The following is a 144,179-nucleotide window of genomic DNA, read 5'->3' as shown; positions in this document are numbered from 1 at the left end:
GGCCACCTCGTACTCGACTCCCCGTTGAGTCTGAACTTTGGGAGCTGGAGGAAGTGCGGAATGAAACCGATTCAGGATCAGCGGTTTCAACAAAGAAACATGAAATGTCCTGGGTATTTTCAAGAAGGATGGTAACTGTAACCTGTAGGCAACAGGATTGATGACTTGTTCAATCTTGAAGGGTCCGATGTAGCGAGGTGCAAATTTCATGCTGGGAACTCTCAACCTCAAATTCTTCGTGGACAGCCACACACGATCACCCACCTTGAGAGCAGGAACCGCTCTACGCTTCCTATCGGCAAACTTCTTATACCTGAATGAGGCTTTAAGCAGGGCTGCGCGGACGTTCCTCCAGTTATTTGAAAACTGACGCAAGGTGACATCCACTGCTGGAACAGAAGTTGCGGGAAGCGGTTGGAATTCTGGGACTTTAGGGTGGAATCCATAATTAATGAAGAATGGTGTAGAAGAGGATGAGGAATGGTATTGATTGTTGTGGCTGAACTCGGCCCAAGGAAGGAGTTGAACCCAGTCATCTTGAGAGGAAGACACATATATACGGAGGAAGGCCTCCAAGTCCTGATTCACCCTCTCGGTTTGACCATTGGTCTGAGGATGGTAAGCCGTGGAAAACTTTAACTTGACTTGGAGGGCTTGACACAAACTTCGCCAAAATTTGGCTACAAATTGTACTCCACGATCCGAGATGATCTCTTCAGGAAGACCGTGAAGTCGGAAGATCTCTTGTATAAACACTTGAGCCAACTTGGAAGCTGACGGAAGACCGGTGAGAGGGATGAAATGTGCCATCTTGGTGAACCGGTCAACTACCACCCAGATGGTATTAAACTTGTTGCAGATAGGTAGATCGGAAACAAAGTCCATCGACAAATGGGTCCAAGGTCGACGGGGAACAGATAATGGAACCAGTTGCCCCGCAGGCGACTGGCGGGAGACTTTGTGTTGGGCACACTTTGGGCAGGAGGCAATAAATTCCATAACGTCCTTCTTCAGAGTTGGCCACCAGTAGGACCTAGAAATAAATTCAAGGGTTTTCTGATTGCCTGTATGTCCAGCAAAACGGGAAGCATGGGCCCAATGCATGAGCTTCTTCCTTAGAACTGGCTTAACAAAACTTTTCCCTGGTGGAGGCGTAGAGTCCATCCCTACCGTGGAGAATGCCAACGGATTAATAATAGGATGCTTGTCTGCAGACTCGGACTCATTTTCTTGCTCCCATGAGCGGGAAAGGGCATCGGCCTTACGATTCTGAGAACCCGGACAGAACTGGAGTTTAAAGTCAAACCTAGAGAAGAAAAGTGCCCATCTGGCCTGACGAGGATTCAGACATTGTGCGCCTTTGAGATATAAAAGATTTTTGTGGTCGGTAAGTATGGTGATTGAGTGGGAAGCTCCCTCCAACAGGTATCTCCACTCCTCCAGAGCGAGCTTGATGGCTAGCAACTCCTGATCGCCAATGGCATAGTTGCGCTCAGCTGGGGAGAACTTCCGGGAGAAGAAACTGCAAGGATGTAGATGTCCATCTTTGGCCCTCTGGGATAACACTGCTCCTACTCCAACGGAGGAGGCATCTACCTCTAGGATAAAAGGAGAGTCGTGTCGGGCTGTTTCAGAACTGGTGCAGAGATGAACCGTTGCTTCAGAAGGTGAAAGGCCTGTGTAGCTTCCTCGGACCACTTGGACGGATTAGCACCTTTCTTGGTTAATGCAGTGATAGGCGCCACAATGGTGGAAAAGTCTCGTATAAATTTTCTATAATAATTGGCGAACCCTAAGAACCTCTGGACCCCTTTGAGGCTTAAGGGTATAGGCCAATTCTGGATTGCTTGGAGTTTCTCCGGATCCATCTCTAGTCCGGAACCGGACACAATGTAACCTAGAAACGGAATGGTTTTAACTTCAAACACACACTTCTCCAATTTACTATAGAGGTGATTGACACGGAGACGGGAAAGAACCTCTTTTACCCAGAAACGATGATCTTCGAGATTATTAGCAAAGATGAGGATGTCGTCTAGATAAAACACGACATGGCGGTACAAGATGTCCCTGAAAATCTCATTCACGAAGTGCTGGAAGACTGCTGGAGCGTTGCTCAATCCGAAGGGCATGACGAGGTACTCATAATGTCCGTCACGGGTGTAAAAGGCGGTCTTCCACTCGTCACCCTCACGGATTCGGATGAGATTGTAGGCACCCCTCAAGTCCAGCTTTGTGAAAATAGTTGCACCACTAACTCTATCAAAGAGCTCGGTAATCAGGGGTAAAGGGTATCGGTTCTTGACGGTAATGTCGTTCAGACCTCTGTAGTCGATGCACGGACGCAGACCACCGTCTTTCTTCTTAACGAAGAAGAAGCCTGCGCCGGCTGGAGAAGAAGATGGTCGGATGAAACCCTTCGCCAGGTTCTCTTTGATGTACTCTTCCATGGAGTGTGTCTCAGGCAGAGACAACGGATAAGTTCGACCTCGCGGTGGAACCTTCCCTGGAATGAGGTCGATTGGGCAGTCCCATTCTCTATGAGGAGGAAGGATATCAGCAGAGGCTTTACTGAACACGTCCGTGAAGTCTTGATATGGAGGAGGCGGAACATCAGATGACCTGGGGAAGGAAGAACAAACAGGAAGAACTTTGGCTAAACAAGTCTCAGCACAGGAGGGACCCCATGCCAGTATTTGCGTAGTCGTCCAGTCAATTGATGGGTTGTGGAGACGGAGCCATGGAAGGCCTAAAACCACTGGATGTGTGGCTCTTGGAATCACTAAAAAAGAAATATACTCAGAATGAAGAACTCCCACTCTCAGACGAACTGGAAGAGTCCTTAAGGAAATGACTGCGTCAAAAATCTTGCTGCCATCCACGGCAGTCAAAGAGATGGACGAGGACAGTCTCTCGGTGGGTAGGGACCACCGTTTAACATAAGCTTCGGTTATGAAATTCCCAGCTGCTCCGGAATCAAGGAGGGCAATGACGTTCCTGTAACATTGAGCAATTTGGAGCGACACTGGGAGGTTACAGTCATGAGGAGATGGAGAGGAGATCATTACTCCTAGCCGGCCCTCTCCTTGGCGAGCTAGGATCTGGAGTTTCCCGGACGTTTGGGACAGGCATTGATAGTGTGCGACGGAGCTGCACAGTAGAGACAGAGAGACTCAGAGAGACGTCTTCGGCGCTCAGCGGGAGATAGACGGGAACGACTAATTTGCATAGGCTCATCCTTGGATGGAGATGGTTGACGAGGAGGAGGAGCAGAAGATTTAGGAGTAGATGATCTTCCTCGCTCGGTTGCTCTCTCTCTGAAACGTAGATCAACCTTCGTGCAAAGAGAAATTAGCTCATCCAACTTAGAGGGCAAGTCTCTGGTAGCTAACTCATCCTTGATGCATTCTGATAAGCCATGCCAGAATGCAGCATACAGGGCCTCGTCGTTCCATGCCAGTTCGGATGCCAGGATTTTAAACTGTATAAGATACTGTCCCACAGTACGTGTTCCCTGGCGTAAACAGAGAATCTCAGATGAAGCAGATGTTATCCGGCCTGGCTCGTCGAAGATGCGCCTGAATGTAGCTACAAAGTCAGTATAGGAGGATAGCAGGGGATCAGACTTCTCCCATAAAGGTGATGGCCAGTCAAGGGCTGAGCCACTGAGAAGGGAGATGATATAGGCAATTTTGGTACGGTCACTGAAGAAATTGCCAGGTAGAAGCTCAAAGTGGATTTCACATTGATTGAAAAATCCCCTGCAGAACCTTGGAGATCCATCAAATTTTGCTGGCGTTGGAAGATGAAGATGTGGACTGGAAATGGGTAAGGTGGGTGGGGTTACAGCTGGTGTCACTGTAGTGGACGCACCGGACGTGCCAGGTCCACGGAGGGTCGTTTGAATCCCATCCAGCCGTGTAGAGAGATCCTGGAGACAGCGGATGATGTGGCCCTGTGCAGCATCCTGATGTTCAAGTCGGGCTGCCAGTTCTTGCATTGGCCTGGCCGCTTGATCCTGGTCTCCGGCTGGATTCATTAGGTCAGTGCTTACTGTCACATCTGAGGGCCTGAGCTGACGGGAGGCAGCCTCAGTTGTAGGGGCTGAGATGTAACGGAACCTGGGAGGTTGTATCAGACCCCTAGACATGTAAGTAACATGTAGAATAACTGCCCGAAGGCGTGACCATGACAACCAGGATAAAAGTCAATGATGTTTATTATGACAAACTTCGTAACACAGCAGCAGTAAAGGAAACATAAAAGTCAACAGAGGATAAATACAATTCCTGGGTACTACAGGGTGGCAAGGGCCACAGGCACTGGTAGTGTGAGACAGTTCTTATAATCTTCTAGTTGGAAAGTCCTTACCAGGCCTGACTGTAGCAATGGAGAGAACCCAGGATCGTACCAGCTGGTGTTCCAGGAAAGGCTGGGCTGCTGAAGATAAAACGGCTGCTGTGGATACTGGCTGGAACCAGACTGTTGTTGGTACGGAGTGGATACTGGCTGGAACCAGTTAAATAATAAACGAACTTGAGAGCGATGAAATAATAATGAAGTTTGGAGTTTGAGAGCGGTGAAATAATAATACCGGTGGAGAGTGGTAAACTGCAGAAAGGACACCGGCCCTTTAAGAGAAGCTGTACACTGCTGGAAGCTGGGCTGGAAGCAGGTGATTGATAATGAAGTTTGGAGTTTGAGAGCGGTGAAATAATAATACCGGTGGAGAGTGGTAAACTGCAGAAAGGACACCGGCCCTTTAAGAGAAGCTGTACACTGCTGGAAGCTGGGCTGGAAGCAGGTGATTGTTGTAACTGGAAACAGGTGAGTCCAGAATGGATCGGAGAGTCAGGCTACACCGCAGATGGAATGCTGGTGCGGGTCTCTATAGCAGAAGTCTGGAGACAGGAGCTGGAACCTGGAAGACAACCACAGGAGAGAGACAAACTGGAACTAGGTTAGACAACCAAAGCACTGACGCCTTCCTTGCTCAGGCACAGCTTACTTATACCTGCAGCAAGGAAGGGGTTGGCTAGGCAATTATGCAAATCAACAATACAGACAGCAGATTGGTGGAAATGATCAGATGACAAAATCCAAGATGGCTGCGCCCATGCAGACACTTGGAGGGAAGTTTGGTTTGTAATCCATGTGAGAATTGAAACAGTAATGGCGACGCCGGCCACAGGAGACAGGAGACGCCAGACTGACAAGCGCACATTTAACCACGCGGGCACAGCGGAGGCCGCGGCTGATTAAATCACCACTCTGACATTCTGCATGTGGAAACTCAGGAACAGCGGGATCCGGTCCTGGAACGCTGAGCCAGCCTTAGGAGGCATCTGAAGGGTAAGTAATGGCGTCCAGATACCCGGATCGTGACATGGTGCATTTCAGTTTTGCACAGTTTGCTGACCACCAGTATATAATATATAGGAGTACAGTACAGAAGGCCACTGCTCTACCTACCTCTGTGTCGTCAAGTATACTATCCATCCATATCAGTGTGATATTCTCAATAATGAGAATATCACACTGATAGGTACTTATTTAAGCGAGGAAGTAGTCTGTGACCGATTAAAACATTTAAAGATTAATAAATCACCAGGGCCCGATGGTATTCATCCAAGGGTTCTAATGGAGCTTGACTCTGAACTGGCAAAACCGCTATCTTTGATCTTTGAGGATTCAGTTATATCAGGTATGGTTCCCAAAGACTGGCGTATAGCGGAAGTAGTGCCTATATTCAAAAAGGGAAGTAAAGCTGAACCAGGTAATTATAGACCAGTTAGTCTTACATCTATAGTGGGGAAAGTATTGGAAGGTATTCTAAGAGATAGTATTCAGAAGTTCCTTGAAACCAATAAGGTCATTAAAAGGAATCAACATGGGTTTATGAAGGACAGATCCTGTCAAACCAACTTACTTGGCTTTTATGAAACAGTAAGCGCAAACCTAGATCAGGGTAAAGACGTGGATGTAATCTTTTTAGACTTTGCCAAAGCGTTCGATACTGTACCACACATGAGACTTATCTACAAGCTACAAGAATCAGGGCTAGGAAGCACAATATGCACTTGGGTCAAAAACTGGTTAGATAATAGGAAGCAGCGCGTTGTGGTTAATGGATCTTTTTCAACTTGGACTGAAGTGCTAAGTGGTGTGCCGCAAGGCTCAGTATTAGGACCGCTATTGTTCAATATTTTCATTAACGACCTAACAGAAGGTCTAGAGAGCATGGTGTCAATTTTTGCAGATGATACCAAATTGTGTAAGGCTATAAATACAGAGGAGGATGCCGAGTCTCTTCAGAACGACTTAGTTAAATTAGAAGCATGGGCAGCCAAATGGAGAATGCGCTTCAACACAGACAAGTGTAAGGTAATGCACTGTGGTAACAAGAACAAAAATTACACCTACCTACTAAATGGGGTAAAATTAGGGGATTCTGTACTGGAAAAGGACTTGGGTGTCCTCATAGATAGCAAGCTAAGCAGTAGTACCCAAAGTAGGACTGCAGCAAAGAAGGCTAATAAGATATTAGCATGCATAAAACGGGGTATTGATGCTAGGGACGAGAGTATTATACTCCCGTTATATAAATCACTAGTGAGGCCACACCTTGAATACTGTGTACAATTCTGGGCACCGTACTACAAAAAGCATATCCTGGAGCTTGAAAAGGTACAGAGGAGGGCGACCAAACTAATTAAGGGCATGGAGACGATGGAATACAAGGAAAGGCTTGAAAGACTAGGCATGTTTACATTGGAAAAGCGGAGACTAAGAGGGGATATGATCAACATCTACAAATATATAAGGGGACAATACACAGAGCTTGCGCAGGACCTGTTTTTGGATAGATCAACACAGAGGACTCGTGGACACTCGCTCAGGTTAGAGGAGAGGAGATTCCGCACAATACGGCGTAAAGGCTTTTTCACGGTAAGGACAATACGTGTTTGGAATTCCCTGCCCGAGGGAGTTGTAATGGCGGAATCTGTCAACACCTTTAAGAATGGGTTAGATAAATTCCTATTGGATAAGGATATCCAGGGGTATGGTGCATAGTCATGCATTATAGTTACTATAAATAGGGATAAAATGCAATGGCTGACAGCAGCATCAGTCAGAAATTTTAGTCAAATCATCATGCATAGGACACCACAAATAGGTTGAACTCGATGGACAATTGTCTTTTTTCAACCTCAGATACTATGTTACTATGTTACCTGTGGTGCATTTCAGTTTTGCACAGTTTGCTGACCACCAGTATATAATATATAGCAGTACGGTACAGTAGGCCACTGCTCTACCTACCTCTGTGTCGTCAAGTATACTATCCAGCCATACCTGTGGTGCATTTCAGTTTTGCACAGTTTGCTGACCACCAGTATATAATATATAGCAGTACGGTACAGTAAGCCACTCTACCTACCTCTGTGTCGTCAAGTATACTATCCATCCATACCTGTGGTGCATTTCAGTTTTGCACAGTTTGCTGACCACCAGTATATAATATATAGCAGTACGGTACAGTAGGCCACTGCTCTACCTACCTCTGTGTCGTCAAGTATACTATCCATCCATACCTGTGGTGCATTTCAGTTTTGCACAGTATATATAGTAGTAGGCCATTGCTATTGATACTGGCATATAATTCCACACATTAAAAAATGGAGAACAAAAATGTGGAGGGTAAAATAGGGAAAGATCAAGATCCACTTCCACCTCGTGCTGAAGCTGCTGCCACTAGTCATGGCCGAGACGTTGAAATGCCATCAACGTCATCTGCCAAGGCCGATGCCCAATGTCATAGCAGAGAGCATGTAAAATCCAAAACACTAAAGTTCAGTAAAATGACCCAAAAATCTAAATTAAGAGCGTCTGAGGAGAAGCGTAAACTTGCCAATATGCCATTTACGACACGGAGTGGCAAGGAACGGCTGAGGCCCTGGCCTATGTTCATGGCTAGTGGTTCAGCTTCACATGAGGATGGAAGCACTCATCCTCTCGCTAGAAAACTGCAGTGCCACTCCTAGATGGGCCAGGTGTTTGTGTCGGCCACTTGGATCGCTTAGCTTAGTCACACAGCTACCTCATTGCGCCTCTTTTTTTCTTTGCATCATGTGCTGTTTGGGGACAATTTTTTCAATCTGCCATCCTGTCTGACACTGCAGTGCCACTCCTAGATGGGCCAGGTGTTTGTGTCGGCCACTTGGGTCGCTTAGCTTAGTCACACAGCTACCTCATTGCGCCTCTTTTTTTCTTTGCATCATGTGCTGTTTGGGGACAATTTATTTAATCTGCCATCCTGTCTGACACTGCAGTGCCACTCCTAGATGGGCCAGGTGTTTGTGTCGGCCACTTGGGTCGCTTAGCTTAGTCATCCAGCGACCTTGGTGCAAATTTTAGGACTAAAAATAATATTGTGAGGTGTGAGGTGTTCAGAATAGACTGGAAATGAGTGGAAATTATGGTTATTGAGGTTAATAATACTGTGGGATCAAAATGACCCCCACATTCTATGATTTAAGCTGTTTTAGAGGGGTTTTTTTTAAAAAAAAACACCCGAATCCAAAACACACCCGAATCCGACAAAAAATTTTCAGGGAGGTTTTGCCAAAACGCGTCCGAATCCAAAACACGGCCGCGGAACCGAATCCAAAACCAAAACACAAAACCCGAAAAATGTCCGGTGCACATCACTAATCAGAACCACTCCCAGGTTTCCCCTTAACCTATCACCCTTTGAAATTCTTTTTGGTCGACAACCTCATGTAATGATAGACCCCCAGGATGATTTGAAATGTAATAATGAAGTGACTGTGAAATATTTGGTTGGGATGAGCCAGCAGCTGAGAAATCAACAAAGAAATGTAAAGCTGGTGATTCCTGACCTACCGAACAGTAATTGTCATGACATTGAACCTGGGGATTATGTGATGAATCGAAATTTCTTACGCTCTGGTTGCCTCATAGACAGGTGGGAAGGACCATATCAAGTCTTGTTAACCAGCACAACAGCATTGAAGGTCGCCGAAAGAGAGACTTGGATCCACTCGTCCCACTGCAAGAAGGTCGCTGACCCAGAAAGAACTCGTGACAAAGAGCAGAGTGTAGAGAATCTCGTATCACTGGAGTGTCTGTTCCGGGAAAGTTGAGAGGCAGGACTGTTGAAGGGCATCTGAGCACAGAGAGTAACAAGAGCTAGAACGGTTGTCGTACCACTTTCTTTTTTCACCTCCCCCTGCATTTTTCCTTTCTTTTCTCCTTCTTATTTTCCTCCTTTCCCCTAACGAAATGGATCGATCACAAGAGACTGCGTTTCGGGTTCTGTTAGTAATTCTGGTTTTGATAAGGACAGTGTGTTTTGGTGAGGGTCCCAGAGAGGTCGAGCAGGGATCTGGAATGGGTTCTGATGGCAAGTATGAATTTGTAGGATCTAAGGATCAGCACATCACTTTAGTAAAGGCTGGCATCAGTAAGCGCTCTAGTAGTCAGGGAGCTCGGAGGCACTGTGAGGGGTTATTGTCTGATGAATATTGTATTTGTAGAAATTGTGAGAATATAGTTGAGGATGGTTGCATCCAGAGATGTCAGTCCAACCTTAATATTGACATGGACCGTCATCCGTTGAGTGATTACCACTCACTAGTGGGTAAGGTCTTAAACCAAACAGAATGCTGGGTGTGCTCACAGGTACCTCAAGGTCAGAGCAAGTCAGGATCAGTACCATACCCTTTAGCAATAGATGAGGTACTCGAATTACGGGGTGGGAGACTGGAGGACAAGAAATTCAATATTTCTAGGCCCCCTAGTTTGAAGCTCCACCAGTATCATGTAGACAGATCCTTATTATGTTTCAATATTTCCAATTACTGAAAAATGGGAAATTGGGAAGTGACGTGGAATAACCAGACAATGACCTTTTCACACAGAGCTGATAGGATACCCATAGACTCTGAACTTGTATGCCAAATAGCCAACAGTGGGTGGTATTTTCGGTATAGGTATACTCGTGGAAGCAAGACCATGTGGGTTGGAAAAGTATCGCCAGGGTATTGTGCCCATATCATCCAGCCCGATACTTGTACTGAGCAGATGGAAGAACTAGGGATAGGTTTCTTTACTTGGAAAGTTTGTAATATGTTCTCCCAGATGAGTAATATGTTCTCCCAGATGATGCCTATTTCATATGTGGGAGGAAGGCGTACAAGTGGCTAGCCCCGAGCTCAGAGGGATTGTGTTATATTGGGAGAGTACTACCAGAGGTCATGACCATAACCCATGATAAGATGAAAGACGTTCACCGCAGTGCTCAGGCTCCTTATACTCATACTCACTATGAACACATCATCAAGAGACACCTCATAGATAGGACAGAGCATGCAGCCTCTGATTTGATCCACGAATCCTCCGGGATTCAATTCCTTCTCGCATTAGACATCACCCGTACTGCCAGAGGAATTATAAATTATAGGTATATCCATGCGCTAGCGAACTTGATAGATAATATCACTGAGATGTATGACGACACCTTCAGGTATACGGGAAGGGAGTTACAAGTTTACAAAAAGGAACAGATTCAGCACAGGATGGTCCTAAATTATATCACAGCCATGACAGGTGGGTACTGTGTTACTCTGGCAACTCAATATGGGGTGAAGTGCTGTACGTATATTACGAACAGTACTGACGACCCAACGGAGATCATCGATCAAAAGATGGACGATATCTTGCAGTTGAAGTGGGAGTTCAGGAGGAAACACAACCTTACCTTGGCGACTGTGAGTAATGAACTGACTGGCTGGGTCTCATGGTTGAACCCACGAAATTGGTTCTCAGGTTTAGAAGAGTGGGCTCAAAATGTTATTATGAGTGTAGGGAAGTTTCTCCTTTGTATCCTGGGAGTCGTCATAATTATTGGTTTGATATTTAGGTGTGTTCGAATTCTGACACGGCGCAAGCATGGCACAAAGTTGATGAGTCTAAGGAGCAAGAGCGCTGTTATAGCAGCAGACTTAATTTATGACCCATCCATAGAGACAGTGTTATGATAAGGATTGCAAATGAATTTCATGGCCTGTTTCTTTCACCCGTTTTTCTTTTGTTTCCCCCTTTGCCCAGACACATCCATCCGGAAAAGACATCTGCCCTACCCAAAATGTTTATATGAATGTATTTTAGATATGTGTCTTATCTTCATCTCTGCAACCTTCAGTTAATAGCACACATAGTCGACAGGTGATATCCACATATACTAGCACTCACATATGTTTCCCCCTCCATGTATCATCAACTAAATGTGCACCCCATTTGTTTTAACAAGAAGCCGAAAAGAGCTCGGTAGTGTTTGTTGGCCCATTTACAGACCCTTGATACGGGATGAGAAGGATTTAATGTATACTTCGCAATACCTCGAAGCTTATTTAGAACATATACGGCACGATGATACATGCCCCTCAGACATGGATTCATACATACATGCTTTTTACTATCCCACTAGGTCATACATTTCCTACCTACCACTCTCCCCCGACCATCCAAACTTCTGTAGATATTGTGTAGATATTTTTCTGTTTAGTGATTAGATAGTGGCAGTTATTGGTGACTGCCAAAGGGTGGACTGTCAAAGTCCAAAAATATTGCAGTACACACATCACGTACAAACTACACACAGATGGCCTCCGCGCGTGTACTTGTTCTGTCGTGCGTGCACATATTCGCAATTTGCGTATGGTCGCTCCCGCGGTCCTGCGCATTAGCGCGTGGTATGGGTATTTACGGTAGAGTCTATGAACGCATGGAAAGCTATCAAAACACATTACATATTTAATCCAAATAGTGCACAATGTACACATAGCCTCCCTGCACCACATCAGAAAGTAACAGCAGTTTAAATGGTTTCAGAACAAAGGGATTCACCTTTACAGAATAGGAGGGGACAGAACAAGGTTATAAGGTGGTGTTTGGTATCCAGCTGAAGGGTATTTTAAGGGTAACATTCCGGTGTTGGTTTGAGAAAGATCGCATGTTCCTGCGGATAGTTATGTGCAGGAGCAGAATATAGATATAAACTGTATTTATTGTACATTATGTATGCGGCGGGAATCCAGAGGAGACCACCCACAAGAGCAGTTGGGAAAGACATCGCCTACCTATTCAAACCGACCTATGACCTCTCCTGTACTGTAAATGTGCATTCCTGTGTCCAATGGACAAAGAGATTACAGTATCTATTGTATTGCTTTTTGGAAGAATTGTATAAAGAGAGCCTGCTGCAGGCCTGGTCAGACACAAGACTCACAACGTTATCTATCAGATGACGGAGGACCGGACCGGGTAGCGCAAGCGAATCCACTCACGTATGTACCATTGAATGTAGCCATTTACTCTGTTATATTGTATTGTATTATAACCCCCTTTCAGCAATAATACGCTGTGGTTTCGGAACCCAGCGGTTTAATTACAATCTGGTGTCATGTCTTCATTGCCTTGCTAAGGTTTAAAGTGTATTATCATTGCATTACATTGCTGTATAAGGTTTAAAGTGTATCTCTGGGTGTGTACGCGCTGTGAGTACTTTGTACCATCAGCGCGGCGTTTGTACGCAAAGTCCGTACAGAGTACGGGACTTTGTACGCCAATAGCGGACAAAGTACGTAGAGTGTGTATTAAGTATAGCGGCCGCAGCGGCTCCATGGTAAACAGTAAGGTGTGTTTAAGGTATAGCTTTCATTCCTGTAAGATAATCAGCATTATCAAACCCTAACTGAAGCCTAACCCTAACTCCACCCTAACTGCAGCCTAACCCTAACTGCAGCCTAATCCTAACCCCACCATAACTGCAGCCTAACCCTAATTAAAGCCTAATCCTAACCCCACCCTAACTGCAGCCTAACCCTAAATGAAGCCTAATCCTAACCCCACCCTAACTGCAGCCTAACCCTAACTCCGGCATTACCCTAAACGCAGTCTAATCCTAACTCCCACCCTAACCGCAGCCTCATACAAACCCCACCCGAAATGCAGTGTTACTCTAACCGCAATCTAATCCTAACTCTACCCTAATTGCAGCCTAATCTTAATCCCACCCTAACTGCTGTTTTACCCCACTTGCAGTCTAATCCTAACCCCCACCATAACTGCAGTCTACCCCTCACTGGTGTGTGGGGGAGGGGGTGATAGGGGATGCTGTGGATGGAGGGGTTAAAGCTGTGAGGGCAGAGAGCAGGAAAGGGGAACTCATGTGGGTGAGGCAGGGCAAAGGTGCCAAGGATGGGGGGATGGGCTTGCATTTGGTGCTGTGAGGGGAGCAGGAGAGGGAAATATTTGTGGGGGAGAGACGCGGTAGGATGGGTGCCTTTGTTCTGTTTGTGGAAGTTTGGAGCTGTGAGGGGAGTGAGAGTTGGAGAGAGGAACCTGTGTGGGGGAGGAGGGGGGGTTTGGAGCTGTGAGGTAACAGAGAGGAGAGGGGAATCTCTGGCAGTGGAGGGATCCCAAAGGACTGGAGAGAGAAGCCTGTGTGAGGGAAGGGTAGGGGGTCGAAGGTGCCGTGGATGGGGGTGGGTAGGAGCGGTGGAGAGAGTACAAAGGACTGGAGAGAGAAGCCTTTGAGGGGGAAGGGGGGGGGGGTCGGGGTGCCGCGGATGGGGGAAGGAGGGGAGAGGAAAGGAGACTGGTGAGCTGACCGATATTCAGAAGCTATTTAAATGATTAGGTAGACAGAGAAGGAGACTACCCCTATATAGGAAGAGCACAGGCCAACTGTAGGAAGCAGGCTCACCACAGGCGCTGCTCATCCCCCTGCCCGGAGCTTCAGTGCAGTATCAGACTTGTGTCTGCGGTGCATATCATGGTCGGCGCAGCGGAGCCAAGACGGCGCCTCTCCACGCTGGCCCGTGATTGCAGTCTAGTCGCAGTGCGCGTGCGGGGGACGCAGCGGGCTGCCTGATCACTGTGGCAGCAGTGATCGGGACACGCTAGGAGGTGGAGCCGCGGGACTGGGAGCGCCATATACAGCATCTGGTAGCTATATTAAAATTTTTAAAGAAATCGATCACATACTGCAATGGATCGGCAGCAGGGGGGGTTTCTAGGTACTCGGAACCCCCCCCCCCCCTATATGCGCTAGTGTGTATTATGTATGAGAGTGTAAGAGTGTGTATGTATGTTGCATAAGAGTGTGAGTGTGTGTGTATATTATGTATGAGTGTGACAGTGGGCTTACCATACTATCCCTTTAAACTGGGACACTCATGAATTACACAGGTTGTATGGCTGATTGAAACCAGGTGAAATGCAGGCTTTACTTAAACCCACCACTGAATCTATGTAATTCATGAGTGTCCCAGTTTAAAGGGATACTATCCAGTGGCGGAACTACCGCCAGTGCAAGCAGTGCCTTGCACTGGGGCCCGCCACTGTCAAGGGGCCCAAAGCAGCACGGCATGTAATGAGTCAAACTGACTCATTACATGGCGCTGTGTGCTGCAGGCCACCGCCGCCCGCAGCACACAGCCGCCTGCCGAGGAGATGAGCGCAGCGGCTACGGGTTAGAAGGAGGGAGCCGCAGCAGCGCTGTGTAATTGGTGGAGGCACCGCTGCTGGTGTCCCTCTCCTGCACCATAGGCTGTCCGCCGCTGTGAATGCTGGGAAGCGCATCCCAGCATTCACAGCGGCGGAGGACAGCCTATGGTAAAGGAGAGGGACAGCAGCAGCAGTGCCTCCACCAATTACACTGAGCTGCTGCAGCTCCCTCTCCCCCCTCCTTCCTCCTCCTCCTTCTCCCCTGCCCAAGATCTCTGCCAGAAGAAGCTGCACCAAGGAGCCTGACTGCCAGCGGAGACAGTAGGTATAATTCTTTCTTTCTTTCTTTCTTTCTTTCTTTCTTTCTTTCTTTCTTTCTTTCTTTCTTTCTTTTTCTTTCTTTCTTTCTTTCTATTCTGTCTGCCGTAATGTGTAAAAAGGGGACACTGTCTGCCATAATGTGTAAAAAGGGGGACGCTGTCTGCCTTAATGTGTAAAAAAGGGGACGCTGTCTGCCGTTATGTGTAAAAAAGGGGACGCTGTCTACCGTTACGTGTAAAAAGGGGGCGCTGTCTGCCGTAATGTGTAAAATGGGGGACGCTGTCTGCCGTAATGTGTAAAAAGGGGGACGCTGTCTGCCGTAATGTGTAAAAAGGGGACGCTGACTGCCGTAATGTGTAAAAAGGGGGACGCTGTCTGCTGTAATGTGTACAATGGGGGACGCTGTTTGCCGTAATGTGTAAAAAGGGGACGCTGTTTGCCGTAATGTGTAAAAAGGGCACGCTGTCTGCCGTAATGTGTAAAAAGGGGAATCTGTCCGCTGTAAGGTGTAAAAGGGGCTCTACCTGGTATAGTGGCGCTACTGTGCGGCGTAATTTGAATAATGGAGACTACTGTGCACCGTTATATGAATTGGTATTATTTTGTGGCCACACCGCTTCCCCACAAAACCACGCCCCTATATTTTTTGCGCGCGCCTATGGCGCACACTGCCCCTGTTTTACATAGAGGGGGGCTCCAATGCCGTTTCTTGCACACAGTGCTAAAATGTTTACTTATGGCACTGTTGCTAGGTATCCATTTCTCTGGCCCTGAGCAGGTCCCCCTCACCAGATCCTCTCCAGGGGTGGGGGGTTGACTTGGATGGGATATGGGGGGAAGGCCAAAGCATTTTTGTTGCACCTGGGCCCACCGCTCGCTAGTTCCACCACTGATACTATGGTAAGCCTAGTATATTGTGTATGTGACAGTGTGTGGCTCTGATGAAGCTCAAACCTTGGCAAAAACCTATTCCAGTCACACTACACCAAAATGCAAACTCCGGCCTTGCATAAAGGACAGACATACTTTCTCATTTATAATATAGATAAGCAAAGGACAGTCAGATATGGGCAACACAGAGGGGTGGGTGAATGTGCAGGGATAATAGGGTGGGTAATGAGAGTTAACTTTGATAAAGAGAGCTTGTTTTAAACTTTGAATGAAGAGTCTGATAGGGAGAGAGGGAGTGCGTTCCACTGGTAGGGAACAATTCAGGAGAAGTCCTTGAGTACAAAGCAATTTGGTGAACGATCATTAATGTCACTACCTCAGTTAAAACTTGAGAATGAATAAAGATATGAAGAACTCCATTTCTTATGAAATTCTGTATCTGTTTGATGTCACATGACTACCTTCCCAATTAAATAATTAGAGTTGCATCCAAGATGGCCGACTTCAAGATGGCCACCATACTGGTGACATAGTCTAAATTTTTTATCCCCCACTCCGATATCAGATGTAGACACTGAGTTAATATTTAATTACTAATTTCCTTTTTATAAGGGTGTTTCCACACTTGTGGACCACCCTATACACCCCGAGGAAGACATATTGTTGAAACATGTTGGTGGAGAGAGTTGTGGACATCCGTAGAGACTCCGACCTTAAGGACTTGATATATACCATCTTTGGGGTTCAGTCCGTACCTTGTACCCCTTTTCAGGTAAGGTGCTCAAGAATTGTTTACTATCTTCTTGGTCACCAGGTTGGAGTGTACAGTAAGCCTCTACACAACCTGAATGTTTTTAAATGTTTGTATACATCCTTGTACTATAATAAACCCAGTTATATAAGCCTATTGTGATAGAGACATTCATCTGTTGCCAAATATTCCACAGCCATCACAGTGTTCTGCCGTGATGGCGGTGGAATATGTGGGAACAGATGTTCTACAGGGAAAATAAACCTTGATGCGTATTATACAGCATCAAAGAGTAATCTGCCAGGAAAAGAAACCATGATGCATATTGTACAACATTTACAGTTGTAAGTTGGGCACACCCCACTCGTTACCCCTTTTTTTGCACTGAATGGTGGCTCATTGGATAGAGTGGTTAATGGAGAGCATCTACAATGATGGACCATAAAGAAACCTTTATATGTGGACCTCACTTCACTTGGGTGTGAGTATGGTACGATAATTTGAGTTTACCCATCGGTGAAGGAGCAGCCCTTGTTAAGATTACCTTTGTTAATTAAAATATCTGCCAATTTGGAACATACTACACTATACCTCTTTTCTGGGGGGTTTTCCCTAATTTCATGAACATTGAGAACATCTTCTTCTGAAAACCTGTGAATGTTTGAAAGTTCAAGAAAGAGTAGAAACTTCATACAGCCTTCGGGGGAATCCCTGATATGAACTTTCCTATTTGACTTATTGTATACTTATATTTGTGTTATAGTGAGGACAATTATCAACTGTGCACCTCTTTGTGAATTGATGAAAGTGTTTGTTGGGTGACATACTGTGTGCATAGTTGTTTTTGCTGCTCCTAGTGTGCGCAGCGCTTGATCCTTTTTTCGGTTTTACTGTACTATTGTTTGTTGTTTTTTTATTGCAACACTGTTATAACTTCCTGAAAACCCATTAACCTATATAAACTAAACATTTGTAATCTTGTTTCCAACCACAGTGGAACTGAAAAAGAAATGTCGAAGTAAAAAATATTACTACACACATTCTGAGTCGCTATACTTGCAAATACGCGCAGCGAGCACAGCAAAATATGGTAACACACGCATTTACACGGACATGCCACAGAGATGGATTCGACACTTATTTCATACAGTACATAACTATAATAATATCAAGCGCCAGACATCATGATGATTTAAAATTATATAATGAAGTAATGTCATGTATGTGTATTATTTGAACGAAGCAAGATAGACCAGTCATATTTACTATTAAAGCAACCAGATTAATGTGTAGATTCATTTGATACTTGTTATAAAATTGTAGGACATTGCAACAAATAATTATGATTAAATGTATGTAAGCTAAAATCACTTTTATTAGAACAATAGATACTCCAAACAAGAAGCTCAGGCCAGCCCCTTTGGACGTCCCCAAGGCTGAACCTGTTTAGCATATACAAAGAGACTAGTGACTCATCATGAATGAGTAAGTTCCCTCCCCCAAAAACTAGATAACACATTGCTGATCACACAGGAGCTCAGTTGCTGTTTGGTTTGAGACGATGATGGAGTTATTGCCAGATCAGTTCCTGTATTTATTTGCTGAGAGAGAGAGATATTAAGAGGAGGATGCATTGAAATATATGGTAATTGTATCGCTGGCCTGTAACTGTATGTAACTGTAAATGTATGTAACTGTATGTAACTGTATGTTTTAACTGCTTACTGTGTGAGTGTAACCATGTAACTATAGGTATACTGTACTTTGTAATATATTGAATCCATATCCTTTTAATAACAAATATATACATCAATGAGCTTTGGAACTCAGATAATGTGTGGGTGTATTATTTTCTCTTATGGGATGCAGTATTTTGCGATGTACAGCGCACATTCATGGCAAATGGTAATAAGATGTGCAGGCATTTACAATATATATTAGAGCGGGCATTTTAAATATTTGTGAGGAAACAATTTGGCATTCACAGAAACAATGTCTTAAAATGTTCCTAGTACAGGGGTGGACAAACTTTTGGATTCAGTGATCTACTTTGAAAGCTGAAAAGCTTTTGTGATCTACCTACGTGGGATAATTGCGTGCGTTACAGGCGGGCGCCCAAAGAGGGGTGTGGCATACCATAAAGGGCATGGTATAACAAAAAAAGGGGCGTATCCTTGCTGCACAGGGTGTAATGACTGTCTTGCACGAAATCACACATTGGCCCCCACAGGTAAAAACCTCAAACACATATGCCCCACAGTGCCAGATACACATATGCCCCCAGTGCCAGATATGCCCCCAGTGACACATATGCCCCCACAGTGCCACATATGCCCCCACAGTGCCATGTGCCCACAGTGCCAGATATGCCCCCACAGTGCCATGTGCCCACAGTGCCAGATATGCCCCCACAATGCCACATATGCCCCCACAGTAACGTGCCCACAGCGCCAGATATGCCCCCATAGTGCCATGCCCCCACAGTGCCACATATGCCCCCACAGTGCCACATATGCCCCCACAGTGCCATGTGCCCACAGTGCCAGATATGCCTCACAGTGCCACATATGCCGCCATAGTGCCACATATGCCCCCACAGTGCCACATATGCCCCTACAGTGCCATGTGCCCACAGTGCCACATATACCCCCAGAGTGCCACATATGCCCCCACAGTGCCATGTGCCCACAGTGCCAGATATACTTACTTTAGCTGTCTGGATCCCTGTTGGCTGGCTGGCTGTCTCTCCGCTGGCTGTCTCGCTGTCTCCCCACTGGCTGGATCCTGCTCCCGTGCCTGCTCCCGCTTCCTGCCGCTGCTGCTGTCCTGCTGCCGCCGGCGCTGACTGGATCAAACCAGATCCAGCAGGCGCAGAGGCTCCTCACATCGCGTTCCCAATCGTGCATTGCGTGGGTGTGCGGCTGACGTCATGACATCACGCACGCTCCGGACTCAGGCGGCAAGTCACACTTGGATCGCGATCTACCAGCGAGAGCTCCGTGATCTACTGGTAGATCGCGATCGACGTTTTGGCCGCCTCTGTCCTAGTGCATAATATAAATGTAAGTAAAAAAAAAATCAGACTGGACCTCTTCTAATGATGTCTCTACCACACACCTGCACTGTTCACATGTAGTTGATGTAAGTAGCTAGTATCTTTAGCTACCCAACAGGTAAACACTTAGAGGTCTATTTATCACCATTCGCATCTGATGATGCGGATGACAGGTGATAAACTGGACCAATCTCGCACTGCGATAATGGAGTACATCACAAGGATGTATCAATTATCGCATGCAGGGACAGAGTTTGCGGGCTAGCTCTGTCCCTGCGATGCCTCTCCGCAGCATCATCGGGGTATTTTTCGCAAAAAATACCCTGATGTCCTGCTGCACATGCACCTCCGCCCGTCGCTACCTGGTCCCCCCCCCCGTCGCTACTACCCCCACACCGCAACCCCCCAACCAGATTTTATACTTACCAGTCCAGGAGTTGGTGTCTGCTGCTCCGGGAAGGCTGCCAGGCGCCGGGTCCTTCTTCTGCGCTGTGACCCCCGGTACTGTAAAGTGCGCTGCTGCTTTGCAGCATCACTTTACTGCACCGGGGTCACAGTGCAGCATATGGAGGTTTTTGGCGCCCGCCTCCCTGGACTGGTAAGTATGGTATTTTTTTTTTTTATTACTTTTTATTTTTTACACTGTGATCAGCTTGTGTGTCCATCGGACACATAGAGCTGATCACTGGAGCCCGGTCCCCGCACAGCTTTTGCTGGGCAAAGGGTGTACATCGCAGTGCTGCCCTGTAAATTCACCAGCCTGATCTGGCTAAATTATCACAGGGCACACTGCGTTTTTTTTTCCCCAGTATTGTTTTAGTAAATTCGGCCACATTGCATTTCCCATTATAAGTATGGGGAATGCAGTGTGGCTTGCTTAAAAAATGACAATTCAAGGGTATGGACAGGGGTTAAAGTGAGCCGGAACGGGGCGGAACTGCGTTCCGTCAGTTCCCCTTGGAGACGGAACGCAGTTCCGACTCCTCCGGCTCACCTAACCCGATGGGTGCCTTGCGCAAAAGGAGATGCTGGGCGCCCGCTGAGATCGCCCGGCTCTCGCTCTCCACAGCGGAAGCCGGAGCTCACTACTGAGTGTGCGCTATGAGAGAGACGTCATGACGCCTCTCTCATAGTGCCGAGAAGCGGAAGCCGGGAGGACTGCTGTGGTCGTACGTGGGAGCGAGGCTTTGTAAGTCTGGTGTGTTTTTTGTTTTTTTTTAATATGCTTCAGTGTAAGAGGCGCTGGTACTGGGAGCACACAACAATGGGGCAAACTATGAGGGGGCAAACTAGACAGGGGCTAACTACTGGGGGCAAATTACTGGATGCAAACTAGACAGGGGCTAACTACTGGGGGCAAATTACTGGAGGCAAACTAGACGGCCTAACTACTGGGGGGCAAATTACTGGAGGCAAACTAGACAGGGGCTAACTACAAGGGGGCAAACTAGACAGGGGATAACTACTGGGGGCAAACCAGATGGGCTAACTAAAAGGGGGCAAGCTACAAGGGGGCAAACTACAGTGGGGCTGATAAAGCTAGATATTTATCTTATATAAAACCCTTTGTGAGGTCTAAGAACACTGTACGCTATTCACGTATGGAGTACCGTAAGGGTACGCTCGTTGCATAGCAATCGCTTAGCCGTAGTCGAGACGCTCAAGCGTCACGTTCGCTCACGGCCAAGAGATCACAGGCAGGCACGCTATTGGCTGCCGTCTAACGTAATGATTCGCTATAGCGTAGCGGACGCTCGGGACCACGAGGAGATCACCAGCGGCGCTGACGCTCACAATGTTGAACCTTTATATCTAAACCATAAACAGTATATTATGCAGTAAAACCTTAGTGTAGAAATAGGGTGTAGATGCAACCTAGTGTAACCTTATTAACTCAAATGCTGTTCGAGCGTCACCGACGCTCTGAGAATACTAAACACTATAAGAAATACACAGATACCTGGGCTTAGGGTCCAACGCCTAATAAATATATATTATGAATGATATACTTGCAAAAGAATTAACACAATACAAGTCATACACTACAATATAACATAGACTACCTAACCAGATAACTACACAGGAAATACAATACAATACTATTACGTTTAAGAGAGTACGAGAGAAAGAGAAGAAGAGAGAGAGAGAGAAATATGGCCCATAACATCAAGAAAGAACAATATGGTTGCGGAGAAAACTTACGCACAAAGGAAACGATCGCATGCGCCTCTGGACATCCAGCTCCCGATTTTCAGCAATGATAACCGTTGAAGAGTGAGAGCTGGATGTGATCGGCTTGTCTATTTATGCCCCACACACAATACAATTCAATGGTCCCTACAATCTCATTGTTCATTGGACACAGGAATTCCTCCTCGCATTATAACAAAAGGTCATAGGTTGATTCATACAGGTGGGCCGTGACTATTTCCAACAGCTCAGGTGGGAGGGAAACTGGGTTTCCCGCCGCATGGATAAGTAAGTGCAAATACAGTAAATGTTCATAAACTTCTTATGTCCATAACTATTCGCACGAGCGATTAATCCGCTTCAAACCAACACCGGAATATTGCTAATTAAATACTCTTCCGATGGGTACTACTAAACACCACTGTATTACTCCTGTCTGTCCCTTCGTATCAAACAAAGAGGGATTTCTCTGTTCATGAACATTCTACATTAACCAAACATTCAGAATCTATCAAAGGGACCATGATCTACAAAATACATTATATAGTTAAAATATGTAACGATTGAGTCGCACGCTACGATCACATAAACTCTACCGTAAATACACATACCGTGCGCCTGCGGGTGCCCGCGACTGTGAGTATGCGCACGCACGGAAGAGCGTACGCATGCGCAGTGCGGACGTGTATGAGGTGCAAATATGGCAGTGTGTATAGAGATATTTTTCTGACTTTGACAGTCCACCCTTTGGCAGTCAACAATAACTGCCACTTCCTAAAACATTTCAAAAGGAGAAAAATATATGTCAGGGGTTAATACATTTACATGGTTGGGTAGGGGAGGAGAGGAGAAGGTAGGAAAAAGGGTATGACCTAGTGAGATAGCAGAAGCATGTGTGTATGAATCCGTGCTTGGGGGTCATGTATCATCGTGCCGTACGTGTTTTAAATCAAGCTTCGAGGTATTGCGAAGTATACATTTGAATTCCTTCTTATCCCGTGGTACGGGTCTGTGGATGGGCTGTCAAACTTTACCGAGCTCTTTTCGACTGTGGTTGTAACAAAATGGGGGAGCACATTTTAGTTGATGATACATGAATGGGGGAGATATGTGATTGCTGATATCTGTGCCTGTATTCCCTATCGACTATGTGTGTCATTACCTGAGGGTTGTAGAAATGAAGAAAAGACATAATTACGGTAAATGCGGTGGTATTCTATGTCAGGTAAATGTACATTCGTCGATTGAGGTCTTGTTTGGTGTCTGTTGAATGCAGTCTTCTTTGTGCTTTTGCCCATAAGGTGCGAGCAAAAGCTTTGTCAATGTCCATAGATTTACAAAAGTGTTGGGCTAGCGTAATTTTAAAATTTCTAGGGAAACTGGGGATCTATGGCAAAGTTCATCAAAAATCTGTGTATCAGGTTGTCAAAACTTCTTCTTTAATCCATCTGTTGTCTGTATATCGGCTCATCAAATTCCTCGTCCAAGTGGGTCTTTTTACCTTGGAGAAAACGGAAAAACAGGTGAAAGAAACGGACCGTAGAAATCGCATTTTCATCACATCATTGTTTCTACATTTGGGTCATAAATCAAATCCATTGGAATTACAGTTTCCTCACTCCTTAAACTCATCACCCTGGTACTTCGTTTACACTTCGTTAAAGCCTGACCGCATCTAAATATCAAGCCAATCGTTATGATAACACCTAAGATACATAGGAGAAACTTCCCAACATCCATTATGACTCCTTGAGCCCAGTCTCCTAAACCAGAGAACCAATTTCGCGGGTTCAACCATGACACCCAACCAGTCAGCTCATTACCTACAGCAGCAAGAGTGAGATTGTGTCTCCTGCGAAATTCCCACTTCAGTTGGAGAATATCGTCCATCTTTTGGTCTATGACCTCGACCGGATCCTCGGTGCTATTCGTAATATATGTGCAACATTTCACGCCGTATTGTGTTGCCAGTGTGACACAATATCCGCCTGTCACTGCTGTGAGGTAATTAAGAACCATTCTATGCTGTACCAGTTCTGTTTTATAAGCTTGAAGTTCTCTTCCAGTATACCTAAACGTGTCATCATACATTTCAGTGATATTATCTAACAAATTTGCAAGCGCAGATATGCATTTATAATTCAACACTCCTCTGGTGGTGCGAGTGATGTCTAACGCGATTAGAAACTGAATCCCGGTGGATTCATGGATCATGTCAGAGGCCGGATGCTCTGTTCTTTCTATCAGGTGCCGTTTAACTACGTGCTCGTAATGGGTGTGAGTATAAGGAGTTTGGGCAACACGGTGTATGTCTTTCATTTTGTCATGTGATACAGTCATTACTTCAGGCAGTACTTTTCCAATATAACACAATCCTTCAGAGTTTGGGGCAAGCCACTTATACGCCTTTCTCCCGCATATGAAATATGCATCATCGGGGAGAACATATGGAACGGAGTAGGACATAACCATATTACACACCTTCCATGTGAAATCTCCTAACCCTAATTCTTCCATCTGCTTAGTACACGTATCAGGTTGTACGATATGTGCACAGTATCCTGGTGATACCTCTCCAACTCTCGTAATCCTATTTCCTAAGGTATACCTATATCGGAAAGATTTTCCTCTACTGGCTATGTGGCGTATAAGCTCTGTATCTGTAGGCATTCTATCTGCTCTATGCGAAAAGGTCATGGTTTGATTACTCCATGACACTTCCCAATTTCCCGGCTTTCGGGGATTGGAGATGTTAAAACATAATAGGGACCTATCCACATGGTATTGGTGGAGCTTCAAACTAGGAGGGCTGGAGATATTAAACCTCCTGTCCACCGGTCTCCCACCACTTAACTCAAGTACCTCCCCTAACGTTAAAGGAAATGGTACTAGCCCTGATTTGCTATGACCTTGAGGTACTTGAGAGCATACCCAACAATCTGTTTTATTTAACACACTACCCACTAAGGAGTGATAGTCACTCAATGGATGCCGGTCCATATGGATATTAAAACTGGATTGGCATTTCTTTATGCACCCATCCTCAATGACATTGTTACAGAGCCGACAGATACAGTTTTCTTCAGCTAACAATCCTTCACAATTCCTTCTATGGTCAATGCTATCGGATCGTTTTCTGATACTCGCCTTTACTTGTTGGTTAAGTTGTTCTTGGAAAACTACGCCTCCATCTTTATCATCAGAACCCATTCCAGAACCTCTCTCGACCTCCATGGTACTCTCGCCGGAACAGACTGCTCTGGTCAACATCATGGTCAACAGGAAAATCCGGATCACAGTCTCTTGGGGCAAGTCCATCTTGTAGGAGGAAACGAAGAAGAATGAGATGGGGGAAAAAATAATTTGAGGGAGAGGGGATGGGAAGTTGGAGAAAAACAATAAAAGGGAACAGGGGATCGACAACTGCTTTTGGTCTTGTGATTTTCAATGCTCAGGTGCCGCCTCAATCCTCCTGGAACAGACACTCCAGTGATACAACCTCTACCGTCTGTTCCTTATCACGGGACCTCTCTGGATCAGCAACCTTCTTACAGTGGGACGAATTAACCCAAGTCTCTCTCTCAGCAACCTTCAATGCTGTAGTGCTAGTCAATAAGACCTGGTATGGTCCTTCCCATCTGTCAATAAGGCAACCCGTTGATACGACCTCACCTATCCCTCCGCTAGGGGCCTTTGTTACTAATCTCGGGGGTGGAGCTGTGCCTACTGTGGTCTCTGCTATGGTGGCTGCTAGAGAGAGCGCTGAAATTGTTGCCGATTCGTCCTCTTGATCACACTCCTGAGGATAGTTCAAAACAGGGTACAACTTGCACGGGTTAATACTTGCATTGGTTAATTGGTTAACATTATCTTTAACATTTACACAGTTGCTAAGTGTTTGTTTGTTACACCTTAGTGCGTCATTCTCCGCAACCAATTTTTCTCCCGATATGTATGGTGGCGGTGGGGCCGTGGCTATCAGTTTCCTGATCGAGCCAGATCCCGCCGCCTGAGCCAATCCTCTCTGTATGTCACCCTCCTGTTGCCACAACTGCAAATAATCATAATGCTTGATTCGTCTCTTTGCTGATTTAATGAGACATATCCTTCTCCTTAAATTCGTTAACACTTCTGTGCTGAAGCTACCTACTCTTGGGAATTTCTCCCCGTCATGTACTGTCATTCTCTCCCATTCATCACATAAAGCTTCTGTGTGACTTCCGTACTTTTCACACATTACGTACCTTGCCGACCCGACTGGTCGGTTTATGGAATCAACCCGAACCGAGGTTGATCGCCCCCTTCCTGAACAACTGGCCCCCATAATTTGCAGGTGTTACGGACCCTTACAAAAAACCAAGATATTCACGATAGGTTGACGGTAAGGTTTACCGAGCACCTTACTCACTCTGCCCACGCCGACCAATACGACCTGATCACACCGATATGGTGCTGGCGTACTCGACCCAGGGCACCTATTAACCTTTGTTTACTGGAACATGTGAGGGATATCCGCAGAACACTTACTCTTTCCAGTAAAGGTGAGGTTGTTGGATAATTCCTGAGTGACCAGCGAACTTCCCTTTGTAAAAATAAAAAATTACACAAATCACGTCAGAATGTACAAATAGCGTTTATGACCTTCGTACACAAATAGTACCGGTCAGGTTTACTAATGCACACAATTACGTGCGGTACAATCGTTCAGCACATAAGCAACTAATCTTATGTACGGAGCGACCAGCGGAATCGAAAATTGCGGCTGCGAATTCCTTCAGCAAGAGCTTGTATGGCCTATATGGGTGTTGCACCAACCCTTTTTTTGGTGTTGTGCCTGTGGACTGTATAGCGGACTTCCTTGTCTGCTGTACCTAGACCTCCTGGTCTGTTATGACCTCCTGGTCTGCTACAGTATGACCTCCTGGTCTGCTATACTCTAATGCTCAAATTTTATGTTTAACCAAGGATGCCTCCCTAGCCACCGTGCATGTCACTTACACGTATGTACCTCACGAGAACTCGATGATTTCTTTTGGTTCAATCCTCAAAATTGTAAAAACACACTCACTCACCACATATACACTTTTGTTTCTATTTCTATTTCTGCGCAGAAATTTCTCTTTAGACCAGATGTGTTACAAATTAGGAGAAGGATCTGTTAATTTAAATTTCGAATTTAAAATAGATTTGCGCTACTTATCGCCTGTTGCGCTATTTATCGCCTGTTGCATTACTTAAAAATCAACACTATCGTGTGACTTGAGTTACGTGGGCGTACCCAGACGCTCCGTTGCGTAATTTACGCTGCGTGCGTCGGCCTTTGCGTACGCGAGTCTCTCCCTTTGTTAGAGACACGTGTACACCAGTCTTTGTCTACCGTAACACAACTAACACGTTTTATCAATGTAGATGATCCTCGATCATCTACCGCACACCACACCAATCTCTCCTTTTACCTTTAGGTAGAGCTGTGTGTATTTCTATACCTTAACTGTATTACCTTTTCTCTTTAACTATGAAATAGCGGCAAATCTCTCTTAGTACGTTTATCAATTATACAATGGCAAACAGGAGAGTGATATATGAAAATACACGAATGAAAAGAAATGCAGATATGCGTGCGTGTGTACGCAAGACAGAAATAAACAGTTTTAAAAAAGACACTATCGTTTTGTTCTTACCTCCGGTCCCGGATTCCTTCAGCACCCTTTACTAAGCGAAGCAGACGCTTATCCAAACAGCACTACGAGGAATATGACCTCCCGCCCTTTGCTGCTGGATAATGTCTGCTGAAATTACCTAGTGCAGATATGTGAAGGACGGGCGAGCCGCCAATTGATAAAGCTAGATATTTATCTTATATAAAACCCTTTGTGAGGTCTAAGAACACTGTACGCTATTCACGTGTGGAGTACCGTAAGGGTACGCTCGTTGCGTAGCAATCGCTTAGCCGTAGTCGAGACACTCAAGCGTCACGTTCGCTCATGGCCAAGAGATCACAGGCAGGCACGCTATTGGCTGCCGTCTAACGTAATGATTCGCTATAGCGTAGCGGACGCTCGGGACCACGAGGAGATCACCAGCGGCGCTGACGCTCACAATGTTGAACCTTTATATCTAAACCATAAACAGTATATTATGCAGTAAAACCTTAGTGTAGAAATAGGGTGTAGATGCAACCTAGTGTAACCTTATTAACTCAAATGCTGTTCGAGCGTCACCGACGCTCTGAGAATACTAAACACTATAAGAAATACACAGATACCTGGGCTTAGGGTCCAACGCCTAATAAATATATATTATGAATGATATACTTGCAAAAGAATTAACACAATACAAGTCATACACTACAATATAACATAGACTACCTAACCAGATAACTACACAGGAAATACAATACAATACTATTACGTTTAAGAGAGTACGAGAGAAAGAGAAGAAGAGAGAGAGAGAGAAATATGGCCCATAACATCAAGAAAGAACAATATGGTTGCGGAGAAAACTTACGCACAAAGGAAACGATCGCATGCGCCTCTGGACATCCAGCTCCCGATTTTCAGCAATGATAACCGTTGAAGAGTGAGAGCTGGATGTGATCGGCTTGTCTATTTATGCCCCACACACAATACAATTCAATGGTCCCTACAATCTCATTGTTCATTGGACACAGGAATTCCTCCTCGCATTATAACAAAAGGTCATAGGTTGATTCATACAGGTGGGCCGTGACTATTTCCAACAGCTCAGGTGGGAGGGAAACTGGGTTTCCCGCCGCATGGATAAGTAAGTGCAAATACAGTAAATGTTCATAAACTTCTTATGTCCATAACTATTCGCACGAGCGATTAATCCGCTTCAAACCAACACCGGAATATTGCTAATTAAATACTCTTCCGATGGGTACTAAACACCACTGTATTACTCCTGTCTGTCCCTTCGTATCAAACAAAGAGGGATTTCTCTGTACATGAACATTCTACATTAACCAAACTTTCAGAATCTATCAAAGGGACCATGATCTACAAAATACATTATATAGTTAAAATATGTAACGATTGAGTCGCACGCTACGATCACATAAACTCTACCGTAAATACACATACCGTGCGCCTGCGGGTGCCCGCGACTGTGAGTATGCGCACGCACGGGAGAGCGTACGCATGCGCAGTGCGGACGTGTATGAGGTGCAAATATGGCAGTGTGTATAGAGATATTTTTCTGACTTTGACAGGGCATTACTACTAGGGGCTAACTACAAGGGGGCAAAACTACTGGGGGCAAACTACAGGGGCTAAACTACTGGGATCTTTACTACAGGGGGCATTACTACTGGGAGCATTACTACAAGGGGGCAAACTACAAGGGGGTTAATCTACTGGGGTATAACTACAGGGGCATTACTACTGGGGGCTAAACTATAAGGGGAAACTACTGGGGGCATAACTACAGGGGGGCTAAACTACTGGGGACATTACTGACGGGGGCAAACTACATGGGGGCTAAACTACTGGGGCCATAACTGCAGGGGATAAACTACAGGGGGCATTACCCCTGGGGGCTAAACTACAGGGGGGGGGATAAATTACATGGGGCAAACTACATGAGGGCTAAACTACTGGGGGCATTACCACTGGGGGGGTAAACTACTGGGGCCATAACTGCAGGGGCATTACCACTGGGGGCATAACTACAGGGGCTAAACTACAGGGGGCATTACTAAAGGTGACATTACTACTGGGGGCAATACTACACAGGGGCATTACCATTAAGGGTATTACTAATGAGGGCGTTGTAAAGGGGGCACTTCATAAGGGGCATCCCTCCTGGGAACATAAGGGGCACTACTACTGGGGGCACTGCATAAGGGGCACCACTACTATGGGCTCTATATAAGGGGCACTACCACTGTGGGCACTACCAGTACAGTGGACATTGCATAAGGAGTACTACAACTGTGGGCATTGTATAAGGGGCGCTACTGCTGTGGGCATTATGTGTATTAGGGGTGCTTCTACTGTGGCCATTATTACTATTGTGTGACCACGCCCCTTTCTTGTTGAGACCACGCCCCCTTTTCCGGCGTGCGCACTATACCTTTATTACATGGGCGCTGGGTGGAGAGGGGGGAGTTTCACCACCTCACTAGGACCACTTTAAGCACTAGGTATGGAGCAGTTTTTCATGAAAAACATTTCAGGTGATACTAAAATAATGTTAATAAATAGGCCCCCTAGAAATTTGTTGTGATCTGCTCAGCCATGATGTTGGTTGGCTAAACTTTCCATCAGTTTGATATTTATTGAAACAGATCAGTCTGTCACTACATGCAATTATTGGCTGACTACAGCCAAACATTGTTCTCCTTATCTTCTCCTTTGTGTTCTTTTTGCAATCAGTAGCTGTGAGTTTTCCTAGGCTTGATGGCATTACCTTACAGGAATCGGTGAATTCACAGCTGGTCCTACCGATGTTTTAAAATAGCAATTATTTAAAAGGTAAACTCAACCTGATTATGCCTTTAAAATGATTTTCCCTTTAAAGCATCGGGTGACTCACCAGGCCCGATGTTTTGGAGATCCTCTGTTTCACAAATACTCCTTACACTAGCACTTTGGTAATATTCTGCAATATTACACAACAATGTGGTCTCCAGCTGGTATTAAACTTTAGAGGGTATGGAGGATAATTCTCCTGTACATAACGTATTTAAAATCTACAAAGAAATATATTTGTCTGTCCAGAATAGTTTTCACCATACTTACTGCTCTGTAGCTACAGGGGGATGCGGTTATGTGGCTGGTGGGCGGGAGACCGATGGTCACTATACCGACGCCAGAATCCCACTCGGTGGAAAGCCAGACAGTTGGCATGTGAACTGACAAGGACTATTCCCACTCATGAGTGTCCACGACACCCATAGGGGTATATGCAATTCACGTCGAATCGCGGCAAATTATCGCCGTTTTTTAATTCGACAGGTGAATTCCGGCAGGTGGCTGCCGGAATTCACCATATTCAATGAAAAACGGATTCGACATTCCCGCGGGCGAAAAACGGCCGGTTTGCCGGATTTTGCAGCGAATTAAAAAAACGGGAAAAACCCGGAAAAAAATGGCGTGGGGTCCCCCCTCCAAAGCATAACCAGCCTCGGGCTCTTCGAGCTGGTCCTGGTTCTAAAAATGCGGGGACAAAATTGACATGGGATCCCCCGTATTTTTAAAACCAGCACCGGGCTCTGCGCCTGATGCTGGTGCAAAAAATACGGGGGACAAAAAGAGTAGGGGTCCCCCGTATTTTATACACCAGCATCGGGCTCCACTAGCTGGACAGATAATGCCACAGCCGGGGGTCACTTTTATACAGCGCCCTGCGGCCGTGGCATTAAATATCCAACTAGTCACCCCTGGCCGGGGTACCCTGGGGGAGTGGGGACCCCTTCTATCAAGGGGTCCCCCCCCAGCCACCCAAGGGCCAGGGGTGAAGCCCGAGGCTGTCCCCCCCATTCCAAGGGCTGCAGATGGGAGGCTGATAGCCTTGAGTAAAATGACAGAATATAGTTTTTTCCAGTAGTACTACAAGTCCCAGCAAGCCTCCCCCGCAAGCTGGTACTTGGAGAACCACAAGTACCAGCATGCGGGAGAAAAACGGGCCCGCTGGTACCTGTAGTACTACTGGGAAAAAAATACCCAAATAAAAACAGGAGACACACACCTTGACAAGTACAACTTTATTACACACTGCCGACACACACATACCTATGTTGACACGCCGACTGCCACAGTCTCCGACGATCCGAGGTACCTGTGAAAAAAATTAGACTCACCTCAATCCAGTGTCCGGGAGATAATCCACGTACTTGTTAAAAAAAAAACACGAACACCCGTACCATGCCGGACTGAAAGGGGTCCCATGTTTACACATCAGACCCCTTTCCCCGAATGCCGGGACACCACGTGACTCCTGTCACTGAGGTCCCTTCAGCCAATCAGGAAGCACTACTTCCGTGGCGCTCACCTGATTGGCTGTGCGCGTGTGACCTCAGACAGCGCATCGCAAAGCCTCTCCATTACTTTCAATGGTGGGAACTTTGCCGTCAGCGGTGGGGTTACCCGTGGTCAGCCGCTGACCGGCGGGTGACCCCACCGCTAGCCGCAAAGTTCCCACCATTGAATATAATGGAGAGGCTTTGCGATGCGCTGTCAGCTCAGACGCGCACAGAGCCAATCAGCAGAGTGCAAGGACGTTGCGCTCGCTGATTGGCTTACGAGACCTTTCAGTGACAGCTGTCACGGGGGGGTCTCTCTGCATTCGTGGAAAGGGGTCCCATGTGTCAACATGGGACCCCTTTCAGTCCGTGTGGTACGGGTGTCCGGTTTGTTTTTTTGACAAGTTCGTGGATTTACCTCTGGACCATGGATGAGGTGAGTGTATTTATCTTTTCTTTTCAGGTACCCCTGGATTCTACTTGGAGAAGAGGACCGATGTCGGCGTGTGAACATAGGTAAGTATGTGTGTGTCGACGTATGAAATAAAGTTTTACTTTCACGGTGTCGGTCTCCTGTTTTTATTTGGGTATTTTTTTTCCAGTAGAACTACAGGTACCAGTGGGCCCGTTTTTCTCCCGCATGCTGGTACTTGTGGTTCTCCAAGTACCAGCTTGCGGGGGAGGTTTGCTGGGACTTGTAGTACTACTGGAAAAAACAATATTCTGTCATTTTTCTCAAGGCTATCAGCCTCCCATCCGCAGCCCTTGGATGGGGGGGACAGCCTCGGGCTTCACCCCTGGCCCTTGGTTGGCTGGGGGGGGGGACCCCTTGATTGAAGGGGTCCCCACTCCCCCAGGGTACCCCGGCCAGGGGTGACTAGTTGGATATTTAATGCCACGGCCGCAAGGCACTGTATAAAAGTGACCCCCGGCTGTGGCATTATCTGTCCAGCTAGTGGAGCCCGATGCTGGTGTAAAAAATATGGGGGACCCCTACTCTTTTTGTCCCCCGTATTTTTTGCACCAGCACCAGGCGCAGAGCCCGATGCTGGTTTTAAAATACGGGGGAACCCCTGTCAATTTTTTCCCCGCATTTTTAGAACCAGGACCAGCTCGAAGAGCCCGAGGCTGGTTATGCTTTGGAGGGGGGACCCCACGCCATTTTTTTTCAGGGATTTTACCATTCCATCCAAAAAAAAATAAAAAAAAAATATTATTTTTAAAAATATATAAATAATACTTGTGCCTCCAAAAAAGACAAACCAAGTACCTGATCCCTTCTAATATAAATAGATATGATATTACCAAGAAAAAAAAACACAAAAAAAACATGTTTTAAATTTTTTTTATTAGTTTCACCCACCAAAGTGTGGCGGATTGAAAATGACGAATTTACTGTCTAAAAGCACTGTTGTCGAATTTCCAAACTTCCATTGAATAGACTTTGGTCGAATTGCAGCATGTGTATCATTGCAAAAAAGTCGAATTTGTCAAAAGTCGAATTTCAAAAAGTCGAATTTTGAAAGTCCGTTTTTTTGTCGGAAAGTACTGAATTACATTGTCGATTATTATTTTTTTTTGCGAAAAATTCCCGAAATTCGACAATTTCGGGAATTCGACCGCAATTGCATATACCCCATAGAGTAGGAATAGAACCTGTGGTGGGCACAGTGAGCCACTGAGCCGGCTGCATGGCGTGTGGAGCGAGCCCGCAAGGGGCTTCGTTGCACTCGCCCCCCCCGCCCAAGCTGGCAATCTAAACACTGGGATCCCAGCGTCGGTATGGTGACCGGTGGCCAGTCATAACCGACCCGCTACAGGCGGCCACTGTGTTGGGCTGGACCGGGTGAAATGTGTCATTAGGCCCCAGCAACCAACGCACAATTACACAGAAGGGAGTGGAGCCACTAAGTAATGGGAGAGATGTAGGAGGGTCCCCCGGGAGTCCAAGGGATCCCCCAATATTTGTGAGTCTCTAGGCCAGAGGTTCTCAAACTCGGTCCTCGGGGGCCCACACAGTGCAGGTCTCCTCACAGAATCGCAAGTGAAATAATTAGCTCCACCTGTGGACCTTTTAAAATGTGTCAGTGAGTAATTAATACACCTGTGCACCTGCTGGGTTACCTGCAAAACATGCACTGTGTGGGCTCCCGAGGACCGAGTTTGAGAACCTCTGCTCTAGGCGATCTTGAAGAACAGGCATGTATGGCTGCTAAATATACCATTTATTTGAGTTGCACAGACAAATAACATTAAAATATATGCAACTTATCATGAGAAGGAATTGTTACTGTAAAAGAGCGCAGTCTGGTTACCAGTACAGATTGAAATGCAAGTATTGCCAGTTGCAACAGTATGCACTAATATAATGGCACAAAGATGATCAAAGGCAGCCTAACACTGAGCCATTCACGATCTAGCTAGGCAGACCGGCAAACAGCAGAAAACTCTGAGCAGCAAAAATAAAATCACGTTTGAGTTTCCTATTGAGAAGCTATGTCCAGAAATAACACACAGACTGACATTGGTCTACCGCATGCTGGGTGTGGGCAGCCATCCAAAAGCCGCTATTTTCTTATCTTCAGCATGTAAAACCCAGATAAAAACTATAAAGTCGAAGCCAGAGCATCTAGTTATTAGTCCCTTACACTATCATAGTGTCCTGTGTCATGTGATGCCGTTTTCAGGGTAAATTCTTGGTCTGGTGAAGCTTGGCTGTTCTCTAAGTGTTATAATAGTACAATGCAAAATAACACAGTGTTCTGAGTAAACAGTTATGGCGAGAAAACAACAAAGGGGTGCTATAGTAGTTACATATATTTACTATTAGGAGCCTGAAGAAGAGTTGAGCGTCAAGTGTTAGTAGATGCTGCCATTGATGGAAGTGAAGGCGTATGGCCCAGATTTATCAAGCCTTGGAGAGTGATAAATAGTACAGTGATAATGTACCGACCAATCAGCTCCCAACTGTCATTTTTTAAACTTAGCCTGTGACATGTCAGTACGGTGCTGATTAGCTGGTACTTTATCACCATGCTATTTATCACTCTCCAAGGCTTGATAAATGGGGGCCTAAGTATGGGCTCATATGCAGAGTTTTACACATCTTTGCGGTCTACTCGCCCATAACCGTGCACTTAGTTTACCTATACTTTGCCTATACTGCAAAGGATATTTCTGAAAACATTGTATTTAAGTTTCCACCAAACTGTGTATAGCCTACAGTTCCAGGCTTTGAGATAGAGCCCTCCGTAAAGGGGTAGGGAGGGAGGGATAGAAGGAGCCAGTTGTTGGGGAGGTGGGTTAGGATAGAGCCCGCTGTGGGGGGGTAGGAACTTTGTTGTGTCCACATCCCAGCAAGATATATGTGTCTGCAGTGCAGACTAGCAGTAAGAGCTGGAGGGAGGGAGGGAGGAAGGGAGCTGGAAGCTAGCTAGGCAGGATGAAACTACTGCAGCCATGGGGCTGGCAAGATGTGCCACAATACAACACACCTTACACCATAAAAACCAGAGGGTAACTGGCGGGGAATAGAGGGAGCAGTCCGTGTGTGTGGGTGGGGAAGGGGGGGGGGGGGGAGGTTTTAGCGGCGGTGGCCAGTCTGAGGGGACTTGGAATATGTTGGTCCCTCTATTAATATATATATATATATATATATATATATGTATATATATATTATAAAGTGGAATCTGGATATATGTATAGAAATAAGCTAAATAGGATATATTTGTACTTATTTTAGCTGGTGCAAGGCAAAACTTCTGCCTACTGCCCCCACTAACAGCATCAATTACCCACTATTCCAATCAGTAAGGTGACAGTGCATAGGCGGCGTCTTATACGTTTCTAGCCATCTCACTGCACCGAGTACAACAAAGATGTATCTCTCAAAGACATCCTTAATTATTTGATGGGTACACTCAGTGGTACACCCTTCTTAGATCCTGGGACCTTACCCAGCTGCCTATCTCTTTCTGTTTCACTCTGTCTCTCATACATACATACATACATACATACATACATAAATACATATCCATACACTGCCTCTCCCATACATACATTAATACTGTGTCATTCTCATTCTCACTCTCTTTTACACATATCCTTTTATTTCTGCCACACACACATCTCGCTTTCTATTTCATTTTGTCTCATACATACATGGCTGTTTCTAGCCAATTTGGCTCCCAGTGCAAGATTAAAAAAAATGTGTCTCCCCCCATTGACATAAAAAAAATGCGCCCCCCCCATGATATTAAAGCTCCCGACAAGGGGGTGTGGCCTCATTAAAATGAGCATGGCCTCGTCTGAAAAGACTGCCTTACACCCCAGTTTTTGACCCTGCACCAGCAGGTCACGGCCACCACAGGTAAAAAAACTTAAAAATTCTACAATATTAAGCCCCACACAGTAATGCCCCCTGCACCATATTATGCCACAAACCACAATGCCCTTCAAACATTAAATCCCCATTTTACACATTACGGCAGGCAAGAGTCCCCACTTTACACATTACGGCAGGCAGAGTCCCCATTTTACACATTACGGCAGGTAGAGTCCCCCATTTTACACATTACGACAGGCAAGTCCCCGTTTTATACATTACGGCAGGCAAGAGTCCCCATTTTACACATTACGGCAGGCAAGAGTCCCCATTTTACACATTACGGCAGGCAGAGTCCCCATTTTATACATTACGGCAGGCAAGTCCCTGTTTTATACATTACGGCAGGCAAGAGTCCCCATTTTACACATTATGGCAGGCAAGAGTCCCCATTTTACACATTATGGCAGGCAGAGTCCCCATTTTACACATTATGGCAGGCAGAGTCCCCATTTTACACATTACAGCAGGCAAGTGTTCCCATTTTACACATTACGGCAGGCGGAGTCCCCATTTTACACATTACGGCAGGCGAGTCCCGTTTTACACATTATGGCAGGAAAGAGTCCCCATTTTACACATTACGGCAGGCAAGAGTCCCCATTTTACACATTACAGCAGGCAAGAGTCCCCATTTTACACATTACGGCAGGCAGAGTCCCCATTTTACACATTACGGCAGGAAAGTGTCCCCATTTTACACATTACGGCATGCAAGTCTCCGTTTTATACTTTACGGCAGGCAAGAGTCCCCATTTTACACATTACGGCAGGCAGAGTCCCCATTTTACACATTACGGCAGGCAAGTGTCCCCATTTTTCACATTACGGCAGGCGAGTCCCCGTTTTACACATTACGGCAGGCAAGAGTCCCCAGTTTACACATTACGGCAGAGCCACCAAGAGCCGCAGTGGGCGCCCTGTGAAAATGTACGCCTCGCCCGCTGCAAGAAACGGCTCTGCTCATATATACTGTAGATACATAAATACTTAGAAAAAAATTATAATATTAATAAACCTTTCCACTCAGGCTGAAAGTGGCAGAGATGAAACTATAGCATGACTTTATTACATGCACATAAGTGATGAATAAAGTAACTGCACTTATCCACTGATCACTCCTGTGTCTGGTTATTACTCCAGCCTGACGCTGCACCGATGTCTCTGGTGTGCCCCTCAGACACACCTGCGGCCTTCCCTCACTCTCCGCCCTGCTCTCCCTGACGGGCGACCCCCAGCAGGGCAAACGCAGGATTTTTCAGGGGCGTTCCATATACAGATGTAGCCACATTCATTGTGGCTTTGCTGCAGCAATACCTGCACACCTGGCACACTTGTGCGCTCTATACATTTTTAATGGGCGCAGGCGTGACCAAGATGCACTCGCACGCCGGGCATGCACACTGTCACAGCAAATGAGGCGCAGATGTGCCCAGACGAAGCCACGATAAACGTTGCTACATCAGTATATATTTATATACCAAGAATGTCTGGCACTCACCCCAATAATGTCACATACCTGCATATACACACACACAATTACACACACATCTACACATATATATTTGTCACACAGACATTGCATACATACACACAGCATACTTACAAAACACACACAGGGCATACACGTACACATAACATACATACATATACACATACAGCATTATAAACACAAACAAGGCATACACACACAAATGGCATGATATACACACACATATACACACACAGCATATTTATAAACACACATATGCTCATTCTCCCCATCTCCCCTCCCAGCTCCATAAACAAACAGTACAGGCTGCAGTGCACAGCACAGGCAAAGCCAGCTGCTAGCACTCCGTAAACCGGTCTCCCCCCTCCCGCTCCCGCACTTATGCTGGTCAACACAGACACGCGCGCACGTATGAGCCACTCATCCCGTCCGCAGTACTCCGCTCGGGTGGCGGAGCTTCGCAAAATGACGCGTTGGCGTCATGATGCAACCGTGTAATATCACGAAGCTCCACCCCCCGAGCGGAGTACTGCAGACGTGAGGAGGGGGAGCAGCTAATGTAGCCGGCAGGTGTTGCGGCGGGCGCCCCGTGCAATTGCACGGCTCGCCCGCCGCAAGAAACGGCATTGCATACATACACACATACATACTCTGCCTCTCTCATCCATCCATCCATCCACTGCATCTCTCATACATACAAACATCTATCCATCCATACACTGTGTCTCTCATTCATACATACATACATACATACTCTGTCTCTCATACATACTGTACATCCATCGCGTCTCTAATACATACAAACATACATCCATCCATCCATCCACTGCGTCTCTCATACATACATACATCCATACACTGCCTCTCATACATACACACACTGCCTCTCTTATACATATATCCATACACTGCCTCTCTCATACATACATACATACATACATACATACATACATACACTGCCCATCTCATACATCCATACACTGCCTCTCATACATACATCCATACATCCATACGCTGCCTCTCATACATACATACATACATACATACATACAGTAGATACATCCATACAGTATATACATCCATACACTGTCTCTCTCATACATACATACATACATACATACATACATACATACACTGCCTCTCTCATGCATACATCCATACACTGCCTCTCATACATACATACATACATACATACATACATACATACATACACTGCCTCTCATACATACATAAATACATACACACATACATACATACATACACTGCCTCTCATACATCCATACACTGCCTCTCATACATACATACAGTACATACATCCATACACTGTCTCTCTCATACATACATACATACACACACATATACACTGCCTCTCTCAAGCATACATCCATACACTGCCTCTCGTTCATACATACATACATACAGTACATACATCCATACACTGTCTCTCTCATACATACATACATACATACATACATACACTGCCTGTCTCATACATCCATACACTGCCTCTCATACATCCATCCATACGCTGCCTCTCGTACGTACGTACGTACGTACGTACGTACGTACAGTAGATACATCCATACAGTAGATACATCCATACACTGTATCTCTCATACATACATACATACATACACTGCCTCTCTCATGCATACATCCATACACTGCCTCTCATACATACATATATACATACACTGCCTCTCATACATACATAAATACATACACACATACATACACTGCCTCTCTCATGCATACATCCATACACTGCCTCTCATACATACATACATACATACATACATACAGTACATACATCCATACACTGTCTCTCTCATTCATACATACATACATACATACATACATACATACACTGCTGTCTCATACATCCATACACAGCCTCTCATACATCCATACATCCATACATTGCCTCTCATACATACATACAGTACATACATCCATACATACACTGTCTCTCTCATACATACATACATACATACACACATACATACATACATACATACACACACACATACATACATACATACATACACTGCCTCTCATACATCCATACACTGCCTCTCATACATACATACATACATACATACATACAGTACATACATCCATACACTGTCTCTCTCATACATACATACATACATACATACATACATACATACATACACTGCCTCTCATACATCCATACACTGCCTCTCATACATACATACATACATACATACATACAGTACATACATCCATACACTGTCTCTCTCATACATACATACATACATACATACATACACACACACACATACATACACTGCCTCTCTCAAGCATACATCCATACACTGCCTCTCATACATCCATACACTGCCTCTCATACATCCATACACTGCCTCTCATACATACATACATACATACATACATACATACAGTACATACATCCATACACTGTCTCTCTCATACATACATACATACATACATACATACATACATACATACATACATACACACATACATACACTGCCTCTCTCAAGCATACATCCATACACTGCCTCTCATACATAAATACATACATACAGTACATACATCCATACACTGTCTCTCTCATACATACATACATACACACACACACACACACACACACACACACACACATACATACACTGCCTCTCTCAAGCATACATCCATACACTGCCTCTCATACATCCATACACTGCCTCTCATACATCCATACACTGCCTCTCATACATACATACATACATACATACAGTACATACATCCATACACTGTCTCTCTCATGCATACATACATACATATATACATACATACATACATGCACACATACATACACTGCCTCTCTCAAGCATACATCCATACACTGCCTCTCATACATACATACATACATACAGTACATACATCCATACACTGTCTCTCTCATACATACATACACACATACATACACACATACATACACTGCCTCTCATACATCCATACACTGCCTCTCATACATCCATACACTGCCTCTCATACATCCATACACTGCCTCTCATACATACATACATACATACATACATTACATACATCCATACACTGTCTCTCTCATACATACATACATACATACATACATGCACACATACATACATACATACACTGCCTCTCTCAAGCATACATCCATACACTGCCACTCATACATACATACATACATACATACATACAGTACATACATCCATACACTGTCTCTCTCATTCATACATACATACATACATACATACATGCACACATACATACACTGCCTCTCTCAAGCATACATCCATACACTGCCTCTCATACATACATACATACATAAATCCAACTCCTCTCCTCCCCCAGCCAGTGCACATTTTGGCCACTACCACTTCCCTGGGATGTGACTCCAGGCAGCCACTATGCCGGGTGTCCCACCCTCACAACAAAGGGACAGCATATTACCGCTGGCCAGGATGACGTGGAGGGGTTACTGGTCCCCGCCGCTGCCCCCATCTCCTGGCTCATGGTGCCGCCCAGGTTAGCACTGCTGCTGGTGGGGAGCGGCTTGTGGCTGCTGCCTCTGATTAATTGCTGGCGCTTGTCCTTAATCCCCCCCTTCCCCCCGCCCCCCGAACCCACAGATATATTTTAAAAAAAGCAGTGCTGTGTTTGCGGGGGGAAAGTGGCGGCCGCTCATCCCTCATTTTAATGTTGTGCTGCTGATTAAGCGGCACCCTCCAGTGGCCGGCACTCTAGGTAGCTGCCTAAAGCTGCCTAATGGTAGTGCCGACCCTGATCCCAGAGTTCCACTGATTGACCGGAGTCACAGAAGGGGGCAGAGAGGCCATGCTTCTATGAATCAACTCCCCATACTACTGGAGTAGTCTTAGGGTAGATGCTAGAATCAAGTTGGAAGAAGGACCTCTGATGTCATGGGGAGGAGCCATGACACCAGAGTGTGGGGCTAGGCCACCAACTACTCCCTTTAGTAACCCGGTGGCAAGCGAAGCGAGCCATCAAGCCCTAAGCGTGGCGAGCAAAGCGAGCCCGCGAGGGTATATTTCGGGTAACCTGTTCGGGCATGGCTCCTCCCCTTGTGGTGTGACTCCACCCTCTGGTGACGTCAGAGGTCCCTTCCCCAACTTGGTTTTAGACCTATCCGTAGTCTTAGACTTCTCTACAGTATGCCCCTTCATGAATACAACAAAGCAGTGACAAGCCCTGTTTTCAGTTAAACTACACAACAGTCAGAGGTGACAATAATCAGTGGTCAATCTTATTGATACAGCCTATTGGAATGGTGGCCACAGTCAGATGTGAAAGTGGTAGGCGACACTGAAGGTCCCCAGGATCCTGGGTTTAATAGTAAACAGCAAGAACAGCGTTAATACTGGAACACAAGTGGTAATGTAGGTGTTAATAGCAGTGGTATCAAACAGTGGATAATAATATGTGGGTGTCTCACCTCAGGTGTACAGTATGCATTACTGTGACACTCTTACACAGTCGAGATGGCTGCAGTCTGCATAAGTGCAGTAGCACATCAGGTTGGAAGTAGCACCTCTCTGCAGACTCTGGGTCTTAGTGCCCGAAGTGTATGCAGCATAGGAGGCAGCGCAAAATACCGCTCTCCCAACAAATCTCAGGCCAAACATGTACAAAAGACCAAATAATAAAATATAAATAACACAGGTTAAAAAAAAACACCCAAAACATATAAAGGATCTGAGAGCAGAGAGAAGCCCACCGGGATAAATGATGTGAATATGGACACATACATTATCCTATATAATAAAAGGCTAACTGCCCCTCACCACTGTTATGTGCACCGGTGGCCACTGGAGGCCGCCACACAGACCAAATGAAAAATAAATCATACAGGGAGATGTTACAGCCTGCTGCTAATTATGTAGAAACACTGATCTGACTGTTTCACACTTGCTGAATATGGAGAGAGCGTGCTGGAGAGTAAGAGAGTGGGGGTAGGGGTAGGTTTTGGTGTGGCAGTGCCATTTATAACAACTTTTCATATTCAATATTGACTGGATTTTCTATCCTTTTGTTTGATTTCCACTTACGGTTACATTACGCTAACGCTGCTCCTCATCTCTGTGGTGCTGCTGGCAGCCACTGGAGGGAAAAGGAACACACACCCTATATACACTGCACCCCCCACTATATACTGCCCCTATATACACACTGCACCCTCATACCCCTCCATATAGTGCCCCTTATATACAGGGCACATCCCCCCTCCATATCCTCCTCCTGCCATATACCTCATACTCTTCACCCCCTCCTCCATATACTATACTGCAACCACAGGTTACTTGCCATCCTGAAACTCTGCAACAAGTACAGATGTAGCCACGTACATCGTGGCTACATCCGAACCTTCCCATGTCCTGCGATTGCATGAATGTGCGCGTCTTTGTGCGTTTGCGATGTGTAGAAGCAGTAACCAGGAAACAGATGTAGGAACCACAAGACGATCCCACAGCACTCAGAGTGGAGGCACCGGGGACACGCGTGGCCACTTACTACACTTACTGGAAAAGGAGAAGGTGAATCAGTCCGGCAGGAAAGAGTGAGACCCTGTGTGGGGTGAGCAGTGCGGTGACGGGGAGGAGGAGGGGTCGGTGCTGTGGTGGCAGATGATGCGGGTGAAGAGGCAGATAATCGTCTCAACTGCATTATATATACTGGGCGCTGGTGGAGGGGCGGGGTCCTGTGCTTTCCCCTCCCACACCCCGCAGAGGCCATGCCCAGACCCTTCTGGCCAGCTGCTGGTGGCTACTGGTGTCCTCTACCCCCAAACTGGGCAAGAGCTGTGCAGGTACTGGTGAGCTTACAAGTGCCAGTAGTGGTGTGTCACAACTGAGGGCCTGAGCTGACGGGAGGCAGCCTCAGTTGTAGGGGCTGAGATGTAACGGAACCTGGGAGGTTGTATCAGACCCCTAGACATGTAAGTAACATGTAGAATAACTGCCCGAAGGCGTGACCACGACAACCAGGATAAAAGTCAATGATGTTTATTATGACAAACTCCGTAACACAGCAGCAGTAAAAGGAAACATAAAAGTCAACAGAGGATAAATACAATTCCTGGGTACTACAGGGTGGCAAAGGCCACAGGCACTGGTAGTGTGAGACAGTTCTTATAATCTTCTAGTTGGAAAGTCCTTACCAGGCCTGGCTGTAGCAATGGAGAGAACCCAGGATCGTACCAGCTGATGTTCCAGGAAAGGCTGGGCTGCTGAAGGTAAAACGGCTGCTGTGGATACTGGCTGGAACCAGACTGTTGTTGGTACGGAGTGGATACTGTCTGGAACCAGTTAAATAATAAACGAACTTGAGAGCGATGAAATAATAATGAAGTTTGGAGTTTGAGAGCGGTGAAATAATAATACCGGTGGAGAGTGGTAAACTGCAGAAAAGGACACCGGCCCTTTAAGAGAAGCTATACACTGCTGGAAGCTGGGCTGGAAGCAGGTGATTGTTTGAGAGCGGTGAAATAATAATACCGGTGGAGAGTGGTAAACTGCAGAAAGGACACCGGCCCTTTAAGAGAAGTGGAACACTGCTGGAAGCTGGGCTGGAAGCAGGTGATTGTTGTAGCTGGAAACAGGTGAGTCCAGAATGGATCGGAGAGTCAGGCTACACCGCAGATGGAATGCTGGTGCGGGTCTCTATAGCAGAAGTCTGGAGACAGGAGCTGGAACCTGGAAGACAACCACAGGAGAGAGACAAACTGGAACTAGGTTAGACAACCAAAGCACTGACGTCTTCCTTGCTCAGGCACAGCATACTTATACCTGCAGCAAGGAAGGGGTTGGCTAGGCAATTATGCAAATCAACAATACAGACAGCAGATTGGTGGAAATAATCAGATGACAAAATCCAAGATGGCTGCGCCCATGCAGACACTTGGAGGGAAGTTTGGTTTGTAATCCATGTGAGAATTGAAACAGTAATGGCGACGCCGGCCACAGGAGACAGGAGACGCCAGACTGACAAGCGCACATTTAACCACGCGGGCACAGCGGAGGCCGCGGCTGATGAAATCACCACTCTGACATTCTGCATGTGGAAACTCAGGAACAGCGGGATCCGGTCCTGGAACGCTGAGCCAGCCTTAGGAGGCATCTGAAGGGTAAGTAATGGCGTCCAGATACCCGGATCGTGACAGCACCCCCCCCCTTTAGGAGTGGCCCCAGGACACTTCTTAGGCTTTAAAGGAAACTTTGCGTGGAAATTTCGGACCAAGGCAGGAGCATGGACGTCTGAGGCATTGGTCCAAGAGCGTTCTTCAGGACCATAGCCCTTCCAGTCAATGAGGTATTGTAACTGACCGTAACGGAAACGTGAGTCCAAAATCTTGGCCACCTCGTACTCGACTCCCCGTTGAGTCTGAACTTTGGGAGCTGGAGGAAGTGCGGAATGAAACCGATTCAGGATCAGCGGTTTCAACAAAGAAACATGAAATGTCCTGGGTATTTTCAAGAAGGATGGTAACTGTAACCTGTAGGCAACAGGATTGATGACTTGTTCAATCTTGAAGGGTCCGATGTAGCGAGGTGCAAATTTCATGCTGGGAACTCTCAACCTCAAATTCTTCGTGGACAGCCACACACGATCACCCACCTTGAGAGCAGGAACCGCTCTACGCTTCCTATCGGCAAACTTCTTATACCTGAATGAAGCTTTAAGCAGGGCTGCGCGGACGTTCCTCCAGTTATTTGAAAACTGACGCAAGGTGACATCCACTGCTGGGACAGAAGTTGCGGGAAGCGGTTGGAATTCTGGGACTTCTGGGACTTTAGGGTGGAATCCATAATTAATGAAGAATGGTGTAGAAGAAGATGAGGAATGGTATTGATTGTTGTGGCTGAACTCAGCCCAAGGAAGGAGTTGAACCCAGTCATCTTGAGAGGAAGACACATATATACGGAGGAAGGCCTCCAAGTCCTGATTCACCCTCTCGGTTTGACCATTGGTCTGAGGATGGTAAGCCGTGGAAAACTTTAACTTGACTTGGAGGGCTTGACACAAACTTCGCCAAAATTTGGCTACAAATTGTACTCCACGATCCGAGATGATCTCTTCAGGAAGACCGTGAAGTCGGAAGATCTCTTGTATAAACACTTGAGCCAACTTGGAAGCTGACGGAAGACCGGTGAGAGGGATGAAATGTGCCATCTTGGTGAACCGGTCAACTACCACCCAGATGGTATTAAACTTGTTGCAGATAGGTAGATCGGAAACAAAGTCCATCGACAAATGGGTCCAAGGTCGACGGGGAACAGATAATGGAACCAGTTGCCCCGCAGGCGACTGGCGGGAGACTGTGTTGGGCACACTTTGGGCAGGAGGCAATAAATTCCATAACGTCCTTCTTCAGAGTTGGCCACCAGTAGGACCTAGAAATAAATTCAAGGGTTTTCTGAATGCCTGTATGTCCAGCAAAACGGGAAGCATGGGCCCAATGCATGAGCTTCTTCCTTAGAACTGGCTTAACAAAACTTTTCCCTGGTGGAGGCGTAGAGTCCATCCCTACCGTGGAGAATGCCAACGGATTAATAATAGGATGCTTGTCTGCAGACTCGGACTCATTTTCTTGCTCCCATGAGCGGGAAAGGGCATCGGCCTTACGATTCTGAGAACCCGGACAGAACTGGAGTTTAAAGTCAAACCTAGAGAAGAAAAGTGCCCATCTGGCCTGACAAGGATTCAGACATTGTGCGCCTTTGAGATATAAAAGATTTTTGTGGTCGGTAAGTATGGTGATTGAGTTTGAAGCTCCCTCCAACAGGTATCTCCACTCCTCCAGAGCGAGCTTGATGGCTAGCAACTCCTGATCGCCAATGGCATAGTTGCGCTCAGCTGGGGAGAACTTCCGGGAGAAGAAACTGCAAGGATGTAGATGTCCATCTTTGGCCCTCTGGGATAACACTGCTCCTACTCCAACGGAGGAGGCATCTACCTCTAAGATAAAAGGAGAGTCGGTGTCGGGCTGTTTCAGAACTGGTGCAGAGATGAACCGTTGCTTCAGAAGGTGAAAGGCCTGTGTAGCTTCCTCGGACCACTTGGACGGATTAGCACCTTTCTTGGTTAATGCAGTGATAGGCGCCACGATGGTGGAAAAGTCTCGTATAAATTTTCTATAATAATTGGCGAACCCTAAGAACCTCTGGACCCCTTTGAGGCTTAAGGGTATAGGCCAATTCTGGATTGCTTGGAGTTTCTCAGGATCCATCTCTAGTCCGGAACCGGACACAATGTAACCTAGAAACGGAATGGTTTTAACTTCAAACACACACTTCTCCAATTTACAATAGAGGTGATTGACACGGAGACGGGAAAGAACCTCTTTTACCCAGAAACGATGATCTTCGAGATTATTAGCAAAGATGAGGATGTCGTCTAGATAAACCACGACATGGCGGTACAAGATGTCCCTGAAAATCTCATTCACGAAGTGCTGGAAGACTGCTGGAGCGTTGCTCAATCCGAAGGGCATGACGAGGTACTCATAATGTCCGTCACGGGTGTTAAAGGCGGTCTTCCACTCGTCACCCTCACGGATTCGGATGAGATTGTAGGCACCCCTCAAGTCCAGCTTTGTGAAAATAGTTGCACCACTAACTCAATTAAAGAGCTCGGTAATCAGGGGTAAAGGGTATCGGTTCTTGACGGTAATGTCGTTCAGACCTCTGTAGTCGATGCACGGACGCAGACCACCGTCTTTCTTCTTAACGAAGAAGAAGCCTGCGCCGGCTGGAGAAGAAGATGGTCGGATGAAACCCTTCGCCAGGTTCTCTTTGATGTACTCTTCCATGGAGTGTGTCTCAGGCAGAGACAACGGATAAGTTCGGCCTCGCGGTGGAACCTTCCCTGGAATGAGGTCGATTGGGCAGTCCAATTCTCTATGAGGAGGAAGGATATCAGCAGAGGCTTTACTGAACACGTCCGTGAAGTCTTGATATGGAGGAGGCGGAACATCAGATGACCTGGGGAAGGAAGAACAAACAGGAAGAACTTTGGCTAAACAAGTCTCAGCACAGGAGGGACCCCATGCCAGTATTTGCGTAGTCGTCCAGTCAATTGATGGGTTGTGGAGACGGAGCCATGGAAGGCCTAAAACCACTGGATGTGTGGCTCTTGGAATTACTAAAAAAGAAATATACTCAGAATGAAGAACTCCCACTCTCAGACGAACTGGAAGAGTCCTTAAGGAAATGACTGCGTCAAAAATCTTGCTGCCATCCACGGCAGTCAAAGAGATGGACGAGGACAGTCTCTCGGTGGGTAGGGACCACCGTTTAACATAAGCTTCGGTTATGAAATTCCCAGCTGCTCCGGAATCAAGGAGGGCAATGACGTTCCTGTAACGTTGAGCAATTTGGAGCGACACTGGGAGGTTACAGTCATGAGGAGATGGAGAGGAGATCATTACTCCTAGCCGGCCCTCTCCTTGGCGAGCTAGGATCTGGAGTTTCCCGGACGTTTGGGACAGGCATTGATAGTGTGCGACGGAGCTGCACAGTAGAGACAGAGAGACTCAGAGAGACGTCTTCGGCGCTCAGCGGGAGATAGACGGGAACGACTAATTTGCATAGGCTCATCCTTGGATGGAGATGGTTGACGAGGAGGAGGAGCAGAAGATTTAGGAGTAGATGATCTTCCTCGCTCGGTTGCTCTCTCTCTGAAACGTAGATCAACCTTCGTGCAAAGAGAAATTAGCTCATCCAACTTAGAGGGCAAGTCTCTGGTAGCTAACTCATCCTTGATGCGTTCTGATAAGCCATGCCAGAATGCAGCATACAGGGCCTCGTCGTTCCATGCCAGTTCGGATGCCAGGATTTTAAACTGTATAAGATACTGTCCCACAGTACGTGTTCCCTGGCGTAAACGGAGAATCTCAGATGAAGCAGATGTTATCCGGCCTGGCTCGTCGAAGATGCGCCTGAATGTAGCTACAAAGTCAGTATAGGAGGATAGCAGGGGATCAGACTTCTCCCATAAAGGTGATGCCCAGTCAAGGGCTGAGCCACTGAGAAGGGAGATGATATAGGCAATTTTGGTACGGTCACTGAAGAAATTGCCAGGTAGAAGCTCAAAGTGGATTTCACATTGATTGAGAAATCCCCTGCAGAACCTTGGAGATCCATCAAATTTTGCTGGCGTTGGAAGATGAAGATGTGGACTGGAAATGGGTAAGGTGGGTGGGGTTACAGCTGGTGTTACTGTAGTGGACGCACCGGACGTGCCAGGTCCACGGAGGGTCGTTTGAATCCCATCCAGCCGTGTAGAGAGATCCTGGAGACAGCGGATGATGTGGCCCTGTGCAGCCTCCTGATGTTCAAGTCGGGCTGCCAGTTCTTGCATCGGCCTGGCCGCTTGATCCTGGTCTCCGGCTGGATTCATTAGGTCAGTGCTTACTGTCACAACTGAGGGCCTGAGCTGACGGGAGGCAGCCTCAGTTGTAGGGGCTGAGATGTAACGGAACATGGGAGGTTGTATCAGACCCCTAGACATGTAAGTAACATGTAGAATAACTGCCCGAAGGCGTGACCACGACAACCAGGATAAAAGTCAATGATGTTTATTATGACAAACTCCGTAACACAGCAGCAGTAAAAGGAAACATAAAAGTCAACAGAGGATAAATACAATTCCTGGGTACTACAGGGTGGCAAGGGCCACAGGCACTGGTAGTGTGAGACAGTTCTTATAATCTTCTAGTTGGAAAGTCCTTACCAGGCCTGACTGTAGCAATGGAGAGAACCCAGGATCGTACCAGCTGATGTTCCAGGAAAGGCTGGGCTGCTGAAGGTAAAACGGCTGCTGTGGATACTGGCTGGAACCAGACTGTTGTTGGTACGGAGTGGATACTGTCTGGAACCAGTTAAATAATAAACGAACTTGAGAGCGATGAAATAATAATGAAGTTTGGAGTTTGAGAGCGGTGAAATAATAATACCGGTGGAGAGTGGTAAACTGCAGAAAAGGACACCGGCCCTTTAAGAGAAGCTATACACTGCTGGAAGCTGGGCTGGAAGCAGGTGATTGTTTGAGAGCGGTGAAATAATAATACCGGTGGAGAGTGGTAAACTGCAGAAAGGACACCGGCCCTTTAAGAGAAGTGGAACACTGCTGGAAGCTGGGCTGGAAGCAGGTGATTGTTGTAGCTGGAAACAGGTGAGTCCAGAATGGATCGGAGAGTCAGGCTACACCGCAGATGGAATGCTGGTGCGGGTCTCTATAGCAGAAGTCTGGAGACAGGAGCTGGAACCTGGAAGACAACCACAGGAGAGAGACAAACTGGAACTAGGTTAGACAACCAAAGCACTGACGCCTTCCTTGCTCAGGCACAGCATACTTATACCTGCAGCAAGGAAGGGGTTGGCTAGGCAATTATGCAAATCAACAATACAGACAGCAGATTGGTGGAAATAATCAGATGACAAAATCCAAGATGGCTGCGCCCATGCAGACACTTGGAGGGAAGTTTGGTTTGTAATCCATGTGAGAATTGAAACAGTAATGGCGACGCCGGCCACAGGAGACAGGAGACGCCAGACTGACAAGCGCACATTTAACCACGCGGGCACAGCGGAGGCCGCGGCTGATGAAATCACCACTCTGACATTCTGCATGTGGAAACTCAGGAACAGCGGGATCCGGTCCTGGAACGCTGAGCCAGCCTTAGGAGGCATCTGAAGGGTAAGTAATGGCGTCCAGATACCCGGATCGTGACATGGTGTATATAGTACAACATCATTATAGCCTGCCCATTACAGATATACAGTGTATATATATATATATAGCATACCTCCCAACTTTGTCCCGTTGGCAAGAGGGACACATGCGCGGTGAAGCCGCGCGCTCTCCCGTAAAGGGGGCATGGCCTATGGAAAAAGGGGGCGATCGCGAGCCACGCCCCCGTTTTCGTCACTGAGGGGGCATGCCCAGCGCTCTGTGAGCCGCTGGCATGCCCCCTCTCCCTCTGTCTGCACTGAAAAGACGCTGTGCGCATGCGCACAGCGTCTATTCACCGCTGCTCTGCTAAGCAGGGCAGCGAGAGACGGAGCCTCCCAACTGCCCCCCCACCGCGGGACACTGCGGCCCGCGGGTGGGACAGCGGGACAGTCCCCAAAAAACGGGACTATCCCGCGAAAATCGGGACAGTTGGGAGGTATGATATATGGCTAATGCTACACCCTCAGCATGACAGAGCCCCAGCAACCAGCAGCAGGACTCCCAGAAACCAGGCAGCCTCTGTGTGTGTGTAGCGACCTTCCCCCTATAATCCGGCCCTGGTGTAAATCATTTTGACGGGCTTTTAACTAGTGTAATATAAAGTGTATAAAAACAAAACTACTGGAAACATGCTTTATTTTGAAACTCTTTCACTTACGATAAGTAACTTTGCTGAATTTAGATCTACTAACTACTACAAATTCAAATATTTTGTTAAGAAAAATGTGTACAGTTTAGAACTGCGTACTGAATTCTTTATGACTAATAACATAGCAATTTGGTAGAGGACCACAATCTCTCCATGAAGAAGTTACTTGGGCCAATAAAACACTTAGGGGGGGTAAGTTACATAAGTCCTCTGCTTGGTGTGCTGGCAGGGTAAGGACTTCCCTGTTATCCTAATGGGACCCTTATTCGTTGACACTCAGTGGGAGAGACTGCAGCTGCTTCGGCCAAACTTTCAGGGCATACACTGACAGGTTTGTCCTTAACCAGAAATGTCAATTCCCTTTGCTAAAGTCCAATATGTGTTTATTAACTATCCAGAAAAAGTATATTTTGATTAATCCAAACTTGAGTTCAGGCATAGTGCTTGTTTTTTTTATTTATTTTTTGCAGTATAGCATTTAAAGGCAAGGGAGCTATAACGCTGTTGGTCATATTGAATGGCTAGCATTGTTGGCTAACTGATATATATGGGCGGGATGCGATTATGTGACCGACAGTAGGGAGGTCACAATAGCGACGCAGGAATCCCGCACACTTAATTGCTCGCCGGTTGGCATGCCGACCAACAGGGACTATTTTTACTCGTGGGTGACCACGACAACCCATATGGGAAACTGAAATCTCAAAGATGGCCACAAACAGCATGAGTATGCATGAAACCAAAGGGCATATTTAGTGGTTTAAGGGGGTCATTCCGAGTTGATCGCTAGCTGTCGTTGTTCGCAGCGCAGCGATCAGGCTAAAAATTGGCATTTCTGCGCATGCGTATGCACCGCAATGCGCACGTGCGATGTACGGGTACAAAGTCCTTTGTGGTTTTGCACAGGTTCTAGCGAAGCTTTCAGTCGCACAGCACAACACAGGAAGATTGACATGAAGTTGGCGTTTCTGGGTGTCAACCGACCGTTTTTAGGGAGTGCTTAGAAAAACACAGGCGTGTCGGGGAAAATGTAGGCGTGGCTGGGCGAACGCTGGGCGTGTGTGTGACGTCAAAAGCCGTCCCACCGTCGTTAGAATCAACGCACACGAAGAGTAACTAACTACAGGGCTGGTCTTGATTTGCACAAAAAGAATTTGCAGGCGCTCTGCTGCACAAGCGTTCGCACTTCTGCAAAGCGAAAATACACACCCCAGTGGGCGGCGGCAATGCGTTTGCACAGCTGCTAAAAACTGCTAGTGAGCGAGCAACTCGGAATGACCCCCTAAGTGTATGGTTTGCAACCCTCCATACATTGAATGCAGTTTTCAGAGTCAAACCACAAGATTTGCTGTTCTGTCGTTAAATGCTGAAAATTAACATCACATTTGATAGATGGCAGTTTGCAAATGCCTAAACTGCATGGCAAAACTGGATGAAAAATGAGCTTTTACTGATTATAATTAAAATCACACTACTACTTACTCAGCACCGGGCCTGATGTTCTAGGAGTGGCCCAATAAAATGATTGTGTCCCTGCCTAGAGATCAGAAGTCCAATGTTGAGTCCCACTCAGAGCCGGATTAAGGGGGGGGCCCAGGGGGTATGTACCCCGGGCCCCCCTTTCTAAAAGGGCCCCCCCGCCGCCAGCCACAGATCGGATCTCTGTTAGCGATCCGACCTGCAGCACTGGCCTCCCGGACCCCACGCGTCTCCCTGTCGGTTGCCCTGGCAACCTAACAGCGCTGGCGCTTCATGAAGTAAGGGACAGCTGAGCGGCGGCTCAGCTGTCCAATGGGTGAAGTAGTAGCAGCCTGCGGCTCAATCACTGGCTGGGCGCGCAGGCTGCACGGAAGATGTGTGAGCCAGAGGGGTTGCGTGGGGGAGCGAGCTGTAGCTGCTCTCCTGTCTCACCAGCAGCAGATCAAAAAGTAAGCTGGGTGTATTGTTTGTTGTTTTTTTTATTTACCTGCTGCTGTGTTAAATTGTAATTTTTTGCTTTGTGTTGTGTGTGTGTGTGTGTGTGTGTGTGTAATTGTGTGTGTGTGGGTAATGTGTGTGTGTATATAGGTGTATATGTGTGTGTATATATATATATATATGTGTATTTATGTGTGTGGGTGATGTGTGTGTGTGTATATATAGGTGTATATGTGTATATATATATATATATATATATATATATATATATGTGTGTGTGTGTGTGTGTGTGTATGTATGTATATATATATATATATATATATTTGATCTCCCTGCCTCTGTTAGGGGCCCCCTTGTTTGAAGCGCCCCGGGCCCCCCATAGCCTTAATCCGGCTCTGGTCCCACTGGGTCACTCCTGATACCCCTGGCCTGTTCGTACCAGGGTAAGTATCTACTTATGTGTTATGTCCCAATTATTAATATAATTAGAACTGGTAAACTATTTCAACCAGTGGCGGAACTAGTGAGTGGTAGGCTCAGATGCAACAATATGCTTTGGGCCTCCCAGCGGGCCGCATCCTTGAACCACAGATTAGAAACTCTTTGCGGGCAACGAGCTGGGAAGGGGGTGTGGCCTCACGGCACACAGGCTTTCAGTATTATTCTTGTACAATGCAAAATAGTCTTCAATCAAATCAGGGTCTTATTTTTGCATTGTACATGAATAATACTTATACCCTTTGTGGAGTGCTGTGTGTATGCAGGGAATGGGTCGGAATGCACAGCATGAGTGTGAATGAGGTGGGCTGAGATTCTGAAGGGTGTTTACTTGCCTTGGCCCACGCCAGAACTGCAGTTCATGGAGGTGTCTCTTCCTGTCCACCCCCGGTGGCCTGAGAGAGGCAGAGAGGAAGAGCCAGTGATTCAAAGAAATGAGATGGGGAGTGGTGAATGGGGGGGCCTCCTCCTCTCCTGGGGTAAAGCTAGCCTTTCTGGCAAAGTCTCATTATGGCAAACAACATCCTAGTGGATAGCAGTCACCCTTTACTGTCCTACATGAACACCATATAATATAGCCAGTATCAGTGACTGCAGTGTACTACAGACAGTATGCGGTCAGTATACCGCCCATCAGGATCCCGGAAGTCACAATACCAATGCTGGGATCCTGACTGGGGGACCATACCACAGTCAGTATACCAGCGAGGTAGGTGATTCCCCCTCTATGGGTGTCCACGACACCCATAGAGGGAGAATAAAACCTGTGTCCTTTGAGGAAGCCACTGAGTTTATCTAAAGGTGGAGAAACGTGTAAGGAGTCTGTTCCTAACCACCCTACCGGCTGACCACCACATGTTGTGCAGAAGGGAGAACTGATGGTAAATACTCCGGATAAGGCTACCACAAAAAGGTGAAGCACCAGGAGCCGGGAGACGCCGCAGATAATCCCCACATGTGAGTGGAAGATTTTGGAGACAACTCTCCTTCATACGTTTTCCTATTTTTTTCCTGGCCAGGAATACAGATATCCTCTCCCCTTTCTGTCTTGCCTTCCTAACAAAGGACTGATAAGAGGCTAAGGGGGACATTTACTAAGCAGTGATAAAAGTGGAGAAGTGAGCTAGTCGAGACCATGGCAACCAATCAGCATTGACGTAACATTTATCATTTGCATACTATAAACATATACAGAGCAGCTGATTGGGCAACTTCTCCACTGGCTCACTTCTCCACTTTTATCTCTGCCTAGTACATGTCCCCCTAAGAACGCCACAGAGTTGAGAATTAAATAAGACATATGAACAATACAGATTGCAACATTGACTGAGAACCCTGCAATCTGAATAACGGAGTTGAGATATTAATTACTATATCCACTAGGTATAGGTATATGACATTTTTTAAATCTTTTTAACTATTGATTGTGATTTCTTTATTTGTATTTATGTGTGATCATGCTGGCCGGTGTGTTATGAACTTACACTGTTATTTGTATTTTTTAATCTGAGAGTATTAAAAAATGCTACACACAGCATTAAAACTATTAGTTGAATCCCTTAAGGTATATTTACTAAGGTCCCGATTTTGACAGAGTTGATGTTTTTTCATCAAAGTGTCATCTCGGGAATTTACTAAACTCAAATCTCGGCAGTGATGAGGGCATTCGTATTTTTTTGGAAGGCAAACAAAAAAAATATGAATGAATACACCATCGGTCAAATACGCCTGTAATTTTATACAACTCGGTAATTTACTAAAAATTCGAATTCACAAACACTACTGGCAATAGCCAAACACTGCCGTGAAAAAATACAAATCGTAAAAAAAAGCAGTTTTAAAATAGACCTGCTTTTTTTTACCGTGTTCTGATAGGCATGCACGGATCAGTGAGATCCGTGTATGTTTATCAGTGGGAAGGGGTGTGAAAGAGTTAAAAATCAGGAAAAAAAATTGCGTGGGGTCCCCCCTCCTAAGCATAACCAGCATCTGGTTGTAAAAATACGGGGAAAAACTTGACTGGGGATCCCCCATATTTTAACAACCAGCACCGGGCTCTGCGCCTGGTCCTGGTGCAAAAAATACGGGGGTCAAAACACGTAGGGGTCCCCCGTATTTTTAACACCAGCACCGGGCTCCACTAGTCAGCGAGATAATGCCACAGCCGGGGGACCCTTTTATATAGGTCCCTGCGGCCCTGGCATTAAATCACCAACTAGTCACTCCTGGCCGGGGTACCCTGGAGGAGTGGGGACCCCTTAAATCAAGGGGTGTCCCCCCTCCAGCCACCCAAGGGCCAGGGGTGAAGCCCGAGGCTGTCCCCCCATCCAAAGGCGGCGGATGGGGAGCTGATAGCCTTCTGTGTAAAAATAAGAATATTGTTTTTTGTAGCAGTACTACAAGTCCCAGCAAGCCTCCCCCGCAAGCTGGTACTTGGAGAACCACAAGTACCAGCATGCGGGGGGAAACGGGCCCGCTGGTACCTGTAGTTCTACTACAAAGAAAATACCCAAATAAAAACAAAACACACACGCCGTGATAGTACAACTTTAAAACATACATGCACACCAACATACATACTTACCTATGTTGACACAAAGCTGTCGGTCCTCTTCTCCAGTAGAATCCAGGGGTACCTGTAAATAAAATTATACTCACAACAATCCAGTGTAGATCTGTCCTCTTCTGTTTGTAATCCACGTACTTGGCAAAATAAAAAAACTAAAAACCCGGACCACGCACTGAAAGGGGTCCATGTTTACACATGGGACCCCTTTCCCCCGACTGGCGGGACCCCCCGTGACTGGTGTCAAAGAGCTCAGTTAACCTTGCTGGTTCCAGGGAATAGCTGATGAGTACCAATTCCCTGGTGCAGTAACCATCATGGCTGTTGGTTCATGCAAAGGAGTTATATACAGCCTCCCAAGTTCCTGCTATCCTTGTCAGTCCAGCCTCAGGGTCCTGACTTGGATCTAAAACCCCAGACTGTAACAAAATGTTTTCCCCCTTCATAAATATTTAGTTAAAATCTTCTTTTATTTATCAAATGTAATCCATACATAGAAATTTAAAAAAGAAAGCTATTCTCTTTTGATCATAGTCATTAATGAATCAAGAGTGCTCGATTTAAATGTTCAGCCAATCACAGATAAGAGATGGCACCTGATAGCAAAGTCGGATTGGGAATCTAAAGTGACCCTGGAAAAAAATTCTGAAAGCGGTCCCATGTAGGTGGCACTCAGGTGAGTCCCAATTCAAATTTGGGCAGAGTTTGCATAAAATATTAGCTCTAGCCACAATATAATACAGAGAGCATTCACATGACTCCTATACAGCATAGACAGCTTTATCATGATTACATACAGTACAGAAGACAACCCCAACACCAAGCAGTACAGATAGAATCCAAGTGATCACCATACAATAAATGCAACATTCCAGTGACCACCATATGGTACACTGAACATGCCAGTAACTGCCATACAGTACATTTAGAATCCCAGGGACTGCCAGACAGTACAGACAGCATCCCACTAACTGCCATACAGTACAGACAGTATGCCAGTAATCACCATAAAGTACAGAGAGTATTCCAGTAACTGCCATACAGTACAGTTCATGAAGAAAGCATCATCAAAGTTTATTTATAAGGCTGCACAGATTTTACTATGGATGTAATTGCCATCCCGACATACAGGACCCCAGTGGTCAGAAGACCATTGCAGGAATCCCTGTCAGGATACTGACAATGGAATCCTGACTGCCGACATCCCAAACGTAAGTATCAGGGGAAGATAAGGGTTAGTCTGCGGTCAGGAGGGTTTTGGTTAGGCTGTAGGACAGGAGGGTTAGACTTAGGCTGCGGGAAGGGAGGGTTAGGAAAAGGCTGGGGGCGAGGTTAAGGGGAGGGGGAAGGTTCAAATACTTACCATAAAAGAGTTGGGATTATGGCCGTCAGGATGCCGGTGTCGGTCTTCTGATTGCCGGCATTCTATGCGCCGTGAACCCATACCCAACCTTTTGACAGTACCTCACAGTGTTACAGTTCATACATAGGACAAATGCAGACAACGTGATACATGGTGGTGCACACATGAGAGTAGGTATAGAGGGCAGTGCCCATGAGAGCTTACAGTCTAGAGGGTAGAGCAATACGAGACATTAGGAACACTGTTGGGGGGGGGGGCTGTGTTAAGTAAGGTGGAAATTATTAGTGATGAGCGGGTTCGGTTTCCGAGAAACCGAACCCCCCCCGAACTTCACCCTTTTTACACGGGTCCGAGCCATACTCGGATTCTCCCGTATGGCTCGGTTAACCCGAGCGCGCCCGAACGTCATCATCCCGCTGTCGGATTCTCGCGAGATTTGGATTCTATATAAGCAGCCGCGCGTCGCCGCCATTTTCACACGTGCATTGAGATTGATAGGGAGAGGATGTGGCTGGCGTCCTCTCCGTTTATATAGTTACACAGTTGATCTGATTGCTTAGCTTATTGTGGGGAGGATTGGGGAGCAGCTGTTAGGAGGAGTACAGTGCAGAGTTTTGCTAATAGTGACCACCAGTTTTTTATCCGTTCTCTGCCTGAAAAAAACGCTCCATACCATATCTGTGCTCAGTGTGCTGCATGATATATCTGTGCTGAGTGCTCACACTGCTTAATTGTGGGGACTGGGGAGCAGCTATAGCAGGAGTACAGTGCACAGTTTTGCTGACAGTGACCACCAGTATACGTTTGTCTGCCTGAAAAACACTCCTGTGGTGTCTTTTTTTTTTATACTATAAACGCAGTCTGCTGACAGTGTCCACCAGGTCCATTATACTGTATATACTAGCAGTACGGTAGGCCACTGCTCTACCTACCTCTGTGTCGTCACTCGTCGTCCATAAGTATACTATCCATCCATCTACATTGTATACCTGTGGTGTCTTTTTTTTTAAATACTATAAACGCAGTCTGCTGACAGTGTCCACCAGGTCCATTATACTGTATATAGCAGTACGGTAGGCCACTGCTGTACCTACCTCTGTGTCGTCACTCGTCGTCCATAAGTATACTAAGTATCCATCCATCTACATTGTATACCTGTGGTGTCTTTTTTTCATTATACTATAAACGCAGTCTGCTGACAGTATCCACCAGGTCCATTATACTGTATATAGCGGTACGGTAGGCCACTGCTGTACCTACCTCTGTGTCGTCACTCGTCGTCTATAAGTATACTAAGTATCCATCCCTCTACATTGTATACCTGTGGTGTCTTTTTTTCTTTATACTATAAACGCAGTCTGCTGACAGTGTCCACCAGGTCCATTATACTGTATATAGCAGTACGGTAGGCCACTGCTGTACCTACCTCTGTGTCGTCACTCGTCGTCCATAAGTATACTAAGTATCCATCCATCTACATTGTATACCTGTGGTTTCTTTTTTTCTTTATACTATAAACGCAGTCTGCTGACAGTGTCCACCAGGTCCATTATACTGTATATAGCAGTACGGTAGGCCACTGCTGTACCTACCTCTGTGTCGTCACTCATCGTCCATAAGTATACTAAGTATCCATCCATCTACATTGTATACCTGTGGTGTCTTTTTTTTTTTTATACTATAAACGCAGTCTGCTGACAGTGTCCACCAGGTCCATTATACTGTATATAGCAGTACGGTAGGCCACTGCTGTACCTACCTCTGTGTCGTCACTCGTCGTCCATAAGTATACTATCCATCCATCTACATTGTATACCTGTGGTGTCTTTTTTTCTTTATACTATAAACGCAGTCTGCTGACAGTGTCCACCAGGTCCATTATACTGTATATAGCAGTACGGTAGGCCACTGCTGTACCTACCTCTGTGTCGTCACTCATCGTCCATAAGTATACTAAGTATCCATCCATCTACATTGTATACCTGTGGTGTCTTTTTTTTTTTTATACTATAAACGCAGTCTGCTGACAGTGTCCACCAGGTCCATTATACTGTATATAGCAGTACGGTAGGCCACTGCTGTACCTACCTCTGTGTCGTCACTCGTCGTCCATAAGTATACTATCCATCCATCTACATTGTATACCTGTGGTGTCTTTTTTTCTTTATACTATAAACGCAGTCTGCTGACAGTGTCCACCAGGTCCATTATACTGTATATAGCAGTACGGTAGGCCACTGCTGTACCTACCTCTGTGTCGTCACTCGTTGTCCATAAGTATGCTAAGTATCCATCCATCTACATTGTATACCTGTGGTGTCTTTTTTTTTTATACTATAAACGCAGTCTGCTGACAGTGTCCACCAGGTCCATTATACTGTATATACTAGCAGTATGGTAGGCCACTGCTCTACCTACCTCTGAGTCGTCACTCGTCGTCCATAAGTATACTATCCATCCATCTACATTGTATACCTGTGGTGTCTTTTTTTCTTTATACTATAAACGCAGTCTGCTGACAGTGTCCACCAGGTCCATTATACTGTATATAGCAGTACGGTAGGCCACTGCTGTACCTACCTCTGTGTCGTCACTCATCGTCCATAAGTATACTAAGTATCCATCCATCTACATTGTATACCTGTGGTGTCTTTTTTTCTTTATACTTTAAACGCAGTCTGCTGACAGTGTCCACCAGGTCCATTATACTGTATATAGCGGTACGGTAGGCCACTGCTGTACCTACCTCTGTGTCGTCACTCGTCATCCATAAGTATACTAAGTATCCATCCATCTACATTGTATACCTGTGGTGTCTTTTTTTTTATACTATAAACGCAGTCTGCTGACAGTGTCCACCAGGTCCATTATACTGTATATACTAGCAGTACGGTAGGCCACTGCTGTACCTACCTCTGTGTCGTCACTCGTCGTCCATAAGTATACTATCCATCCATCTACATTGTATACCTGTGGTGTCTTTTTTTTTAAATACTATAAACGCAGTCTGCTGACAGTGTCCACCAGGTCCATTATACTGTATATAGCAGTACGGTAGGCCACTGCTGTACCTACCTCTGTGTCGTCACTCGTCGTCCATAAGTATACTAAGTATCCATCCATCTACATTGTATACCTGTGGTGTCTTTTTTTCTTTATACTATAAACGCAGTCTGCTGACAGTGTCCACCAGGTCCATTATACTGTATATAGCAGTACGGTAGGCCACTGCTGTACCTACCTCTGTGTCGTCACTCGTTGTCCATAAGTATACTAAGTATCCATCCATCTACATTGTATACCTGTGGTGTCTTTTTTTCTTTATACTATAAACGCAGTCTGCTGACAGTGTCCACCAGGTCCATTATACTGTATATAGCAGTACGGTAGGCCACTGCTGTACCTACCTCTGTGTCATCACTCGTCGTCCATAAGTATACTAAGTATCCATCCATCTACATTGTATACCTGTGGTGTCTTTTTTTTTATACTATAAACGCAGTCTGCTGACAGTGTCCACCAGGTCCATTATACTGTATATAGCAGTACGGTAGGCCACTGCTGTACCTACCTCTGTGTCGTCACTCGTCGTCCATAAGTATACTATCCATCCATCTACATTGTATACCTGTGGTGTCTTTTTTTCTTTATACTATAAACGCAGTCTGCTGACAGTGTCCACCAGGTCCATTATACTGTATATAGCAGTACGGTAGGCCACTGCTGTACCTACCTCTGTGTCGTCACTCGTCGTCCATAAGTATACTAAGTATCCATCCATCTACATTGTATACCTGTGGTGTCTTTTTTTTTATACTATAAACGCAGTCTGCTGACAGTGTCCACCAGGTCCATTATATTGTATATACTAGCAGTACGGTAGGCCACTGCTCTACCTACCTCTGTGTCGTCACTCGTCGTCCATAAGTATACTATCCATCCATCTACATTGTATACCTGTGGTGTCTTTTTTTTATACTATAAACGCAGTCTGCTGACAGTGTCCACCAGGTCCATTATACTGTATATAGCAGTACGGTAGGCCACTGCTGTACCTACCTCTGTGTCGTCACTCGTCGTCCATAAGTATACTATTATACTATCCATCCATCTACATTGTATACCTGTGGTGCCTTTTAGTTGTGCGCATTAAAATATGGAGAACAAAAATGTGGAGGTTAAAAAAATAGGGAAAGATCAAGATCCACTTCCACCTCGTGCTGAAGCTGCTGCCACTAGTCATGGCCGAGACGATGAAATGCCATCAACGTCGTCTGCCAAGGCCGATGCCCAATGTCATAGTACAGAGCATGTAAAATCCAAAACACAAAAGATCAGTAAAATGACCCAAAAATCAAAATTAAAAGCGTCTGAGGAGAAGCGTAAACTTGCCAATATGCCATTTACGACACGGAGTGGCAAGGAACGGCTGAGGCCCTGGCCTATGTTCATGGCTAGTGGTTCAGCTTCACATGAGGATGGAAGCACTCATCCTCTCGCTATAAAAAAGAAAAGACTTAAGCTGGCAAAAGCACAGCAAAGAACTGTGCGTTCTTCGAAATCACAAATCCCCAAGGAGAGTCCAATTGTGTCGGTTGCGATGCCTGACCTTCCCAACACTGGACGGGAAGAGCTTGCGCCTTTCACCATTTGCACGCCCCCTGCAAGTGCTGGAAGGAGCACCCGCAGTCCAGTTCCTGATAGTCAAATTGAAGATGTCAGTGTTGAAGTACACCAGGATGAGGATATGGGTGTTGCTGGCGCTGGGGAGGAAATTGACAAGGAGGATTCTGATGGTGAGGTGGTTTGTTTAAGTCAGGCACCTGGGGAGATGCCTGTTGTCCGTGGGAGGAATATGGCCATTGACATGACTGGTCAAAATACAAAAAAAATCAGCTCTTCGGTGTGGAATTATTTCAACACAAATGCGGACAACAGGTGTCAAGCCGTGTGTTGCCTTTGTCAAGCTGTAATAAGTAGGGGTAAGGACGTTAACCACCTCGGAACATCCTCCCTTATACGTCACCTGCAGCACATTCATCATAAGTCAGTGACAAGTTCAAAAACTTTGGGCGACAGCGGAAGCAGTCCACTGACCAGTAAATCCCTTCCTCTTGTAACCAAGCTCACGCAAACCACACCACCAACTCCCTCAGTGTCAATTTCCTCCTTACCCAGGAAAGCCAATAGTCCTGCAGGCCATGTCACTGGCAAGTCTGACGAGTCCTCTCCTGCCTGGGATTCCTCCGATGCATCCTTGAGTGTAACGCCTACTGCTGCTGGCGCTGCTGTTGTTGCTGCTGGGAGTCGATCGTCATCCCAGAGGGGAAGTCGGAAGACCACTTGTACTACTTCCAGTAAGCAATTGACTGTACAACAGTCCTTTGCGAGGAAGATGAAATATCACAGCAGTCATCCTGCTGCAAAGCGGATAACTGAGGCCTTGGCAGCCTGGGCGGTGAGAAACGTGGTTCCGGTATCCATCGTTAATTCAGAGCCAACTATAGACTTGATTGAGGTACTGTGTCCCCGGTACCAAATACCATCTAGGTTCCATTTCTCTAGGCAGGCGATACCGAAAATGTACACAGACCTCAGAAAAAGACTCACCAGTGTCCTAAAAAATGCAGTTGTACCCAATGTCCACTTAACCACGGACATGTGGACAAGTGGAGCAGGGCAGACTCAGGACTATATGACTGTGACAGCCCACTGGGTAGATTTATTGCCTCCCGCTGCAAGAACAGCAGCGGCGGCACCAGTAGCAGCATCTCGCAAACGCCAACTCGTTCCTAGGCAGGCTACGCTTTGTATCACCGCTTTCCAGAATACGCACACAGCTGAAAACCTCTTACGGCAACTGAGGAAGATCATCGCAGAATGGCTTACCCCAATTGGACTCTCCTGGGGATTTGTGACATCGGACAACGCCAGCAATATTGTGCGTGCATTACATCTGGGCAAATTCCAGCACGTCCCATGTTTTGCACATACCTTGAATTTGGTGGTGCAGAATTATTTAAAAAACGACAGGGGCGTGCAAGAGATGCTGTCGGTGGCCCGAAGAATTTCGGGCCACTTTCGGCGTTCAGGCACCGCGTACAGAAGACTGCAGCACCACCAAAAATACCTGAACCTGCCCTGCCATCATCTGAAGCAAGAGGTGGTAACGAGGTGGAATTCAATCCTCTATATGCTTCAGAGGATGGAGGAGCAGCAAAAGGCCATTCAAGCCTATACATCTGGCCACGATATAGGCAAAGGAGGTGGAATGCACCTGTCTCAAGCGCAGTGGAGAATGATTTCAACGTTGTGCAAGGTTCTGCAACCCTTTGAACTTGCCACACGTGAAGTCAGTTCAGACACTGCCAGCCTGAGTCAGGTCATTCCCCTCATCAGGCTTTTGCAGAAGAAGCTGGAGACATTGAAGGAGGAGCTAAAACAGAGCGATTCCGCTAGGCATGTGGGACTTGTGGATGGAGCCCTTCATTCGCTTAACCAGGATTCACGGGTGGTCAATCTGTTGAAATCAGAGAACTACATTTTGGCCACCGTGCTCGATCCTAGATTTAAAACCTACATTGTATCTCTCTTTCCAGCAGACACAAGTCTGCAGGGGTTCAAAGACCTGCTGGTGAGAAAATTGTCAAGTCAAGCGGAACGTGACCCGTCAACAGCTCCTCCTTCACATTCTCCTGCAACTGGGGGTGCGAGGAAAAGGCTAAGAATTCCGAGCCCACCCGCTGGCAGTGATGCAGGGCAGTCTGGAGCGAGTGCTGACATCTGGTCCGGACTGAAGGACCTGCCAACGATTACTGACATATCGTCTACTGTCACTGCATATGATTCTCTCACCATTGAAAGAATGGTGGAGGATTATATGAGTGACCGCATCCAAGTAGGCACGTCAGACAGTCCGTACGTATACTGGCAGGAAAAAGAGGCAATTTGGAGGCCCTTGCAGAAACTGGCTTTATTCTACCTAAGTTGCCCTCCCTCCAGTGTGTACTCCGAAAAAGTGTTTAGTGCAGCCGCTCACCTTGTCAGCAATCGGCGTACGAGGTTACTTCCAGAAAATGTGGAGAAGATGATGTTCATTAAAATGTATTATAATCAATTCCTCCGTGGAGACATTCACCAGCAGCAATTGCCTCCAGAAAGTACACGGGGACCTGAGATGGTGGATTCCAGTGGGGACGAATTAATAATCTGTGAGGAGGGGGACGTACACAGTGAAAGGGGTGATGAATCGGACGATGAGGAGGAGGTGGACATCTTGCCTCTGTAGAGCCAGTTTGTGCAAGGAGAGATTGATTGCTTCTTTTTTGGTGGGGGCCCAAACCAACCAGTCATTTCAGTCACTGTCGTGTGGCAGACCCTGTCACTGAAATGATGGGTTCGTTAAAGTGTGCATGTCCTGTTTATACAACATAAGGGTGGGTGGGAGGGCCCAAGGACAATTCCATCTTGCACCTCTTTTTTCTTTCATTTTTCTTTGCATCATGTGCTGTTTGGGGAGTATTTTTTTGAAGGGCCATCCTGCGTGACACTGCAGTGCCACTCCTAGATGGGCCAGGTGTTTGTGTCGGCCACTAGGGTCGCTTAGCTTAGTCACACAGCTACCTCATTGCGCCTCTTTTTTTCTTTGCGTCATGTGCTGTTTGGGGACTATTTTTTTGAAGGGCCATCCTGCGTGACACTGCAGTGCCACTCCTAGATGGGCCAGATGTTTGTGTCGGCCACTTGGGTCGCTTATCTTAGTCACACAGCTACCTCATTGCGCCTCTTTTTTTCTTTGCATCATGTGCTGTTTGGGGACAATTTTTTTGAAGGGCCATCTTGTCTGACACTGCAGTGCTACTCCTAGATGGGCCAGGTGTTTGTGTCGGCCACTTGGGTCGCTTAGCTTAGCCATCCAGCGACCTCTGTGCAAATTTTAGGACTAAAAATAATATTGTGAGATGTGAGGTGTTCAGAATAGACTGGAAATGAGTGGAAATTATAGTTATTGAGGTTAATAATACTATGGGATCAAAATGGCCCCCAAATTCTATGATTTAAGCTGTTTTTTAGCGTTTTTTGAAAAAAAACACCCGAATCCAAAACACACCCGAATCCGACAAAAAAATTTCGGTGAGGTTTTGCCAAAACGCGTCCGAACCCAAAACACGGCCGCGGAACCGAACCCAAAACCAAAACACAAAACCCGAAAAATTTCCGGTGCACATCACTAGAAATTATATGATGAGGAGTTATCATTTGACAGAATTCATTATAGAAGTGATAGTGTGTGCCACACTATGTGGTGGCATACCAATACAGCAACCATAATCAGTGCCATGACGGTACTCATCGGGCCACATGTCTCTATTTAATGGGGTTGAAAGTATGCACAGGGAAATTAGTGTGTGGTGTGGTGTAGATGTAAAAGTCATTGGGACTTGTGCAGGGTCCTGGGATGGGGGAGATGTGAATGGCAGCAAGGAAGAGGAGAGCGAGGAGGAGGAGCATAGAGGGATACATGAGGGTCAGTGGGTAGAAGAAGTGACAGAAGGATGGGCAGTGGATGGTGGTGGAAAGCACAGAGTACAGTAGTGTAAGGGTTACTGGGCAGGAATGAGAAAGTAAGGAGGTTAATTGCTGGGTAGACAGAAAATAACTGATAAATAACATTACTTTTAAGGCAATGAATGGTGGTGTAGGTCAGCTATAGCACCTTCATTCCTTAGAAGCAATAGGGTCCAGGGGTTGGGTATGCGTAACCGGTGATCAGGAGACTGCCGGTCAGCATACCTCCGCCGGGATCCGCATCCCATCTGGATGGGGGGCTTGTTGGACTGGTAATCCTTTTTTTTGTTACTGCTGCAGGGTGGATAATGGGAGGGAAGGGGTGAAGCATGGCCACTCGGGCACTGCAGTCATGTGTTATACAGACAGGCATTCTGCCTGTCATTTCAGCAGATCCTCTACACAGGCTCATGGCCAAATCAGAGCACTGTTATCCAGCCTACATCATCTCAGATCCCAGCGGAGGTATGCTGACCCCGCCGGTCACGCATACCCAACCCATCCAGATAGGATGCCTGGCTATGAAGCCAGACTCACCAGTGATCACCTTATTTTGTATTGCCTGCTCCTTGGGAGTAGCCCATCCATCCCATATCTTAAAAATACAAAAACAGTCTGGTGGTTTCTTAAATATGAATACATGGAATAATTGTATATATTTTGTACGTATTATTCTTTCTCTTTGATATTATTTACATTTATTATCCTTTATTTGTATAGCATCTACATTTTACACAGTGTTTTACAGAGAATCTTTAATCAACTCCTGCCCAAGATCTTAAATCTTTAATCCTGCCCAACTGGAGCTTACAGACCCTACAACACAATTACATGTTACAGTTATTTATTCCTATTTTCATCCCATTAACCTACCAGTATATATTAGACTGTGAGAGAAAACAAGAGCAACCAGAGGAAACCCACGAGGATAACAGAAGAGAATACTGAGGTAATTAATGCTCAAGAGGGGATGCGGTCAAGATCCCGCCGAACGGGATCCCGACCGGCACAATCACGACATATTCTCCCTCTGTGGGTGTCCACGACACCCATAGAGGGAGAATAAATTAGTGTGCCAAGCGTAGCGAGGCACCGTGCCCGCAAGGGGCTGCGTTGCACTCGCCCCCCTGTCGGGATTGTGCCGGTCGGGATCCCGGTGTCGGTATTCCGACCGCCGGGATCCCATCCGGCGGGATATCGTACTGATTCCCTCAAGAGCTGTGCTGAAATATAGCATTATAGGGACACTGTGGTGTGTGGTACAATAGATCTACATATCCTCCAGCTGGACCTTTTTAGTAGGTACAGTACCTTTTTTTTATGGTCTGTACCGATATTTGGCTCTCCTAACTTCCATTGAAAGTAAAGGAAAAGGGCTGTGGCCACGCCCCCTTTACACATTTGTACCTATTTTAATGTTTAAAATGTTGGAGGGTATGGATCTACAGTACATAAAATAGACAGTCAACAGGTCAAAACCATATGGTCGACATACAAAAGATCGACAGGGTCAAACAGTCGACCGAGAAAAGGTCGACTTTGTCTACGGTCAACAGGTACAAAAGGTTGACAGGGTTAAAAGGTTGACACAAAAATGACTGACCCTGAAAAAAGGTCAGCACAAGTTTATTTTTTGTCCAAACTTTTGTCCATTTCACAGTGAGTGACCACGATAAGTGAAAATGTAGACCTCACGGATAAGGTGCCTTCCTCCGCTACTGCTGCACTTGGTAAATGTAGCCTTATATCAGGCTAAAGATAAATATGTCTAAATATACGTAGAGGTTATAAATTTATATAATTGTATTTTGGTAATATGTGTATATATTAATGAAATCCATATGTGCAGTATTTATAATAAAGTGAGTATACAGTACTGAAATTCATATGTGGGAAATAGCATATATAACTGTTTGGATAAATAGTAGGGTAATGTGTACGTTTATTTGTGCCTGTATATGTATATATACCCATCAGAGCTGTGTTTGTAGATTAGTAAGAGGGGGCATGATAGCACGGTGATAGGTGAGGCTGGTATAATAATATGCTAATGTTAGTGGATGGGGATTTGGGAGTTTTGAGTGGCTGCCACTGCTGTGAGCGGAGGACCCGCGCGCCTGTAACTTATGGCCGTGCGCAAAACAAGGGGGAGCCACAAGCCGGTAACTTAGGGCCGTGTGCAAAACAAGAGGGAGCCACGAGCCGGTAACAGAGGGCCGAGTGCAGACAGGAGGGGGCCACGAGCCGGTAACAGTGGGCCGTGTGCAAGAGAGGGAGTCCGCGAGCGGGTAGCTAGGTGTATATATAAGGCGCTCCCCCTTTGAGTGCTGGCACCTGAGCCTCTGGCGCTGCTAAGAGCTGAGCGGCAACCAGAGAGCCTAGGGAGCGCAGCCGGAAAAGGGCAACGAAGGGAAGGAGAAGCGGAGTAGCGGAGGCCGCTAAAAAGGCTTACTCGCTTGTCACTCTGGCAGCGCCGGCAGAGCAGAGGTGTTGAGGTGCCCATCACTGAGAGGCATGAGCTGGTGGCGGCCCCGGGAGCGAGTAGTGAGGGGAAGCTGAGGTTGCCATAGAAACACCTGACAACAGCCAGAGATCCTCCTTCCCAAAGCAGGGACTCAGCGCTGAATGAGCTGTGAGAGGCTGGTACATGTCTGAGGTCGTCAAGAGGAGGAGTCGGGGGAGCATCCAGTCACAGCACGAGATAATTGCAGAAGTGTGAGTGTACAAATCTCCCCATTGAATTGCACTTACACCAGAATATTACAAAGGGTGTAGTAGAGGTTAACATCAGGATTATCTACTATATGAATGATAGACAGCAGTAACTGCAGTTATTAAGCAGGAGAAATACAGCAAGTAGCCTTAGTGACTTTAAATGGAAAAGAAGGCTACGCTAAGGGAGGCTCCATTATATTATAGTACTGGAGATAATACAGTGCATTTATATATCGCAGAAGAATGCAATAATTTTTGAACTGTTTGATGCTGCTTATGTCAAGTAGAAAAAAGCCTTAGGAGAGGTGAAAGCATAATAAGCATAATAAGAATATATACTAATAAGAATATATTGGAACCAGTTACCTGTATTTAACAAATAAGTTCCGCTGTGGGAAAATAACTAATTACTAAGGCTATTGTGTCAAGGCTTATGCAGTAGAAACAGAGTAAGTCATTAATTGCGGGAGTCCCTTAGTATACCAACGTTATATTTAGCCACATTATATTTTAATTGACTGGTATAAGCCACCCTATATTCGTATATCACTAAGGGTGAAATAGTCATAACAAGGAAAAGAAAAGACTATTTACACTGTTGTGTCAGACACATGCATTTCAAGAACATGGAAGCCGTAATTATATATATATATCTATATATATCTATATATATATATATATATATATATATATATATATATATACACTCAGGGGAGATGAAACAGAGTATACAGAGAAATGTAACTTGTTTGGACAACTCTGTTATCCAGGATAAAGGAATACATAGTTGCAGCTCTATGCAGCATTCTTTAAAGTGATTTTAGACTCAGTAAGGGCTGTAACACACACTCCGGTTTTTCCCGGATGGCAAAAAGCCGGACAAAGTTTGTCTGGCTTTTTGCCATCCGGGAGAAACCGGCAGAGTCTGTCACACAGGACGGCTTTGAGCCGTGTGTGATGCTGTGCGCATGCGCAGCATTAGACACGGCTTGGGGAAAAAACGTTGTGTGTGAAAGCTCCCCTTCACTCACACGGTTCACTGGCTGCAAAGACGGCCAGGCAGCCGGACCTTCCAGTGGTGAGACCCGGCTGCAACCCGGCAGCCGGGCCGGGACCGTGCCGTGTGTAAGGACACATTGCGCTGCATGTGTCTTTACATCACGGCAGCGATTTAAAGCCGGCCGGTTGTTTGCCGGGCGGCGCCAGCCGCCTCGTGTGTTTCGGCCCTAAAGGAATTGCCACACAGTTATAAATTTGGAAAATAACAGGACACTATCATTTATCATCTGTATGGGCCCCACCTTGCGCAATTTCAGGACTTATGAGTACACGGGTCACTCTCACTAAGGAAGGTTGAATATATATATATATATATTTTGTACTGCATGCAATATCTATATGTATAGGTATTTGTGGGAATTTAGAGAATTATAGCAGTATTGTATGTATATTCTAGTTAAAATAGGTATTAAAACTGTTTACTTACTGACTATCTGCCTTTATGGAAGCTACTTGGTGAGATCTGCAAAAGAAGAACAGGTATATGGGTAATATGCACATGTATTTACACCTATACATAGAAGTGGTTGTTAGTTATTAAAAATTATAATATATTAGGCTACCCAAGCAGCCTAATTGATATAACATTGGCTTGGGTGGAGGCACATTTGTTAGATAATCATTCTCTGGGACATGAGGGAGGGTTACATAAAGATGCCAATCTTGGGGTTTTGGTATGAATGGTCGACCATGTGATAAAGCTAACTATTTATCTTATTACATTCACTATAAAATGGGTAAGAGACTCAGTACGCAATTGGCGTATGAGGTACCGTAAGGGTACGCACTTAGCGTAGCAGGCGCTTAGCCGTGGTCGAGACGCACATGCGACACGCTCGCTCACAACTTAACGCGTGGTGTCGAGCACGCTATAGGCGGCCGACTACCGTAATACTGCGCTACTAGCGTAGCGTACGCTCGTGACCACGAGGAGAACACGAGCGGCGCAGACGCTCACGAGATGACACTCAGTAAACCTTGTATGCAACACAGTGAAAGATTGAGTTTGTACTGTAACCCTTGGTTTTGTAATGTGAGCACAATGCAATGCTAATTAACCTCTATTGTATGAAAGCCTCTTGAGCGATTGAGACACTCTGAATACTCTCAGCAATATAATAAACACACAATACCTTGCTAAGGTTCCAACACCTTTACTAACAATATCTAGCTATGAAAAAGTTAAAACAGTTAACAGTTGATACACTACAGGCTAACATCAATATCTAAACATAATAACTACACATATACAATATACAACAGTTTAACAATAACAGAGAGAGAGAGTATGGCAAATACAGAGAATAAGTTGGTCACAGAGAATAACTTACACACACTGGGGAATGATCGCTGCGCAGTCCTGGTACCAGCTCCGAGTTAGTCAAGATGAAAACCGTTTGTGGAGAGAAGACTGAGCTGGTCAGGCTGGCTGTCCTTATATACACTGCGTACAGTATACTACAAAGGGACCTACAATCTATTGTTCATTGGACACAGGAATGTCTCCCCGCATCATAACAAAAGGTCATAGGTTAGTTTGAACAGGTGGGCTGTGACTATATCAAACTGCTCAGGTGGGAGGAAATCTGAGAATTCCCGCTGCATGGATAATGAACCGCAAATATAGTAAATGTCCAGAAACTACTAATAGACATAACTATACGCAGGAGCGATTAATCTTTACCTAACCAGCACCGGATTGTTTCTAATAAAATGTTCTTTAGTTAGGTACCAAACACCACTGCTCAAACCCTGTCTGACCCTTCATATCATGCAAAGAGGAATTTCTCGGTCCAGTGACCAGTTACATTAAACAAACTTACAGTCATTATTAAGGGGAACAATATCTATAAAACATACTATTTGGTTTTATTATTTAACGATTGAGTCGCCCGCTAGATGCACACAAACTCTACCGTAAATGCACATACCACGCGCTCGAGCGCATGGCCGAGGAGGCGCCATCACGCAGCTGCGAGTATCCGCACGCACGGGAGAGAATGTGCACGTGCAGCAGGCACGCGCATGAGGTGAATATATGGCAACGTGTAGCATTATATTTTTCCGACTTTGACAGTCCACCCTTTGGCAGTCATCAATAACTGCCACTTCCTAAAACAGTTCAAAAAGAAAAATATATGTCATCATCTAAATACCATTTTATGATTGGGCAAAGGGAGGAGAGGAGCAGGTGGGAAAAAGTATGACCTAGTGAGATAGTAGAAGCATGTGTGTATGAATCCATGTTTTATAAGGGTCATGTATCATCGTGCCGTACGTGTTTTAAATCAAGCTTCGAGGTATTGCGAAGTGTACATTTGAATTCCTTCTTATCCCGTATTACGGGTCTGTGGATGGGCTGTCAAACTTTACCGAGCTCTTTTCGGCTTTTGGTTGCAACAAATGGGGGAGCACATTTAGTTGATGATACATGAATGGGGGGATATGTGAGTGCTGATATCTGTATCTATATTCCCTATCGACTATGTGTGTCATTACCTGAAGGTTGTAGAGGTGAAGATAAGAAGCAATTATTATAAATGCAGTCGTAAACTATGTGAGTTTAATATGCATTCGCCGATTGAGGTCTTGTCTGAAGTCTTGTCTTGATGTACATGTTGTCTGATGTCTCTCGGTGCTTTTGCTATAAATAACGAGCAAAAGTTGTTCCATTGTCCATAAAGTTACAGTCTCTAAAGTATTGGGCTATCGTAAAAGTTAAAGTCACTAGGGAAATTGGGGCTTGTAGCATAGTTCATCAATGGTCTGTATAAAAGAGGTTGTCAAATTCTTCTTCCAAGCGGATGTCTTTGTACCTTGGAGGAAAACAAAGGAGAAACGGGTGAAAGAAACAGACCGTGGAATCACATTTTCATCACAACATTGTCTCTATCGTTGGGTCATAAATCAGATTAGTTGTTGTTAGTACAGTGTCCTCGCTGCCTAGACTCATCACTCTGGTATTACTTTTACTCTTCGTTAAAACCTGAACGCATCTAAATATCAGGCCAACCAATATGACGACTCCCAGAATACACAAAAGAAATTTCCCTACATCCATAATAATACCTTGGGCCCATTCTCCTAAACCAGAGAACCAATTTCATGGGTTCAACCCAGCTCATTACCCACAGCAGTGAGAGTGAGATTATGTTTCCTTCGGAACTCTCACTTCAATTGCAAAATGTCATCCATCTTTTGGTCTATGACCTCGACCGGGTCCTCAGTGCTGTTTGGAATGTACGTGCAGCACTTTATTCCATACTGAGTTGCTAGGGTAACACAATACCCGCCTGTCACAGCTGTGAGGTAATTGAGAATCATCCTATGCTGAACCAGTTCTGTTTTGTAGGCTTGTAACTCTTTCCCAGTGTACCTGAATGTGTCGTCATACATTTCGGTGATATTGTCTAATAAATTTGCAAGCGCAGATATATATTTATAATTTATCACTCCTCTGGCGGTACGAGTGATATCTAACGCGAGTAGGAATTGAATCCCGGTGGATTCATGGATCAGATCAGAGGCTGAATGCTCTGTCCTCTCTATCAGGTGCCGTTTAACGACGTGCTCGTAATGAGTGTGAGTATAAGGAGCTTGGGCACTGCGGTGAATATCTTTCATTTTGTTATGGGATACAGTCATTACTTCAGGCAGTACTTTTCCAATATAACATAATCCCTCTGAGTTTGGGGCGAGGAACCTATACGCCTTCCTCCCGCATAAGAAATATGCCTCATTGGGGAGAACATATGGGACGGAGTATGTCATAACCATGTTACAAACTTTCCATGTGAAATCGCCTAACCCTAATTCTCCCATCTGTCTAGTACATGTATCAAATTGTATGATATATGCACAGTATCCTGGTGATACTTCTCCAACTCGCATGGTCCTACTTCCTAGAGTATACCTATACCGGAAATTTTTCCATTCTCAACTATCTGGCGTATAAGCTCTGTGTCTATGGGCATTCGGTCGGCTCTATGTGAAAATGTCATGGTTTGATTACTCCATGACACTTCCCAATTTCCCGGCTTTCGGGGATTGGAAATGTTAAAGCATACTAAGGACCTATCCACATGATATTGGTGGAGCTTCAAACTAGGAGGACTAGAGATATTAAACCTCTTGTCCACTGGCCTCCCACCACTTAGCTCAAGTACCTCTCCTACAGTTAAAGGGAATGGTACTAGTCCTGATTTGCTATGACCTTGAGGTACTTGAGAGCATACCCAACAGTCTGTCTGATTTAACACTTTACCCACTAAGGAGTGATAGTCACTCAATGGATGCCGGTCCATGTGAACATTAAAACTGGACTGACATTTCTTTATGCACCCATCCTCAACTATATTGTCACAATGCCTACAGATGCAGTTCTCTTCAGCTAACAATCCTTCACAATTTCTTCTATTGTCAGTGCTACCAGATCGTTTTCTGATACTCGCCTTTGCTCGGTGATTATGTTGCTCTTGGAAATTTACGCCTCCGTCTCAGTCATCAGAAACCCATTCCGGATCCTTTCTCGACCTCACTGGTACTCTCACCGAAACAGACTGCTCTGGTCAACATCATGGTCAACAGGAAAACACGGACTGCAGTCTCTTGGGGCGAGTCCATCTTACAGGAGGAGAAAGAGAAATTTGTAATGGGGGTACAAAAAATACTTTGAGGGGAAAGAAAAATGTTACGATGTCTTATGTCCTCTAGTCTTGTTGTTCTTCTTGCTCTACTGTCATCTCAAAGGTGCTGTCCTCAGTCTTCCAAACAAACATTCCGGTGATACAATATTTCTTCCAAATCTGCGATCTTTCTGTAAGGAGCAAAAATCTTGCATTACCATTTGTCTAACTGATGTGTGACATACCATCTTTAAAACATAAGAACATGAGAGAGAAGAGAGAAAAAAACAAAAACAAACAAGAGAGAGAGAGCAATTCATCACATTTTACATTAAACAACAAACAAAAAAAGCATTGTCAGATCTTCCGTTCACCATCAGGCTGTCACACCAACACATCCACCGATATCCTTGCGCAGTCCTCTCCCCACCAGTATTCCCACACTCCACCCTTTTGTGCCTGGCCAGGACACACCGATGTCGGTAGGTCACACTGGGGTTAGGTAGACTTCTGCAAAGACCAAGTAGCTATGTGATGTTTGAGTACTGCCGATGAACGTCAGAGATGGGGAAAAAGAAACATTTACAAATAAATTTTACAACGTTTACCCGGCCGTTCCTGTGTCTACAAGGAACTGACCTCCCAATATCATTAACTGTAACCTCAGGTTTACTATCAGTCCTAATGATCACCTTTCCTGATTGCATATTACAGGTGCGGCCCAAACTTCTTCCTAGGTGATTCCTGGTTACAATTTCGTGTGTTATAACTCTGCTCGTGTTCTTGTCTAGGGGGTTGATATATCTTCTGTAGATCTTTAAACCTACAACTTTGTGCAAAATGACCTTCCTTCTGGCAATTATAACACCTTATCACCTTTGACTTACCCACAGGGATCTGAGGCTTCTTACCTCCCTGTGCTTCCCTGTGCTTGCTGATGTTTTGCTCATGCCCAACAGTGGACTTAATGCAGTCACTGATGCTTAATACATTCCCGATTGTGTTCCTCCGTTTGAGGTACTTCTGTGTCTAATTTACAATCAGTAATAAATTTCGCAGGGTCAACACTGGAGGGCAAACATGCCCTCAGCACTGTCCGCCAATCTTTGTTGGTGGGTTCTGTGGAGTTTTCTAGTTCTTTAATGAACCTTTGACATGCAACTATATCTTTCCTAGGATCAGGAAATTCAGACATAATTGACCTCAATTCCATCCGGGACCAGGGACGGCGCATTGCACTGTCCCTGACGGGACTGGTTCCCTGAGCGTCAGTCTTCCCATTGGGGACTGTGATCACCCTGACAGGATTAAACTCAATTACATCATCTTGTGTTGGTTCTACAATATGAGGTACATTTGTTTGTGCGTGATATATAACACCGTACGTACCTGTGGACACGACCTCACCTGACCCTCCGTTAGGGGGTTTGATTACTGCCTTTACCGATTTGGTCGCGTCCACCTGGATGTCTTGTATTATGGCTGCTGGAAAAGGTGCCGACATCGTGCTGGGCTCACTTTCTTGCTTGTAATCCTGAGGGAAGTTTAACATGGGGTGCGACTTGCACAGGTTAACAGTTGTACATTTAACAGTTTTACTTTTATAATTGTTACATTTGTTACACTTATCCTTATCATCTATAATACAGTTGCTAAGTGCATTTTTATCATACACCAGTGTGCCACTCTGTGTAACCTTCTCTCCCGTTGCCATATTTTTCTTACCACAGTGAGAGTCAGCTGTGTAAGCTAATTCTCCTTGTATTTCACCTTCCTGTTGCCATAACTGTAAATAATCATAATGTTTGATCCGTCTCTTTGCAGATTTAATAAGACATATCCTTCTCCTTAGATTTTGTAACACCTCGGGACCAAAACTGCCTACTTGTGGGAACTTTTCCCCATCATGCACAGTCATTCTTTCCCATTCATTGACCTTTGCGTGTGATCCATTTCGGACTTCCCTGTCTGTATCACACGTTATCCTTGCCGACTCTATTGGCCGGTTTACTAAGTCAACCCGAACCGAGGTTGATCGCCCCCTACCTGAACAACTGGCCCCCATCTTTGCAGGTGTTGCTTTCACTACCTCTGACCTTCAAATCAGGGTCTTCAGCGAACCCTTACAAAAACCAAGATGTCCGGGGTAGGCCGGCGGCAGAAGTTTACCGAGTACCTCCACTCACTTGCCCACGTCGACCAATACGCCCACACGCTGCCCTAGCGCTGGCGTACTCGACCTAGGGCCCCTGCGACCTGAACCTCTATTTACTGGAACATGTGGGTGTGATCCGAAGAGCACTTAACCCTTCCCAGTAACTATTGGTTGTGAGAGAATTCCCGAGTGACCAGCGAACCTCCCTTAAAATAAAAAAATTACACAAATCACGTTAGAATGTACAAATAGCGTTTATGACCCCTCTAGCGTACGCAAATGGTACTGGGTCAAGTTACTAACTAATGCACACAATTACGTTCGGTACAATCGTTCTGCACATAAGCAACTAATCTTATGTGCGGAGCTACCAGTGGAATTGAAAATTGTGGCTGCGAATTCCTTCAGCCAGAGCTTAATGGCCTATATGGGTACCGCACCAACCCTTCCTGGTGTTGTGCTCCTTTACTCTTTATCTATAGCGGACTTCTTAGTCTGCTGTACCTAGACCTCCTGGTCTGTCTGGACCTCCTGGTCTGTGCTACAGTAGACCTCCTGGTCTGCTATACTCTAATGCTCTTATTAATATGTTTAATAAGGGATGCCTCCCAAGCCACCGTGCAGTCACTTACACGTATGTACCTCACGAGAACTCGATGATTTCCTGTGGTTCAACCCCAAAAATTAGAAACTTATATATATATATATATATATATATATACACACTCTTTCACCTCATGTACTCTTTACTTTCGTTTCTGCGCAGAAATCCCTTTCATTCAGTATCGCAGTCTAGTCCAGAGGAGTTGCAACTAGAGAAGGATCTATTAGCTTAAAATTTTGGACACTGAGACTGATTTGCGCTATTATCGCGTTTCCTCCTTATTGCCTACTAAAACAATACTATCGTGTGATTTGTATTACGTGGGCGTATCCGTACGCTTCCGTTGCGTAATATACGCTCCGTGCGTCGACCCTTGCGTCGCGTACGTTCGCCCTGTCCCTTGTTAGAGACACGTGTACGCAGGCCAGATATGTCCACAGAAATACAATTAACACGTTTATATCAATGTAAATGATCTTTAACTGTAATCATCTACTGAACACCACACAGAACTTCCTTGTATCTTAGGCAAGCCGTGTGCATGTTTTACAAATTACTCCTTAACGTATTATTTTTACTTTTAACTTACCAATAGCAACCACTCTTTCTCAGCACGTTATCAATTATAAATGGCAAACAGGAGAGTGAGACGTGAAAATACACAATTGAAAAGAAATACAGGTGTGTGCGTGCGTGCGTGCGTGCGTGCGTGTGTGCGTACGCAAAACAGAAATAAACAGATTTAAAAGATAATAGCGTATTGTTCTTACCTTCCTACCTTCCGGTTCCGGATTCCACCCCAGCACTCCTACAGCGTAGCGTAACAGACGCTTATCTAGTCAGCACCACTGTATCCCTCACCACCAATACGGATACGAAAAGGACACTGCTTTCCCGCCTTTTGCTGACAGATAAAGTCTGTTTGCACTAGTGTGGATATGTGGAGGGAGGACGAGGCCCCAATTGATAAAGCTAACTATTTATCTTATTACATTCACTATAAAATGGGTAAGAGACTCAGTACGCAATTGGCGTATGGGGTACCGTAAGGGTACGCACTTAGCGTAGCAGACGCTTAGCCGTGGTTGAGACGCACATGCGACACGCTCGCTCACAACTTAACGCGTGGTGTCGAGCACGCTATAGGCGGCCGACTACCGTAATACTGCGCTACTAGCATAGCGTACGCTCCTGACCACGAGGAGAACACGAGCGGCGCAGACGCTCACGAGATGACACTCAGTAAACCTTGTATGCAACACAGTGAAAGATTGAGTTTGTACTGTAACCCTTGGTTTTGTAATGTGAGCACAATGCAATGCTAATTAACCTCTATTGTATGAAAGCCTCTTGAGCGATTGAGACACTCTGAATACTCTCAGCAATGTAATAAACACACAATACCTTGCTAAGGTTCCAACACCTTTACTAACAATATCTAGCTATGAAAAAGTTAAAACAGTTAACAGTTGATACACTACAGGCTAACATCAATATCTAAACATAATAACTACACATATACAATATACAACAGTTTAACAATAACAGAGAGAGAGAGAGTATGGCAAATACAGAGAATAAGTTGGTCACAGAGAATAACTTACACACACTGGGGAATGATCGCTGCGCAGTCCTGGTACCAGCTCCGAGTTAGTCAAGATGAAAACCGTTTGTGGAGAGAAGACTGAGCTGGTCAGGCTGGCTGTCCTTATATACACTGCGTACAGTATACTACAAAGGGACCTACAATCTCATTGTTCATTGGACACAGGAATGTCTCCCCGCATCATAACAAAAGGTCATAGGTTAGTTTGAACAGGTGGGCTGTGACTATATCAAACTGCTCAGGTGGGAGGGAATCTGAGAATTCCCGCCGCATGGATAATGAACCACAAATATAGTAAATGTCCAGAAACTACTAATAGACATAACTATACGCAGGAGCGATTAATCTTTACCTAACCAGCACCGGATTGTTTCTAATAAAATGTTCTTTAGTTAGGTACCAAACACCACTGCTCAAACCCTGTCTGACCCTTCATATCATGCAAAGAGGAATTTCTCTGTCCAGCGACCAGTTACATTAAACAAACTTACAGTCATTATTAAGGGGAACATTATCTATAAAACATACTATTTGGTTTTATTATTTAATGATTGAGTCGCCCGCTAGACGCACACAAACTCTACCGTAAATGCACATACCACGCGCTCGAGCGCATGGCCGAGGAGGCGCCATCACGTAGCTGCGAGTATCCGCGCGCACGGGAGAGAATGTGCACGTGCAGCAGGCACGCGCATGAGGTGAATATATGGCAACGTGTAGCATGATATTTTTCCGACTTTGACACATGTTACGGTCAACCACTATTGGTCGACGTGGAAAAATAGTCGACACGTGAAAATGGTTGCCACTGGGCAAGTCGACACGTGAAGAGGTCGACATGGATTTTTTAACTGTTTTTGGTGTCATTTTTTCTGTAACATGACCAGGAACACCAATTAGTGTACCGCATCCCCTTGCATGGCTTGCTTCGCTTTTCTTTTTTGCTCAAACAAAATTTCATTTATTTTTTTGTGAATTTCTGTATCCTCTAAAATTGTTATATGGTTGGATTTATGGCAATGTGCGTAGTTTTGTCACTCACATAATTCAATAAAATCTTCACTTGAGAAAAATAAGAATTTACTTACCGATAATTCTATTTCTCGTAGTCCGTAGTGGATGCTGGGGACTCCGTCAGGACCATGGGGAATAGCGGGCTCCGCAGGAGACAGGGCACATCTAAAAAGCTTTTTAGGTCACATGGTGTGTACTGGCTCCTCCCCCTATGACCCTCCTCCAAGCCTCAGTTAGGTACTGTGCCCGGACGAGCGTACACAATAAGGAAGGATCTTGAATCCCGGGTAAGACTCATACCAGCCACACCAATCACACCGTACAACTTGTGATCTGAACCCAGTTAACAGTATGATAACAAAACGAAGTAGCCTCCGAAAAGATGGCTCACAACAATAGTAATAACCCGATTTTTGTAACAATAACTATGTACAAGCATTGCAGACAATCCGCACTTGGGATGGGCGCCCAGCATCCACTACGGACTACGAGAAATAGAATTATCGGTAAGTAAATTCTTATTTTCTCTAACGTCCTAGTGGATGCTGGGGACTCCGTCAGGACCATGGGGATTATACCAAAGCTCCCAAACGGGCGGGAGAGTGCGGATGACTCTGCAGCACCGAATGAGAGAACTCCAGGTCCTCCTTAGCCAGAGTATCAAAATTTGTAAAATTTTACAAACGTGTTCTCCCCTGACCACGTAGCTGCTCGGCAAAGTTGTAATGCCGAGACTCCTCGGGCAGCCGCCCAGGATGAGCCCACCTTCCTTGTGGAATGGGCATCTACATATTTCGTCTGTGGCAGGCCTGCCACAGAATGTGCAAGCTGAATTGTACTACAAATCCAGCGTGCAATAGACTGCTTAGAAGCATGAGCACCCAGCTTGTTGGGTGTATACAGTATAAACAGCAAGTCAGACTTTCTGACTCCAGCCGTCCTAACTATATATATATATATATATATTTTTAGGGCCCTGACCACGTCTAGTAACTTGGAGTCCTCCAAGTCCCTAGTAGCCGCAGGCACCACAAGAGGTTGTTTCAGGTGAAAACGCTGACACCCCTTCATGAAGAAACTGGAGACGAGTCCCAGTTCTGTCCTGTTCAAATGGAAAATTTTAATATGGGCTTTTGTAAGACAAAGCCGCCCATTCTGACAATCGCCTGGCCGAGGCCAGGGCTAACAACATGGTCACTTCCCATGTGAGATATTTGTCAACAGCATGGTCACTTTCCATGTGAGATATTTCAAATCCACAGATTTGAGCGGTTCAAACCAATATGATTTTAAGAAATCCCAACACTATGTTGAGATCTCACGGTGCCCCTAGGGGCACAAAAAAGCTGTATATGCAATACATCCTTTACAATCTGGACTTCAGGAACAGAAGTCAATTCTTTCTGGAAGAAAATCTACAGGGCCGAAATTTAAATGTTAATGAACCCCAATTTGAGGTCCAAAACACTCCTGTTTTCAGGAAGTGTAGAAATCGACCTAGTTGAATTTCCGTCGTGGAGCCTTCCTGGCCTCACCCACGCAACATATTTTCACCACATGTGGTGATGACGTTGTGCGGTCACCTCCTTCCTGGCTTTGACCAGGGTAGGTATGACCTCTTATGGAATGCCTTTTCCCCTCAGGATCCGGCATTCAACCGCCATGCCGTCAAACGCAGCCGCGGTAAGTCTTGGAATAGACATGGTACTTGCTGAATCAAGTCCCTTCTTAGCTCCCCAGGCCCTTAGTCCTCTGTGAGCATTTCTTGAAGTTCCGGGTACCAAGTCCCTCTTGGCCAATCCGGAGCCACTAGTATAGTTCATACTCCTCTATGTCTTATAATTCTCAATACCCTGGTTATGAGAAACAGAGGAGGGAACACATACACAGACTGGTACACCCACGGTGTTACCAGAACATCCACAGCTATCGCCTGAAGGTCTCATGACCTGGCGGAATACCTGTCCCGTTTTTGTTCGGGCGGGACGCCATCATGTCCACCTTTGGTCTTTGCCAACGGTCCACAATCATGTTGAAAAACTTCCCTATGAAGTTTCCACTCTCCCGGGTGGAGGTCATGCCTGCTGAGGAAGTCTGCTTCCCAGTCGTCCACTCCCGGAAAGAACACTGCTGACAGTGCTATCACATGATTTTCCGCCTAGCGAAAAATCCTTGCAGTTTTCACTGCCCTCCTGCTTCTTGTGCCGCCCTTCTGTTTACGTGGGCGACTGCCGTGATGTTATCCCACTGGATCAATACCGGCTGACCTTGAAGCAGAGGTCTAGCTAAGTTTAGAGCATTATAAATTTGCTCTAAGCTTATTTATGCGGAGAGAATTCTCCAGACTTAATCACACTTCCCTGGAAATTTTTTCCCTGTGTGACTGTTCCCCAGCCTCTCAGGCTGGCCTCCGTGGTCACCGGCATCCAATCCTGAATGCCGAATCTGCGGCCCTCTAGAAGATGAGCACTCTGTAATCACCACAGGAGAGACACCCTTTTCCTTGGATATAGGGTTATCCGCTGATGCATCTGAGGATGCGATCCGGACCATTTGTCCAGCAGATCCCACTGAAGAGTTCTTGCGGGAAATCTGCCGAATGGAATTGCTTCGTAATAAGCCACCATTTTTACCAGGACTCTTGTGCAATGATGCACTGACACTTTTCCTGGTTTTAGGAGGATCCCGATTAGCTCGGATAACTCCCTGGTTTTCTCCACTGGGAGAAACACGTTTTTCTGGACTGTGTCCAGAATCTTCCCTAGGAACAGTAGACGTGTCGTCGGAAAAAGCTGCGATTTTGGAATATTTAGAATCCACTCGTGCTGTCGTAGAACTACTTAAGATAGTGCTACTCCGACCTCCAACTGTTCTCTGGACCTTGCCCTTATCAGGAAAGCGTCCATGTTTCTTTTAAGAAAAATCATCATTCCGGCCATTACCTTGGTAAAGACCCGGGGCGCCGTGGACCATCCAAACGGCAGCGTCTGAACTGATAGTGACAGTTCTGTACCAGGAACCTGAAGTACCCTTGGTGAGAAGGGCAAATTTGGACCTGTAGGTAAACGTCCCTGATATCCAGTGACATCATATCGTCCCCTTCTTCCTGGTTCGCTATCACTGCTCCGAGTGACTCCATCTTGATTTGAACGCTTGTATGTAAGTGTTCAAATATTTCAGATCTCACCGAGCCGGTTGGCTTCAGTACCACAATATAGTGTGGAATACTACCCCCTTCCTTGTTGTAAGAAGGGTACTTTGATTATCACCTGCTGGGAATACAGCCTGTGAATTGTGTGAGGGGGAGACGTCTCGAATTTCCAATGTACACCTGGGATATTACATGTAGGATCCCGGAGTTCCCTTGCGAGTGTTGCTGAAACTCTTGAGATGACCCCCTACCGCACCAGAGTCCGCTTGTACGGCCCCAGCGTTATGCTGCGGACTTGGCAGAAGCCGTGAGGAGCTTCTGTTCCTGGGAATGAGCTGCTTGCTGCAGTCTTCTTCCCTTTCCTCTCCCCCTGGGCAGATATGACTGGCCTTCGCCCGCCTGCCCGTATGGGGACGAAAGGACTGAGACTGAAAAGACTGTGTCCTTTTCTGCCAATATGTGACTCGGGGTAACAAAAGGTGGATTTTTCAGCTGTTGCCATGGCCACCAGGTCCAATGGACCGCCCCTTTATACGGCAATACTTCCATATGCCGTCTGGAATCTGCCTCACCTGACCACTGTCGTGTCTTCGTCTGGCAGATATGTACATCACATTTACTCTTGATGCCAGAATGCAAATATGCCTCTGCGCATCACACATATATAGAAATGCATCCTTAAAATGCTCTATAGACAATAAAATCCTGTCCCTGTCAAGGGTATCAAAATTTTCAGTCAGGAAATCCGACCAAGCCCCCTCAGCGCTGCACATCCAGGCTGAGGCGATTGCTGGTCGTAGTATAACACCAGTATGTGTGTATATACTGTTATGATATTTTCCAGCTTCCTATCAGCTGGCTCCTTGAGGGCGGCCGTATCTGGAAACGGTAACGCCATGTTTTTTATAAGCGTGTGAGCGCCTTGTCCACCCTAAGGTGTGTTTTCCAACTCGCCCTTACTACTGGCGGGAAAAAGGGTATACCGCCCATAACTTTCTGTCGGAGGAACCCCACGTATCATCACACACTTCATTTAATTTATCTGATTTAGGCAAAACTACAAGTAGTTTTTTCCCACCCTACAAAATACCCTTATTTGTGGTACTTGTGGTATCAGAAATACGTAACACCTCCTTCATTGCCCTTAACATGTAACTTGTGGCCCTAAAGGAAAAATACGTTTGTTTCTTCACCGTCGACACTGGGGTCAGTGTCCGTGTCAGTGTCTGTCGACCGACTGAGGTAAATGGGCGTTTTTACAAGCCCCTGACGGTGTCTGAGACGCCTGGACCGATACTAATTTGTCCGCCGGCTGTCTCATGTCGTCAACCGGCTTGCAGCGTGTTGACATTATCACGTAATTCCATAAGTAAGCCATCCATTCTGGTGTCGACTCCCTAGAGAGTGACATCACCATTACAGGCAATTTTCTCCGTCTCCTCACCAACATTTTCCTCATACATGTCGACACACACGTACCGACCTACAGCACACACATACAGGGAATGCTCTGATAGAGGACAGGACCCACTAGCCCTTTGGGGAGACAGAGGGAGAGTTTGCCAGCACACACCAAAAGCGCCATAATGTATATAACAACCCTAGAAGGTGTTGTTTCTATATATGGGCTCTTAATATATAATTATATCGCCAATTTATGCCCCCCTTCTCTTTAACCCTGTTTCTGTAGTGCAGGGGAGAGTGGGAGCCTTCCTCACCAGCGGAGCTGGTCAGGAAAATGGCGCTGAGTGCTGAGGAGAATAAGCTCCGCCCCTTTCACGGCGGGCTTTTCTCCCGGTTATTAGGAAAACTGGCCTGGGTTAAATACATACATATAGCCTTAATGGCTATATGTGATGTATTTATTTGCCAAATAGGTATTTATATTGCTGCCCAGGGCGCCCCCAGCAGCGCCCTGCACCCTCCGTGACCGTGTCAGTGAGCCGTGTAGCAACAATGGCGCACAGCTGCAGTGCTGTGCGCTACCTCTCTGAAGACTGTGAAGTCTTCTGCCGCCTGTTTCCGGACCTCCGTTCCGCCGTCTTTCTTCAGCGTCTGTAAGGGGGATCGGCGGCGCGGCTCCGGGACGAACCCCAGGCTGACCTGTGTTCCGACTCCCTCTGGAGCTCAGTGTCCAGTAGCCTAAAACTTCAATCCTCCTGCACGCAGGTGAGTTGCAAGTCTCTCCCCTAAGTCCCTCGTTGCAGTGATCCTGTCGCCAGCAGGAATCACTGATTAGAAACCTAAAAAAAAACTTTACTAAACAGCTCCTTAAGAGAGCCATCCAGTTTGCACCCTTCTCGGACGGGCACAAAAACCTAACTGAGGCTTGGAGGAGGGTCATAGGGGGAGGAGCCAGTACACACCATGTGACCTAAAAAGCTTTTTAGATGTGCCCTGTCTCCTGCGGAGCCCGCTATTCCCCATGGTCCTGACGGAGTCCCCAGCATCCACTAGGACGTTAGAGAAATGTATTTCTGAGTTGGCCTTATATGATTCAGGGCCAGGGCCAGAGATAGACGCTAAATGCACAGCAGCTGCGTCGTTGGAAACAGCTGCTGTGTGAAAATATGTAAGTGCAGTAGTAGAAATACACCCATGCATACATTTGTGATCTGCTGCTGAATCCAAAGATGCAGCATTGATCACTTGCTTGAACAATGGTCATTGAGTAACCCTCAGGTTTTTCAGGATAACTGGTGTTTTCAAGCTGATGAGGCCAGTGATACTGCGTCCTTCTGGCCTCAGCACACCCAGAAATGGGGGCTGACATGCCCCTTTTTTCTGTAATTCTGACCATGCGCAAATCTGCAAACATCGGAGATATACATAAACCACTGCACTCTGCACCCTGCCTGGCTGGCTCCCAGCAGCAGTGCAATCAATTTTATCTTTTAAAGTGAAGACAGCTTTGTTTCAGTCTCTATAGTGAGTGAGTGTGACTGACTATAGGAAGCCCCGCCCTTTTGCAGACATAATGCCGCGATTCACAGGTGTATGGGGAAGGGGCAGGGCCTAATGCTGTGAAGTGCCCGCCCCATCAGAGGCTTGATACTGTAGCCTGTAACAGGTAGTGTCTCTTCCTCTTGCTCCCCCTTCCACTCTCACTGCCTGGCTCCCTCTCTCTCTTCCTACTCTCCCCTCTCCCTCACTTTGTCTCCCCCTCTTTCTCTCCATAACACTCTCTCTCGCTCCCTCTCTCTATCATCTCTCTCTCTCTCGCTCCCCCTCTCCCTGACACCCTCTATCTCTCCCTCCCTCTGTCTTTCCCCTTTCTCTCTCTCTTGCTCCCCTTTCCCTCTCTACTTGTCTGTCTTTCTACCTTACTCCCTTTGTCTCTCACCCACTCACTCCCCTTCCCTCTCTACGTGACACAATCCCTCTCCATCTCACTCTGACACCCTCTCTCTCTTTCTCTCTCTTATACCCTCTCTTTCTCTCACTCTTCCCTCTCTTTCACTGACACCCTCTCTCTCTTTCCCTGACCCCATTTCTCTCTCTCTCTTATCCGACTCTCTCTCCCTCTTTTTCACTCTTCTCTCTCTTTCCCCGACACCTTTTCTCTCTCTCTCTGACACCCTCTTTCTCTCTCTCACTCCTCTCTTTTTCTTTTTTCTTTCTTTCTTTCTTTCTCTTTCTTTCTTTCTTTCTTTCTTTCTTTCTTTCTTTCTTTCTTTCTTTCTTTCCTAAACTTTTTGTCTCTCACTCCCCTCACTCTCTCTCTCCTGCTTCCCTAAGGGGCATAGTAGTGACAGCGGTGGGGGCAGAGTCAATTTTATTGGTGGGACCCCCACACTTTCATTGCCCTGGAGCCCCCCACTAGCCTTAATCCAGCCCTGACTATCCCTTTCCTGGGATTCTCAAAATACTTTCTTATATTGACTGCTGTCGTCATGAACATCATTCCTAAGACACTATACAAGAACATGCAGTATATATGTTACTGGATATATGTATGAAAACCTTAGAAGGACATTGGGTAAGCAAATAAATATCAAATGTCCATATGTTGAATATGTCACCACCATGCTATAGGAGCAGCTCTATACACTGTTGTGGACGCAACCATCAGGTAAAAGTGTGAGATTACCCAAAGCGTTTTTCCATCAAAAGAAAGGTGTACATAATTATCATACCTTTTCCATTCCATTTTTAAATACAGTGCTCACTATGGGGCTAATTCAGGTTGCTTCGCAATTCGCAATCCAACCGGAATTATTACGATTGCCCCATGGGTGCATGCGCAGCGCTCATCCTGCGCATGCACCCAAACTTTCTGTGGGGGGGCCACAGAAAATGCGATCGCCTCTGCCTGACAATCAGGCAGAGGCAGTTGCGGGGCGGCAACGCTACGTTTTCTGGGGAGACAAAGCATTGCGGGGGCGGTTCGGCGCGAACAGGGGTGGAGGCGGCTAAACGGGGAAGGGGGGGTGTCGGGGGCATGATCACGGTGGCTGCGTGTTGTCACATGCAGCCGCCGTGATCGAGAACATGGCGGCGGACCTCCTGCGGGCACAGCTAAGCTGCGGCGGCAGGAGTATTCCTCAGTTTCTGCTAACAAGCAGAAATTGCGATGCATTCACAATTTCTGCTTGTTGCATGGGGGGAGGCGCTGGTCAGCATGCTGGGCGTCCTTGCCCAGCGATGGGCGGCCCCCAGCATGCGATCAAAAGGATTGCAAATTCTGCCAATTAATTGGTAAAAGTATTAATGACAAAACAGAGTCCACGTTGGCAGCACAGAATGCAATCAGAAAGCCAGAGTTGCATATCAGGCGGTGCATTCTGCCCTCTGCAGTAGCCCATAATATGGTGGCAGATGATGAAAACAAAACAAATAGGATCACTAGAATCAAATAGACATGTAAAGACGGATATAAAGAAGAACGACTTGATAGAAGTTTCTGGTGGTGCCTTTCAACAATGAATTTGAAGCATTTGACACTGTGTGCCAACTATACATGAAATAGGATGAAGATTACATTTTTTAGCCATTCTGTCCACCAAAGGGGTCACATTTAAACCTATTGCTGTACCACACAATTAGTAAGAGTCTTCACACTTAAACTGCATTGTGAATATGGCCAGTGGACAATAGGGATGATTTAACACATTCTAAATCTTTCCAGTGGGCAATAACAATGTAAAGGCTATTTATAGAGGCGATCAAGAAATAATAAGGTTACAGTAATAAGGTTATCAGAGTAAAGGTCATCAAGAAATAACAAGAACCAGGGGATCAGGGATGTGGCCTACAGTTGCTTTTAATTTTAACATTTTATTTAAATATTTCGGATGAAATCCAACTATTCTGAAAACTCCTTTGCAGATATTTGTTGAATTTTCTTGTAATTGAGAATTACAGGGAGCAGAATGTATGTGTTGGAATCAAATAGCTACTTTAGTAATTCTACTAGATAGTATGACTTGACAATAGCACCTACTTTATCATATCTGCTGGAAAGATTACCATGAAGTCATGCAGCCCTGGAGACATTGTTATGTGATCGTATAGGATGAAAATAGTTAAGAGCAGATGGAGCCTGGCTGACAACTTGATAACATATTTAAGTGTTTAGGTACGTGGAGGACTTCAGGTTGTTCCATTTAAAAGGATCAGGTTTAGGACATCTGGAGATAACTTTTGTAATAGTCATTTAGTACCCTTTGGTCTTTATGATTGCTGAAAAAGAGGCTCATTTCAAAAGAGAAGCCCCTAACGAGCAACTTTACTTCAATATGAATGGTGGCAAAAATTAAAAATCACTATTTAGAGTATTGTATGGTTGGCTTTTGTCTTGATCTGCCACCCATCCTCATTTAGCCACTTGAATGGGGGAGTTTAATAACTAAAGCCTTTGAGACCCATTGTGGACTGTACAACCAAAGGATACAATTACTGGTTGCTATAGCAGTATACAATACATTCAGTAGTTTGTATTTCTACTGCGGTGCTTCATTCTAGAGATACATGGGAACTGTTAACTATTACAGCACAGTTAACATGGTCGTAGTTCAAACATTCATGTTTCCTGTTTTCATATAGTTAGGCTGAACTCACTCAAGAGGATAAGCAACAAGTTTCCTGTTGCCGGGGACTGAATGATTTACATGCACAATTAATTGGTTCTCAGTCATATTATTACTGAGGTTTACTTACTTCGTCCAACACTATTAAGTGATAATAGCCCATTGTGTTGGCTACAACACAAAATAGTTAGTCATTGAAACATGGAGACACGTTCGGACGGATGTTCAACTACACTCTAGGAAATCAGTGCATATAAATGTAGATAATATTTATAGGGAAACTTTCCTTACTTCTCTGTGACTGCATTCACAAGCGGTGTACTGTACTATGTATTATCAATCTGATATGGGAAGGAAATGTGGGAGGCACAGACAGCTGAATGGAGAAGGGCAATCTGGTCAGCCATATTTTGTAATATCTCAAATAACAGGCAAAATTACATCACTCAAAACGCTTCATTTGTGACGTTTGGCTCTCTAGAGGTTACTGAGGTTATTCCCCCCGTCTTCCTCATGTTGTTTCCATGGCTGTTCGGAAGTAGATTGAGTATTCCCTATCATAACTACATGCCTCCCCCATCATTATTGTTTCCTAGGGTGGTGACGAGGGCTGTGCAAGAGGGGCAGCTGTCTAGGGTGCATTATGTCTGATTGGGGGAGGGGGACACACACAGGGAATAAATATGTTAGGTTCATTTAATAACAATCAGGGCTTGGGGTAGCGTCAAATTTATATTGGTCCCAGGTGCCAACATTTTTAGTTACAGCTCTTCCGTTTCCTTCTGACTCAATTGATTACAACACAGATCAATCACTGACTATCTAGGGTTATCTAGTGCAGCATATTACATACAATGTGTCATTTGCAGCAACCAGATGGAAGGCACCCTCATTTCCATGCAGGCCCAGTGACGGGGGGATACTATGGGGACACATATACAATGCATCAAGCTCATGAGGGCCCCCGACACCACCCTTCCCCTCTAGCCTCACATGCAGTGAATGCTTGTTCAACCAACAGGATGATTAGGCTGCCACAAATCTAATGTAATACAGTACATCCGGAAAGTATTCACAGCTCTTCACTTTTTCCACATTTTGTTATGTTAAAGCCTTATCCCACAATGGAATAGATTCATTTTTCCCCTCGAAATTCTACACACAATACCCCAAAATGACAATGTGAAAAAGTTTTTTTGAGATTTTTGCAAATTTATTAAAAATAAAAAACTAAGAAATCACATGTACACAGCCTTTGACATGAAGCTCAAAATTGAGCTCAGGTGCATCCTGTTTCCACTAATCATCCTTGAGATGTTCTTACAGCTTCATTGGAGTCCACCTGTGGTAAAAGTGAAGCCCTGTGAATACTTTCCAGATGCACTGTAACTGTCATAACGGGGATGCAGTGCCACTGCAGCAGCAGTAGGGACTGCATCTCCTGCAACAGCTACCATAACCCACCAGGTAAGCAAGGGCGCCAGGAAATAATAGGATTTTAAATACCTACCAGTAAATCCTTTTCTCATAGTCCATATGGATATTGGGGACAGATTAGTACAATGGGGTATAGATGGGTCCAAAGGAGCCAGTGCCCTTTACATTTCTTCAACTGGGTGTGCTGGCTCCTCCCCTCTATGCCTCCTCCTACAGGTCAGTTATAGGTAAAACAGTGCCTGAAGGAGAATGACATACTTGAGAGAAGTAACATAACAAAAGGTGTGGTGAGATTTACACACCAGTACATCAACATATAACTTAGCCAGCAATGCCTGGCAACATTAACAGCAACAGCTGAACAGGAAACACAGAACAGAGAACCTACAGAAAGTCACCGCACAGAGGCGGGCGCCCAATATCCCTTATGGACTACGAGAAAAAGGATTTACCGGTAGGTATTTAAAATCCTATTTTCTCTAGCATCCATAAGGGATATTGGGGACAGATTAGTATGATGGGGATGTCCCAAAGCTTACAGAACGTGCGGGAATGTGCGGAGACATCTGCAGCACCGCCTGCCCAAACTGGGTATCCTCTTTGGCCAGGGTATCCAATTTATAGAACTTCACAAAGGTGTACTTCTCCGACCAGGTAGCAGCTTGGCATAGTTGTAGGGCCGAGACTCCACGGGCAGCCACCCAGGAAGAGCCCACCGACCTGGTAGAGTGGGCCTTCAGAGACTGTGGAACAGGTAAGGCTGCTGACGCATAGGCCTGTTGGATAGTAAGCCTAATCCAATGAGCAATGGACTGCATTGAAGCAGGGCAAACCATTTTCCGCGCATCACAGAGCACGAACAAGAAATCCGTCTTTCTGATCCGAGCGGTCCTCTTGACATAGACTTTCAAGGCTGAATCGCTAAAGGCCAGATCCACATGAAATACATTGAGAAGGCCAGATCCACACTAAGGGGTATATTCAATAACTGTCGGAAGCTGCCGTCTTGTCGGAAAGACGGCAGCTTCCGACAGTTTTAGGTCGGAAGGGGTTCCGACCTATTCATTAGGGCCCCGTTTATTCCGGCAAGTCGGGAAACCCGACTTGTCGAAATGCTGTCAGAATGCATGCTGATGAGCGGCTTCAGCCGCCGATCAGCGTGCATTGTCGGAAGCGGGGCCAAACCCCCAAAGAGCCATTCCCCCAAAGAGCCAAACCCCCAAAGAGCCATTCACCTGTAAAGGGAAGAGATTCTACATTACGTTTGGAGTCAGCGTCAGCAATCCACTGACGCAACCATATGGTTCTGCGTGCAGACACAGCCATAGCAGAGGTCCTAGCATTAATATTGCCAATCTCTTTAAGGGGGTCACAGAGGACTCTTGCCATGTCCTGAATGTGTTTTAGAAAAGTTACAGTAGTAACTAAGGTCATATCACCCAAAATACCTTCCTGAATTTGAGAAGCCCAGGAATGAATTGCATGTGTCATCCAGCAACCAGCAATGGTGGTCATTCTGAGTTGTTCGCTATCTGCATTCGTTCACTGTGCAGCGATGAGGCAAAAGATCGGCACTTCTGCGCATGCGTATGCGGCGCAATGCGCACGCGCAACGTACTATTACAACGAACGATGTAGTTTCACACAGGGTCTAGCGATGCTTTTCAGTCACACTGCTGGCCGCAGAGTGATTGACATGAAGTGGGCAATTCTGGGTGTCAACTGACCGTTTTCAGGGAGTGTTGAAAGAAACGCAGGCGTGCCAGGAAAAATGCAGGCGTGGCTGGGCGAACGCAGGGCGTGTTTGTGACGTCAAAACAGGAACTGAACAGTCTGAAGTGATCGCAAGCGCTGAGTGGGTTTTGAGCTACTCTAAAACTGCACAAAAAAATCTTTGTAGCCACTCTGCGATCCTTTCGTTCGCACTTCTGCTAAGCTAAAATACACTCCCAGTGGGAGGCGGCATAGCGTTTGCACAGCTGCTAAAAACAGCTAGCGAGTGATCAACTCGGAATGACCCCCAATGACCGGTCTTTGAGCTACACCTGCAGCAGTCTAGATAGATTTTAGAGTGGCCTCAATTTTCCTATCTGCCGGGTCCTTCACCATAAAGGAGCCCGGAGCAGGAAGTACCGCCTTTTTAGAAAGGCGAGAGACTGAGACATCCAATGCTGGAGATTCTACCCAGAATTTTCTGCCTTCAGGGGCAAAGGGGAATGTACATATATATTGGTAGATGCTCAATTAGCTTAGTGATATCATTCAGCTGCTCAAAAGGGAGGGGTATTTCTAAGCAAGAAAAAAAGGCATTTGTTTCCCCCAGCACCCTGAATGATAACAGTAACCAGATATAAATCCCACATAATAATAGAATTCAGAGATCTTCGTTACACATATTTGCGCAAATGTGTGAATAAGCCCCAAAGCCGCATCAAGGCGTCTCTGTATATTTGGGGTCCCTAGCGCTATATCTAGGTGCAGGGCGTGGCACCCCAAAACACCAGCATAAGCCAGAAAGCCCAGCGTAGCATACCAGTGAAAAAACTATAGTGTTAATAAATTAGTATTTAGGAAGCCAAAGCTATAGAGAAAGTGATAAAAAAAAATGAAATGCAATTAAAATAGAGAAATAGTGTTAAAAAATTAATAAGTGAGGTGGCCTGGATGCTGCAGTGAGAGGTTGTGCTATACCAGAGCTCCTGCATATAACGGGTTAAAACGGCTGGTTCCGGGGGTGCCCTACATCCGAACCCACCCTAACTGACTCATCCCACGGCCGTGGGCTACACCCTGGGCGAGGGGGCCCTGCCGGGAGGCCGCTGCACCATTTTAAAGACTGAGGCCTATATCGTGATCAGAAGCCGGGGCCTTGAGTTTGGGGTCTGCCCGACTTTGAGCTCCGGGTCCGGAACGCACCCAGAACGGGACCCGTAGCGACGTGCCTTCCCACCTGCGCCTGACTACAGCACTCTCCAGCCTGCTCCAGACCTCCGGCCACGAAAGAAACGAGGTAAACCTGCTGCCTCACCGCGAGAGCTGCGACTGCCGTACGGACCCCCTTGCTCGTCCTCCCGCCGGCGGCCATCTTGAAGCCCAGAGGAGAGCGCGGATACTGACCAGACTTGCCGCTGCCCCGCTGCACTCCATCTCTGTCGCCTCCATCTGCCTCCCATCTCACCTCCCTACGTGGCTGAGTGTCTCACCCTTTGGGACCCGCGGGAGTGCGCCCTGTGGCTTGCCTGTCCTGTGGCCCCCCTGAGGCCCGAGGGTCGAGCCCTTCAGGTGAGGTGTTCGTCAGCCGGCGACCCACGTGAGGTGTGGGGTGCCGGCAATTATCCCCCCCCCACCACTCGACGCTTCAATCCGGGGTGGTGCACAGCCGCTAGCTCCCTCCCCCACTCCAGAGCTGAGTGGTCACTGTGTCTGGTCCTTCTCTACTGCGGCCATGTAAGGGGGTTACATGGAAAGAAGAGGTCTGCACATTGTGAGACGCACACAGGGAGAGTCAGAGCCTACCTCTATAGCTTCGGCCACCTCAGCGTCCCCCGGGGCCTAGAAGACAGAAAACACCGGCTGTTCCTGCCTTGCTGTCCCCGAAGTGGCTATCTCCACCCCTTCAGAACCGTTGATCTGTGTGCCGATCCATCCTGCTCCGACCTCATCCTAGACTTTCAAGCTACCTACTCTACGGCCTTGACGCCCTACACCTGTGAAGCCTCCAAAATGTAAGTTCTCCTAGCTTCTCCCACTCATGTTTGCCTAATTCACATGTACATATTATCAATGTGACTGAGTACTCCTGTTTCACTTCAATTCGCTGATTGCACCCAGCCCCGAGGTGCGCCTTTTAGTGCTTTCTGGATACGTTCCTGCTGACGAGAAATGCCTCCTAAAAAAAACAAAGATCCAATGCCTCCTAAAATTTCCTTCCCCCCTCAGAAACCCCTCCAAATTTCCCCCTTGCAAAGTATCTCCTCTCCTCCCATCATGCCGGATCCCACGGGATCAAGTGTCCTGTCCTCCGCTCTTTCAGTTTCAGGAGTGGACTGTGAATCTGATGTTCCCCTGACCGTGAGATCCCTCTGCCAGATCCTGTCTGCCTTCAAGTCAGAACTATCTAAAGATCTGACCTCTGCCGTCCGCGAGGTCAAGACCGAGTTGGTAGCGCTGGGGGACAGGACAGACCATTTAGAACGCAAGATGGAAGAATTGGTCGCCTCCCATAACGACTTGCTCTCGTCCCACGATCACCAACAACAAGATCTGGACCAGTTTAAGTCTAAGCTGGCAGATATGGAGGACAGATCACGATGAAACAATATCAAGATCAGGGGCATCCCTGACTCAGTCACCAACTCTGAATTGGAGTCCTATGCCATTGCTTTATTTAAGAAGCTCCTTCCTGCTGCGGATTCCACGGAGCTTTTAATTGACCGCATCCACCGACTTCCTAGACCACGCACCGTTTCATCCGACCTTCCTAAAGACACCCTCCTTTGAGTGCATTTCTTCACTGTTAAGGAGCGTATCATGAGGGCCGCTAGAGAATCCAAGAACTCAGATACTTTAGGACAGGGGTGTCAAAGACAAGGCCCGCGGGCCAAATCCGGCCCGCCAGACCTCGTCTGATGGCCCGCGGTGCCGCCGCCATGAAACCCCCTTCTCCCGAGTGCCCAGCTCGGGGGGGGCGGGGTTTCGCGGAATGACGCGATTGCGTCGTGACGTCACGGCGCAAACGCGTCATTCAACGAAACCCCGTCGGAGGAGGGAGAAGGGAGCCGCGCAGACGAGGAGGGAGAGGCGGCTGAAGAGCGTCGAGAACCGCTTCAAATGTAAGTCAGCCCCTCTCCCTTCCTCTCTTTCTCTCTCTCTCCCTCCTTCCACCACCTGCCGCAATGTGTAAAATGGGGACCTGTACCTGCCGCTATGTGTAAAATGGGGACCTGTGCCTGCCACAATGTGTAAAATGGGGACCTGTGCCTGCCACAATGTGTAAAATGGGGACCTGTGCCTGCCACAATGTGTAAAATGGGGACCTGTACCTGCCGCTATGTGTAAAATGGGGACCTGTGCCTGTCACAATGTGTAAAATGGGGACCTGTACCTGCCGCTATGTGTAAAATGGGGACCTGTGCCTGCCACAATGTGTAAAATGGGGACCTGTGCCTGCCACAATGTGTAAAATGGGGACCTGTGCCTGCCACAATGTGTAAAATGGGGACCTGTGCCTGCCACAATGTGTAAAATGGGGACCTGTGCCTGCCACAATGTGTAAAATGGGGACCTGTGCCTGCCACAATGTGTAAAATGGGGACCTGTGCCTGCCACAATGTGTAAAATGGGGACCTGTGCCTGCCACAATGTGTAAAATGGGGACCTGTGCCTGCCACAATGTGTAAAATGGGGACCTGTACCTGCCGCTATGTGTAAAATGGGGACCTGTGCCTGTCACAATGTGTAAAATGGGGACCTGTACCTGCCGCTATGTGTAAAATGGGGACCTGTGCCTGCCACAATGTGTAAAATGGGGACCTGTGCCTGCCACAATGTGTAAAATGGGGACCTGTGCCTGCCACAATGTGTAAAATGGGGACCTGTGCCTGCCACAATGTGTAAAATGGGGACCTGTGCCTGCCACAATGTGTAAAATGGGGACCTGTGCCTGCCACAATGTGTAAAATGGGGACCTGTACCTGCCGCTATGTGTAAAATGGGGACCTGTGCCTGTCACAATGTGTAAAATGGGGACCTGTACCTGCCGCTATGTGTAAAATGGGGACCTGTGCCTGCCGCAATGTGTAAAATGGGGACCTGTGCCTGCCGCAATGTGTAAAATGGGGACCTGTACACTATAAAAGGGGGCACATGGCTGGGCACTATAAAAGGGGGCACATGGCTGGGCACTTTAAAAGGGGGCAGATGGCTGGGCACATATAAGGCAGGTGGAGCGGTAAATTTTGGATAGACCTACAGATACAACCGGCCCTTTGATGGGGACCAAACTGCTGATGCGGCCCCCGATGAATTTGAGTTTGACACCCCTGCTTTAGGAGGACTACAAATATTCCAAGATTTCTCAGCTGCCACCATAGCAAAGAGACGTGCCTTTACACCTATCACACTCGCCCTTTCGGTCCCATGACATCCAATACCGCTGGGGATTTCCGGTCAAATTGATAGTTACATACGAAGATTCGACTTATGTCATCTCCTCCCTAGATGCGGGAGTTAAATTGCTACTAGATTGGGACATAACTATCCAGAAGCCGTCTGCAACGTCCCGTACAGCTGCCGTCCGCCAGGAATGGTCGACAATTTGAACCACTTAATCACTGCACAAGGTCCTTTCAAATTCTGTTATCTTTTCTCAGGTCCGCTGAGGTTATAGACCTCTCCCCCTCTTGAGAGGGGCAGGTTTTTCTAAATATCATTGTCTACCTAACTTGTTGACCCTTATTCAGGTCTATATGTTACAGGTTTACTCTTTCACATGTTGTTCAACAAAAGTTTCTTTTTTATTAAGGGGCTCTAGTTTGTTTTGTCGATACTTCCTGTCGATTATATGTTGTTGCCCCATTTACACTCACCTGCTAATTAGTGAGGATTTCCATTACATGTACGTGTTTTTGTTTAAACTTTTTTTGATGTTGTATTAGAGTGGCGGTGCAAGCTCCGCCAGCCCGCCTCCACCTTTTTCTGTACTACTACAAGTCCCTGAACCGTTTCCCCCTTCCCTGTAGTAGTCATGCAGGTCCAATATACCGGACCTTTTTGTTTTTTCTTTGTTGTTTCCACCCTAAGTCCACGATTTGAACCCCCCCACTCCCCGCATGCCCCCCTTCCCTTCGAGCTCCAGACATGGCTCACTCCTCCATTCACAGCCGCACCCTGGTTTTAGGTACATTTGCACTAAATTTGTTTAATATAGATCTCTTTCTCTCATTCCTGATATGTGTTTCCAATGCTGAACCTTTTATCCCTCAATGTCAAGGGACTGAACTCACCTAACAAACGCAGACTGGCCCTCACATTCTTCCACCAACAGAAAGCAGACGTTGTCGCACTGCAAGAAACTAATTTTTCTTCTGTTAATCCTCCTCTTTTTAAGAACAGCAACTTCCCAGTGGGATACTACGCTAATGGTCCGTTTAAACGGAACGGGGTGGCTGTCCTATTTAGCAAGAATGTCTCTTTTGCCCTCCATTCTCAACTCTCAGACAAAAATGACCGTTACCTTATCCTTACCGGCCTGCTAGACGACATGCCTGTCACATTAGTATGCCTATATGCCCCTAACTCTAATCAAGTCCCCTTTCTACGTAAATTGTTTCTCACCATACGTAAAACACTTAAGGGCTCCCTAGTTGTTTTAGGTGATCATAATCTGGTTTTAGACCCGAAATTGGACAAATCTCACCAACCCTCCCAATCTATTTCATCTGCTCAATCTGGCCCCTCCTCAGCCTTCCACAATCTACTCACTGAATTCGATCTTTACGATGTATGGAGGACCCATAACCCCTCGGGACGGGAATATACATTCCACTCCCTAGTTCACAACTCCTACTCTAGAATAGATTTAATCTTATGTGACAAATGGTCTCTCCAGAGAACTAAGGACGTTGATATCCTACCAATTACCTGGTCTGACCACGCTCCAGTTCTCTGGAAATGGAACCTCCATGATGTCCGCAACCCACCTCGTCAGTGGCGCCTATACCCATATCTCCTAAATAACCCTTTGTCTAAAAAAATTATTCTTGAATCCATTAACTCTTACTTAGCCACTAACTCCCCCCAGGACACATCTACTATTAACCATTGGTGTGCCTTTAAGGCTGTCACCCGCGGAGCTGCCATCCAAGCTGGTGCCACTCTCAAAAAACAGGCCCTCCAATTACAGGCGAAACTAGAAGCTGAATTGCTAGACCTCGAAACCCAAAACATAGCCCATCCCTCTAAAACTCTTAAAAAGGAAATCTCCAATGTCCGTGGTCAACTTCAAAAACTGTTTCTCGCCCGCACCCAAGCGGCTTTGAATAGGTTGCGGCACAAATTTTATCTTCTCGGTAATAAATCTGGTAGAATGTTAGCACGTAAGCTGCGGGTTCAGCAAGCCAGGAATAAGATTAAATACATCTACTCTCCCACCAAACAGAAGATATTAAACCCTAGAGACATAACGAGCCGGTTTGCGCAATATTACACCGAACTCTATAACCTATCAACTGACCCTTCAACCCCCCAACCCACCTCTTCTTCTATTTCCTCTTTCTTGAACAACCTCTCTTTTCCTACTCTCACTCAGGAACAAGTGTCTACACTTAATGCCCCTTGGTGGGCGGCGGAAGTCTCTGCGGCTATTAAATCCACACCTAGAAACAAGGCCCCAGGCCTAGATGGGTTTGTTACCGACTTTTATGCCACTTTCCACAACGTTCTTTCCCCCCACCTGACTGCCCTCTTCAATACATTCTCTGACCACGGCTCCCTTCCCCCAGAACTGCTAGAAGCGCGTATTATTACTATTCCTAAACCCGGAAAGGATCCTGCCTATGTACACAACTATCGCCCTATCGCACTGCTTAACTGTGATATCAAACTTTATGCCAAAATGATTGCAACACGTATCAACCGATTTCTCCCATTGCTGGTACACCCGGACCAAACTGGCTTCGTGCCTGGAAGACAAGCGTCAGATAACACGCGCAGAGTCTTCAACCTGCTTGATTCTCTCTCTAAAGATCAGGGCCTTCTCTTGCTGTCCTTGGATGCTGAGAATGCCTTCGATAGACTGAACTGGACGTATATGCGTGAAGCCCTCCTCCGATTTGGTTTTAGAGATCGTATTCTAGCCTCTATTTTAGCATTGTATAGTTCACCTACGGCCCGAGTGTTCAGCAATGGCTTCCTGTCTGACTCTTTCCAAATCACAAATGGTACCAGACAAGGCTGCCCTCTATCCCCTCTAATATTCGTCCTGTCAATCGAACCCCTTGCTATTACAATACGTGACAATCCCCATATTCCAGCTCTACAATTTGGATCCTCCCGCCATAAACTAAGCCTCTTTGCGGACGATGTTCTCCTCTTCATCTCTGAACCCACCACAACTCTCCCTCTCTTGCACTCTATTCTAGATGCCTATAGCTTAGCTTCTTACTATAAACTCAACACCACCAAGACGGACGCCCTTCCTTTCAACCTTTCCCACTCCCTCCTAACCCTCCAATCTTCCTTTCCATATAATTGGCGGAAACACACGATAAAGTATCTAGGCATCAACATACCTATCTCCACTCCTGACGTCTTTACTGTCAATTTCTCCCCTCTGATAGAGACGTTAGAAGCCCTAACTAAATCCTGGTCATCGTATGAGGTCTCCTGGCTTGGACGTATAGCCGCGTTCAAAATGTCCCTACTACCCAAACTAATGTACCTTTTCCGCACAATCCCATACATCTTTCCTGTTCTTCTGTCATGTTTAGATATGTTTGGTCTTCAAAACCACCTTCGATGGCTTACTCCAAAATGGTTCTGCCACGAGCGTTAGGAGGACTCTGTCTGCCCAATATTTTCCTATATCAAGAAGCTGCTCTTTTGGCTTCCCTTAAAAATTATTTTGATGACCATACACATCTGGGCTGGGTGGAGCTTGAACAAATTCGAGCAAATCCACTCCCCCTAGCGGATCTTTTCCGCATCCCAAAGCCGTTCCGGCCCGCCCGTGTAAATCTCCTTTCTTCTACGCAAGCTACACTACAAACCTGGGACAAATTATCTGCCACTTTACCATCCCCTATATCCCACATTACCCAGATCTCCATCATTACACTAGCACTGATGATACCCCATCTTAATCTCTCTAAATGGAGGCATGCAGGAATATTATATCTAGGCGACCTACTAGACGGACTCTCTCTGTTACCCTCCTCAGCTCTTCAATCAAAGTTCTCTCTTCCCGCCACTGAACTCTTCCACTATATGCAAGTTGCACACTGGTGGAGAACATTCCCTCCTACCTCGCCGTCATCCCACTCAACCTCATTTACCCTCTTCTCTCGCCTTTCCCTGAAAGAATCTAAAGGCGACATTACGTTCTGGTATAAACTACTGATTACCCCTATCTCCCCTGCCAAATGCAACGCACAAGCAAAATGGGAACTAGACCTGGGAGGAACCCTGTCGCCAAATGAATGGCGTCTCATCTTCTTAACTTCCTACTCCATGTCCAAATGTTTAAATCATACTGAAATGCATATAAAACTGATACATAGGCTATACTTGACTCCCGACCGATTGCATAGGTTTTGGCCCTCCTGTAGTAATAAATGCTGGAGACTCTGCGGTTCAGTAGGTCATATTTACCATATATTCTGGACATGACCGGTGATTACTAAATACTGGTCAGAAGTGTTTGACTTAATCAATAAAGTTTTATCCATTCATCTCACACCAGACCCGACCTTAGCATTATTTCATGTTGCCCCCCCTTCTGTCCCCCCCTCTAGCAGATATGTTTTAGGCCACATTTTAATAGCTGCCAACTTAGCTCAGCTGTGGAAGCAACCTTCGCCCCCTACCCTGCTAAAAGTTATTTATAAAATGAACCACCACTTCCTCATGGAAACTGACAATATCCCCTCTTCCACCACCACCCCCTCCCCCAAGACAAGCTGGTCCCTGTGGCATCAGTATGTCTCCACCGGCGAAGGATCTCAATATTTCCATAAACCACCTTCAAGCAGCCCATCTCATTTTAGTCTAATTGAACAACCGGCCAACATCTGATACTCTAGAAAGAAGACCTATTGGGTTTCTCTCCCATAGGGTTACAGATATGTACCTCCCCTTTCTCAAACCAGGGCAACATTAGTTTAGATACTCTCTCCTACCCTCTCTCTATTCATATCTACATGCCTAGATCTCCCGGGTTGGAATCCTGTTTTATTTTTATTTTTTTGTCTTCATTTGTTGCAATGTGAACATTATTCCTGTATAGCCCCGTATACCGAAGCTCTATGACCCATTATAATGTCTCTATATCTTCTATATGTAACATGTTTTCTTTTTACCATTTTCCTACCGCTGGGTGAAATTGCTATGTTATATATGCTTGTTCTCGATGTACTGGTTCCTATTCCTGATCTGGATGCTCCCTCCCCCCCCCCCCCTCTCCCCCAGTACCTCCCCTTTTGCCTCTGCATTGTATTATTTTATCTGTCCCCCTTTTCTTTCTGTACCCTATAAAAATGTTTTTTTCTCAATAAAAACTATTGATGCAAAAAAAAATAATAATTAATAAGTGAAAAGGGGAATGTATGCAGAAACCGTTTGGACACCTGATATTTGTTATCAGGATTTTTCCCAGGCTATTTTAAATAAGCCATCCAATTCCTTGGAATTAGGAAATGTGACTGTCAGTTTGTCTTGTGGGAGGAAAAATGACTGCTGAGTATTAGCATCCTCCAGGGGGAGCTTTAACACATCCTGAATAGCCAATATGAGGGGTTCAATATCCTGGGTAGGGGTGGAATCCCCACTTATGGGGTCCACATCATCCCCATCATCCTGTATATCATTCTCAGTATCTGATAGGAGTGCAGGTAGAGCATGTTTTTGTGCACCTGTTGCAGATGGGGGGGATGTTTAGCAGTTAGACCTGCCACTGCTTGTTGCAGTTCCTGAGTTTTATTTGCATTTGCAGTGAGCTGAGATGACATATCAGACATCATAGTTTTGATAGCCCCCAACCAGGAGGGCTCTGGACTCTCCCCCACATTGTTATCAGCATTCTGAGATGAGTGACTGACTATACTGCTCACATGATATTGAGCCATATGAACTAGGGGAGAATCTAGCATTACAAACACTGCATAACTTCTGTTTTACCATATTGAATAAGAAAAATAGGTACAATACACATACAACACAGCCTGAAATACAATACAAGCCTGTCCTATTGCATGTGAGAGGAGACACAGGAGAAAGGACACCAGCGCACCCAACACTGCACAGCCCCAGTGATGCTGTCAGCGTTTTATATATGTAAACAACAGTGAGACTGTATTATGAAAAATCCCTCAGAGGGATGTTACTTGTGCACACTATAGCGGCTCTCCCCCTCTACACCCGGTACCAGTGATCCAGGGACTGTTATGGAGGAGCTGTTGAAGCTGCTGCTATGCAGAGGAAGGCACCAAATTTTAACTGAGCCTGCTATCATGTAGCTCCACCCCCCGCCATGGCGCCGGAGCTACTGTTTTATATTCCTACTGGCCATGTCTCCCTATGTTTGTATCCTCACATAAATGCTTGGTACAATGTATTTTATGCAGTCTCACGCAGGGGCAACAACGGGTTCCCCCCAGGAGGGACCTGTACGCCTCACCCGTGCTTCAGCCACACAGTGAACTGGGGTCCCCCCTAGTGGGGTCCCCGGCGAGTACTCACCACCGATGGTCACCTTTAGGCAGCGTTAGGGGTGTGCGGCATGCTGTGGCTGCGACAGCCAAAATGCCATGCCCCGCTGAACAAACAGCCCCTCAGAACGGTGGTCCGGCAGCGGGGAAGCGGCTCTGCCCCTCAAGAGGCCGGTGACCGTCCCCCCCCCTCCCCCTTACTCCCACGGTGCACAAACAGCATATCCAGTGCCAGATTAAGGTCCACATGGGCCTGGAGCTGAAATTTATGAAGGGCCTATTGTGTGCCTTGATAGGAGGTGTGACAAGTGCTGCGGTGGTCTAAATAGGTGATGTGGCCTGTGACATGGGTGTGGCATGGAGGTCATAGCTAGTGCCTACCTTCAACCACTTAACAGTGCTCGCCAAAATGGGAATATTTAAGTGGGGATATGGGAAATGAAATGGGAGTACTGTAGCGCATGCCAAAAAAGGGGGGAAGACCACTGAAAAGGAGTGTGTCCTTAGAAGTATATGCATTAGTGTGCCCCCTCCCCTCCTAGCCTGTATATCCGTCAGTGTGCCACCTTCTCTCCTAGTCTTTAAATGCATCAGTGTGCCCCACCTACCCTCCTAGTCTGTATGTGTACTAGTGTGCCCTCCTCCCCTTCTAGTCTGTATGTGTATTAGTGTGCCCCCCTCCCCTCCTAGTCTGTATGTGTATTACTGTGTACCCCCCTCTTAGCCTATATATACTGTATGGATTCAGTATGGAATCCCGATGGTCATAAGATCAACGTAGGAATCCCGACATATATATAAATATATATATATATATATATATATATATATACACATACAGGTATGTCAAATAAGATGAACTCCTCCTTCATTTACATCCTTCAAGATGCTCACTCAAAAATGCCAACACAGTCCAAATGCAGCCACAGAACAGATTCAATGAAGAGGGCACTCTCCAAAAGTTGCTTTACACAAAATTACATATTTAATTTATCAACTTGTCTTTATCACCACTCAGTAAAAGAAACTGCAAGCTTCTGAGATCCAATAATTGTCATGGCAACCATAAAACCAATATGCAAATCAATGCCATCTTATCCTTATACTTAGATTAGTTCGTCAACCTCGGTCCCTCCTGGGCCGCTAGACAGGGCCGTCTTTTCGTATGGGCTCAATGGGCTCTTGTCCAAGGGCCCCAGGAGTAAAAGGGCCCTAGGCTGGTAGCTGAGGGTCCCCTCTTTCCAGGGGGTACCAGATTTTTGAAAATCGGCCCTGGGGAACCGGAGATATCCGACTTCAAAGCAGTGGTCCCCATCCAAGCCTGCTAATTGCTCTTCCCAGCCAGATATCTCAGGTTCTGTCTTAATTAAAGTTTTTCTGAGTGTATACTCCAAAAGCTGGGACTCTCCCCTTTCAGTGGACACTGGCAGCGCCACACGCCTAATATGCAGTTTTATATTTTTGTTGGTGGATTGCTCTGGCTACTGAAGTCTGATCCCCAAGTCCCCAGTAACTCCTGAAAGGTGTCCCCAGTACCTCCTGAAAGGTGGGACTCTCTAGTTTTTTTTATCCCATTAAAGCTAAGAAATCTATTTCCAGGAACTGTAGATATCTGCAGTCAGGGAAGCTGCCCTGACCCCCGACAAAATGATGAATATTAAGCCCACTCCACTATCCACCCCTTACCTGTGTATTTAACACCCCCTACCACCCTGGAAGTCATGTACCAGGGCCTCTTCATTCAGCACAATGTCCCCTTCTACAGTTTAGTATTCTCCTTCCTGCCCCATTTGTGCAGTAAAGGAGTAATTAGTAGAGATGAGCGCCTGAAATTTTTCGGGTTTTGTGTTTTGGTTTTGGGTTCGGTTCCGCGGCCGTGTTTTGGGTTCGAACGCGTTTTGGCAAAACCTCACCGAATTATTTTTGTCGGATTCGGGTGTGTTTTGGATTCGGGTGTTTTTTTCCAAAAACACTAAAAAACAGCTTAAATCATAGAATTTGGGGGTCATTTTGATCCCAAAGTATTATTAACCTCAAAAACCATAATTTACACTAATTTTCAGTCTATTCTGAATACCTCACACCTCACAATATTATTTTTAGTCCTAAAATTTGCACCGAGGTCGCTGTGTGAGTAAGATAAGCGACCCTAGTGGCCGACACAAACACCGGGCCCATCTAGGAGTGGCACTGCAGTGTCACGCAGGATGTCCCTTCCAAAAAACCCTCCCCAAACAGCACATGACGCAAAGAAAAAAAGAGGCGCAATGAGGTAGCTGTGTGAGTAAGATTAGCGACCCTAGTGGCCGACACAAACACCGGGCCCATCTAGGAGTGGCACTGCAGTGTCACGCAGGATGGCCCTTCCAAAAAACCCTCCCCAAACAGCACATGACGCAAAGAAAAAAAGAGGCGCAATGAGGTAGCTGACTGTGTGAGTAAGATTAGCGACCCTAGTGGCCGACACAAACACCGGGCCCATCTAGGAGTGGCACTGCAGTGTCACGCAGGATGGCCCTTCCAAAAAACCCTCCCCAAACAGCACATGACGCAAAGAAAAAAAGAGGCGCAATGAGGTAGCTGACTGTGTGAGTAAGATTAGCGACCCTAGTGGCCGACACAAACACCGGGCCCATCTAGGAGTGGCACTGCAGTGTCACGCAGGATGTCCCTTCCAAAAAACCCTCCCCAAACAGCACATGACGCAAAGAAAAAAAGAGGCGCAATGAGGTAGCTGTGTGAGTAAGATTAGCGACCCTAGTGGCCGACACAAACACCGGGCCCATCTAGGAGTGGCACTGCAGTGTCACGCAGGATGTCCCTTCCAAAAAACCCTCCCCAAACAGCACATGACGCAAAGAAAAAAAGAGGCGCAATGAGGTAGCTGACTGTGTGAGTAAGATTAGCGACCCTAGTGGCCGACACAAACACCGGGCCCATTTAGGAGTGGCACTGCAGTGTCACGCAGGATGTCCCTTCCAAAAAACCCTCCCCAATCAGCACATGATGCAAAGAAAAAGAAAAGAAAAAAGAGGTGCAAGATGGAATTATCCTTGGGCCCTCCCACCCACCCTTATGTTGTATAAACAAAACAGGACATGCACACTTTAACCAACCCATCATTTCAGTGACAGGGTCTGCCACACGACTGTGACTGATATGACGGGTTGGTTTGGACCCCCCCCAAAAAAGAAGCAATTAATCTCTCCTTGCACAAACTGGCTCTACAGAGGCAAGATGTCCACCTCATCTTCACCCTCCGATATATCACCGTGTACATCCCCCTCCTCACAGATTATCAATTCGTCCCCACTGGAATCCACCATCTCAGCTCCCTGTGTACTTTGTGGAGGCAATTGCTGCTGGTCAATGTCTCCGCGGAGGAATTGATTATAATTCATTTTAATGAACATCATCTTCTCCACATTTTCTGGATGTAACCTCGTACGCCGATTGCTGACAAGGTGAGCGGCGGCACTAAACACTCTTTCGGAGTACACACTTGTGGGAGGGCAACTTAGGTAGAATAAAGCCAGTTTGTGCAAGGGCCTCCAAATTGCCTCTTTTTCCTGCCAGTATAAGTACGGACTGTGTGACGTGCCTACTTGGATGCGGTCACTCATATAATCCTCCACCATTCTATCAATGTTGAGAGAATCATATGCAGTGACAGTAGACGACATGTCCGTAATCGTTGTCAGGTCCTTCAGTCCGGACCAGATGTCAGCATCAGCAGTCGCTCCAGACTGCCCTGCATCACCGCCAGCGGGTGGGCTCGGAATTCTGAGCCTTTTCCTCGCACCCCCAGTTGCGGGAGAATGTGAAGGAGGAGATGTTGACAGGTCGCGTTCCGCTTGACTTGACAATTTTGTCACCAGCAGGTCTTTCAACCCCAGCAGACCTGTGTCTGCCGGAAAGAGAGATCCAAGGTAGGCTTTAAATCTAGGATCGAGCACGGTGGCCAAAATGTAGTGCTCTGATTTCAACAGATTGACCACCCGTGAATCCTTGTTAAGCGAATTAAGGGCTGCATCCACAAGTCCCACATGCCTAGCGGAATCGCTCCCTTTTAGCTCCTTCTTCAATGCCTCCAGCTTCTTCTGCAAAAGCCTGATGAGGGGAATGACCTGACTCAGGCTGGCAGTGTCTGAACTGACTTCACGTGTGGCAAGTTCAAAGGGCATCAGAACCTTGCACAACGTTGAAATCATTCTCCACTGCACTTGAGACAGGTGCATTCCATCTCCTATATCGTGCTCAATTGTATAGGCTTGAATGGCCTTTTGCTGCTCCTCCAACCTCTGAAGCATATAGAGGGTTGAATTCCACCTCGTTACCACTTCTTGCTTCAGATGATGGCAGGGCAGGTTCAGTAGTTTTTGGTGGTGCTCCAGTCTTCTGTACGTGGTGCCTGTACGCCGAAAGTGTCCCGCAATTTTTCTGGCCACCGACAGCATCTCTTGCACGCCCCTGTCGTTTTTTAAAAAATTCTGCACCACCAAATTCAAGGTATGTGCAAAACATGGGACGTGCTGGAATTTGCCCATATTTAATGCACACACAATATTGCTGGCGTTGTCCGATGCCACAAATCCACAGGAGAGTCCAATTGGGGTAAGCCATTCCGCGATGATCTTCCTCAGTTGCCGTAAGAGGTTTTCAGCTGTGTGCGTATTCTGGAAAGCGGTGATACAAAGCGTAGCCTGCCTAGGAAAGAGTTGGCGTTTGCGAGATGCTGCTACTGGTGCCGCCGCTGCTGTTCTTGCGGCGGGAGTCCATACATCTACCCAGTGGGCTGTCACAGTCATATAGTCCTGACCCTGCCCTGCTCCACTTGTCCACATGTCCGTGGTTAAGTGGACATTGGGTACAACTGCATTTTTTAGGAGACTGGTGAGTCTTTTTCTGACGTCCGTGTACATTCTCGGTATCGCCTGCCTAGAGAAGTGGAACCTAGATGGTATTTGGTAACGGGGGCACACTGCCTCAATAAATTGTCTAGTTCCCTGTGAACTAACGGCGGATACCGGACGCACGTCTAACACCAACATAGTTGTCAAGGACTCAGTTATCCGCTTTGCAGTAGGATGACTGCTGTGATATTTCATCTTCCTCGCAAAGGACTGTTGAACAGTCAATTGCTTACTGGAAGTAGTACAAGTGGGCTTACGACTTCCCCTCTGGGATGACCATCGACTCCCAGCGGCAACAACAGCAGCGCCAGCAGCAGTAGGCGTTACACGCAAGGATGCATCGGAGGAATCCCAGGCAGGAGAGGACTCGTCAGACTTGCCAGTGACATGGCCTGCAGGACTATTGGCATTCCTGGGGAAGGAGGAAATTGACACTGAGGAAGTTGGTGGGGTGGTTTGCGTGAGCTTGGTTACAAGAGGAAGGGATTTACTGGTCAGTGGACTGCTTCCGCTGTCACCCAAAGTTTTTGAACTTGTCACTGACTTATTATGAATGCGCTGCAGGTGACGTATAAGGGAGGATGTTCCGAGGTGGTTAACGTCCTTACCCCTACTTATTACAGCTTGACAAAGGGAACACACGGCTTGACACCTGTTGTCCGCATTTCTGGTGAAATACCTCCACACCGAAGAGCTGATTTTTTTGGTATTTTCACCTGGCATGTCAACGGCCATATTCCTCCCACGGACAACAGGTGTCTCCCCGGGTGCCTGACTTAAACAAACCACCTCACCATCAGAATCCTCCTGGTCAATTTCCTCCCCAGCGCCAGCAACACCCATATCCTCCTCATCCTGGTGTACTTCAACACTGACATCTTCAATCTGACTATCAGGAACTGGACTGCGGGTGCTCCTTCCAGCACTTGCAGGGGGCGTGCAAATGGTGGAAGGCGCATGCTCTTCACGTCCAGTGTTGGGAAGGTCAGGCATCGCAACCGACACAATTGGACTCTCCTTGTGGATTTGGGATTTCAAAGAACGCACAGTTCTTTGCGGTGCTTTTGCCAGCTTGAGTCTTTTCAGTTTTCTAGCGAGAGGCTGAGTGCTTCCATCCTCATGTGAAGCTGAACCACTAGCCATGAACATAGGCCAGGGCCTCAGCCGTTCCTTGCCACTCCGTGTGGTAAATGGCATATTGGCAAGTTTACGCTTCTCCTCCGACAATTTTATTTTAGGTTTTGGAGTCCTTTTTTTACTGATATTTGGTGTTTTGGTTTTGACATGCTCTGTACTATGCCATTGGGCATCGGCCTTGGCAGACGACGTTGCTGGCATTTCATCGTCTCGGCCATGAGTAGTGGCAGCAGCTTCAGCACGAGGTGGAAGTGGATCTTGATCTTTCCCTAATTTTGGAACCTCAACATTTTTGTTCTCCATATTTTAATAGGCACAACTAAAAGGCACCTCAGGTAAACAATGCAGATGGATGGATTGGATACTAGTATACAATTATGGACGGGCTGCCGAGTGCCGACACAGAGGTAGCCACATCCGTGAACTACCGCACTGTACTGTGTCTGCTGCTAATATATAGACTGGTTGATAAAGAGATAGTATACTCGTAACTAGTATGTATGTATAAAGAAAGAAAAAAAAACCACGGTTAGGTCACTGGTATATACAATTATGGACGGGCTGCCGAGTGCCGACACAGAGGTAGCCACAGCCGTGAACTACCGCACTGTACTGTGTCTGCTGCTAATATATAGACTGGTTGATAAAGAGATAGTATACTCGTAACTAGTATGTATGTATAAAGAAAGAAAAAAAAACCACGGTTAGGTCACTGGTATATACAATTATGGACGGGCTGCCGAGTGCCGACACAGAGGTAGCCACAGCCGTGAACTACCGCACTGTACTGTGTCTGCTGCTAATATATAGACTGGTTGATAAAGAGATAGTATACTCGTAACTAGTATGTATGTATAAAGAAAGAAAAAAAAACCACGGTTAGGTCACTGGTATATACAATTATGGACGGGCTGCGGAGTGCCGACACAGAGGTAGCCACAGCCGTGAACTACCGCACTGTACTGTGTCTGCTGCTAATATATAGACTGGTTGATAAAGAGATAGTATACTCGTAACTAGTATGTATGTATAAAGAAAGAAAAAAAAACCACGGTTAGGTGGTATATACAATTATGGACGGGCTGCCGAGTGCCGACACAGAGGTAGCCACAGCCGTGAACTACCGCACTGTACTGTGTCTGCTGCTAATATATAGACTGGTTGATAAAGAGATAGTATACTCGTAACTAGTATGTATGTATAAAGAAAGAAAAAAAAACCACGGTTAGGTCACTGGTATATACAATTATGGACGGGCTGCCGAGTGCCGACACAGAGGTAGCCACAGCCGTGAACTACCGCACTGTACACTGGTTGATAAAGAGATAGTAGTATACTCGTAACAACTAGTATGACGACGGTATAAAGAATGAAAAAAAAAACCACGGTTAGGTGGTATATAATACAATTATGGTTGGACGGACTGCCTGCCGAGTGCCGACACAGAGGTAGCCACAGCCGTGAACTACCGCACTGTACACTGGTTGATAAAGAGATAGTAGTATACTCGTAACAACTAGTATGACGACGGTATAAAGAATGAAAAAAAAACCACGGTTAGGTGGTATATAATACAATTATGGTTGGACGGACTGCCTGCCGAGTGCCGACACAGAGGTAGCCACAGCCGTGAACTACCGCACTGTACACTGGTTGATAAAGAGATAGTAGTATACTCGTAACAACTAGTATGACGACGGTATAAAGAACGAAAAAAAAACCACGGTTAGGTGGTATATATTATAATACAATTATGGATGGACGGACTGCCTGCCGAGTTCCGACACAGAGGTAGCCACAGCCGTGAACTACCGCACTGTACACTGGTTGATAAAGAGATAGTAGTATACTCGTAACAACTAGTATGACGACGGTATAAAGAACGAAAAAAAAACCACGGTTAGGTGGTATATATTATAATACAATTATGGATGGACGGACTGCCTGCCGAGTTCCGACACAGAGGTAGCCACAGCCGTGAACTACCGCACTGTACACTGGTTGATAAAGAGATAGTAGTATACTCGTAACAACTAGTATGACTATGACGACGGTATAAAGAAAGAAAAAAAAAAACCACGGTTAGGTGGTATATAATACAATTATGGATGGACGGACTGCCTGCCGAGTGCCGACACAGAGGTAGCCACAGCCGTGAACTACCGCACTGTACTGTGTCTGCTGCTAATATAGACTGGTTGATAAAGAGATAGTATACAATACTACTAATATACTGGTGGTCAGGCACTGGTCACCACTAGTCACACTGGCAGTGGCACTCCTGCAGCAAAAGTGTGCACTGTTTAATTTTAATATAATATTATTTATCATGTACTCCTGGCTCCTGCTATAACAACCTGCAGTGCTCCCCAGTCTCCCCCACAATTATAAGCTTTATATACAATACATTGATGTGCAGCACACTGGGCTGAGCAGTGCACACAGACTGAGTCACTGTGTGACTGTGTATCGTTTTTTTCAGGCAGAGAACGGATATATTAAATAAAACAAACAACTGCACTGTCTCTGGTGGTCACTGGTCACTGTGGTCGTCAGTCACTAAACTCTGTCTGCACTCTGCACTCTCTTCTAATCTACAGTATCACAGCAATCTCTCTCTCTCTCTCTCTTCTAAATCTAATCTAAATGGAGAGGACGCCAGCCACGTCCTCTCCCTATCAATCTCAATGCACGTGTGAAAATGGCGGCGACGCGCGGCTCCTTATATAGAATCCGAGTATCGCGAGAATCCGACAGCGTCATGATGACGTTCGGGCGCGCTCGGGTTAACCGAGCAAGGCGGGAAGATCCGAGTCGCTCGGACCCGTGAAAAAAAAAGTGAAGTTCGTGCGGGTTCGGATTCAAAGAAACCGAACCCGCTCATCTCTAGTAATTAGCAGACATTATTTCTCCAGGTCCTACATGCTGAGCGAAATATAGAACCCCCCTACCATCTGCGGGACATCAAAGCTGCCGCTGATAGCACCCTCTACCCCTACTGCTGGAGGATGGGTAGGGGCCCCAGTGCATTGCTGTGCCCAGGGGTCTACACTGCTGTTAAGACGGCTCTGCCGCTAGAGACATGCACCAGAATGTTAATCAGCCATGCGTCAGAAGTTAGTAAAACAGCGACTCCACTTAAGCCATTTCAATAAAATAAAACCATACACCTGGCAGTCGGGGGTCCGTGTGTGATGCTCACCAGTACTTCCTATATCCTATGGGAACGTAATGCGTTCCACCTGAGCGTTCCACCGTAATGCGCATGCTCACCCGCACTTCCGGTGTTACATGCCCTAGTGCATTCCAGCGCCATTGCGCCTCCTCACTATACATATCTAATAATTGTTAGACTCACATCCGGCTGCTCAGAGAGTAAGAAACACTGTAAAGTGCAGGGTGCATAATACAATAAGTGTAAACATATACAATCTGTGGGATGTAGTTAAATGCCGCCGCACGGAATCCCGGCGGCCAAAATACTGACGCTGGACTCCCGAACAGCGGCATAATGCCAGCATCAAAATTCCGAAGGAGCTCGGGATCCCGGCATCTAAATCCCGAACATACTTTTAGCGGGCACGATCGCATCCTGCAGTGGGGGGGGGGGGGGGGGTGTATTAAATTTAGCCATTAGAAGGGGGGTTAGGGTGCATGAATGGGAAGGGTATGGATAGGTACCAGGGAAGGTAGGGTTAGGGTTAGGGTTAGGCACCAGCAGGGAGGGTTAGGGTTAGGCACCAGCAGGGAGGGTTAGGGTTAGGCACCAGCGGGGAAGGTTAGAGTGAGGCACCAGCAGGGAGGGTTAGGGTTAGGCACCAAAGGGTAGGGTTAAGGTTAGGCACCAGCGGGGAAGGTTAGAGTAAGGCACCAGCAGGGAGGGTTAGGGTTAGGCACCAGCGGGTAGGGTTAAGGTTAGGCACCAGCGGGGAAGGTTAGAGTAAGGCACCAGCCATATCAATTGGCTGAAAAACATTACGAACGGACAATTTAGAAGACTTAGGAGGAATTGTACACATTCAGAAACATATAAACAACAGTGTCAAACCATGAAAAAGAAATTTATAGACAAAGGAAACAAAGAAGAAAACCTTCAAACTGAAATTGAGCAGATTGCCAATATGGACAGAAAATCAATGTATCAATACAAACAAGAAACCAGCAACAGTGACAACAAGATAGTATTCATAACACAATTCAACAGTCAGCACCATCAATTTGAATATATACTGCAGAAACATTGGCACATTTTACAACTAGACAAACAATTAAAACCATACATAAAAGACAAACCACAGATTGTGTATAGAAAGGCCAGAAATCTGAAGCAAAACCTAGTCAAAAGCTACACACAGATGGAGACAGTAAATCAAGAAGAAAGAAAAGGCAATTACCACTGTTTGTGCTGCCGCCCTTGTAAGATAACAGGCAATAAATCCACGAAACCAATCTCTGAATTCATGTCGAATATAACCAAGAAAACATACAAAATTAGAGAAAGGATCACGTGCGACTCAGAAGGAGTCATCTACCTTCTCTATTGCCCATGTGGACTCCAATATATTGGACAGACTAAGAGAAAACTTTGAGTTAGGATCTCTGAGCATATATATAATATATACAAGGGATTGGACACACATAGCGTCTCCGAACACTATAAAGATTGTCACAATAGTGACCCATCAAGTCTGAAATTCATAGGAATTCAAAAAATGTTCATAAACTGGAGAGGAGGTGACATAAGCCTTGAACTGAGAAAGAAGGAAACCAAATGGATATATCATATGAGAACTTTACAACCGGAGGGATTAAATGTTGAAATAGATGTCAATGCCTTCCTGTTAGATAATTAATTTCATTAAATTATTACAAAAAAACTATTACCATAAATATACTTTATAATTTCATCATTTTGAAATAGATATTATTGCATTTTTTTAGACAATTAATTTCATTAGGTTATCACAACTACTATTATAAATATATTCTATAAATATATTATATTGATTTATTGAACGCCATACCAAATATTAATTTAAAAAAAAATTCTTTTGTCCCATAGGGATTATAAGGGCACATGGTTGCCGCTTTTTTATTTATAACTTCCTGTTTTAACATTTCCTGTTTTAAGTAAAATTAATAAAGTTTTTTAACTATAAAAAGGAAGCCCATACAAACAAACAGCATCCTAGTTAAAGGGTTTTTTGGAACCAGAAACGCGTTGGAGATTATCACGGTGAAAAACGGAGGACCTTCTGCCAGTGTATGCAAACGCTGGCACGCTCCTAAACAAGTGAGCCGCATGAAGAGAACAAGCCGGAGCGGCCGTAGCAACGGAAAAACGGGACCAGTGACATCCGCGGCAGATGCTTGTGCTGTAACATCAAGCCGCTAAAGGTACAAGCAGGGATAGTAGGGATAGTAATACCCGCATACAGAGACTGTCCAGCCTAACCTAAATTGGGAAGCTAATACCGCTAATTACCTCCGTTTCACCACCTATTCAGAAAAAGAGCTGTAACATTATATTAACCATTATAACTTTTTTTACAGGTATGTGCGTTCAGAATATAATTTAAATAATCAAGCGCTCCTAATTATCGTTTTTCTCTATTGCATTTGTTATATGGAGCTGCTGACATAATACACATAAGCGCGGCAATCATCTTATTATCACCAGCAGGGAGGGTTAGGGTTAGGCACCAGCGGGTAGGGTTAAGGTTAGGCACCAGCGGGGAAGGTTAGAGTAAGGCACCAGCAGGGAGGGTTAGGGTTAGGCACCAGCGGGGAAGGTTAGAGTAAGGCACCAGCAGGGAGGGTTAGGCACCAGCGGGAAGGTTAGAGTAAGGCACCAGCAGGGAAGGTTAGGCACAAGTAAGGGTCAGGGTAGGGGACAGGGGAGGGTTTAAGTACTTTCTAGGGGCTGTCGGGATTCTGATGGTTGGGATGCTACTGTCGGTATTCTGACTGCCGGCATCCCGTCCAACGGTATATCGAACCGAATCAGGGACGTGCGGTGAGATAAAAGGCTAAGGAGGCATTAGCTAGCACCAGAGCCAGATTTACACACAAAATATGAGCCAAAGGGTACATCTGCAGGACATAACTAAAATGGCATTAAAAGGAGAGGTAATAATCATGGGAGACTTTAATCTTCCTGATGTAAACTGGGAGGTGTCTGTTGCTAGTTCCACTAGAAGTAGGAACATTTTAAATTCTCTTCAGGGAGCATCCCTCCACCAATTGGTGAGGGAGCCCACTCGGAAAGACGCAATATTAGACTTAATACTTACAAATGGAGACAGATTATCGGACGTAAAAGTGGGTGAAAACCTGGGATCCAGTGATCATCAAGCAGTATGGTTCAGCATTAAGACAGAGACTGACTCGTCCCATACAAAAACAAAGGTGTTGGATTTTAGGAAGGCTGATTTTGTAGGGATGGGAAAATGTGTAAGCGATTCTTTGGCAGAGTGGAGGAACTTGGAAACAGTACAGGAGAGGTGGGAAACATTCAAATGTGCAATATTGAAGGCAACAGACCTTTGTATCAAAACTGTTAGGAAAAACACAAGGAAAAGGAAGCCAGTGTGGTTTGCAAAAGAAGTAGCAAATATTGTGAGAACAAAAAAGATGGCTTTTAGGAAATATAAGCAGACACAAAATAATGAAGACAAAAAGATATATCTTGTTAGACAGAAGGAGACTAAGAAGGTAATCAGATGTGCAAAGGCACAAGCTGAGGAGAAAATGGCCCAGTCAGTGGGTAAAGGAGGCAAAACTTTTTTTAGGTATATAAGCGAAAAGAGAAAAACAAAAGGCGGAATTATAAAACTAAAGACGGACACTGGGAGTCTTGTTGAAGGAGACAATTTAATAACAGATCATCTTAATGATTATTTTTGCTCAGTATTTACTACTGAAAGAGAGGGGAAGGGGCCACAGTTAAGTTGCAGGGATATTCAGGAAAATGAAACAAGTACATTTACAGAGGAGAAGATCCTAACAGAACTCTCAAAGCTGAAAGTGGACAAATCTATGGGGCCAGATGGGATACATCCAAGGATACTAAAAGAACTTAAAGAGGTGCTGGTAGCACCATTGACAGAATTATTCAACCAGTCATTAGCTACAGGAGTAATTCCAGGGGACTGGAAAAGAGCAAACGTAGTCCCACTGCACAAAAGTGGAAGCAAGGAAGAGGCAAACAACTACAGACCAGTGAGTCTTACATCAGTAGTAGGGAAATTGATGGAAACACTCTTAAAAGAAAGAGTTGTAGATTATCTCAAATCCGGCAATTTACTGGATCCCAAACAGCATGGATTCACTGGGGGGAGATCATGTCAAACAAATCTTATTGACTTTTTTGATTGTGTGACTAAAGTGATGGATAAAGGTGGAGCCATGGATATAGCTTATCTAGACTTTAGTAAGGCTTTTGACACAGTTCCACATCGCAGATTGCTAAATAAACTTGAAAGTTTGGGATTGGATATTAGGATTATTGAATGGATAAGATCTTGGTTGAAGGATAGAAAACAGAGAGTTGTGGTAAATGGAGTGCATTCACAGGAGGGAAATGTTACCAGTGGAGTACCCCAGGGATCTGTACTTGGACCAGTGCTTTTTAATATCTTTATTGGTGACATTGCAAATGGCATTAAAGGGAAAGTATGCCTTTTTGCAGATGACACAAAGGTATGCAACAGGGTAGACACACCAGGTGGGGTAAAACAAATGATTGAGGATCTAGGTAGACTAGAGGAATGGTCAAGAGTCTGGCAATTACAGTTTAATGCCAAAAAATGCAAAATCATGCACTTGGGTCTCAAAAATCCTAAAGCTAAATACAGTATTAATGGCACTATACTGGAAACTACTGAGGAGGAAAGGGATCTAGGAGTCACTATTTCAGATGACTTAAAGGCAGGTAAGCAATGTAACAAGGCAATGAGGAAGGCTAGTCAGATGCTTGGCTGCATTGGGAGAGGAATCAGCAGCAGAAAGAAAGAAGTAATAATGCCACTGTATAGGTCATTGGTACGGCCTCATCTAGAATACTGTATTCAGTTCTGGAGGCCATATCTTCAAAAGGATATTAATACATTAGAAACTGTACAAAGGAGGGCAACTAAAATGGTGCATGGCCTACATCACAAAACATACCCAGAAAGACTAAGAAATCTCAATATGTATAGTTTGGAGCAGAGAAGGGAAAGGGGGGACATGATAGAAACTTTCAAATATATCAAGGGTTTTAACAAAGTCCAGGAGGGAAACATTCTCCAAATGAAGAGAAGCAAAAGGACACGAGGACATGCACTGAGACTGGAGAGGGGGAGGTTCAGGGGAAATTTGCGGAAAAATTATTTCACAGAAAGGGTAGTGGACAAGTGGAATAGCCTCCCATCAGAGGTGGTAGAGGCTAAGACAGTAGAGCAATTTAAACATGCATGGGATAGACATAAGGATATCCTTACAAAGAAATAAGGATCAAATAAGGTTAGAGATAAAAAGTAATAAAAAAAAAAAAAAAGGGGCAGACTAGATGGGCCAAGTGGTTCTTATCTGCCGACAAATTCTATGTTTCTATGTTTCTATCTGGGCATTATACACAGGTGCAGCAGTATAAACTCCTGGAAATTTGGTGAGCTTTGATCAGAGATGTGCGGAACAGATAAGCACCTCACCTGCCATAGACTTTTTACTCCAGAGTTTCGGCTATAAAAATGATTAGAATATCATATACTTTATACAATCAAAACTCTGGTACAAACGTAAGTATGACAGGAAAGGCTCAGCCTCACCTGCCTCACCCCACCGCACGTCACTGTACCGAATCCCAATCTGCTGCCCAACTATATGTCACTAATAGGCCCTACACATTAGGCGATTTCACTGAAAGCTATGAATGATCTCGTTTATTAATGAACGAGATATCGTTCATACCTTTCAGTGTGGAGGCAGCAACGATGTACGATGCGCCTCCCCCCCCGCTCGTTCATTGTTGGTGCCGGGTCGCTTATACATGCATGCCAATATGGACAATCTCGTCCATATTAGCATTCAGGGCTATGGGGCCGGGTGACGGGGGGAGTGAAGAATCTTCACTCCCCCCGTCACTCCCCCCTTCAGCCGCCAGGTTGCCCGTTGGCCGTATCGGCCGTCTGGCACCTCGGCTACATATTGCCTAATGTGTAGGGCCCATAATGCAAAATTACATAACCGAAAAAAGAAAAATAAACAATAAATATTATAGAAATAACAAGCTACTTGGTCAGGATTCACATAAAAATCTCATCACAGAAAGCATCTATAATTAATGTTTTTGTTTAACCCCCTCGGAGCGATAGTATCTAATTCGAAAATATATACATGTGGAGGGGTTGGGTTTGAAATGCTGGCGGTCAGAATACCGATCACGGCATTCCAATGGTGAGAATCCTGATGGGCAAGGTAGGTATACCTAACCCTCTGTTCCCGCAGTCTAAACCTCCCCAGCCCTGAGCCTAACCCTAACCCTACAAGGTGATGCCTATACTTGACCCCCATTCCCACAGCCTAAACCTAACCCCCTCCTCCTGCAGCCAAACCCTAACACTCCCCCTACAGCCTAAACCTAACCTCCCCAACAACCCCCCCAAATGCTCCCCCCCTCTGACTTACATTTCCGGCAGTCTGGCAGTCAGTCATTCGGGATCCCGGCTGTCGGGATGCTGGCGTCAGGATTGTGATCCCAGTTGGGATGCCGGCCCCAGCGTTCTAAGCAGTGTCGGGATTCCTGCGTCTGTATTGCGACTGTTGGGGTCCCGCCGAATCCCGGGTAGTTGAACAACAGAGTGTGGGATGGGATGGAGTGGGAGGGATTATATATTTCTGTACATACATACATAATACACAGATTTATTTTTTCTTGTAACCTTTATCTCCCCCCACAATCCACTTACCTGGTTTCTGCACCTTATAGAAGCAGCCAGGATCATAGTGGAGGGAAAAGAGATCAGGAGGAGGCACTGGGCTGGCACAGAATAGGGAGGAGACTGGAGGATGGGAGGCAGGATGGAGAGAGAATTGACTGCATAGGAAAGGAATGAGTTAAACATCTTGTGAGGGGTGGACCTAGCTGTGAGGAAAGTACAGCCTTTGGAAAAAGGGGAGGGTTTAATATATATAGGGAAGGCTAGGCCATTTTGCTCTCTCTTGTTGGTGAATTGCCTTGGGTGAGTGCTGCAGTGCAGAATCTCCCCATTTATTGTCAGTTTGGAATCTCTTTATTGTTCAAGCCTCTTTGCCTTTCATTGCCTCTGTTTTGTGCCATGGCTGCCTCTCGCCCTCGCCGCTCTGTAGGAGCCCCAGCTCGGTACCGCATTTCGGGCGGTGGGGCTGGGCCCGAGGCCGGGCTGGCTGGCCCTGGGGATGGCGTCCCGTCCCCTGGGGCCGCCGCAGGCTCGGGCGGGGACACGGAGCGGCGGACTAGGTCAGCCTTGACGCTGGGGGCCGGGCCAGCTTTGCCGGCCGGGCGCGGGCGGCGGGGTAGGCCGGAGGTCCGGTCAGGCCGCCCGGAGGTGGAAGGGCAGCAGCCCTCACCTCCGAGCGCGGCAGGGGAAGCATCGGTGTCGGGCGCCCGCGGGCGCGCGCCGCGGTGGGCGCCCGTCGCTGGAGCAGCATTTGTCTCCAATTGCTCCCCCCTTGCCGAGGCCGAGTGCAGGTGCCAGGCGAGGGGGGGGGACCAGGCGGGAGGCGGTTGTTAGCCGGGCGAGGCCCGTCGCGGGGCCTCGCGAGGCGGATCGGCAAGGGGATGCAGCCGGGAGCTTGCTGGTGGGAAGCGGTGGGACGCGCGCACGGGGTGCGCGCGCACCCATGCTCGCCACAGGCGGTGCCGTGTGCGCACGAGTGCGCGCAGCGGCGCCGCTAGGCTCCTTGTCTCCCCAGCTTACCCCCCTGCAGCCGGAGTCCGGCGGGGTGCGGGCGGGGAGGAGAGGCAGGGAAGCCATGGAGCGCAATAGGGCTGCACACAACTGCATGAGCTCTCGCCGCGGGACCCACCCAGCGGGCGGAGGTAGCTCCAGCCTGCGGGGGGTGGGTGCCCGCGGGGGGGAGGAGAGCGACGGCGGCGCTGGCTCTGATGGGCGGGCGCAGGAGGAGAGGCAAGACTGGTGGGGGACCGGGCCGCTGGAGGTCAGGGGCGCTGCCGGTTCCCCACCAGGCCGATCTGGGCGCGGGGCGTCGGGGCCCCGGGTGGCGCCTGTTGGGCATCAAGCCGGCCGGCGCGCGCCGACGCCGGCTCGGGAGCCCACGAGGGACGACGCCGGGTTTTGGGGTGGGCAAGACCCCTCCGGAACCCTGGCGTCGGCCCTGGCCACAGTGGTGGCGGCGTTGGGGCCGTTGGCCGCGGCCAGGTCCCCAGGAGTGGGGAACAGTTCCGGCGCGCCGGGAGCGGCTGGCGGGTCTGGTGCGCGGGCAGTGTCGGCAGCGCAGCGGGTTGCTCGCGCATGCAGGGAGCTCGGAGCGGCCGCGGCGCAGCTCGATCTTCGTGCCGGGCGGGACGAACAGGGGCATGTGGCGGCGACGCCTGCCCCCCGGGGTGCTAGGCATTCGCCGCAACTGCTGTCTGGGTCCCCTGCCCCGTTTTCTTCTGCAGGTGAGCGCGGGGACGTGGAGATGACGGAGTCCGAGGACGAGGAGGTCGGATTTGCCACGCCGGAGGATTCCGTGTCGGAGCAGTCGACGGCATCAGGTGAGGTGGTCAAGGCGGTATCGGGCTCCTCCACGCGCTCTAGTTCTCGCAGCTCTTCCTCTTCCTCCTCTTCCTCTTCTCTGTCGTCGCCTGAGTCCGAAGTCAGTAGTACGACTAGGGCGAAGAAGCGGGCGACGAAATTCGCCAAGAGGGCGGCAGGTCAGCAGGAAAGGCGGAAGAGGCGCAAGCGGCTAAGCGAGGACGCTCGCAGGGCCAAGAAGCGCCGCGATTTGCCAGGGGTTGTCCGCTGCGACTACACTGCCGTGATGCGGGGGCTGAGGGACAGCTGCCGTAGGAAGATCCGCAGGGGGGACTACGTCGATGTGTTCGTCTTGACAAAGGACGCGAAGAAGGACTATAAGTCGGCGGCAGCAAAGAAGGGCATCGGGGCCGAGGCCTTCCGTACCTTCGACAACTGGCTGGCCGGCTTTTGGGTCTTCGCGGCTTGTTACCTAGAAGATAGGCCGGACGAGCACATGAACATCATTCGGTACCTGCATCTCATACACGATATGCAGCGCACATCGTCGGGCACTGAGTGGCGTAGGTATGACGAGGAATTCCGGGAGAAGCAGGATGGGTTACAGGTTATGGACTTTGGGTGCAAGGACGTGGAAGTCTGGCTCAAAGTCACTCGGGCTTCGCAACAGACTAAGGAGCCCCGGAACGCGGGGGCGGACGGGCACCGCGCAGGGTCGTCCGCCCAAGGGTCCGGCGCGGACGGCGGATCGGCCAGGACAGGTAGGTCGGCCGTCCGTGCAGGGGGGCAAGCCGCCGCAAAAGGAAAATGTTTCGCGTTTAACAACGCGGCCTGTTCCTTCGGCAAGCAGTGTCGTTTTCGACATGCGTGCTTGCAATGTGGCGGTTCCCACCCAGCCTCCTCCTGCTTTAAAGGCAGTCGTCAGGTTGCCCGGGGTAAGCAAACTTACCCAAGACCGGGCACGGGCGGGAGCGCTCCGCAGAGCTCCAACGCCAATTAAGTTGGATACGATGGGCAAGTGGTTGGATTGGTATCCAAATAGGGCGGATGCGAAATTTCTGTTTTCCGGTTTTCGTTTTGGTTTTCGCTTGCCTGTTGCGAGCGAGGTGTCGGTTCGGGCCCAGCGGAACCTCCAGTCTGCCCGAGCCTTGCCGTTGGTGCTGCGGGAGAAAGTGGATAAGGAGGTCAGGTTGGGCAGGATGGAGGGACCGTTTATCTCACCCCTGGTGGATGGTTTGGTCATCTCCCCGGTGGGGGTGGTTCCCAAGAAGACTCCAGGCGCTTTTAGGCTCATTCAGCATCTTTCTTACCCGTCGGGGGCGTCGGTCAATGACGCGATACCGCCGGCTCATTGCTCGGTGGTGTATCAGTCGTTTGACGAGGCATTGGAGCTGGTCCGCAGTTATGGGACTGGGGCCCTCATGGCTAAGATTGATGTTGAGTCCGCTTTTCGGTTGCTGCCGTTACATCCGGACTCGTTCCGTTTTATGGGTTTTCGGATTGGAGCGGAGTATTTCATCGACAAATGTTTGCCGATGGGATGTTCCGTTTCATGCTCGTTTTTCGAACGGTTTAGCACATTTCTACATTGGTGCGTGGAGTCTTCGTCAGGGGGTCACGGGGTCGCCCATTACCTCGATGATTTCCTGTGTGCGGGTCCAGCAAATTCACCGCTGTGCGGCGACTTGCTTTTCAGCATCCGAGCTCTGTTTTTCCACTGCGGCGTTCCCGTGGCCGAGGATAAAACAGAGGGACCGGTCTCCTGTTTGTCATTTTTGGGGATTGAAATTGACACGGTGGCGGGATCGTGTCGACTGCCTCGGGACAAGGTGGTGAAGCTCCGCGACGCTATTTGCCGGTTCGAGTGGTCGCGTAAAGTCACGCTGCGGCTGGCGCAGTCCTTGCTGGGCATGTTGAACTTTGCTTGTCGGGTAATCCCGATGGGCAGGGTTTTCTGCCGGAAGCTAGAAAGGGCGACTGCGGGGTGTGCCAGACCACACCATTTCGTGCGCCTGTCCTCCGAGATTAAGAGGGATTTGGCCGTATGGGCCTCGTTCCTGGAGGACTTCAACGGGGTGTGTATATGGCAGGCACCAACGGTCGACAGCGCTAGGTTACAGCTGTTCACCGACGCAGCGGGTGCCTCTGGATTCGGTTGCTATCTGGAGGGATCTTGGTGCGCGGCATCGTGGCCGGCTGAATGGCATCGCGAAGGTTTAACTAAGGACCTCTTGCTTCTTGAGCTTTTCCCCATTATGGTGGCGCTGGAGGTCTGGGGTGATCGGCTGGCCCATTGCAGCATCTTGTTTAGATGTGACAATCTGGGCGTGGTGCATGCGATAAATAACCAGAGAGCAAAGTCGCTGGTGGTTCTGAGGGTGCTGGGACAGTTGCTATTGACATGCCTGCGTAGGAACGTGTGGTTCCGCGCGCAGCATGTGCCTGGTCTGGAGAACGGAATTGCCGACGCATTGTCGCGAGGGCAGTGGGAAAGGTTTTGTTTGTTGGCGCCCGAGGCCGACGAGCATGGTTTTCATTGTCCCGGTTATGTCTGGCAGGTGATCGGGCCGGACTGGAGGGTCTAGCGTTCCGGTCAGTCGCGCCAACCTCGCTGAAGGCCTACTGGCAAGCTTGGAGAGTGAGGGAGGAGTTTGTTCGAGGACGACATCAACAAGGTAAGAGCGGGCATCGGATGATGCTTTCTTTTATTTGGCAGCTGTACGTTTCGGGTAGGTCCAGAGTGGTGGTATCCCGGTACTTGGCTGGTATTTCGTTTTTCAGCAAAATCAAGGGCGTCCCTGACGTGACGAAAAGTGGGATTCTGCTGAAGGCGATGAAAGGATGGGCGCGCGTCGCGTCGGCGCCGCCTGATAAGAGGCGGCCCATTGATGCGGCCTTGCTGCCGGCTGTCATCAGGGCGGTTGGAGGTATCGCGTCGTCCATGTTTGAGTCGCTGTTGTTCAGTTTGGCGTTCTCAATGGCTTACCACGGGGCCTTTAGGGTTTCGGAATTGGTAGCGCCTTCTAAGCGAGCAGATTCGCGCATGCTTGTCGGGGACGTGGTGGTGGGTGAGAGGTCCTTGCTATGCAGATTGCGTCGCTCTAAGACGGACCAAGTGGGGAGAGGTCGATGGGTCACCTTGGTTCCGGCACTTGAGGAGAGCATTTGCCCAGTAAGGTTGGCAGTGCAATATGAGGCAGTACGGCCCGACGGTCGGGGGTCATGGCTGCTGCATTATGACGGGCTGCCGGTGACGAAATATCAATTTCGTTGGATGCTGGGTCGCTGTCTGGCGAGCTTGGGCCTTCCACCCCCTGCTTTCGGGACACATTCCTTCCGCATAGGGGCTGCGACGTCGGCTACGGCGGCGGGATTTTCCATGGCTGAAATCCAGGCGGTGGGGCGATGGAAGTCGTCAAGTTACAGACGATATATTCGCCCCGTTGCATGAGATGTTGGCTTGCGCGTGGTTTCTTGTTTAATTATTGTCGTTATAATCTTGTTGTTACAGTTCAGTATCAGTACGTTCTTGTATTGTGCGTTTGTTTGTCTTCCCATTTTTATCCTACTCAGGGATTAGCCACTCGCCGTTGCTGGCATGAGCCGGCAGCGGGGGTCTGGAGTTCTTTTGCGATTTTATGCCTGACCTGACGGACTGAATTCTAATCCACAATTCGGCTGATCATTTATAATCAAAGTCCCTCAGCAGGTTTTTACGCTTTCACCTCCAGCTGAGTTCTTACATGTTTTTTCCTTTTTTTATACCCCCCCCCCACCCGTTTAATTTCTTATTTTAATTTGATTTTTCCCATTGTGTGTTTATGTCCGCTTCAAATTGGCTAGAAGCTTGTGCAGATCGACTAGGCCGTGACTTCTGCAATAAACGAAAGCTAAATTTTTTCTTTTTGGCAGATCCTTCAGGTTAATGCAGATGTTTCCTAGGCATTTAATAAACAATGGTATAGATAATTAGTAACCAATTTTACCCCCTTTTCCTCCTCTTCAGGTTGTTTTGAAGATGACTTGGCGATTTGGGTGGTTGGCCACTCTTATGTGTATTGGGCCGCCAAGTTTTTGGCCTCGGAGGGGGCTCAGATGTTTCCTAGGGCTCAGGGAGTTCGTTGGCTTGGTTGGCGAGGGATGATGTGGAAAGATCTGAGGAGTAGACTTGTCAGTCAGGCCAGCAAGCATGGAGTCCCTAGGGTGCTGGTTGTCCATCTAGGTGGCAACGACCTGGGGAAGAGGACATCTTTGGAGTTGCGGTGGGCCATGATACAGGATCTGGCAAGTGTGGCCGCAGCATGGACCAATTGCGTATTGGTGTTCTCCTTGATGGTGCCAAGGTTGAGTTGGCGAGGTGTGGCGGACGGTCGCATGATTGATGAGGCCAGAAAGAAGGTGAATGGGGCGGTGGCGAAGTGGGTGTTGTCCCACGGAGGCAAAGTAGTTTGCCACCCTAGGATTCGGTTCCGAGACAGTCACCTTTTTGATGCTTTTCCTGGAGGATAGTGTTGCAGGAGTTAGGGTGCGGTTATGGTGGCGGTGCGAAGACTCTGGGGAAGAGTCTTGAGCTGTTGGCGGAAAAGAACGGCAGTTTGTAGTTGTATTGTAAGCTGTAGTGATTTACAGTTTGGTGTGGTTTAGGTGCACTCACCTCCATCGACTTATTGGCCGCTCGACCACCCGTCCGGGAGGCAGCGGCAGGGCACCCATCAGGGTGGGTAGTCACTGTGGGGGTTGAGTTGTCACCTATTACCGATTTTGATAGTTTGTAGTTAAATTAGGATGTTTTTGAATTTCAGCATTTTAAGGTTAGCGTTAGTTTAATAGAGCCGTTCTTTTTTCTGCCACCATATGCCGGCTGAATCGGCATCTTAACAAAGTTTTCATTTACAGGTTTGCTATGGTTAGGGTCAAATAAATAGCTAGCAATTTTTCTGCCAAATTCAAGTCTCCGTGTCTTTATTTCTTGGTATTAGAGGTAACGAATGCTTTACTTTGAATGAAGGGGTCCACCAAATATCACTAGGATGTTTAAGGAGGTACTAGCCTGGGTAGGAGCTCGGAGCACTGGTGGCTGGTCCCAGGGGAGTGGCCAGCTACAGTATTAGTTGTCCATCTAATTCTGGAGAGCAGCAGCAGGGTGACATCAGTGAGAGGCTACAGCTGCAGAACAGTACCACATATCCAGCCACAGCTCAGCTGCAGCCTCTGTACAGCCCCAATGTCAGCAGCAGCAGCTGTAGTGGTGGCACTAGTACAAGGCAATATACAGCCTAGATGCCTGTGATCCCGGTGACTCCGCCCCCGCCCAAAACCCCGCCCCCTCTGGCTGCCGGGAGCACACTAAACTAATTCATTTGTACTGGCGGGGGGCAGCTGGCATCATGCCCCCGAGGCCAGCCCGCCACTGCTTGCGATGCCCATGCGGTGCCGCCTCCTCCAGCAGAAAAGGGGAGGATCTAAGAGAAGCCCCTCCTCCTCATCCGGCCGGGCTGTCTTCATCTGCGGCACTTTAGTTTGGGAGGGGGAGGAGCTGTGAGTAGAGAGGCGAGCGTCTTCTCCTCCACCCCTGATGGCTGGGCAGTCGCGGTGCGTCACTGTGCAGCATAGCAGCACCGTCCACTACTGGTCGGGAGGAGGCGCTCGAGGGGACAGCAGCTCCTCCTCCCATTTCAGTCGGGATTTCAGTGTATATTTACAGACTAGGGCACTGTGAATTTCGGCGGGTGATGTACTGCCGGCGACTGCAATATACAATGAGTCACTGACTCATTGTAATGCCGGCAGTTATGGGGTTTCACTGCTGCAAGCTGTGGGCCTATTTTCAATGGGGGGCCTGGAGCTGCAGCTCCATCCGCCCCATTGTTAATCCGGCCCTGAGCATACCGAAATAAATTAAACATTAAAAGAAATTGAAGAAAAACTCTGGAGCTTGCAGAGTGTGCATCCTCTCCTGAGGGCACTTTTTCTAAACTCACCTGTAGGAGTAGGCATAGAGGGGAGGAGCCAGCACATCCAGTTGAAGAAATTTAAAGTGCACTGGATCCTTTGGACCCGTCTATACCCCATCGTACTAATCTGTCCCCAATATCCCTTATGGATGCTAGAGAAAGGATGCTTGTGGAGAGAGGACTCTAGGGTTGGAGACGAGGAGCACGGACCCGTGTAGGACTAGAAGGGTGGATTGCTGGTGGCTGCGGAGCAGTGGATGTTGACATGTGCACCCTCACACAGCTCACTCTCCACAGCAAGAACAGAGTGGACTGGAGCATCACAAGGACAGGTATAGGAAGACAAAAGCTCTCACAACGTATGATTGATCACAGAGTAGTTACTGAGGGAGTGGCATGTATGCTACTCTAATCAAACTGTGCATAAAGTACTATACTAACATTTGTCAGATATCCACTGCAGCAACAAGCCCCATCAAACTAAAATAAAGTCTAGAAATAACAAGGAAAATGATAGTTTCATTGTGTAACTGTGTGTAATTATATATATTTCAGTATTTCTGTAGTAGTAGCTATGCTGTACTAGAGGCCTAATTGTCATGGTGTTATTAACGACGAGCTATAACCATACAGTAAACAAATACAAGAGGTGAAAGTGGGCCCAGGGCCGGTTCCAGGGCTTCTGGCGCCCCGGGCGGCATTGGGGGGCGTGGCTTCATACAGGGGGCGTGGTCATTTACGCCCCCTGTACAGACTGGAATGATGCGCGGTGCGCGATGACGTCATCGCGCACCGCACATCAAAGGTCCTTTCAACGAAGAGAAACTAGACGCGTAGCGTCTAGTTCCCTTCGTGGAGAGGACCTTGGCCGTGCGGTGCGCGATGACGTCATCGCGCACCGCACAGTAAAGGACCTCTCCACGAAGGGAAACTAGACGCGTACGCGTCTAGTTTCCCTTCCCAGCGGCCAGCGGCAGCAGGGCGACAGCGGGGGCCGGGGGGCACACACTGCAGCAGCGGATCTTGCCCTGGTGCGGCGCCCTCCGGAAGGCGGCGCCCCGGGCAAAAGTACTGCTTGCCCGTGGCAAGATCCGCTACTGAGTGGGCCCCTCCAAGATTACGGGCCTTGAAGCTAAAGCTTCATTAGTTTCATAGTAGATCTACCCCTGGTCCATACTTACCGATATTTTAACTCTCCTCTCCGGGAGATGACCGACACTGTGTCGGCAAACTGCAAAACTAAAATGCACCACAGGTATAGAATGTAGATGGATAGTATACTTAATGACGACACAGAGGTAGGCACAGCAGTGGCCTTCCGTATCGTACTGCTATATATAGTATACTGGTGGTCACTCTGCACTGTACTCCTCCTATATAATATTAATTATACTGGTGGTCCCCAGTCCCCACAATAAAGCAGCACACTGAGCACAGATATGGAGTGTTTTTCAGGCAGACAACGTATACTGGTGGTCACTGTCAGCAAAACTCTGCACTGTACTCCTGCTATATAATACAGCTGCTCCCCAGTCCCCACAATTAAGCAGTGTGAGCACAGATTTATGCAGCACACTGAGCACAGATATGGAGCGTTTTTTTCAGGCAGAGAACGGACTGGTGGTCACTGATCAGCAAAACTCTGCACTGTACTCCTCCTAACAGCTGCTCCCCAGTCCTCCCCACAATTAAGCAATCAAGTTCAACAATAAAGTGAATAAACGGAGAGGACGCCAGCCACGTCCTCTCCCTATCATCTCCAATGCACGAGTGAAAATGGCGGGGACGCGCGGCTGCTTATATAGAATCCGAATCTCGCGAGAATCCGACAGCGGGATGATGACGTTCGGGCGCGCTCGGGTTAGCCGAGCAAGGCGGGAAGGTTCGAACCTGCCTCGGACCCGTGTAAAATGGGTGAAGTTCGGGGGGGTTCGGTTTCCGAGAAACCGAACCCGCTCATCACTATTTAAAACCTCCTTGCTGCATTTGCAATCCCAGCGATGCGACCGCGTCATAGCCTGGGATCAACATCACAACCATCGGACTCAGCCTCAGCTTACTCAGGCTAGCCATCGCAGGGGATCTTGTAAGGCCAAGAAATCTGAATTTGAGATGCAGACCTTGGCCTCGCCACTCCCGGAAAACGGGGGCGACACCGGCCGTCTCCACCCAGCCCCTCGAACACCTCTGCCTGTCCATCAGGCAGAGGTTATTGGAAAAGTGCGAGCCACACTCTGGACCCGCTTTGCAAATGCACGGAATGGGTTTTGCGCAGTCTCCCGATAATGGGGGAACTGCGCAGAGAATCGCACAAGCTATCCATCCTGAAGAAGGGCCTTAATTCTGTTTTTCTGGCCCTTGGTGTCCAGTCACAGTTCCTGTATCCCTCAATACAACACACAAGACTATATTGCGTTGTCTGGTGAGGAAAGAAAACATTTCAGGGTAGAATTGGCTGATACATGGGGAAAGTATTGCCTAGATTTAACCAGTAATACCAAGTGACTATTATGTGGTTTCCTATGTAAAATGTGTTTGTTATGACTGGAAACTTTTTGAAAGCTTAAGGCCAATAATCATTTCTCCAGCTCTGTAGAAATGATTTACAACGAAGAGAATAGGATACTGCCACAAGACAAGACACCCCCAAGTGGCCATTAAAGGGAATGCAGCAGAAATTCCTGGTTAAAGTAATACAGGTTGCGTATCCCTTATCCAAAATGCTTGGGACCAGAAGCATTTTGGATATCGGATTATTCCGTATTTTGGAATAATTGCATACCATAATAAGATATCATGGCAATGGGACCCAAGTCTAAGCACATAATGCATTTATGTTTCATATACACCTTAAACACACAGCCTGAAGGTCATTTAATACAATATTTTTAATAACTTTGTGTATTAAACAAAGTTTGGTTACATTGAGCCATCAGAAAACAAAGATTTCACCATCTCACTCTCACTCAAAAAATTCCGTATTTCGGAATATTCCGTATTTCGGAATATTTGGATATGGGATACTCAACCTGTAATAATAATATTAATAATAATTTTATTTATATAGCGCTCTTTCTTCAACAGGACTCAATGCACTTTACAGACATCAAAAACAAAGCACACAATACAGAAGATTTAAGTAATTCAGCAATAGATAAGCCACACAGACATCAAAGAAAACCTTAAGCACATGGAAAGCCTAATACAGGATTGGTGGTGGCATTTTGGGTAATAACTTCCAAGGGTTGTGTATTCCACCCTCACAAGATACCAGGTGTGGCAGCCATCTTGGGGGCACTGTGTAGGATTACCCAGGGTGGAATAGTCTACCCTTTGAAGAGATGACACAAAATGGGAGTGATTTCAGTGTCCTAAAGTTCAGAGTAGGGTTTCAACAAAACCACCAGGTCCATGTATTTTTCCACAAGCATGCCAGATGAGGCAGCCATGTTGGGCGCACTTCGAAGGTTACATTGTGGGAGATACGCCATACAAGAGCCCAGTAAATATATGGGAAAACTGACACTTATGTAGTAGTATGATGTACCCTGTATGTAGGGCGCAATGGCAGGGTGTGCAATCAGTGGAGGTAAACATTACAGGAAAAGCACACAGTGGGGTGGAAGAGTAAACAAAAAAAAAGGGGGGGGGGGTTGGGGAACAATTGCAGGTAACCAGTAGCAGAAGAAAAATTGGAATAACATTATTTTGAGAAGATCATAGGGAGTAATAATTCAGAGTTGATCACAGCAGCAAATTTGTTAGCAGTTGGGCAAAACCATGTGTACTGCAGGGGGGCAGATATAACATGTGCAGAGAGAGTTAGATTTGGATGGGTTATATTGTTTTTGTGCAGGGTAAATACTGGCAGCTTTATTTTTACACTGAAATTTAGATTTGAGTTTGAACCCCCCCCCCCCCCCAAATCTAACTCTCTCTGCACATGTTATATCTGCCCCCCCTGCAGTGCCAGGGCCGTAACTACGTGTGTGCCAAGTGGGCTTGGCACACAGCGCAGTTGCCCTGAGGGCGCAATGGCCAGCGGCATGTAATGAGTCAAATTGACTCATTACATGCCGCCTCTGTGTGCGCCGTGCGCGGCTGGAGGGAGAAGAGACCAGCGCCGGGATCAAGGAGGAGGAGGGAGGGGGAGCAGGGAGCCGCAGCAGCGCTATTTGATTGGTAGTAAGCGCCGCTGCAGCATCCCCCTCTCCTTCTGTATTGGCTGCCCGGCGCTGCTATGGATGCTGGGATGCGGTTCCTTCATCCCAGCATCCATAGCAGCGCCGGGCAGCCAATACAGAAGGAGAGGGGGATGCTGCAGCGGCACTTACTACCAATCAAATAGCGCTGCTGCGGCTCCCTGCTCCCCCTCCCTCCTCCTCCTTCTCATCTCACTGCCTGCACCGAGAGGGAGATGCCAGCACGAGGAGCCTGTCAGCGGGGAGAAGGTAAGTATATCCCTCTCTCTCTTTCTTTCTCTCTCTCTTTCTCTCTCTCTCTCTCTCAGGGGGACACCGTCTGCCGCAATGTGTAAAAAGGGGTCCTGGCTGACGCAATGTATAAAAAGGGGGTCTGGCTGCTGCAATGTGTAAAAAGGGGGGGTCCTGGCTGCCGCAATGTGTAAAATGGGGTCCTGGCTGCCGCAATGTATAAAAAGGGGGTCTGGCTGCCGCAATGTGTAAAAAGGGGGGGTCCTGGCTGCCGCAATGTGTATAATGGGGTCCTGGCTGCCGCAATGTGTAAAAAGGGGGACTGGCTGCCGTAATGTGTAAAAAGGGGTCCTGGCTGCCGCAATGTATAAAAAGGGGGTCTGGCTGCCGCAACGTGTAAAAAGGGATCCTGGCTGCCGCAATGTGTAAAATGGGGTCCTGGCTGCCGCAATGTGTACAAAGGGGGACTGGCTGCCGCAATGTGTAAAAAGGGATCCTGGCTGCCGCAATGTGTAAAAATGGGGCCTGGCTGCCGCAATGTGTAAAGAGGGGGCCTGGCTGCCGCAATGTGTAAAAAGGGGGCCTGGCTGCCGCAATGTGTAAAAATGGGGCCTGGCTGCCGCAATGTGTAAAGAGGGGGCCTGGCTGCCGCAATGTGTAAAAATGGGGCCTGGCTGCCGCAATGTGTAAAGAGGGGGCCTGGCTGCCGCAATGTGTAAAGAGGGGGACTGGCTGCCGTAATGTGTAAAAAGGGGGACGCTGTCTGCTGTAATGTATAAAAGGGGCTCTACCTGGTGTAGTGGCGCTACTGTGCAGCGTAATTTGAATAATGTAGACTACTGTGCACCGTAGTATGAATTGCTATTATTTTGTGGCCACGCCCCTTCCCCGTGAAGCCACGCCCCTATAAATTTTTCACTGCCCCTATCTTACATGGTGGGGGGGGGGGGGGGGCGCCACTGTCGTTTCTTGCACACAGCGCTAAAATGCCTAGTTACGGCACTGTGCAGTGCACATGGATTTGCCCAACTGCTAACAAATTTGCTGCTGTGATCAACTCTGAATTAGGCCCATAGTACGGGTGGGTATGAGAACGTGGGGAGCAAACTCAGGACCGAGGGGGATGTCCCTGCTGAACCTGGTCCTGGTGCTCTCCCCCCACAGCTCCCTGCTCATCTTGAGGGTCAGGCCCAGGGGCAGACTTGATGTTCTCAGCTGGAGAGGTGGTAAGCCTTGCACAATGAGGAAGTACAAAAACTCTTTGAAAATTAGTCACACATCGGGGCAGGTGCAGATTTGGAGCTGCAATTGCCGGTAAACTACTGGGGGAAAAAAGTTCACAGAATAATATGCATTTCTGCATATACAGTAAGCAGAGCCATTGACATCTTGGGATTCGTTAGCTACTGCATAGGCAGTATATGCGCTCGCTTTACAACAAATCATCATTGTTAGATGATACTTGCACCTGGCTGTAGTAGATGAAAAAGATACAGCTCCTAACAGGCGTACAGTATATGCACCTACTTGCTGGCCTGCATGACCGCATTTGTGAGAAAATGCCCGTACTAAACTTTGTCCATGTGAGAACACCCTACACACCCCAAGGCTGCCTCTTTATGCTGGTCTAGTCTGCATAGCTGCATATGTGTGTGTGTGCGTTCCCTTTCTGATTATAAGCAATGCGAAGCCATACAACAGATGCTACGCAAACTTGCGTACTACTCACTCAGCATCAGCCCCACAGTGGCAGAATGTATGCCAGAAATATGATAGCATTCAGCAGCACTCAGTGAATAACTCATACTTGATGGCATTTAGGCTGCCCCTTCCGGGAGGGGGCAGTCTGGTGGAAGGAGCAAGGGGTTGCATTATGGCCCAGCCGCCACTATACAATGTGCAGTAACCTGGCATTAAAAAAAGAAGAAGGTGGGGTTATTATAAAGTGATTTAATGTGAATTACTTCATCAAGCCACCTGGTCTACCCACTGCACTAGTAGGGAGCAGGGTGGCAGGGAGCAGCATGTGGGAGACTGGCCTAATCTCCCTGGAGTACAGGAGGGCCACCCAATGTTTCTGTAGTCTCCCAATAATTTTAAGTAGATTAGGTAAGTATGGAGCAATTTTGGATTAAACTTCAGAAAAGTGTACTAGAACAGTGTCAGACTGATAATGCAGTGGTAGAGGAGCATGATTTAGGGGTGTGCTCAACCACCAGAGGTTGTGTGTTCAGATACCGTAAAGGCTTAAGTAACCACCGGATCAGTAGTTCCCAAATGCACCCCCATGGCACCCCCAACGAATACCTTGAAAAAGCTGCGTTAGAGCAGCGAAACGCATTGGATACCTACCTATCCTTCTGCCTGAACCAGCTCCTACCGACCTACAAGGAGTGCACTCCAACTGAATGGAAAACTGCCTATTACACATCCAAGAGGTGACAGGAACCCTAACCGCGATTGATCCGAGGACTCCAGCGTACATTTGCACTTGGCCCAGGAGAATGTCCTCTGGCGGCACATGTAAAGGGACACTTCACCTAAAGGCAAGCACGTTTTTATGTTGGAATACAATACAGGCAGTCACAAATCGTTCTGAGGACTTGGAGCATTAAAAGGAACAGGCCTCTAAAGAAGGACACATACTACTATTGAACAATATGAGTGGGTGAGAAATTGCTTGAATGGGAATTTTATTATGTTGTTTCTATGTATGAAGTATCATATGAACAAATTCTTTTAACTGTATAATACATTTATTTTATGGTATAATAAAACACACATATAAGCGCTGCATTTTAGTTCATTTGCATTTGGAGAGTGACTATATCCCACAGCAGCAGCTCCATTGAGAAACAAACCATAATAGCGCCTGTTGACATCTACTTAGTAGAAAACTGTTCACCGCACCCCCAACAGTGCAGGTTTTCGGTATATGCCTGCTTATGCTTGTGATGATATAATCAAACTGACTGAGGTACTAATTAAGTGGCATCGATATCCTTAAAACCTGGACTTTTGGGGTGCATTGAGGAGCGTGTTTGGGAACTACCACACTAGATACAGTAGTGCATGTATTCACACACTATAGTCCTGGAAATGCAGTAAATACATAGTTGCACACTTTTCTGGGGTGTGGTATGGTTTGCCGGCGGTCGGGGTCCCGGCGACCAGCATACCGGCGCCGGAATCCCGATCCATGGGCGAGCGCAAATGAGCCCCTTGTGGGCATGGTGGCGTGCTACGCGCGCCACGCTATCTATTCTCCCTCCAGGGGGGTCGTGGACCCCCAAGAGGGAGAAATTATGTCGGTATGCCGGCGGTCGGGATTCCGGCGCCGGTATGGTGGGTGCCGGGAGGCCGGCCACCGGCAACCAGAAGACCACCCCTTTGCTGACCCCTCCTTCAGGGGGTAGCAGCAAGATAGGCGCTTAGGGTGTGTGGCCGACGGCAAGGAGGCTGTTCGGGGGTGTGGCCATTGGAAAGGTGGGGTGTCCGGACGCGTTGCATCACGATCGCATCGGCGTGACTCCGCCCCCACTATACAGTGTCAAGAAAACAGGCTCTGAATAGGGGGGTGGCTGAATTCAGCACGAATCGCGTCATCGGATCCCCCTCAGACTGCCCACTTGTGCTATGCTGGAGAACAAGTGGGCGGCTGAGGAGGGGTGCAGGGGGCTGGTGGGAAAGAGGGAGACTTGCCCACCTTTCCAGGGGGGCGGGAGCATCACCTGATTTTGCGTACCGTCCTGGCCGTTCCGGGAGGGTAGTCAAGTATGAGTAAATATTATATATGCATAGTTGTCAACTTACTGGCTGCCTCCTCTGCCTTCCATTGCCACCCTCGGTCTCTCTACAGTGTGTCCACCACCGCCTCCCTGCTTCTCCCTGTCTCCCATTGCATTGTGGCATATTGTGAACTTGGGTTGGGGTGGAGGAGGGGGGCCCAAATTACTGTATATTTTTGCATCTGGGTCCAACACTCACAAGTTCCGCCACTGGTAAGTATGAATTTATGACATATAATAATAAGCACCATTGTGATCCTGTCTATATACAGTATACCACATGAATTTATTGTACATCTGATAGATGACCCCAATACTCACTGGTTTATAGCTAAAACTCAATAAGAACTGTATTAGGTCCAGTAAAAGTGAAATATATGCACTGAATAATACTTAGAGACTTCCTTTATAGGGAGTGGTTCAAATTTGGTGAATCTGTCCATTTAAATTTAGAACAGAGTGCCACATGTATCCCTATGGGAACCGCAGTCACCTGTAGAAGAGCCGGACCAGCCAGAGGAGAGGAGAAACCAATGGAACAGGACAGTCGCGTAAGTTCATCCCCGTTGCCCGGAGGCAAGTTAGAGTTTGGTTCCCCCAACCGTCGAAAAAAGTGCCAGGACAGAGATATCAGGGACAGTACTGAGATGAAAGGGAAAGACCAGTGGGGCCAGGACAGACTAAGACAGAGGGGACAGGCACAGGACAGAGGTGACAGGGCCAGGACGAAACAGAGGGCCAGGAAAGATGGGTGACAGGACCACGACAGAGGGGACAGGGAGAGTACAGGGATGACAGGGCCATGACAGAATAGAGGGGACAGGAGAGAAGGGTGTCAGGGACCGGACAGAGGTGACAGGGCCAATACAGCGAGGACAGGGACAGTCCAGTGGGGAAGAACAAAACTGACAGGACCAAGATAGAGGTGACAGGGACAAGAGAGAGGTGATAGGACCAGGACAGAGGGGAAGGGGACAGGACAGGAAAGAGGTGACATGGGCAGAACCAGGACAGAAGTACCAGGACAGAACTGAAGGGATAGGAGAGACGGTTAGCAGGGTCAGGACAGGGATGCCAGGGACTGAACAGAGGGCACAGAACTGAAGGGTCAGCAGAGAGAGATGATAAGACCAGCAGCACAGAGGAGACAGGGATAGGACAGGGGTGACAGTGACAGAGGTGGCAGGGATGGGACAGTACAGGGGTAGGAAAGAGGGGTGACAGGGCCAGCACAGATGTGACAGGGACTGGACAGAGGGGACAGGGTCAGAACAGAAGTGTCAGCTGAGAGAGATGACAAGGCCAGCAGCACAGAGGTGACAGTAACAGGAAAGAGGGGAAACAGGGCCAGCACAGAGGTGGCAGGGACGGGACAGTACAGGGGTAGGAAAGAAGGGTGACAGGGCCAGCACAGGTGTGACAGGGTCAGGACATGGATGACAGGGACTGGACAGAGGGGACAGGGTCAGAACAGAAGTGTCAGCTGAGAGAGATGACAGGGCCGGTAAGAGGTAACAAGGACAGGACAGGGGTGACAGGAGAGAGGGGAGGCAGGGCCAGCACAGAGGTGACAGGTACAGGACAAGGGTGACAGGAGAGAGGGTAGGCAGGGCAAGTACATAGGTGCAGAGAAAGGACAGGGGTGAGAGGGACAGGAGAGAGGGGAGACAGGGCCAGCACAGAGGTGGCAGGGATGGGAACAGGACAGGAGAGAGGGGAGGCAGAGTCAGGCTTAGGCTTAGTTAAACGACCCTGTGAGCGGTGACAGCAGCAGGTGTTCTGTCATCTCCCTCACATGTTCCCCCTCTCCCAAATGGCTTGCACTTACATCGGGTACAGTTTTCAGGAGTCCACGCTCCTGACTGGAACAGCCTCGCTTTTCCCCACTGCACTGTCTCCTGGCGGCTGCTGCTACAGTATGTGTCCTGGCGGGCAGCGGCTGAGTCGCGGAAGGATGTCACGTGACACCCGCGACCCAGGCCAGAGCACAGCAGCAGAGAACACAGAGACGAGGAGTGAGCGCCGCTGATGCTGATAGGCGCTGCGCTCGCTCGGCTCCTCTAGCAGCGCCTGCTGCACTACACTACAGAAATGAATCATGTGTGGACGGAAAGGGGGACAACGGAGCAAGTGCCGTGCCCCTTTCAGGGCAAGGAGCCCGGCGGCAACGGACTCCGCTGTCTCCGGGAGTTCCGCCCCTGGAACAGGAGCCAGGGCACTGGTACTGCGCCCGGGAAGAGTTACCACCGGCCAGCACCATATATGGGGAGCGTAAGGAAGGCAGAAGGCTGAGGGGTGTGCTGAACAATAGAAAACCTGTCACCTGCCAGCCGCAGCAGGATCGCAGCCGCACAGGGACAACCAGCGCTGCCAAATCCGGTCAGAAGGAGTCGGGCTCCAGCGTGCTGTGACAATACCATTGCACAGATCACCTGTAACTTGCAAGGGCTACAAAAATAACAAATCAAATTGGTCAATGGAATTCTTTGAATACAGACACTCCTATTCATTTCTCATACGTCCTAGAGGATGCTGGGGACGACATCAAGACCATGCGGTATAGACGGGATCCGCAGGAGACATGGGCACTCTAAAGACTTTTCATTGGGTGTGAACTGGCTCCTCCCTCTATGCCCCTCCTCCAGACCTCAGTTTTAGAAATGTGCCCAGGCAGACTGGATGCACTCTGAGGAGCTCTACTGAGTTTCTCTGAAAAGACTTATGTTAGGTTTTTTATTTTCAGGGAGAACTGCTGGCAACAGGCTCCCTGCTTCATGGGACTGAGGGGGCAGAAGCAGAACCAACTTCCTAAAGAGTTTCATGGCTCTGCTTCTGGCTGACAGGACACCATTAGCTCCTGAAGGGTACTGAACGCTAGCCGTGTCTAGATGCTCACTCCCACAGCACGCCATCACCCCACTCGCAGAGCCAGAAGTCAAAAGACAGGTGAGTATGAGAAGAATGATCTTCTATCAAGTAAGTGACTGCTGAGGTGCGGCGCGGCTGGCGGGAGCGCAGCGCGCCATTGCTGCCCACACACACAGGCACTGCAGGGCGCGGGGGGGGGGGGCGCCCTGGGCAGCAAGAAATATACCTCAAACTGGCTAAAAGGGGGCATAAGATGCCGCTGGCACAGCCCTACCCCCGCCAGTATAAATATTATCATGGATACTGAGTGTAAGGACGCGTCATTGCGGGCGGAGCTTCTTCCTCAGGCAGCCAGCATACTGCTCAGCGCCATTTTCTCTCTCTCCTCAGGCTGCAGAGAACATGCTGGTCCTCTCCTCCACTTCTGACAAGTACAGGGTGCTATTAAGGGGGGGCACAAAGCGATTGTGGTGCATTTTAATAGTGTGAATTACTGTGTTCACAGGCAATACTGGCGCTGGGATTGTAAACTGGCTGCTCCTATCCTGTGTCCCTCTGACAGATTTTACTGTGGGTCTGCCCCCAAATAAGTCCCAGTGTGTCTGTGAGTGTGCTGTACACGTGTGAGGCATGTCTGTGGCAGGGAGTTCCTCCCCGGAGGAAGCCATTTTAGGGACACAGAGTTGTAATGTGGTGGCACTACCGGCACACCAAGAGCCTGCATGGGTGAAAGAGATACGTGACAGTATGCATCTGATTAACCGAAGATTAGATAAGTCTGAATCGAACGCTGCATGCTGGAGAAAATCTGTGGAAGATGTGATTTTTCAGGATGCTGTTATTCCTTATGCGGGCGGCCCCTCTGGGTCACATAAGAGACCGTTTGCGAATGTTGTAAACACTGATACTGACATGGACTCAGATTCTTGTGTCGACGATAGTGAATCCAGAAAGATAGATCATAAATTGTCAAAGAGTATACAATATATGATTGTGGCTATAAGGGACGTGTTGGAGGTTACAGAAACCACTCCTGTACCTCAGGAAAAGGCTTATTTATGTAAAGAAAATAAATCCAAAGTCACATTCCCTCCTTCACATGAACTAAATGCTCTGTTTGAAGGGATGTGGGTGAATCCTGATAAGAAATGTCGTATTCCCAAAAGGATTCAGATAGCTTACCCTTTCCCGGCTGAGGACAGAAAAAAATGGGAGTCACCCCCTGTGTTAGACAGTGCGCTTTCCAGGTTGACAAAGAAGGTAATTCTCCCTGCTCCTTGCACGGCTTCTCTTAAAGAGCCGGCAGACCGCAAAAATGGAAATGACATTGAAATCCATTTATGTTACCAATGGTACACTACTTAGGCCCACTATTGCCTGCGCATGGGTCAGTCGCGCTATTGAAAAATAGTCAGAAAGCGTGTCATCAGAAATTGACACGATTGATAAAGATGAGATACTCCTTAAGTTAGGGAATATCAAGGACGCTGCCGCCTACATGCTGGAAGCAATGAAGGATATTGGACTCTTGAGTTCACAAGCCGCTACCATGGCAGTATCGGCTAGGCGGGCACTGTGGATTTGCCAGTGGAACGCGGATGCAGATTCCAAAAGAAACATGAAGGCGCTCCCATATAAAGGTGAGGCCTTATTTGGCGATGGCCTGGATGCGTTAGTCTCGGCGGTGTTATGAACCACGGGTAGTGGTTTATTCCTATTTTATGTAGAGATGAGCGCCTGAAATTTTTCGGGTTTTGTGTTTTGGTTTTGGGTTCGGTTCCGCGGCCGTGTTTTGGGTTCGAACGCGTTTTGGCAAAACCTCACCGAATTATTTTTGTCGGATTCGGGTGTGTTTTGGATTCGGGTGTTTTTTTCCAAAAACACTAAAAAACAGCTTAAATCATAGAATTTGGGGGTCATTTTGATCCCAAAGTATTATTAACCTCAAAAACCATAATTTACACTCATTTTCAGTCTATTCTGAATACCTCACACCTCACAATATTATTTTTAGTCCTAAAATTTGCACCGAGGTCGCTGTGTGAGTAAGATAAGCGACCCTAGTGGCCGACACAAACACCGGGCCCATCTAGGAGTGGCACTGCAGTGTCACGCAGGATGTCCCTTCCAAAAAACCCTCCCCAAACAGCACATGACGCAAAGAAAAAAAGAGGCGCAATGAGGTAGCTGTGTGAGTAAGATTAGCGACCCTAGTGGCCGACACAAACACCGGGCCCATCTAGGAGTGGCACTGCAGTGTCACGCAGGATGGCCCTTCCAAAAAACCCTCCCCAAACAGCACATGACGCAAAGAAAAAAAGAGGCGCAATGAGGTAGCTGACTGTGTGAGTAAGATTAGCGACCCTAGTGGCCGACACAAACACCGGGCCCATCTAGGAGTGGCACTGCAGTGTCACGCAGGATGTCCCTTCCAAAAAACCCTCCCCAAACAGCACATGACGCAAAGAAAAAAAGAGGCGCAATGAGGTAGCTGTGTGAGTAAGATTAGCGACCCTAGTGGCCGACACAAACACCGGGCCCATCTAGGAGTGGCACTGCAGTGTCACGCAGGATGTCCCTTCCAAAAAACCCTCCCCAAACAGCACATGACGCAAAGAAAAAAAGAGGCGCAATGAGGTAGCTGACTGTGTGAGTAAGATTAGCGACCCTAGTGGCCGACACAAACACCGGGCCCATTTAGGAGTGGCACTGCAGTGTCACGCAGGATGTCCCTTCCAAAAAACCCTCCCCAATCAGCACATGATGCAAAGAAAAAGAAAAGAAAAAAGAGGTGCAAGATGGAATTATCCTTGGGCCCTCCCACCCACCCTTATGTTGTATAAACAAAACAGGACATGCACACTTTAACCAACCCATCATTTCAGTGACAGGGTCTGCCACACGACTGTGACTGATATGACGGGTTGGTTTGGACCCCCCCCAAAAAAGAAGCAATTAATCTCTCCTTGCACAAACTGGCTCTACAGAGGCAAGATGTCCACCTCATCTTCACCCTCCGATATATCACCGTGTACATCCCCCTCCTCACAGATTATCAATTCGTCCCCACTGGAATCCACCATCTCAGCTCCCTGTGTACTTTGTGGAGGCAATTGCTGCTGGTCAATGTCTCCGCGGAGGAATTGATTATAATTCATTTTAATGAACATCATCTTCTCCACATTTTCTGGATGTAACCTCGTACGCCGATTGCTGACAAGGTGAGCGGCGGCACTAAACACTCTTTCGGAGTACACACTTGTGGGAGGGCAACTTAGGTAGAATAAAGCCAGTTTGTGCAAGGGCCTCCAAATTGCCTCTTTTTCCTGCCAGTATAAGTACGGACTGTGTGACGTGCCTACTTGGATGCGGTCACTCATATAATCCTCCACCATTCTATCAATGTTGAGAGAATCATATGCAGTGACAGTAGACGACATGTCCGTAATCGTTGTCAGGTCCTTCAGTCCGGACCAGATGTCAGCATCAGCAGTCGCTCCAGACTGCCCTGCATCACCGCCAGCGGGTGGGCTCGGAATTCTGAGCCTTTTCCTCGCACCCCCAGTTGCGGGAGAATGTGAAGGAGGAGATGTTGACAGGTCGCGTTCCGCTTGACTTGACAATTTTGTCACCAGCAGGTCTTTCAACCCCAGCAGACCTGTGTCTGCCGGAAAGAGAGATCCAAGGTAGGCTTTAAATCTAGGATCGAGCACGGTGGCCAAAATGTAGTGCTCTGATTTCAACAGATTGACCACCCGTGAATCCTTGTTAAGCGAATTAAGGGCTGCATCCACAAGTCCCACATGCCTAGCGGAATCGCTCCCTTTTAGCTCCTTCTTCAATGCCTCCAGCTTCTTCTGCAAAAGCCTGATGAGGGGAATGACCTGACTCAGGCTGGCAGTGTCTGAACTGACTTCACGTGTGGCAAGTTCAAAGGGCATCAGAACCTTGCACAACGTTGAAATCATTCTCCACTGCACTTGAGACAGGTGCATTCCATCTCCTATATCGTGCTCAATTGTATAGGCTTGAATGGCCTTTTGCTGCTCCTCCAACCTCTGAAGCATATAGAGGGTTGAATTCCACCTCGTTACCACTTCTTGCTTCAGATGATGGCAGGGCAGGTTCAGTAGTTTTTGGTGGTGCTCCAGTCTTCTGTACGTGGTGCCTGTACGCCGAAAGTGTCCCGCAATTTTTCTGGCCACCGACAGCATCTCTTGCACGCCCCTGTCGTTTTTTAAAAAATTCTGCACCACCAAATTCAAGGTATGTGCAAAACATGGGACGTGCTGGAATTTGCCCATATTTAATGCACACACAATATTGCTGGCGTTGTCCGATGCCACAAATCCACAGGAGAGTCCAATTGGGGTAAGCCATTCCGCGATGATCTTCCTCAGTTGCCGTAAGAGGTTTTCAGCTGTGTGCGTATTCTGGAAAGCGGTGATACAAAGCGTAGCCTGCCTAGGAAAGAGTTGGCGTTTGCGAGATGCTGCTACTGGTGCCGCCGCTGCTGTTCTTGCGGCGGGAGTCCATACATCTACCCAGTGGGCTGTCACAGTCATATAGTCCTGACCCTGCCCTGCTCCACTTGTCCACATGTCCGTGGTTAAGTGGACATTGGGTACAACTGCATTTTTTAGGAGACTGGTGAGTCTTTTTCTGACGTCCGTGTACATTCTCGGTATCGCCTGCCTAGAGAAGTGGAACCTAGATGGTATTTGGTAACGGGGGCACACTGCCTCAATAAATTGTCTAGTTCCCTGTGAACTAACGGCGGATACCGGACGCACGTCTAACACCAACATAGTTGTCAAGGACTCAGTTATCCGCTTTGCAGTAGGATGACTGCTGTGATATTTCATCTTCCTCGCAAAGGACTGTTGAACAGTCAATTGCTTACTGGAAGTAGTACAAGTGGGCTTACGACTTCCCCTCTGGGATGACCATCGACTCCCAGCGGCAACAACAGCAGCGCCAGCAGCAGTAGGCGTTACACGCAAGGATGCATCGGAGGAATCCCAGGCAGGAGAGGACTCGTCAGACTTGCCAGTGACATGGCCTGCAGGACTATTGGCATTCCTGGGGAAGGAGGAAATTGACACTGAGGGAGTTGGTGGGGTGGTTTGCGTGAGCTTGGTTACAAGAGGAAGGGATTTACTGGTCAGTGGACTGCTTCCGCTGTCACCCAAAGTTTTTGAACTTGTCACTGACTTATTATGAATGCGCTGCAGGTGACGTATAAGGGAGGATGTTCCGAGGTGGTTAACGTCCTTACCCCTACTTATTACAGCTTGACAAAGGGAACACACGGCTTGACACCTGTTGTCCGCATTTCTGGTGAAATACCTCCACACCGAAGAGCTGATTTTTTTGGTATTTTCACCTGGCATGTCAACGGCCATATTCCTCCCACGGACAACAGGTGTCTCCCCGGGTGCCTGACTTAAACAAACCACCTCACCATCAGAATCCTCCTGGTCAATTTCCTCCCCAGCGCCAGCAACACCCATATCCTCCTCATCCTGGTGTACTTCAACACTGACATCTTCAATCTGACTATCAGGAACTGGACTGCGGGTGCTCCTTCCAGCACTTGCAGGGGGCGTGCAAATGGTGGAAGGCGCATGCTCTTCACGTCCAGTGTTGGGAAGGTCAGGCATCGCAACCGACACAATTGGACTCTCCTTGTGGATTTGGGATTTCAAAGAACGCACAGTTCTTTGCGGTGCTTTTGCCAGCTTGAGTCTTTTCAGTTTTCTAGCGAGAGGCTGAGTGCTTCCATCCTCATGTGAAGCTGAACCACTAGCCATGAACATAGGCCAGGGCCTCAGCCGTTCCTTGCCACTCCGTGTGGTAAATGGCATATTGGCAAGTTTACGCTTCTCCTCCGACAATTTTATTTTAGGTTTTGGAGTCCTTTTTTTACTGATATTTGGTGTTTTGGTTTTGACATGCTCTGTACTATGCCATTGGGCATCGGCCTTGGCAGACGACGTTGCTGGCATTTCATCGTCTCGGCCATGAGTAGTGGCAGCAGCTTCAGCACGAGGTGGAAGTGGATCTTGATCTTTCCCTAATTTTGGAACCTCAACATTTTTGTTCTCCATATTTTAATAGGCACAACTAAAAGGCACCTCAGGTAAACAATGCAGATGGATGGATTGGATACTAGTATACAATTATGGACGGGCTGCCGAGTGCCGACACAGAGGTAGCCACAGCCGTGAACTACCGCACTGTACTGTGTCTGCTGCTAATATATAGACTGGTTGATAAAGAGATAGTATACTCGTAACTAGTATGTATGTATAAAGAAAGAAAAAAAAACCACGGTTAGGTCACTGGTATATACAATTATGGACGGGCTGCCGAGTGCCGACACAGAGGTAGCCACAGCCGTGAACTACCGCACTGTACTGTGTCTGCTGCTAATATATAGACTGGTTGATAAAGAGATAGTATACTCGTAACTAGTATGTATGTATAAAGAAAGAAAAAAAAACCACGGTTAGGTCACTGGTATATACAATTATGGACGGGCTGCCGAGTGCCGACACAGAGGTAGCCACAGCCGTGAACTACCGCACTGTACTGTGTCTGCTGCTAATATATAGACTGG

This window comes from Pseudophryne corroboree, chromosome 1 (genome assembly GCF_028390025.1).
Source record: "Pseudophryne corroboree isolate aPseCor3 chromosome 1, aPseCor3.hap2, whole genome shotgun sequence".
Taxonomy (NCBI): Eukaryota; Metazoa; Chordata; class Amphibia; order Anura; family Myobatrachidae; genus Pseudophryne; species Pseudophryne corroboree.
This window is presented reverse-complemented; position numbering follows the sequence as displayed.